The sequence below is a fragment of the Prionailurus bengalensis genome, chromosome A2 (genome assembly GCF_016509475.1).
Source record: "Prionailurus bengalensis isolate Pbe53 chromosome A2, Fcat_Pben_1.1_paternal_pri, whole genome shotgun sequence".
NCBI classification, from domain to species: Eukaryota; Metazoa; Chordata; class Mammalia; order Carnivora; family Felidae; genus Prionailurus; species Prionailurus bengalensis.
Window position 1 is genome coordinate 7,624,900 of NC_057348.1, and position 122,066 is coordinate 7,746,965.

General features: G+C 51.4%; 6 protein-coding genes and 2 non-coding genes across 10 annotated transcripts; 5 read left to right on the forward strand and 3 right to left on the reverse strand.

The window, feature by feature from the left end:
• The first annotated feature begins 8,959 nt into the window (after positions 1-8,959).
• LOC122486553 (complement C3-like) lies at positions 8,960-11,609 on the forward strand. Its single transcript, XM_043585908.1, has 7 exons — positions 8,960-9,022; positions 9,363-9,449; positions 9,540-9,705; positions 10,129-10,218; positions 10,708-10,827; positions 10,909-11,041; positions 11,477-11,609. Exons 1-7 carry the CDS (start codon positions 8,960-8,962, stop codon positions 11,607-11,609), a joined length of 792 nt encoding a protein of 263 aa, XP_043441843.1.
• A 17,532-nt stretch (positions 11,610-29,141) lies between these two features.
• SHFL (shiftless antiviral inhibitor of ribosomal frameshifting) lies at positions 29,142-33,596 on the forward strand. Its single transcript, XM_043586482.1, has 8 exons — positions 29,142-29,493; positions 29,991-30,114; positions 30,309-30,358; positions 31,615-31,653; positions 31,848-31,997; positions 32,327-32,430; positions 32,561-32,715; positions 33,290-33,596. Exons 1-8 carry the CDS (start codon positions 29,473-29,475, stop codon positions 33,517-33,519), a joined length of 873 nt encoding a protein of 290 aa, XP_043442417.1. The 5' UTR covers positions 29,142-29,472; the 3' UTR covers positions 33,520-33,596.
• Positions 33,555-39,925, reverse strand: ANGPTL6 (angiopoietin like 6). Of its 2 annotated transcripts, none has more exons than XM_043586477.1 (6): positions 39,696-39,925; positions 36,485-37,067; positions 35,611-35,788; positions 34,867-35,054; positions 34,528-34,798; positions 33,555-33,996 (listed from the first exon to the last, which is right to left on the reverse strand). In XM_043586477.1, exons 1-6 carry the CDS (start codon positions 39,923-39,925, stop codon positions 33,806-33,808), a joined length of 1,641 nt encoding a protein of 546 aa, XP_043442412.1. In that variant the 3' UTR covers positions 33,555-33,805. The 2 variants fall into 2 exon arrangements, with proteins under 2 accessions (XP_043442412.1, XP_043442414.1); XM_043586479.1 differs by having other exon boundaries at positions 39,703-39,808.
• Positions 39,869-49,276, forward strand: LOC122486848 (suppressor of SWI4 1 homolog). Its single transcript, XM_043586483.1, is given in 15 exon segments — positions 39,869-39,985; positions 40,182-40,304; positions 41,800-42,131; positions 42,249-42,419; positions 42,910-43,011; positions 43,215-43,265; positions 43,369-43,539; positions 44,438-44,514; positions 44,716-44,823; positions 44,925-45,048; positions 45,162-45,240; positions 45,351-45,480; positions 45,557-45,717; positions 45,800-45,886; positions 47,937-49,276. Coding segments are annotated over 13 exon segments (2,403 nt in total). The 5' UTR covers positions 39,869-39,985; positions 40,182-40,304; positions 41,800-42,113; the 3' UTR covers positions 49,061-49,276.
• Positions 43,059-43,145, forward strand: LOC122488853. The gene has a single exon (XR_006298766.1). It is a non-coding gene; the product is annotated as a small nucleolar RNA SNORD105 (small nucleolar RNA).
• Positions 44,562-44,641, forward strand: LOC122488859. The gene has a single exon (XR_006298772.1). It is a non-coding gene; the product is annotated as a small nucleolar RNA U105B (small nucleolar RNA).
• On the reverse strand, positions 49,213-82,110 carry EIF3G (eukaryotic translation initiation factor 3 subunit G). Of its 2 annotated transcripts, XM_043586481.1 has the most exons (13): positions 82,103-82,110; positions 69,749-69,756; positions 53,280-53,346; positions 53,098-53,144; positions 52,525-52,608; positions 52,331-52,419; positions 52,123-52,182; positions 51,195-51,299; positions 50,912-51,101; positions 50,094-50,201; positions 49,854-49,990; positions 49,667-49,773; positions 49,274-49,377 (listed from the first exon to the last, which is right to left on the reverse strand). In XM_043586481.1, the coding sequence occupies exons 3-13, from the start codon at positions 53,297-53,299 to the stop codon at positions 49,362-49,364; spliced, it is 963 nt and encodes a 320-aa protein (XP_043442416.1). In that variant the 5' UTR covers positions 53,300-53,346; positions 69,749-69,756; positions 82,103-82,110; the 3' UTR covers positions 49,274-49,361. The 2 variants fall into 2 exon arrangements, with proteins under 2 accessions (XP_043442415.1, XP_043442416.1); XM_043586480.1 differs by having other exon boundaries at positions 49,213-49,377; positions 49,667-49,990.
• Positions 59,251-106,333, reverse strand: DNMT1 (DNA methyltransferase 1). Its single transcript, XM_043586476.1, is given in 42 exon segments — positions 59,251-59,608; positions 60,089-60,179; positions 60,984-61,100; positions 61,350-61,516; positions 61,870-62,065; positions 62,767-62,944; positions 63,356-63,522; positions 64,701-64,842; positions 65,154-65,436; positions 65,584-65,712; positions 65,887-65,971; positions 66,912-67,104; positions 68,263-68,484; positions 69,949-70,122; positions 71,570-71,703; positions 71,784-71,988; positions 72,171-72,286; positions 73,319-73,395; positions 73,398-73,465; positions 73,660-73,757; positions 75,793-75,976; positions 76,082-76,163; positions 76,166-76,268; positions 76,428-76,579; positions 77,315-77,407; positions 77,687-77,805; positions 80,502-80,611; positions 80,695-80,775; positions 80,870-80,915; positions 81,246-81,280; positions 83,043-83,124; positions 83,603-83,637; positions 85,531-85,615; positions 86,629-86,663; positions 88,516-88,600; positions 88,978-89,012; positions 92,708-92,783; positions 94,294-94,369; positions 95,011-95,230; positions 95,424-95,531; positions 96,509-96,545; positions 106,060-106,333. Coding segments are annotated over 42 exon segments (4,986 nt in total). The 5' UTR covers positions 106,290-106,333; the 3' UTR covers positions 59,251-59,573.
• Between the last annotated feature and the right edge of the window lie 15,733 nt (positions 106,334-122,066).

The following is a 122,066-nucleotide window of genomic DNA, read 5'->3' on the forward strand; positions in this document are numbered from 1 at the left end:
TCCATGGCTCCCAAGTGTCTATGCCAACATCTCTCTATTATATCCTCTCTTCTGTATCTCCTCCCAAGCCTTGCCCCTCACTACTCCCTGATCACAGATCCCTTTGCTTATGAGACCCTCTCTGCACGGAATAGCCACACTCCATCCCCTTTCTTTTCTTTGCCTGGCCAAATTCTGTTTTCTCTTTAGACTTAGCTCAGACTCACCTCCTCCAGAAGTCTTCCTTGAATACCAGCCCTGTGCCTGTCTCTATTATCATAGCTATGACAGTAGGGTTATCATTCACTGATTGAACAGATATTTACCCAGCAACTGCTGTGTTCCAACCATGCTTTGTACTAGACACAGGGGAGATGTGGCAGTAAACAAGACATTTACAGCCTCTTCCTTGTAGTACTCACAAGCTGGGGTGTGGGAGGAAGACAGAAATTCACCAAATAATTATAACCAGTGATTGTTTTTTTTTTATTTTTTTTAACGTTTATTTATTTTTGAGACAGAGACAAAGCATGAACGGGGGAGGTCACAGAGAGAGGGAGACACAGAATCTGAAACAGGCTCCAGGCTCTGAGCTGTCAGCACAGAGCCCGACGCGGGGCTCGAACCCACGGACCGTGAGATCATGACCTGAGCCGAAGTCGGCCGCTTAACCGACCAAGCCACCCAGGCGTCCCTAACCGGTGATTGTTTAAATCACAATTGTGCTAAGTTCCATGGGAAAGAAATACCAGGAGAGGGGCCATTTCTGGTCAGGGAAACCTGCGAGAGGAAGTGACAACCAAGCAGCAAGCTGATGAAGGAACACAGTTGGTGGGAGAAGAATGGCAAAGAGAGCGCCAGGCAAAAGGAGCAGCATGTGCAAAGGCCCTGAGGCTCTGGCACGTTTGAGGAAAAGGAAGGGAACAGAACCCAAAGTTGGGGAAGGGGATAGCTTGTCCTGAGGCCTGAGAAGGAGGAGAGATGCCAGGCCCTGAAACCCACAGGGTCTTGGGGGGCCTTAGGATTTGAAATAGTCTGTTCAGGGTTTGCTTTCCCTGCTCTGTGAGCCCTTCCAGGGAGGTGAGCAGATCTGGTTTATCACAGTTGGCAAATGTTTGCTGAACAAAACTCTGGGTGAATGCAGGAACTCAGCAAAGACAGATTGCGTCCCCAGATGAAACGGGGAGTTAGGGAGTGTGGGGGCCTGTGTGAGCAAGAGCCAGATGCTGTACAGGAAGGTGGTACAGAGGAGGGTTACACAGGTTTCACAGGCTCACAGATCAGAGTTTCTTTCCACCAGCAAACATTTCTCAGGCACCTGCAGTGTGCTGGGCACTGCTTTAAACACCGAGGACCTGGGGCAAACAAAATAGACAAAAATCTCTGCTCTCATGGTGTGGCGATAAGCATGATAGACACCTAAACGACATGACTTGTTAAAAGTGATATGGGGAGGGGCACCTGGGTGGCTTGGTCGGTTAAGCGGCCGACTTCGGCTCAGGTCACGATCTCGTGGTCCGTGAGTTCGAGCCCCGCGTCGGGCTCTGTGCTGACAGCTCAGAGCCTGGAGCCTGTTTCGGATTCTGTGTCTCCCTCTCTCTGACCCTCCCCCATTCATGCTCTGTCTCTCTCTGTCTCAAAAATAAATAAACGTTAAAAAAATTAAAAAATAAAAGAAAAGAAAAAAAGTGATATGGGGAAAGATGCGGGGGAAGGGGAACCAAGGTGGTGGGGCGGTAATTTTGGAAGGCTTCATGAAAAGATGATATTTGTATGGACCTGAGGAGGTGAGGAGGTGAGGGAGCAAGTCATGTGGATAATTAGGAAAACAGTGTTCCAAGCAGAGGGAACAGCAGGTGCCAAGGCCCTGAGACTGGAAGCGCCCAATATGTTTGAGGAATAGTGAGGAGTCCCCTGTGGCTGGGACAGAATGAGCAACAGGAGAGAAGGAGGAGAAGGTGAGGGAGGGGATGGGACAGATTGCACAGGGCCTTTTGGGCTGCAGGGAGGACTTGAGCTTTTCCTCCAAGTGAGATGGGAGCCATGGAAGGTTCCAAACTGAGGAGGGTCACAATCTGATTCAAGAGTTCACAGGCTTCTTTGGCCACTGTGGGGTGGGAATTAATTCCCTGGGACTCCTGTAAAAACTACCACAAACTGGATGGCTCCAAACAACAGAAATGTATTTATTTTGTCACAGTTCTGAAGACCAGAAGTCCCAGATCAAGGCATCAGCAGGGCCATGCTCTTTCTGAAGGCTCTAGGGGAGAATGCTTCCTTGTCTCTTCTGGCTTGATGACTTCTGGCAGTCCTTAGCATTCCTTGACCGGTAGCTGCAACCCTCCCACCTCTGTCCATCCTTCTTTTTGTGTGTCTTCATATGGCCTTCTTATAAGTACACTAATCCCTGGATAGGGCCCACTCTGATAAGTATGACGTCTTCTTAGCTTAACCAATTACATCTGCAAAGACCCCATTTCCAAGTAAGATCATATTCTGAGGCTCTGAGTGGACATGAGTTTTTTTCAGGGGAGGGAGGGACACTCTTCAACCCAGCACAGACGCTGAAGGTAGAGGTAGCAGACTAAAGAGGAACTCACACCTTAGGTCAGTCATTTACCACCAATGGGGAGACCACCTCTCTGACCGTCGCTTTCCTTATCAGGAAAATGGAGCTGCTGGAAGAGTGCTCTGAGATAGTGTAGAGTTTAGCGCATCACCTTCCGTGGCTGTTGGCTTTGGTTCATGATGCAGACCCCCACACAGGCAGATTTCTGGGTGGTTCCTCCTCCTCCTCTCTCCCTATCCTGTTTCCAGCATCCTTCAGCCCAGAGCCGAGCACCTGGGAGTTTGTCAAGGTCATGCGGGAGAGGTTGGGGAAAGTCTCTCCAAGACACTGGGGAGCATGGGTGTGATCCTGCGTCCACAGGGTGGCTACCGAGGCTCTGAAGCAGACATATCTCTCACAGCTGTTGTCCCGATTGCCCTAGATGAGGGAAAGGAACTGTGCAGCCGAAAGATAGAGGTAAGACCCAAAGAGGAGGTCAGGCTCTGCAGAGTCCTCTATACCCTCTGCCCACAGGAAGTTCCCCATCCTGATGTCCCTCTCAGTGCATCCCTCTCTTCTAACTCCTAGACCCCTCTCCTCCAATCTCTCCTATCTAGTTTCTTCTCTCTGACCTTCCAGAATTTGACCGCCAGCATGGAGCGAGCCCGTAGCTTCCTGGAGAAACGGCTTCCCAAAATTCAGACAACCTTTGCAGTAGCCATAGTCTCCTATGCTCTGGTCCTCACTGAGAGCCCCCAAGCCAATGATCGCCTGGACAGCTTTGCCAGCCGTAGTGAGTGTGGGCCACTTCTTAATCAACTGTGTGTTAACCACAGTCATGGGGGGCAGGGGGAGGGATATTGTGTGATTTAAAATCCATCAATGTGTGATGAATCCCTTAGCATTTACTGAGCATCTATGGTGTGCCACCCCTTGAGCTCAGACGCCAAGAAACCAAGGTGCACAAGATTAATATGGTCCTTGCTCTCAAAGATCCCACCTTCCCTGAGGAAAAGAAAACAAAGACAAACAGATCAATAAAGAACTACAAATTGATACAAGCACTGAGATGATAACATGCAGGATGGGTGGGAGAGATGATGAGAGGAGAGGGGTATGGATTGGAGAACTGGGAACTGGCTCTGTGAAAAGGGCCTGTGTGAAAGGCCAAGGACGTTCCAAGCTAAGAGAATGGCATGTGCAAATACGCTGAACTGGGAAAATGCTGGACGTGGTCAAGGATAGAAAGGTCATAACATGTGGTTAACTGTGCATTCCATGGCCGTACCTATCTCATCTCCAAGAGCCCTTATCCCATCCTCTCCATTACTTGAGTCAAGAGGAATGGAGTTAGAAAAACTTGCTTGCAGTGGGACTGGTGGAACCTGGAAGAGCTTCTCTTAACCTTAATTTCCACATCTCTAAATAGCGTCCCTGTCTCCTAAAGTGTTCTGAAAATAAAATGTCCATATGCCTCCTCAAAGAGTTTCACATAAAGTAAGTGCTCAATAAAATAGCAGATGAGAACACTTGGGCCAGATGACACAAGGAGAGGACAGGTTTAGGTAGATGGACCCGGTTGGGAGACAAAGTGGCCATCCACCTCCCAGATAAAACCCACTGGCCAGTGGACCACCTGGATGAGAACTCCCTGTACACCACTGAGGCCACAGCCTATGCGCTGATGCAGAAACTGGAGTTAGGTCGCTACAGTGAGACGCACGCCATTGTCCAGTGGCTACTGGAGAAGCGGGAGCTATGCGGAGGCTTCAAGTCCACCCAGGTGACCCGGGCCCCGGAAAGAGGGGACTGGGGAGGGGCGCTAGCCGAGGTCCTGCCGAGGTTGGCCCACCGGAAGGAGCTGCCCGTGGTGCTGATTTGCCACTCTGGGTGTTGCCCTGGGCGCTGTCAGTGGTGCTGATCCTCAGCCCCATCCCAACACCAAACCACTGTGGTGGCCCTTGAGGCCCTCACCGGCTTCCGCAAAGCTGTCCCTTTCGAGGATGTCCAGGATCTCCGCGTCCACATAAGCGTCCCCAAGAGAGCCTTGAACTTGGAGTGGATCATGGATCAGAACAATGCCTACCAGCAGCGGTCAGCAAAGGTAGCGCACTGAGGGGCAGACATGAAGTCTGCATTGGGGATGAGGCCAAGAGTCATGTCCCTGCCAGTCTCCCTCTCCAAGATTATCTCACAACCAATGTCTATACTGAAGGAATAATGTATGATGGAAACAAGAGTAGATGCAAAGATGCCAGGGAGAAAAGTCCTGTGGTGGTTCCATGCACAAGGAACTCTGGAGACACTGCAAAGTGGACGGATTGAACAGACATACATTAGGACACAGCCCGAGTTGGCAGTTGTAGTTGATCTAGTGATAGTGTAGCCACCACAAATACTCTTCCAAAAAGGAAAAGTAGGGGCGCCTGGGTGTCTCAGTCAGTTAAGTGTCTGACTTCTGCTCGGGTCATGATCTCTCAGTCCATGAGTTCGAGCCCCGCATCAGGCTCTGTGCTGACAGCTCAGAGCCTGGAGCCTGCTTCAGATTCTGTTCTCCTTCCCTCTGCCCCTCCTTCACTCATGCTCTGTCTCTCTCTGTCTTTCAAAAATGAATAAATGTTAAGGGGCGCCTGGGTGGCTCAGTCGATTGGGCGTCCGACTTCGGCTCAGGTCATGATCTCACGGTCTGTGAGTTCGAGCCCCACATCAGGGTCTGTGCTGACAGCTCAGAGCCTGGAGCCTGCTTAGGGCTCTGTGTCTCCTTCTCTCTCTGCCTCTCATGCTCTGTCTCTGTCTCTTTCAAAAATAAATAAACATTAAAAAAATTTTAATGAATAAATGTTAAAAAAAAAAAAAAAGAAAAGAAAAGAAAAACCATCTACATGGAGACAGGTGAGCAGTGAGTCACTAGGCCCCAAGATAGGGAAGTTACTGAGGCCTCAGTGCCCATGCATGCTTTCTTCCCCAACCCCACTGCATTTGAGCCATGGTTTGATGCTTCCTCCATGTTCAAATTCTCCCCACTTCCTTTCAGTTCTCTGCCCAGGATGACCTAGAGATCAAAGCCAGTGGCAGTGGGAGAGGCACAACCTCGGTAGGTCTGGTGTCCCACCCTGAGATCCTTAACTGGAGCCCAGCCCCGCACCCCCCTCCACCCCGCCACTGGTAGAAACAGAGGCAATCTAGACTGCAAGACAAGATCAACATTAGCAATAATTTTAACTACAACTTAGGGCACTACTATTTGCTAGGAACCAAGTTAAGGACACCCCAAAGCCTGCCCATAGAAAGTTGGTAAAAATATGGACTCCATTCACCAGTTAGGGAAGGAGAGACTCAGAAAGGTCTTCACTTGTTATAATTCAAGAGTCAGGAGAGATAGAAGCCAGAGATCTTTGGACCTGTCTGCCCTCCCATGCTGAGTCCCTGAAGGGTGTCTCTTTGCTCTCCAAAGGAAGATTCTCCCTCCAGCATGCCTTCCAATGCCTGGAGGATAACTCTACCCTTTCCCCAACATCTAGGGGCTCCATTATATCTTCTGGCTCCATGCCCTGTGGCCCAGAAGGACAGATGTCTTGTTCACTAAATTTGAGGCAGCCTGTTTTCATGTTTCTGGCAATGGAGTCACGGTTGAATCTCTGACTTCGTTGTGTGACTTTGGGCATGTCACACTCCCCCATGAGCCTCAGTGAAATTTAAATTAAGTAAAATTAAACATTCAGCTCCTCAGCTGCACTAGCCACATTTCAAGTGCTCAATAACTACATGTGGCTAGTGTTTATGACATGAACAGTGCAGGTAGGGACTATTTCCATTACTGAAGAAAGTCCTATTACACTGAGGTGGTCTAGAACCTAAAGAGTGTTCTGGTCACTGCACCCAGGAATTATGGGAAGGGGGCAGACTTTGAAGCGAATTATCCACAGGGGCAGAACCTGGGCAGGCGAGGACTGGGATGAGGAGGAAGGGAATGGTTGGGAATGGTCTCTGACACCTTTCCTGCCCCGGCAGATCCTGACCATGTACTACAGGTCCCTAGAGTCCTAGGAGGGCACGTGCACCCTGTATCACCTGAATGTGACTCTCCATAGTGCCCTGGAAGGTAAGCCTAGACCCAGGGACTCCCAGACCTTCTTTTTCATCACTTTATTTTAGCTATCATTCAGTAAGCACATTTATTGCCTTATTCAACTATTCAACAAGTATTTGTTGAGAATTTACTGTGCCATGCCATGTTTCTGGACCCCGGGAACACAGGCGTGATCTTCTCCTGGGTCCCACATTCTAGTAGGGAGAGACAAACAGTAATACAACAATAAGTATATTATATTCCTGCTATTTATTTGTAACAATCTACACTATAAAAATAAATATGTATAAGGTGATGATACTACCATACCAAATAAAGCAGGAAAAGATGATACACACTTGGAGGAGGTCCAGGGGAAGCTCTCTGAGGAGGTGGCATTTGAGCTCAGACACGAAAGAAGGGAGAGAATGAGCCATGAAGGATCTGAGGGAATAGCATTCCAAGCAGGTGGAATGGCAGGTTCAAAGGCCTGGAGGCAAGAATGAGCTCACCTTGTTTGAAGAGGCCATTGTGCCCACAGAGGAGCAAAGAGTAGGGTTTTAGGAAAAAGAACTGGAGAGGTTATGGGGGCAGATGATGCCAGGACTTGCGGCCATAGTGAGATCACTGGTTTTTGCTGAGTGAAGTGGGAGCCATGGAGTGTTCTGAGAGAGAAGGTTTGCACAGGCTCCCTCTGGCACAGACTGTAGAAGACAATGGGAGAAACTGGGGGACAAGGGAGGAAGCGACTGCACCGGTCCTGTGGGAGACGATGGGGGCTGAACCGGGGTAGGGGATGTGGAGATGACCAGAAATGGGATTCTAGAGTTCCTAGTCTGGGTGGGGTACCAAGAAGGAAGAGACAGGACTCCGCCAGTGGGAACTCAATGTGGAGATGAGGGGAATGTGCCTCCCCAGCCCCAGGACTTTCAGGTACTAAGGTGACCAAGGATTTGGTTTGGGCTACACTTTTTAATAAAAATAAAATAACAATAACAATAATAATAATAGTGGCGGTAGCAATAGGAGTAGTGATGAGAATAATAGTAACAGACAGTTACCAAGAAGTGATAAAGCACGATGTTAAGACCTTTGCTCCTATTAACTCATTAAATCCTTACAGGCTGGCTGGGCTGGGAATATTATGCTCCTCATTTACAGTTTAGGTAACTAAAGCACAGAGAGCTAAAGCACCTTGCCCAAAGTCACACAGCAGAGCCAGGATTTGAACACAGGAAGCTGTGTTACCCAGCCTCTAAACTCCCGCCTTCTCTCTGCAGATAATAAAAAAGGGGAAGAGACCTTCCAGCTCTGGGCGGAGACAAGGTCAGGGCACCAGGATCTTGGGCTGGGCAGGAGGAAGGCCTCGCTTCCCAGCATCCAGACCCCTTGCCAGCTCTTCCTGCATACTGAATGGAGGGTGGGAACCAGCCAGGCTTGCTTTTCCGTGCATGCCCCCTCAGCCTGCCTCCCATCCTGCCCTCCCTTCCCCTCCCATGCTTGTCTACAATACTGCTGCCCAGTCGTGTCCCCCAGCCCTCCCTGTCCCGGGATGCTGGACTCCGCCACCGTGAACATGTTCCACGTCCCAGATGCCCAGAACTGGTTCCAAGCCTGCCGCCTCCCCATCCCCATCTTCTCCAGACACCCCAGCCCTCACCCCAGTCTTGCCCTTTCCCTCAAATGCCCTCACCCAGATCTGCCCCAGATAAAAACATGGGTTGAGCTCTGTTCTAGGAACTGAGGGCACAGCCGTGAGCAAGGCAGCCCCTCTCTGCCTGATGGAGCTCACAGCCTATCAGGGGAGACAGACAATCACCATATAATCATCCAGAATCAATTTAGAATGACAGCTGTGATTAAATATGGCCAAGGAGAGGTCTACAGAGGCACAGGAGGGCAAATTAGAGAATGACAAGGTGCATGAGTTGGAGAAGGCTTCCCAGAGGGAGGGAGGGATCAGTGGAAATTGCAAAGATGGAAGAAGGATGTTTCAGGGCAGAGAGAGAGAGAGGAATGAGGACTCCAGGATGAGAGAACAGCATATGCCAAGGTCCAGGGGCAGGAGAGAGATGCTTAAGAGCAATCACATGAAGGCTGGGGTGAGAGGGGGTGAAGTGGATGGATGAGACAAAGCGCCTGCTAAAATTGTTAAGCAAGGAGGCAACGCACGAGACTCCTGTTCGCTAAACTGTATGCTGATGGGGGCAGAGGAGTAGCGGGGAGACCCAGGAGGAGGCTACTGACTGCATTCATCCAGGCCTGAGATGATGCAGGGGGAGCATGGGGGGAGAGGAAGGAGGAGAGTGAAGAAAGACTGGAGCTGTGAAATCCCCAGGTTCCAGGGAAATCGAGAGGCCACCATGAGCATCATGGAGGTCTCCCTGCTCACTGGCTTCTACCCCAACCAGAATGACCTCGAACAGGTAACGGAGGTCCCACCTGCCCGCTGCCGAACAGGGTGGGAATGCCCTAGCAACATCCCACAGTCCCCGTGTGGGCACGAGGGTCAAGGCCCCCAGGTTAGTGCCCCGTGGTCAGTAGCCATGGTCACTTCTGATTGTCTCCCTGCATGACCTTAGGCAAGGCCTTGCCCTGATGGGGCCTCCGTTTCCCTGACACTGGCGTTGATGGGACAAGGGCTGGGAGCTCTGAGAGTTACTTCACACTGACTAGAGCTCCTAGAGCTGGGGACCTCCGGGCAGCGGGAAGCGGGTTGGAGGGGGGGTGTCTCTGCCAACCTGCAGGCCTCACCCTGTGCCCCAGCTGACAAGCAACGTGGAGATGTACGCCTTCCAGTGTGAGACCAAGACGAGCTACAGCGACAGCACCATTGTCCTCTACCTGGAGAAGGTGAGGAAGCCTGGGTGTCCTCCTCCAGGGGCCCGTGGGCCACCCGGTGGGCGGAGTATCCACGGTCAGCACCTTGGGTAGTGTTGCCAGAGAGCCATGCAGTCTGAGGTCAGCTCCTCAGGCCGCAAGGTCACGTCGTCAGTGGTTATGGCCAAGGCCCTGTGGTCAGTGCCCCGCGGTCAGTGGCTCAGACAGGATTCCCTTCCCCGGTTCCTGCAGGCCGCCCAGGTCACCGTATACGACTACTACCAGCCTTGTAAGCAGGGATCTGGGGGTGCACAGGTATCCCCCAAGAGGACTGAGAAGAACAGGGCCAGGAGGAAAGGATGAGGGGCGGGGCCAGGACGGGGGTTTGAGGCGTGGCCCAGAGGGGGCTGGGCACTGGGGCAGCAAGAAGGTTGCTAAAAGGGACCGAGAGGGATGTGGTGATAAGGGGCGTGGCCTTCCTGGGTAGTCAGAGCTGTGGGGAGTCTGGAAGGGGATGGGACGGAGAAGTGACCGGGCAAGGCCCGCAGGGCGAGAAGGGAGGAGTCTTCAAGGGGGAGGGGCCTGAGGAGAGAATGACTGGGCAGGGCCAGGTGGGGAGAGGGGCGGGGCTTAGGGGGCGGAGCCAGGCGGTGACCCGGCCCCCAGGAAGGCGAGCCCAAGCCAACCCCACAACAGTTCGTCCCTCTTCCAGCTCGGAGGTGCGGCTCTCGCTTCAACCTGCCCACAGAGCATTCTTCCATGCGCAAGATCTGTCACCAAGATGTGTGCAGATGTGCGGAGGGTGAGGTCCTGGAGACGCCGAGGCCAGGGCTGCCAGGCTAAGGACCCAGGAGCCCTGCATCACCTCCTGGCTGTCTCTTAGGGCTGAGTTTAGACCGAGAGAGATGGTGAGATAGGAAGACAGAGAAAAGGAGACCCAGAGACAGAGACTGTCACATCCGCTCAGGCACAGCCAAAAATGGAGCGAGACATAAAGAGACTCAGATGGGAGAAAGAGACCAGAAGGAGAGCGGGAGGAAGACAGAGAGCACCCTACAGACCGGGGGCGGGGGGGGAAGCCCCCTCCCTTGGCCAGCCCGAGCCGCTGACCTTCCAGAACGGTGCCCATCTCTGAGGAAGGACAGCGCCCTACTGAGACAGGAGGAGCTCCAGGCGGCAGCCTGTGAGGCAGGCATGGACTTCGTGAGTGTGGGAAGTGGCGGGGGGACAGGAGGAGGTCCACCTGCGGGCCAGATGCCAACGGGACACCCTCCTGCCCTCGCTTTCCCAGTGTACAAGGTCAAGCCGGAGTCTGTGAAGGCCTCCACCTCCAATCCCTGCATCTACTACAACGTGAAGCCCCAAGCCATCATCAAGAGTGTTGTAAGTCCGACGGGGCAGAAGAGGCAGGGTGGAGTTCTACCCCGAGGGTCCCAGTGGGGGAAGGAGCCAGGCCTGTGTACATTCTCACCCCGGGTTTTCTCTCCTCCAGGTACAGACTCTGCCCTGGCCCTCGCCGGGAGGAAATTCCTCTCCCATGCCACCTGCCGTGACTCCCTGGGGCTGCAAGAATGGGAGACATACATCATGGGCCACACATCAGACCTGTGGAGAGTCCAATCTCAGTACGTGGGCGACTCCTGCTGTCCCAGGACTCAGGCATGGTCCCCTTTCCCCATCCTGGCCCAGTCCCTGGTGTCAACACCTCCCATTAGCACCTGTCACCCAACAGCAGGAGTCCTGGGTTTCGAGGCTGCCCTGAAGGGAGGTGCAGACTGTGCACTGAACAATGCCGGGGAACACCATTCACAAGGAGATGTTGCAGATGTAGACATAGATTCGGCTTTCCAATAGGGGGCCATAAGGACTCAGAGGAAGGGGCGCCTTTTCTGATCCCCAGCCATGTGGAGGCTGGCGGACCCAAGAGGGCCTGCTGGAGTGGACATACAACCTGTGGCTGTGGGAGGCTGCCAATCAGGACAGAGGAGCAAGGCAGGGAGGGCTCCACGCCCCCAGGGCACCAGGCTCTCCTCACCCTCCTTGCCATGTCTCACCCACAGTTACATCTGTGTCCTGGGCAAGGAGACATTCCTCATGAATTGGCCAGCGGAAGGGGATGTGGGCAAGAAGGAATTGCTGGACCAGCTGGGAGGATTTGCAGAATATATGAGCACACGTGGCCGTGAGTCCTAAGACTCTGAGGTGCCTGCTGCCCTCAGGTGGTTGTTCCAAGCAGGCCCAGGCCACTGGGCTTAACCCCAAATAAAGAGCATGGAGTATCACACCCAAATTCTATTCGTTTATCCCTGCTCAACATTCATCGGAGGCCCCGCACAACCTGGCCTACGATCGCGTGGACCCGCCTCTTCCCTCTCCCTCCTACTCCATTTCAATTACACTGGCCTCCTTTGTGTCCTTCCAACACCCACATTGATTCCCACCTCAGGGCCTTTGCACTCACTGTTCCCTCCACCAACTACACCCTTCCTCCAGATATCTGCATTGACTGAACCCTTCCCTTATTTGGACTCTGTTTAAATGTCACTTCTGGGGCACCTGAGTGGCTCAGGCGGTTAAGCTTCTGACTTGATTTCAGCTCGGGTCATGATCTCGTGGTTCATGAGTCCGAGCCCCGCTTCGGGCTCCATGCTGACAGTGCAGAGCCTGCTTGGGATTCTCTCCCCCTCTCCCTCTTTCTCTGCCTCTCTCCCACTCTCACGCACATGTTCTCTCTCTCTCTCTCAAAATAAACAAACTTTTTTAAAAAGTCACTTCCTCAAAGATACTTGCTTTCATGACGTATCTAAAATAGACCCCCTTCTGTCACTCTCTCTCCGCTTACCCTGTTTCGTTCTCTCAACAACACCTATAAATATATCGCATGTAACAGTTATTGGTTTGATTGTTAAATAGGCATTTCTCCTGCCTTACAGTGTCAGCTCCTTAAAACCAGGGGTCATGTCTGTCTTGTTCACTGCGATATTCTCAGTTCCTACAGCAAGTGCCGGCACAGAGTAGGTGCTCACGGAATGATTATCTGATGAATGCATGAGTTGATGGATGAATTTGGTGCCCATGCTGTACCTGGCCCTGACTGAAGGTTAGGTGGGGAGCCCCAGGCAACTGGGGAGCTAAGACAAGGGGCAGGGGAAAGCGAATACGTTTTATCAATGTGGCCTGGGATGGGACTGAAAGCTCTGCCAAGCCAAGGGAGCAACCCACGTGGCTCCAGGAACCCCCAAGAGTGCCAGAGGGACTGCAGGGCCTCCAGAATGCCTTGGTCTTGGTGTGTCAATGAGGGACTGAGATGAGAAGGAGAACCAGAAAGGCGGGCCTGGGGGGCTGCTGGGTGAGCTGACTTCATAAAAGGTTTGAAATGCCAGGCTAGAGGGCTTGGTCATTATCAAGGGTCGTAGGGAGTCATGGAAGATATTTGAGCAGGGGAGGAACTGACCAGCCCAGCTGGCTGATGGGTGAAAACTGAGTTGATGGCAGGAAATCTGGGGAGGAGGCTGGAGCTGTGGGGCCACAAGAGAGCATGGTGGCAACTGCCTGAGTTCAAATTCTGCTTCCACTTCTTCCTGACTGTGTGACCTTAGCATGATTACTCACCTCTCTTTGCTTTGGTTTCCTCATCTTTTTTTTTTTAATGTTTATTTATTTTGAGAGAGAGAGAGAGAGAGAGAGAGAGAGCATGCGTGCGGGGGAGGGGCAGAGGGAGAGAGAGGGAGAGAGAAAATCCCAAGCAGGCTCCATGCTCAGCATGAGGCTCGATCTCACGACTGAGGCATGACCTGAGCCAAAATCAAGAGTCAGACATTCAACCGCCTGAGCCACCCAGGCACCCCGGGTTTCCTCATCTTTAATTACTTCCCAGAGAGTAATTGTGAGTGCCAGTGTATAGTTAACAGTCAATAAATGTTCACTGGCCTTTCAGTGATGGAGACAAGAGGCCATGGGAGAGAGTGGAGTTGCTAGAATCCACAGGTTAGAGAGAAAAGCAGGTCAAACAACTTCTGCTCAAAGCCCTCCCAAGCTCCTATCACTCAGACACCAAAGCCCTCAAGGCGCTGCATTGTGGCCCCATCACCTCCCTGACCCCCTGGCCCCCCACTCTCCACCCCACTCACCCCAGCCACACTGGCTTCCCCCATGGTTCCCCAAAACTCCTAGCTCTTCCTTGCCTCTGGGCTTTTGCATAAGCTGTTCCTTCTGCCCAAACACCTTTCCCACGACTTCTTTCTCTTCATCCTTCCAATCTCCACTCAGGCCTGCCCCAGCCACCCCGGCTAGCTGAAATTGGACCTTTATCTCTCCCCCCAACCTGCTCGGTTCCTTCGGGGTAGATGCTACAAGGCATAATGCAGGGGAGGGGCAGTGACACACCAAGATCGAGCCATTCTGGATGCCTTGCAGTCCCTCTAACACTGGGTTCTTAACTTACGGCTTTGTCGTCTGTCTCCCCTACTGGGCTGGGAGTCCCAAGAGAGCAGAAAGGATGTCTGTCCTAATCACAAATATAACTGCAGCAGCTCGCACAAGGCCCGGCACATAGTAGGTGCTCATTTTGCTGAATTAACGACTGAATACACGAAAGAGTGAGAGAGAAGAAAGGGAGGAGGGGGGAAGGGAGAAGGTAAAGGAAGGAAGAAGGAAAGAAGCCAGCAAGGAGGAAGCTCAGTTCATGGCTTGTTTCTGTACAGCCCTCAAGCTAAGAATTTTTTTTTACATTTTCAAAGAGTTAAAAGAAAAAGAAGAATGTATAACAGAGATTGTATGTGACCTGAACAGCCTAAAGTATTTATTATCTTGTCCTTTGGGGGGGGGGGAAGTGCCTACCCCTGAATTAGTCCCTTAGTTATCTATTGCTATGAAACAAATTACCCCAAAGCTTAGAGGCTTAAATGGTAAGTATTATCATTCACAGTTTTGGTGGGTTGGGAATCCACAGGGATCCAGTGAGCTGCACGATTTGGGCTTAGGGGTCTCTCACAAGATTGCAATTAAAATGTCAGGTGGGGCTGTTGTCATCTGAAAGTTCGGCCGAGGCTGGAGGAGCCACCTCCAAGGTAGCTCCCTCACGTAGCTGGCAAGCTGCTGGTGGCTCTTGATGGAAGGACTCAATCCCCGGCCGTGTGGACCTCTTCACAAGGTTGCTTGAGCGTCCTCATGATATGGCAGCTGGCTCTCCCCAGAGTGAGTGATCAGAGAGAAAGCACAAGGAGGAAGCCACAGTGCCTTTAAAGATCCAGCCTCGGAAACTGTACAGCATCATTTCCACAACATTCTATTGGTCACACGAGCCAACACAATTCAGCGAGGACAAGGACTACAAAGGGCATGACTCTCAGGGGTCCCTGGAGGCCATCTTGCAGGCTACCAACCACCGACAATTAGTGACAGAGTTTGGGATTTGAGCCCAAGCAATCTGGTTCCAGAGTCTATGCACTCAACACCATGTGCAAAGGAATCTGGTTCCAGAGTCTATGCACTCAACACCATGCGCAGATGTCTCTTGGTGGCAAAGGATGGGCCCATTTTTTAAACAGGGTTCATTTTTTTTTTAATTTTTTTTTCAACGTTTATTTATTTTTGGGACAGAGAGAGACAGAGCATGAACGGGGGAGGGGCAGAGAGAGAGGGAGACACAGAATCGGAAACAGGCTCCAGGCTCTGAGCCATCAGCCCAGAGCCCGACGCGGGGCTCGAACTCACGGACCGCAAGATCGTGACCTGGCTGAAGTCGGACAGTTAACCGACTGTGCCACCCAGGCACCCCAAACAGGGTTCATTTTTTAGATAAATGTTAAAGTTGCAGAATAATTGAGAAGACAGTACAGAGAGAGTTTCTATATACCTCTGCAGTTTTCCTATTATTAACACCTTACATTACTATGATACATTTGTTATAATTAACAAAACAAAATTGTTACATTTTTGTTCCCTGAAATCCAGAGTTTAGATTTCCTTAGTTCTCCCCCAATGTCCATTTTCTGTTCCAAGATCTCATCCAGGACACCAGATTACATTTACCCATCATGGCTCCTTGGGCTCCTCTTGGTTGCGACAATATCTCTGGCTTCTTGGTTTTTGTGCCCCTAACAGCTTCGAGAGAACATTGGGCAGGGAGATTGCATGATGACCCCTTGATGGGATGTATCTGATGTTCTCTCATGATTAGAATTGTGGGGTTATAGGAGGAATATTGCAGAAGTGAAATGCCATTTTCACATATTAAGGGTATATAAACCAACATGATTCATGACTAATGATGTTGACCTTGATCAACTGGCTGAAGGAGTGTTTGTCAGGTTTCTCCACTTTATTATTTTTTTTTAATTTTTTTAACGTTTATTTATTTTTGAGACAGAGAGAGACAGAGCATGAACGGGGGGGGGGAGGTGGTCAGAGAGAGGGAGACACAGAATCCGAAACAGGCTCCAGGCTCTGAGCTGGCAGCACAAAGCCCGACGCGGGGCCCGAACTCACAGACCGCGAGATCACGACCTGAGCCGAAGTCGGCCGCCCAACCGACTGAGCCACCCAGGCGCTCCAGGTTTCTCCACTTTAAAGTACTATCCCTGCTCCCTTTTCCATAAGGCAGTCTTTAGAGAAAAGCCTCTCTACCAGTCAATACTATGGGGAAGTTATGTTCCCCTTGCTTGAGAGCAGAATATCTACATAAATTATTTGGAGTTCTTCTGCACAGGATACTAGTCTCTTCTCCCCCATGTATTAATTTATTCAATTGGACTAATTGGATTATAACCCAATACTACTCGATTTTTTTGCTCAAAGTATTCTCTTTGGGGCATGGGGAGATCTTTCAGGCGGCTCCTTGTAAGTAAATTTAAACTTTCACATGTACTACTAAATTAGATCCTCATAGCGTTGGCAGTATATATTTTCACTGCACCATAGATTGAGGTCTCTATTTTTTACTGAGCTGGAATTCACATAACATAAAATTAACCATTTTAAACTGTATAATTCAGTGGCACTTAATATATTTACAATATTTGGCAATCACCACCTCTCTCGAGTTTCAAAATGTTTTTCATCACTCCAGAGAAACACTCTGTTTCCATTAAGTAATCACTCTCCATGTCCCTCTACCTCCCATCCCCTGGTAACCACTAATCTGCTTTCTGTCCCCATGGATTTGCCTATTCTGGATATATCATAAAAGGGAATCAGGCAATATGCAGCCTTTTATTTCTAGCTTCTTTCACTTGGCATGTTTCCAATGTTCTTTGTTCTTTGTCTCTTTTATGGCTGAATAATATTCCATTGTATGGATACACAGTATTTTGTTTGTCCATGCATCTGTCCATAGACATTTGGGTCATTTCCACCTTTTGACTGTTGTAAATAATGCTGCTGTGAACACCGATGTGCAAATACCTGCTTGAGTCTTCTAATCCCTGAACATATCCTGGGATAGATCCCACTTGGCCATGGCATACAACCTACTTAATGTGAGGTTGGATTCAGTTTGCTAGTTTTATTTATCTACTAGCCCCTGTTCTCCTGGTTACCTGCCAGCTCCTGGGTGAGAGTTGCCCCGAAGGGCATTAACAGCTGCACATGCTGAGAACCAAGGAGATGCTGAAGGAGAGAATAGAAAAATTCATACGCCCTCTTGAGGGAGCAATTTGCATTGCATGGAATTGTCCATAACAGGTGCAATTGAAACCCACCGTAGACCAAGGAAATGGAAAGCAGGGCACTAAAAGCTTACACATACAAGCATAACCTAGATACAGATACGTATCTACCTATGCGCATATATAAATATGCAATTCCTCTCTCTGAGGCTGCATGAAGTTCCAACCCTACGTTTCTCTGCACATTTCTTTCATTCTTAAATCATGTCCGTCACACATGAACAGTGTAGATTTAAAAATTAGTAAAGGTTGTTAGCTTTATCACAGAAACCGAACAACTCTGGCTAATTTTTTTAAACAACTCTGGCTAATTTAGCGAGAGAGTTTTATTTAAGAGTACTCAGGAGCTGGGCGCCTGGCTGGCTCAGTAGATGGAGCATGGTGGCTCTTGATCTCAGGGCTGTAAGTTCGAGCCCCACACTGGGTGTAGAGATTACTTGAAAATATATACAAAAAAAATTTTTTAAAAGAATAAAAAAGAATGCCTAGGAGCAACAGCGGGCAAATTAGGCAAGAGACGCAGGCAAAGGAGGGGGCAACCGCTCCAAAAGCAAAGCCTACTGCGCGCTCCACTGCCCTGCAGAACGACCAGGACAAGGACCAAGGATGTGTATCCAGAACCCTCTCGCTGCAGACCTCGCTGCCCAACCCATCACCTACGTGACGAAGGCCTTTGACTTCCTCGTGCACTGCACCGTGACCCTCCTGAGTCTGAGAGCCGCAGCATGCAAAGTACAGGTATTACCGCTTGCACGGGGAATTCTGCCGGGGGCGGGGCGGGGCTGAGTGCCATCAAAAGGACATCTGGTGCGCGTTTGAAGCAGGGATGTAATGGACAAGAAACTACCAGGTCAATCATGAAATTGACAACATCACCCACGAAAGGCTGGCAGCCTGTCCCCAGAGGGAAGGCGAGAGCTACAGGCAGAATTGTCCAAGCAGCTGAAGCAGTGCATCCGGGTGGCCCAAGCAAGGCCTCCCAGGGCGCGACCGCTACCTTGGGACCCATTATTCTGCCAGGAAGCGCCTGGCAAAGCAGAAGCAGGGCATGCTGGCAAAGGGGAAAGCAGCTAATAAGGCCGCTGCCGAAGGCAGCTCCTCCAGTGCCCCCAAATGACCATTACCATTACTGAAATAAAAAGTAATAAAGCCTGAAGAAAAAACAACAACGCGAGAGCAATAGACAAAATACCCATACAACGATACTATTCGGCGGTTAAAAAGAAAAGAAAAGGAAACGGGAAAAAAAAAAACCCTGCAGTACTGATACGCTAGGTAGATGAACCTCGAAAATGTTCTGAGTTGAGGGGCACCTGGGTGATTCAGTCCATTAAGCTCCAGACTTCAGCTCAGGTCATGATCCCGTGGTTCGTGAGTTCAAGCCCCACATCAGGCTCTGTGCTGACAACTCAGAGCCTGGAGCCTGCTTGGGATTCTGGGTGTGTGTCTCTCTCTGCCCCTCCCCCGCTCACGCTCTGTCTCTCCGTCTCTCTCAAAAATAAATAAACATTTTTAAAAATCAAAATAAATAAACAAATGAATGAATGAAAAGTGCTTATCTGTGGGGGCACCTGGCTGGCTCAGTTGGTGGAACATGTGACTCTTGATCTCAGGGTTATGAGGTCAAGTCATACATTGGGTGTGGAGATTACTTAAAAATAAAAATAAATAAATAACAAGTCCCTATATGTTACAGAGACATATGCAGTCAAATACTCTACCCCTGAGCTATACCCCCCTCAGTAGAGAAACATATGAAATATTGATAGATGAAATCATAGGATGACTTAGGATTTCTTTAAAATACTCCAGCCCATGGGGCACCTGGGTGGCTCAGTGGGTTAAGTGTCCCACTTTGGCTCAGGTCACGACCTCAAAGTTCATGAGTTCAAGCCCCGCGTAGGGCTCTGTGCTGACAGCTCAGAGCCTGGAGCCTGCTTTGGATTCTGTGTCTCCCTCTTTCTCTGCCCCTCCCCTTCTTGCTCTCTCTCTCTCTCTCTCTCTCTCTCAAAAATAAATAAACATTAAAATTTTTTTTTCTAATACTCCAGCCCAGGGGTTCTGGCTCTCATCAGGATGGAAGGAGCAGTCTACCCCGTCTCACCCATGAATGTACAGAACACTACCTGAGGACTCTGAAGAAAGGATGGATGAAGAGAATGTAAGGACAAGCCACAAATGGGAGAAAATGTTCGCAAAACTCAACTCCAGTAAAGGACTTGGATCCGAAATATACAGAGGATCAAAGAATTCTTAAGATTCAATGATAAGAGGGGCGCCTGAGTGGCTCAGTCCATTAAGCTTCTGACTCTTGATTTCGGCTCAGGTCACGAGGTCACGGTTGGTAAAATGAAGCCTGGAGGCAGGGTCCACGCTGGCAGCACAGACTCTCTCTCTCTCTCTCTCAAAAGAAATAAGTAAATAAACTTAAAACAAACAAACAAAAAAGAATGGGTAAAATCCAAACCACTGACAATAGCGGGGCGCCTGGGTGGCTCAGTCGGTTGAGCGTCTGACTTCGACTCAGGTCATGATCTCGCGGCCCGTGAGTTCGAGCCCCACGTCGGGCTCTGTGCTGACAGCTCGGAGCCTGGAGCCTGCTTCAGATGCTGTGTCTTCCTCTCTCTCTGCCCCTCTCCTGCTCACACTCTGTCTCTCTCTCTCTCTTTCAAAGACAAATAAACATTTGAAAAAATTAAAAATAATATAAAATTTAAAAAGACGTGGAGGAAACAAGTGGAAGAAACCGTACGAAAAGGTTATGCACCGTATGATTCCAACGAGGTGACTTCCTGGAAAAGACGAAACTATAGAGACAGTGGAAAGATCATTGGCTGCCAGGGGTTGGTGAGGGTAGATGGAAAGGGATGCCTAGGTGGAGCACAGGGTTTTTTTTAGGACAATGAAACTATTCTGCATGATCCTGTAGGGGTGGATACATGACATTATGCATTTGGCCAAACCCACAGAACTATACAACACGAATAGTGAAGCCTAATGTAAATCATGGACTTTACTTAATAATAATGCATTTGTATTGGGTCATCAATTATAACAAGTGTACCATAAAAATGCAAGATGTTAATAATAGGAGAAACTGGGGTAGGGGAAGGGTACATGGGAAGCCTCTGTATTCTCTGCCCAATTTTTCTGTAAACTATAAATGCTCTAAAAAAATTAAGTCTATTTTTTTGAGAAAGAGAAGAGGGGCTTACCCAGGGCTCGTGTTGTTTTTTTTTTTAACCCAAAGTGGGGCACATATTCACCCAAAGTGGGGCTCGAGCTCACCTGTTATGGGACTAGAACTCATGAACTGTGAAATCATGACCCGAGCGGAAGTCAATCACAACTGAGCCACCCAGGCGCCCAAGTCTTTTTTTTTTTTTTTTTTTAAGTAAGTGGTAGCAGTCTGGATGAGGAAGGAAACCACAACTCAAAACTCAAATTGCCACTAAACCAGAAATGATTTTGTCATTATTTTCCTCTGGTATTTCCTAGCCTAGACTTAAAGGCAGCCCAAAACTCAGAACTACTCACTAGGAGAAGACAAAAAGAATTCTTTACACACACACACACACACACACATGCAAAAAAAAAAAAAATTCCTGGTCTGATGACTAGGCAAGGAAGACCTATAGGTCATAGAGAATGGGTGCTGCACACACAGGATAGATCCAAACAGCACTGCAATGGCTTTGAAAACCAGACTGATATTAGAACCACATCTTGGAGAAAGTGGGTTGAAACTTGCAACCTGAACCTGAATTGCTTGCCTGCCTGCCCAAACAAAATATCAACATTCTCCGTAGGATTTAAACAAGATCCAGCATATCACAATTTAACATCGTGTTATATATAATATCCAAAATTTCCAGCATTCAATCCAAAATTACTCAACATATGAGCACATGCGACATCCCTAACCACGCACAAAGGAAAAGAAAATCAGATGGCAACCCTAAAATGATGCAGATGTTAGAATTATCAAATATTTTATTTTTTAATTTTTTTAAGTTTATTTATTTACTTGAGAGAGAGAGAGAGAGAGAGAACAAGCAGAGGAAGGGCAGAGAGAAGGAGAGACAGAATCCCAAGCAGGTTCTGCACCATCAGCACAGAGCCCGATGTGGGGCTCAGACTCATGAACCGTGATATCACAACCTGAGCCGAGATCAAGAGTCAGACACTTAACCGACTGCAACACCCAGGCGCCCCTAGAATTATCAAATACTTTAAAGCAGTTGTTATAACTATACCTGAGAAGTAAGGGCAAACACTCTTGAACTAACAGAAACAGACTAAAGCCTCAATAGAGAAATAGTTGTTTAGAAAAAGAACCACATAAAAGAAAAGAAAAAGAACCACATGGAAATCATGAAACCAACAATAACCAAAATCAATAATTCACTGGATGGGCTAAGTAGCAGGATGGAGATCGAAAAGGAAAGAGGCCATGAACTGGAGGGTAGGGCACTAGAGAGTAGCCAATCTCAACAACAGAGCTGTGGGATAATATTAAAAGGTCCCAGACTCCTGTCATCAGAGTTCCAGAAAAAGAGGGGAAAGAATTGTGGCGCAGAAAAAAATGTTTGAAGAAGTAAGGGCTGAAAACTCCCCGGAGGGGTGAAAGATACAAGCCTACAGCTCCTGGAGGGCAGAGATGTTTGTCTATGTTCCTCACTCCCAGAGCAACGCCTGGCATTCAGCATTTAGTGAATGGACAAGACCCCCATGATGTGCGGGAGCATCTCCAATAGACCCAGGGTGGGCACTTGGGAAATTGCCTTGGAATAAGCTGCCAGTGAGCTTCTGATGCTCCAGCAAGTTTGAGAACTCCTAGCTCAGCTCTTCCTCCTCCTCTCACCCAACTCCATGCTAAAGCTTCTTGCACCCCACATAACACCTCCTTCTGGAACATTGTCCAGATGCTCCCTCCTCCGCCAGCCTGGACGTACATATGGAGCATTATGGTAGTTTCTTGAGGCCCCTAGGGACCCCTTGAAGGCAGAGTGGGTATCTCCAGTGTGGCTCATTCTCTCATTTATTTATTAAACCCTACAATAGGCACGAGTACCATGTTCCCATTTTATGGATGAGCAAACAAAGGGCTTCAGGAGGTTCAGCCATGGGCTCGGGGTCCCCCGTGAGTAAGTGGCAGAGAGCGAGAGGTCTTGGGCTCTGGTCTGAGACTGCATCTTGTAACAAGAGTCAAAACTTACTGAGCACCTGTTACGTGCAGGCTCTGTTCTAAGCACTGCACATGCACGTTAGCACGCACATTAACACGTTTTCTTCTCCTTGCGACTCTTTGAGGTGGGGACAGTCTTCTTCCTGTTTTGTGAGTGAGAAGACAGAGGCACTGAAAGGTTGCGTATCTTCCTGGAGTTCCTGGTCACAAAGTTCCGCTTTCAATCCCGAACGCTGTTTGTTCAGATATCCAGACATGTCTGTTTAAGTTCCTGTTTTTCTTTGAATATCACCACGATGAAGTCAGATAGAAACATAAGTAGTTCATTGTTGTGATGCGCACCGAGTGCTGTATGCAGGTGTTCAATCACTATATTGTATACCTGAAGCTAATATGACACTGTATGTTAGCTAACTGGACTTTACATTTGAAAACTTAAAAAAAGAAAAAGAAAGAGAAAAAGGAGTAGTTCAAAGGACAAAGATCTGGGGAAAATGCACATCAGATTTAATGGGAGTTATCCCGGGGCAAGGGCAATGAGTTACTGCCCCTTCTTGTAATATTGTTATTATTTTGAATGACACTTGAGGACATCCTAGCAAAAAGATTCCCCAAAAAGCAGACATATAGAAAAGAAAACGTAGGGGCCCCCCTCGGGAAGCCCCCACCCTTTTCTCCTCCCCAGGAACCAGAACTAGCCAGTTTGCTTAAATGTCCTGATGGCTCCTTTCCTCCACGCTTATGGGTACCCCAATGGTCACAGACAAAATTATAACTTAAGGTTTTATTTTTCTGTGTAGACAGATTTCCTCTTTCCAAATCAAACACTTCTTAATGCTTAACTTTTTTTTTTTTTTTTTTTAGAACAAGCACACTATACTTTTGCAGTCAGGAAAAGAAAGGGCAAAGTGTCCTGTTTTGGTGCAGAGAGCTAGCCACAATTTCTGAAATTTCAAAATGGCAACTCTGACGAGGTGAAGTCATCTGGGATGGTCCAGAGCTCAGGGTCTGGTGCGGGTACTTCACACACTTTCCCAATACTTTCCCTGTCAGTTTCTGGAACATGGGGTCAATGACTAACCCTTGCGTGTTTCTGCTGCCAGGAACAGAGACAGGGCCACCAGGCAGAGGACTGTCTTCCCACAGCCCACACCTCAGGAAGAACAACATAAACCAAGGTGGAATGGAAATAAAAATAGCTACATGCCCCTTGGAAGGTTACTATTTGCTTTGTATCCTCTAAGCACAATCCCATGGCATTATAAAGCAAGTTGCATCTACATTTTCTAGCTGTCCCATTAACAAGGTAAAAAGGAAACAGGGAAATTAATTATGATAATTGTATGTAGCCCAGTATATCCAACACATTATCACTTTAACATGTAACAAGGTTAAAAAAAAAAAAAGCCAGGAACAACGTGGATGGAATAGAGGGTATTATACTAAGCGAAATAAGTCAGAGAGAGACAGATATCATATGATTTCACTCATATGTGGAATTGGAGAAACTCAACAGATGAACATAGGAGAAGGGAAGGAAAAGGAAGATAAAAACAGAGAAGGAGGCAAACCATAAGAGACTCTTTAAATACAGAGAACAAACTGAGGGTTGCCGGAGGGAGGTGGGTGGGGGGATGGGTTGGATGGGTGATGGGCATTAAGGAGGGCGCTTTTTGGGATGAGCACTGGGTGTCATATGTAAGCGATGAATCACCGGCTTCTACTCGTGAAGCCAAGAGTACACTGCGTCTAACTTGAATTAAAAAAAAAACAACAACCCAGTGATGTGTTGTTTTACCTAAGTCTTCAAAATCAGTGTGCGTTCACCATTGATAGCACATCTGGATTAGGATCTGCCACATATCAAGAGCTCAGATGCCACATGTGGCCCATGGCAAAGGTCTATATGGCTTATCTAAACTAACTCGTGAAGGGGCGCCTGGGTGGCACAGTCGGTTAAGCGTCCGACTTCAGCCAGGTCACGATCTCGCGGTCCGTGAGTTCGAGCCCCGCGTCGGGCTCTGGGCTGATGGCTCGGAGCCTGGATCCTGTTTCCGATTCTGTGTCTCCCTCTCTCTCTGCCCCTCCCCTGTTCATGCTCTGTCTCTCTCTGTCCCAGAAATAAATAAACGTTGAAAAAAAATTAAACTAACTCGTGAAAACTGTACAGCTCTATTCCCCTTTCAGAGATGGGGAAACAGAGTCCCAGAAAGCCTAAGGAAGAGTTAGCCATTGGCTCAAACCCAGACTGGTTCCAAAGCGTACCCCCCTTGCCCTTTCTACTCTCCGGCCTCAATCCCAGCTTGAAGGAGTGTTGTGGTCAGCAAGCCTGCACTCAAGTCCTGGCAATGTCGCCTACTAGCTGGGCGTCCTGCATATTCTGCTTAGCCACTCTGAAACTCAGATCCTTCATCTGAAAAAGGGACAGTGATGCTGAAGCCAGAAGGTAGAGGGAAGATTGAGTGGCTGAAAGCCCTGAAAATACCACCCCCACCCCCACCCCCACCCCCACCCCCACCCCCCGAGACCCTGGCACCCAGCGCACCCTGGGTACATCCAGGGAACCTTAGCCACTGCAACTTTTCCACTTCCTGAAGTCATTTGAGCAGAGCCCCAAGCAAGTTGCCCAACCTTCACACATAAAGCATTCTTGGAAATGTGTTTAAAGCTGATTTCGCAAAACTCAAACAATAGATTTCTGTGCTGTAAAGGACATCACATTTACTAAGGAGCCCGCAAATTATGAAATCTCAAGCTACTTTGCATCTCTTAGGTGTCATTGTCAAAGATGGACTTACATGTAATTTTTTAAAGTAATTGGATTTATCTTATTGTGTATTTTTTGGTTCTGCTTACATAAGTGATGAGTGCTTATTGCAAAAAAAAAATGCAATTGTTACAGAAATATCCAATGTGGAGAGGCGCTTGGGTGGCTCAGTCGGTTGAGCGTCTGACTTCGGCTCAGGTCACAATCTCAAGGTTTGTGGGTTCAAGCCCTGCATTGGACTCTGTGCTCACAGCTCAGAGCCTGGAGGCTGCTTCGGATCCTGTGTCTCCCTCTCTCTCTGCCCCTCCCCTGCTTGTACTCTGTCTCTCTGACTCTCTGTCTCTCTCTCTCTCCAAAGTAAATAAACATTAAAAAAATAATACAATAATAATTTAAAAAACAGCATGCATAATAATTGGGGTGCCTGGGTGGCTCAGTTAGTTAAGCATCCAACCCTTGATTTTGGCTGAGGTCATGATCTCATGGGTTCATGAGTTCGAGCCCCACATGAGTTCTGCACTGTCAGTGTGGAGCCTGCTTGGGGTTCTCTCTCTCTCTCTTCTCTCTCTCTGTCCCTCCCCCACTCAGGCTCTCTCTAACAAATAAACTGTAAAAAAAAAAAAAAAAAAAAAAAAAGGCATGCATAATGCTTTAGTATGTTTTGCCAAAGTGCCCTCCCCAAAGGTTTTACCAACAGATGCCTTCACTAACAGTTTGGAGAGTTCCTTCCCCCCCCCCCCCCCACCTCTGGGCACTGCTAAATTTCTTCATTTGGTAAAACTGGGGGGAAATTGACTAGATTATGAAAAGCACACACATTCTCCCAATAAGGAGGATGGAACTGGAGGGTATTATGCTAAGCGAAATAAGTCAGTCGGAGAAAGACAGACACCTGTGATCTTACTGGTATGTGGAATTTAAGAAACGCAACAGATGAACATAGGGGAAGGGAGGGAAAATAAGAAAAACACACCCATGCTCCAATTGTGTCCGTTTTCTCCACAATTAAACTGGTCACCCAGCTTATGCCTCAAAGGCTTACGCCTCAAAGGGTCCGGCTGAAAGTCAAGAGCTTCCCTTCCCTCCACTCCCCTCGCGGCTCACTAAGCCCTTGGCCATAGTGGCCTTTAGCTTCCTGTAATGGACAAACCCCTTCCCACCTCATGCGCACGTGCTCCATCTCTTCAAGTAGGAAACTTCTTCACCCTTCGGAGAGCCTCAAGTAAGTTCCCGAACCTGTTTTCCCATTGGTAATATCACCCACCCCCGCACCCCACCCCCACCCCACCCCCGCACCCCCCCCTCACCAGGTTACCGAGAGGATCATATGAAATACATAGTTTCAAACACTTCTCACAGTGTTTCAAAGTGTTAGGACTTCAGCTCAAGAGGTACCTCCTCCGGGAAGCCCTCCCTGAACACCCTGCCCCAGGTCAGGTTCCCATGTTGTCCCCCTTTCTCATGGACCCTTCAGTTACTACTTTTTTTTTTTTTTGGTATAGATCATAAATATAATAATTACTTGTGATATTATCTGCTTCATGTTTCTCTTTATCATTAAGACCATGAGTTCTGGAAGGGCAGAAATGGTGCCCAGCACTTTCTGTCAAATTAACGACTGGATTGAACAGTAAGGACTCGGTCTTTTTTTTTTTTTTTTTTTTTTTAATGTGTATTTCTTTTTGACAGAGAGGAGGGGCAGAGAGAGAGGGAGACTGAGGATCCAAAGCGCAGAGCCAGACGTGGGGCTCGAACCCACAAACTGTGAGATCATGACCCGAGCCAAAGTCAGACACTTAACCAGCTGAGCCACCTAGGTGCCCCAGTTAATGGCTCAGTCTTTGACTCAATTATACCCACGTGTCAGAGGCTACACTTGTTATCAGTGTTATCCGCGCATGTATCTTCTCCCTTTCCACACCTTTTCACGGAGACAAAGGATGAAAGGCAGTAATGTTCCTACCACACTGTACAAACAAGCCACACTGTCAGCCGGGCCAAGATGGTCACAAAGCTCAGTGAACTGTTGGTGGGTAGACAGCGCCCCCATGTGATCGCTGGAAATGTTTGTTTTTCTGTCCATCTACCAATGCCCCAATTCTACAAATGCTCCGGTTGTATCGGCTGTTTGTCCTTCCAGATCAACTGTCTAATACTCTGCATCCTGAGAGACTGACAGAGTGACTGGCTCCCTGTTCTCCTTGCCTTCCGGTGCAGCCAGAGACGCTCCAGCAGGAGATGGGAGGATGGGAATGGGCAGAAGGTGGGGTCTTGATTCCCTCGCCCTGAATATAAACTGAATCTAGTGACTTGATTTTAACACACAGAGGGTAGCAGTGGAAGGGATGCTGCGTGACTTCCAACACTAGGTCATAAAAGATACACCTGGCTTTTCTTCTCTTGTTGGGTCACTTGCCCTGGGGAGGCCAGCAGCCAAGTTGGGGGCATACTCAAGCGACCCACATAGGGAGGAAGTGAGGCATCAGGCCAACAAGCACCCACCAGCCAGCCATGTTGAATGAGCCATCTTGGAAGGAGACCCTCCAGCCCCAGTCAACCATTCAGGTGACTGCAGCGCCGGACCAAAATCTTGACTACGATATTTATGAGAGACCTGGAGCTAGAAAGCACAACAAAGCCACTCCTAGATTCTCTGATCCACAAAAAACTATATGAGACAGTAAGTTTATTGTTTTAAGTCACTGATTCTGGGGATAATTTGTTATGCAGCAAATAGAGAACAACTACAACTGGTCACAACAGTCCCATGCTCCTACCTCAGGACCTTTGCACTTGCTGCTTATTCTGCCTACAACTCTCTTCACCCACCTCCTTTTAGGTCTCCCCTCAGAGGTTACTTGCTACCACCTTCCCTGATCCCCCGCCCTTTACCCATACTCTCACCCCAGTTCATTTTTCATTGTAGCACCTACTGTCTTCTGTCCTATTACATATATCTTTCTTGTCTGTCTCCTCCACTAGAATGTCAGCTCTAAGAGAGAAGGGATCTCTTTTGTTCGATGCTCAGTGCCTGGAACAGCGCCTGGTGTAGAGTAAGAGCACTGGCCATTAGGAGAATCTAACAGATCGGATTCATGTTGGAGCTGGATCAGCCTCCTACCTGTTTCCTGCCTGCTTGTCACCCACCCTGACTGTGACCTCTCTCTCCAGTGGGTAAGTAGTAATAATATACTGTACATAATATGTATATGCTGTGTATATGTATAACAAGAGAGCCCCTCCATGCCTCCCCACTTCCCTCAGGATAAAATCCCAGGTCCTCTATGCAGACTACAGGCCCCGCCCCCTGCCTGAAATTCCACATCCAGTCGCAAAGAACCATGAACTGTTTATATTCACTAATAGTTTCCAGGTGGGGTGCACAGACCCAAAAACGAAGCTTCGGAGTTCAAGTAGAAGACATTAGAACACCTATACTTTTTAATCTCCATTTTTGCTTGTTTGTTAAACAATATCTTTATATAATAGGGGCCCCTGGCTGGCTCCGTTGCTGGAGCATGCGACTCTTGATCTCAGGGTCGAGAGTTCAAGCCCCACCTTGGGCGTGAAGCCTACTTAAAAAAAAAAAGAAAAGAAAAGAAAAAAGTTCTGGCCAAGAGCATTCTCAACCTTCCGATTTACAATGCAGATTCCTGGGAACCCCTAAACAGTCGACTGCTGCCGCACTCCTAGGGACCAGCAACCTGTATTTTTAACAAGCATCTTCCCCTTTGTCCAACTACCTGCTCCTTTGGCAGAGGCACATAGTAGGTGGCCCAGTGACTAGTTTGCCTACCCCACGCCAGGTGCTACTAAGCGCCCTACCCGGGGTCTCCAAGCCTGGCAAACACACATACCCAGGATGTAGCCATTGTATCAACCCATTTTACAGAGGAGTAAACTGAGGTTCAGAAAGGGGATGCAGCCCCGTTAAGAGACTCAGAGCTGGTAGGGGGCCCGGGTCCTAATTAGCGCCTGGTTCCTGCGGGAGGAGAGGAGAGGGTTATCAAGTGGGGGAGCGCGAACTGAGGGGGACACGGAGATCCAAGGCGGCGTTCCGATGCGGCCCCGCCCCCACGAGGGACGTGAAGACGCGGACCCCGCGCAGCGTGGGGACATGTGACCGACTGCAGAGGCCGCGCCGCCTCCACCGCCCGAGGTGCGCGCGCTCCGCCGCAGGGTGCAGACCCCTGGCGCCCGCCTGGGTCTGGGGCGCAAGAGCAGAGGCGGAGCCAGGGCGGAGCCAGAGCGCCCCGTCCACCCCCCCCCACCCCCCGCAATCGAAAGCGAAAGAGGGGGCCGGGAAGGAAGGGCGGGGCCGCCCGGAGGCCCCGCCCCCTGCCCTGCGCGGCTGCTGGACCGACGGGCGCGCCCGGGTAGGGGGGCTCTGAGCGCGCAGTGCGGACCCTCGCGGGAACCTGCGCCGCCGCCACCATGTCTCAAGAAGGTGTGGAGGTAGGAGATGGCTACGGCTGGGCCGGGGTCTCTCAGGAGACTGGGGAGGGGTCGGGGGCGCGGAGGGGGCTTCGCAATTTCTGGAGACTCCATCCGAAGCCTAGACCTTCACCCTGGCTGGCATTGGCTCCCCTCAGAAAGGAGAATGACCGCCACATCCCCCAGAGTGAAATGCGGCCTCCTCGAGGAAAAGCGGGGGCTGCAGGGTCAAGGGTCAGGAGCCAGAGGTTACCTGGCCGGCCTCCTCCCTTAGTCTGGGACGCTCGCCCCAGTCCGCTCCCTCCCCCAATGCCCTGTGGGGACTTTGGCTTTTTCCAGGAAATGCCGTAGAGGGATGGCGGGGGGAGGGGGAGGGATTGGGCCGGGGGGGGGGGGGGGCGGGGGGGAGAGGCCAAAACCGAGGGTCAAGTTCGGGCTGGGAGAAGGATGCCTAGAGATGGGGGAGGGGCGATTGTTCCTCTCCTTACCCGATCGGAACCCCCCTGTGCCCACCCCAGCTGGAGAAAAGCGTCCGGCGCCTCCAGGAGAAGTTTCATGGGAAGGTATCCTCCAAGAAGGCGGGGACTCTGATGAGGAAATTTGGCAGCGACCACACCGGCGTGGGGCGATCCATCGTGTACGGTGAGCAGGCTGGGGTCCCGGTCCTGGTAGGGGTTGGGCGTGGGGAGCACGCAGGAGAGGTGTGGTCTGTGTTAAGGGTGGGAAGAGGCGCGGAGATCATCTCCTGGGGAGGGTCTATACTGGGACTCTGGGGACCCTGAAACTCCCACAAGGTCCTTGAAGGACCTTTTACTTACACTTACTCTCCCCACCAGGGGTAAAGCAGAGAGATGGACAGGAACTGAGTAATGATCTGGATGCCCAGGTAAACTGCCCCCTTCCCTTCAAAGGATGGGGTGACTGGGGAGGGGGAACAGAAGGGACCTGGCCTGTCCATGATGAGCCCCTTCTGTGCACCACCAGTCCCCAACTCACGATCCACATTGACTTATTCACCTTTCAGTAATGTGTTAGACCAGGGAGACTCAAGCTGTAGGCACTCATTACATGTTGATGACGTTAAGTAGGGGAGAGAGACATGAAACTAGGCAGTGAAATGAATCAGGATTAATGTCATTGTAGAGGACCCCTGGAGGTCAGGAAAGGCTTCCTGCAAGAGGGAATAGAGTAAGCAAAGGACACACATTCAGGCTGGGATAAACAGGAGATGGGAAGGAGAGAGGGGCTGGGAACCCCATGTAACAGATGGATGGATGGATGGATGGATGGATGAAAGGCTTTGAGGCACAGGTGCAACACGGTCACTTGACCCCTTAAATGACTTTGGTGGCTCGTGCAGTGTGGATTCCACCTCTTAGAGTTGCTAAAGAGTGTTAACAAAGTACACTATATTCCTTACAGTTACACATGTAAAGGGTATGTTAAAAATAATAGGAGGGGCCTCTGGGGGGTGTGGCTGGTTCAGTCACTGGAGCATGTGACTCTTGATCTCAGGGTCATGGATTTAAGGCCCACGTTGCGCCTGGAGCCTTCTTAAAAATTTTAAAAATGAAAACAAACAATACTAGGAAAGACCACTGCAGTGGGACTTCCACATGTTGTTTTGAATTTCATCACCCTATTGATCCATTTAGACAAGTCCTATTATTTACCACGTCCATTTTACAGATGAGGAAACTGAGAGAGTGACTAAGTCACTTGCCAGGGTGACAAGAGCAAGCAGGCAGCAGCTGGGATTTAAACCTTGGCCACCTAGGATCAGAGCTGGGCTCTGAGATGCCCCTCATCAGGGATGCGGCTCGTTCTGCCGCGCTCCCTCAGGGTGATCTCGGGCAACCCCTCCGGCTCAGAGCCTCGGTTTCCTCATCTGAGCAGTGGGGATAATAGGTGTGCCTCCTCCCCTCCCCCTGCTCTCAAGGCTACTCTAAGGATAACTGAGGTCATGCGCCTGGCCCTCTAAAAGTGGACACTGGTCAGTCAGCACCTCCTGAGCTAAGGACACCCTAATCACATGGGGCCAGGACCCTGCCTCCCCACGCAGGAGCCCCGCCCCCAAGACACATTGGTAAAAAAGAGGTCTGAGCTGCATCCCCAGTTTCTGTCCCTGATGTCTCCACCCAGGACCCACCAGAGGATATGAAGCAGGACCAGGACATCCAGGTGAGTCCAGGCTATGGGACGGGGGGCGGAGGCAGAGTGAGGAGGACATTCCCAGGGGATGGTGGGGGATGTCCACGGACAAGAGGGAGAGATGTTACAGGGGCGGGAGAGGCGACATATCTGTAGAGGAAAGAGGGCTGACGTGTTTATGTTAGTGGAACAGGCGTGACCATCCTCTTGTCCCCATCCTGCAGGCCGTGGCGACCTCCCTGCTGCCACTAACAGAAGCCAACCTCCGCATGTTCCAGCGTGCGCAGGAAGACCTCATTCCGGCCGTGGATCGGCAGTTTGCCTGCTCTTCCTGTGACCATGTCTGGTGGCGGCGCGTACCCCAGCGGAAGGAGGTGGTAACCCGATCCCCATCCTCAGTATCTGAACTTCTGACCTAAGAATATCGACCCTTGACCCTTGACCTGCAGTCTCAGAGCTCAACCTCCATCTCAGACCCCGCCCCCCAACCCTGAGTTGGACTTCTGAGCTCCTCCCCGACCCCAGAGCCTGTCCTCTGACTCCACAGTTCGACATCTACCACAGAAATCAAACCTGACCTCGAAACCACAACCCCAAGTCGGGCTTCTGAACCCCCCCTGATCAGTGGTGTGCACTGTGGCCAGGGTCAAGCTACCGGGGCTCACCTCTGACCGCAAGCCTGCCCCCCACTCTGCACACCCAGGTGTCCCGGTGCAGAAAATGCCGAAAGCGCTATGAGCCGGTGCCTTGTGACAAGATGTGGGGCGTGGCTGAGTTCCACTGCCCGAAGTGTCGGCACAACTTCCGGTGAGGGTGCTGACCCCCACCCCACCCTCCACGCCCCCTCCCCCCCACCCCCAGCCCTGCCCTGCCCTTCCCTGGTCCCACCCTGGCCCGGGCCTCACCTTTGGACCCTCACGGCCCTGCCCGCCCCCAGGGGCTGGGCACAGATGGGGTCCTCGTCCCCCTGCTACGGGTGCGGCTTCCCCGTGTATCCAACACGGATCCTCCCTCCACGCTGGGACCGGGACACGGACCGCCGCAGCACCCATACCCACTCCTGCTCGGCCGCCGACTGCTACAACCGGCGAGGTGAGGGCCTGCCACGTCCCCCGTGACCTCCCTCGCTCTGGGCGGTCTATGTGACCTTGACTCCTGGGACATCCGCCTCCCGGGCCTTAAGTACCAAGGTCTCTGCCTGCTTCTTCCATGTGCCTCCTAAGGCCTCAGTCCCCAAAGCCACGTAGCTCATCCCGTGACATCAGCCTCTCCTTTCACATCTTCCACGCACCGGCCCCCACATCGATCTCCAGGCTCCAACACCAGACCCTCCCCCTTCTAATACCCATCTCCCATGGCGTCAGCCACATTCCGTGCTCTTGCCCCTGAGACTGAGTGGTTCCCCCTGTGTCCTCGTGACCTCTGCCACGGTCTCTGTGTCCTTGGTTCCTGTTTTGTCTTCTGTAGTCTCAGGTGATGCCCATGTCCCTGGGTCTCTAGTGGCTTCAACACCTGCGACTTTCGTCTCTGAATTTCCTGTAGGTCTGGCCCTACGGCCTGTAGCCTCCGCCCCTCCCCTCCCGAGTCCCCATGGCTGCAGCCCCTTTGCCCCCAGAGTCTTACGTGGGCCTCAAGCTCCATGACCTCAGAACCTCTTCCTCCCCAGAGCCCCACGTGCCTGGGACATCCTGCGCTCACCCCAAGAGCCGGAAGCAGAACCACCTGCCTAAAGTCTTGCACCCCAGCAACCCCCACATCAGTAGTGGCTCCACTGTGGCCACCTGCCTGAGCCAGGGGGGCCTCCTGGAAGACCTGGACAACCTCATCCTGGAGGACCTGAAGGTGGAGGAGGAGGAGGAAGAGGAGGAGGAGGGCGAGGGTGGGCATGGGGAGTGACCCCGGACAGGTGCAGATGCAAACCGGACACAGTCTGTGGATATTTTGTGTTGTTATAAAATATGAGCTCAAACTGAGATCTAAATGCCCTCGAGGAGCCATTTGGGTCTGCGACATTGGCAGGGGGATTCCTGGGTCCCGTTTTCAGGACCCCGGGGAGCAGATTCACAACAGGAGAGTGTGTGGCACGTGGCCCACACTAAGTCACAAAGCAGGAGTAGCCAGGACGACTTGGGCTCCTGCTGACAAACATCCTCTGGGACCTGGGGGACAGATGGACAGACGGTCACAGCCTCAGGGGCCGGATCAGCATGGCAGCCTTCTTGAGAGAGTAAGCCCCGCCACGAAACTCAGCCCAGTAGACCCCATCTTGGTAGCGGCTGCGGTAATGGCCACCACGGTGCCACACGCCATTGAGGTTGGAGTGGGCACAGGCATGGTACCACCAGCCTCCCCGCTGGTACAAGGCACAGTTACCTGAGGAGAGAGAAAACCCATGTCCTCTTACCAGAATAAAAACCTCTACGAGCATCTCAGCGCAAGGCTTTTGCCACGCATCCCCTGGCCCTTCCCACTCTTAGTGAACGCAACCCTGATCCTCTCTCCTCACCAGATTAAGAGCCCTGGCCCCTTTCTTTTTTTAGAGTAATAACTTTAATGCCTTCCCTATCCCCCTACCAAAGTACACGTTACACCTTTTCCACTCTTTCTGAAAACTAGAAGCTCTACCTTTATCAAGGGAAAAATCTTCCCTACTTCCTTTCTGGAATAAGACTGCTAGCTCTCCTTGCCTTTCACCAGAACAGGGGGAAGCAACTGCCTCATGAAAGAAGGAATCTAGGCTCTCCGTCCCCTCACCAGAATAAAAGTCCTCCCCTCTGTTCTCTTGCTTACCCTGATCCTTACCAGAGGGAAGTGTCACTCCACTCTTTTCATTCTTTGCATTCCCTCCCTAGGAGTCCCTCCTCCCCTGTCCCCACTCCCCACCAGAATAAGAGCTCTGCTTACCAGAATAGGAGTCTCGATCCCTATCCACGGTGCTGAAAGGCTTGTCATTGTGCCAGGAAAGAGAGTCTCCAGCATCTCCGTGGTACTGGCCAAGCCGTAGGCGATAGTGGTCACTCTCAGGCTCCAGGGAGAAACCATCATAGTGGGCACGTGCACTACGCCCTCCCCAATCCTCCAGGAGCACCAATAACTCATGGTCCCCACGGCTGGTCAGCTGATGCACAGGTTCCAGACCCAGCCAGTATTCTCCATCAGGCTGCCCGAAGCCCACCTGGCAGGACAGGAAAGTCAGCAGGTCCCCTCCTCGACACAGCCCTGCCCCTGCCCGCCCACGCCCACCTTGTAGTGCTGCCAGGTGGTGAAGAAGTTGACAGAGCCATCTTGCCGCCTTTGGATCACAGTCCAGCCTCCACCCTCCAGCTGCTGCTCACACCACGCCGACCCCACGTGCCGACCCAGTCGCAGTTCATACACACCACTCTGCCTGTGGCCTGACCGGTGGGCCTCTGCACAATCCTGCCATGGGCCTGTGGGTACAGAGATAAGGGGAAGGCACAGCCTGGACCAACCAACCCCTTGTTGGTATATAGATCTGCATTCTTCTCTCATCCCCTCACCAGAACAGCAGTCCTGCCTCTCCCATTCCCTGGCCAAAATAAGAGCCCCAGTACCCATGTCCTTACCTGAGTTAATACTCTGGGTCATTCTTTTCTCACTACAGCAAATGTGGAGCCTGGGGTACTTAAATCCTGGTTCTAAAGCCTCACCAGAGTACAAATCCTGAACATGACCCTCTGAGCTCACTTAAATTCTTACCAATAAGCAGCCCTAAATTCCCTGTCCCCTCACCAAAAGAAAAGCCTTTCCTTTCCTATTTTCATACCACAGTAAGGATCTTGGTCTTTATCAGGATGAGAGCCATGGCTCCTTGTTCGATCACCAGAATAAAAGCATCCTTTCTTCCAGTCCTCTTACCATGAGAGAAATCTGCCATTAAAATCCTGGCTCCTATTTCCATCTCCTCACAATGCACTGGGAACTCCCTAGCTTCTCACATCCCCAACATTCCTGCCCTCATCTTACCTGTCGGTTTGGTGGGGACAGCAGGGTGCCCTGCAGGCACGGGAGAAGCCAAGGGCCCCTGCTGTCTCAGGGTCTGGTCTCTCAGGGGCTCTGGAGCCGGGTCCAGCCTCCTGCTGGTATCATTAATGCCACCCACCAGACTGACAGGAACCACAGGCACCAGGGGCGGTGGCAGGACCTGGGGTGACCGAGAGACTCAGATGTGATTGCACTAGCCTTCAGTTGAAAAGACACTGGGCCCCTAAATCTCCCAACACCCAGATGGGTGGATCAGGCAGGGGCACGTCCCAGCCCTAGAATGGATACTTCCCAAAGCCTAACTCTAGCTGTCAAGAGCAGCGCTGAGCTTAAATTCCTGCTCTGGTGTTCACAGCTTAACTTCTCTGACTCTGACTCTCCTTTTCTGTAAAGTATTGATGGTAAGAGTACCTCCAACAATGAGTATTAGCTTACTGAATGCTCCCAACAGCCTTGTGAGGTATGGGTTGTCACGGAGCAACAATCTTATTCAAAATTAGGGCCAGTCATATTCCAGAATTAAAAATAATATAACAGAAGTTAGAACAGTAGCACAGGGTCTATATTTATATCACATAACACCTCCCTAACATGGATCCTTGGTCTTTACGTAATAATATGCTTGATTACAGGCACTATGAATATTTATATTAAGTGGGTAAGTAAAGACTTTAGGTAGTCGCCAGTCGCGTTCTGATCCAAATGAGCTGTGGAAGGAGAAGTAGGAATCTGGTATTTGGAGCTTTTCGGATTTCAAAACTGCGTTTCAGAGATCGTGCGTGGGGTTGCAAGAGCCCCATCTTACAAATGATGCAAACAGGAAGTGGCGACGATTCCTGGCCAGCTTTAAGGTTACCTGCTGCTGCCCACCCGTGCCCCCCGGGCACAGGCGCTCCAGGCGGGCGATGAGGCCACTCTGCTGGGTGACCAGCTGCGCCAGCTCCCGGAACTTGACATCCAGCTGGTGGAAGCGGGCGGCGGCGCGCTGCGCCTCGGCTGACACGTTGAGCACGCGCTCCCCAAGCAGCGCCAGCAGAGCAGCGGGCTCCGCCCCCGGTCCTGGACCCGCCCCCGGCCCCGCCTCGTGCTGCAGCTGCGCGCGCAACTGGCCCAGGCGCGCGCTCAGGCCGCGGCTCTCTTTGCGCAGCGCGCGCACCTCGCCGGCCACGGCGCCATCCGCCGCCGCCAGCCGCTGAAGTTCGCGCAGCAGCTCCTCGTGGCGGCCCACGCGCATGCGCAGCGCTGCCACCTCGCTGGCGTTCACGGCCTCCGCGGCCGGGCGCGCGGCGGACGGCCCGCTCCAGCACACGGCGCCCGTGAACTTCTGCTGCGGCAGCACGAAGGTGTAGGTGCAGCGCGGGGCGCCCGCCCGCGCCCACGTCGCGCCCAGCAGGAGCAGCAGCTGCAACGTGCGCAGCTGAGGCGCCGACATGGCAGACCTGAAGGCAGAGGACGAACAGGAAGGAGGGGAGTCCCGGGAGCCTAGCCGGGCCCCCAACTCTCGGGTTGCGCCAAACCCGCGTTGCTCCAGGTCCCCGCCCCCAGGCTGAGATGCCCCAGGGATCCCACCCTGGCCTTTCCACTTGGTTCCCGGCGCCCTGCGGGACAGCATGTCATGCATTCATTCATTGAGTGCTTGCTGTGTGCCAGCCACGGTTCTAGGGACTACGGTATGGAACAAAACACAAAACTTCCTGCCCTGATGGGCAAGAAACAAATAAGCAATAGGGATTAATAGAGTGTGTTAGCCGGTGTTAAGATAACAGGAAAACAGAGAGATGTGGAGATCTGGGCCCTGGCAATTTGAAAGGAGGGAAGACCTCCTGGGGGGAGGTAAGGGAGGAAGTAATGAGGATATCTGGGGAAGAACCATCCCTGGCAGGGGGAACAGCAAAGGCAAAAGCCCTGAGGCTAGACCGTGCCTGATGTATTAAAGGAACTTATGGGGAGGCCGGAGCAGAAGGAGAACGGGTGAGAGGGGTGAGGTGGGGTGAGAGATAAAGTCTCACTAACTCAGTCTAGTAGCAGAGGCCCCATCTCCCCAAATCCCAGAGTCATTCCTGTCTCCTCTCTTTTCACAACAGATCCAACCTATCAGCCAGGCCTGTCAGCTCTTCTGTTTGGACCCTGAATTCCTCCACATTCCCCCATGCTCACCCCCCACCATGATCCCAGCTCAAGACACCATCTGGATTTCCTTACATCAGCTGCCCCCCAGGCCTCCAGTTGTCTGCCATCAGCCTCTGGTCTGTTTCTCCCACAGCTGCCAAAGAATCAGGTCATGTCTCTCCTTTTCCTAGAGAACCTTTGTGGCTCCCAGCTCACTCAGAGCAAAAGTCCAAGTCTTCCCGCGCCCCCACAAGGCCCTGCACCCTCTTCCTGTCCCCTCCCTGCCCTCCTCTCCCACTCACCCCTCACTCAGTGTGTTCGAGGCACACTGGCCTCCTTGTTGCTCCTCAAACATACCAGGCACAGTCCTGCCTCAGGGCCTTTGTACTTGCCCTTTCCTCGGTCTGGAACATTCTTCCCGGAATTTTAACATGGCCTCCTCTCTCTCCTTACTCAGGTCTTAGCTCAGATGTCCCCTCCTCAGAAGCCCTCCCTGACCACCCCCATTTAGCGTTGCTTCTCCTGGGCACTCTCTATCACAGTCCCGCTTTGTCATTTTAGCATTTGTCTCTCTCTGGAATTGCCTCGTTTGTTTGCCGGTGTTTATTATCTGAATTCCTCCACCAAAATAATCCGCTCGCAGAGGCTGAGCCTGGGTTTTGTTCAGTGCACGCCCCTCAACACTCACATGCCCCAGCTCTGTCGTACCCTCCCAAGTGTTGCCCCGCTCACACAGGTGAGCTCCTACGCATGTACTGTGGCCACCTCCCTGGCTCCCCTTGTCTTCTCTCTCGGGGTTCAGCCGCTTGCAGCCTCTCAGATGAGGACACACAGGCCTCTCACACGCACTTGCCAGTACTCAGAACACGTCCCCCACGTCCACACGTCACCCCGGTCTGCCCCAGGTTCCACTGTGTCCAAACCCACATGTCCGGGTGGCCACACGCACGGGCAGGTGCCTCGAGGTCTTCGAGGTCACACACATCACCTGGTTCACACATTCAGCAGACGCTCCTTTCGTGCCTATTGTGTGCCAAGAGCTGGTCCAGGCAGCGGACCCGCCCAGGACCAACACAGACAAAATCCCTGCCCCCAGGCAGCTGACGTCTGGATGGGAAGACGGATGGTGGGTAGGTCAGAGGGTGGTAAGTTGTTAGGAGAACACTTAAGTGGGGATGCGGATGGGGGTTCTGGGATGAGAGGCCTTTTTTTTTTAAGATTTTTTAAATTTTGAGACCGCAGGCACGCGAGCAGGGGAGGTGCAGAGAGAGAGGGACAGAGGGAGAGACAGGATCCCAAGCTGGCCCTGTGCTGTCAGTGCACAGCCCGACGAGGGGCTCGATCCCATGAACTGTGAGATGGTGACCTGAGCTGAAATCAAGGCGAGGATGTTCAACTGACTGAGCCACCCATGTGCTCAGAGGGGCCGTTTGAAACAGAGGGGTCAGAACTTACTAAGAAGAGGACACTTGAGCCAAGACCTGAAGGAAGAGACAAGGGTAAGAGCATTCCAGGCACAGGGAGAAGCAAGCCCTGAGCTAGAGCCTTTGAGGTGCCCAAGGAATAGCAGGGAGGCCCGTAAGACTGGAACAGAGCGAGCAAGGGGGAGAGCAGGAGGAATGAGAACAGGGAGGGGACGGGGCCAAGCGTGCAGGGTCTCGTGGGCCCCAGAAGGACTTGGGCTTTCACTCTGAGTGAGGTGCGAGCTCCAGAAGGTTCTGAGCTGGAGAAAGGCATATTTGCTATCATATATGCACACCAAGCCGGAGCTCTCCTTGCCCCCTCCTCGACGACACCAGGCCCCCCCACGACAGGGATGGACCACACCCCTTGGAGCCAGACTACATGTGTAACATCCACCACCTTCCAGGAGCTCAACCTGGGGTGCGGAGGCCTGGAGAAGCCCGGGTCGCCAAATGGGTAAAATCGGCCTCCCCCTGTCCTCATGCCCTCCTTCCCTCTCACCTCTCAGGACCAAGACCCTGAGTCCAGCAAGTCCTGCAGCAGACGAGAAGTCCCAGGAGGAGCTGAGGGTCCAGGAGGAGCCTCTGAGTGAGGAAGGGGAGAGGCTGGTGGGAGAGCAGGAGGGAGGAGGCTTGGTAACCACCCCTGTCCTCCAGAGCTTGGAACCAGAGCCGTGGTGCTGAGACCAGGAGCTCCAACTGTAAATATTTATCATTTCTTGCATGAGAACCGAGGCAGAATGGCCAGACCCCCTTGCCCAGGCCACCAGGGCCTGATAACACAGGTCAGTGCTCCGGATGTTCCCCCCACAGCAGAGCACAGAGCGTGGGAGGCTGCAGGCCCCGTGAGGCCGGGGGGGGGGGGGGAGCGGGGGGGGCAGGGGGAGGACACAGACACACCACAGAGAAAGACAACAGGAAACGTTGGCACCTGCTGCCGCCAGGCGTGCCTCTAAAATCCACGCCTTCTATCTCATTTAGCCTTTGCCTTCACAACCTTTGTTCCTACGAAGCCTCGTTTTACAAGAGGGAAAACTGAGCCTGAGGGAGGGTGAGTGGTTTGCCCACAGCCACACAGCTGGAGAATGGTGGAACTCAGCCCAGGTAACTTGGCTCCCGCACTCACACACATATACCCTGACCTGCCACACACCGTGTGCCCACAACAGGGCAGAAATCAAGACACACGGGTCCCCAGTGAGACAAACCACTGCACGGAGCCACAAAGGTAGACATGGAATCTGTGTGTGTGTCTGCGGATTTGCCCGGCACAGGCACATATGAAGACACGGCTGGAAACATAGCACAGATTCTGGCAGCGACACACACACACACACACACACACACACACACACTCACACACACTCACACACACACACCACGACTTAAAGGAAAATACCCTGTGGGCAGAGTGGGGTCTCACACTGGCAAGCACAGAGGCGCTAACCAGGTAGACAGTGAAACCCTGGTCCCTTCCCACTTGCCCACCACAGTGTACATGTTCCCATTTGTCTCCCACGCACACTGTCACATCCTCAGGTCAAATCATGCAGGGACAGAAAACATGCGGTCATTCCTCAGAGGTACAAAGGGACCCCCCATAGAGCCCCCCCAGAGCCTGGTCTAGGGTCTCCCACCTGCACAAAGGCCTCACTGACCTGCAGACACACTCTCAGGGAGCAGCCTCCTTCGCCTGGTTCCTACTGTCCTGAACTCGTAACCCGAGTGGACTCCCGGGCTGAAAGAGGAAATGGTCGTCCCAGATCTGAGAGAGGCTGCCAGGCTGGGCTCCAGGCCTGGGCTGGGCCCCCCCCACACACTGGGCCCCTCGGCCCCCCACCCGCAGCCCCCTCCAGCTTCCTCCATTGGCAGCAGAGAAGAAACCTCATAAGTCACAGAGAGGGACTGACAGATGAGAGAGAGAGAGAGTACAAGAGACAGAGAAGGGGAGAGACATGGGAGGAGATGGACAGAGACGGTGGGGGGGGGAGTCAGGAAGAGGGATGAGAAGAGAGAGATGGGGATAGAGACATAAGAGAGATGGAAACTTGAAGGCAATGAAAGAGACAATTGATGGCAGAGACAAAGTGGGGCAGAGGGAGACAGAGATAGGAAGAAGACAAGGATGGGGAAGGGGAGACGGAGGAGGGGAAGAGGAGAAAGAATTGGGAAGGAGAGACAGGAGAGAGGAAGCAAATGGGGGAGGGGAAGCAGATGGTGGAAGGAAACCTATGGGACAGGGAAAGAGACGTTGGGGGCGTCCCTTTTCCCCACCCCAAGGTTCTGGGGAAGAAGCCAGAGGCCTGAGGCCAAGACTGGGGCTTTGAGCGGAAACCGGGAGGGGGTGAGTTATTCACAAAGCGCCCGCCTTGCCCTAAGTTTCCAGAAGGTGATGTGGAGTTTCCATCTCTCCGCCGCAGACAGGGCCCCCGGGGAAGACCGCTGGCCCTCAGGAGCTGGGGGCCTCTATACGTAATTGCTATGCTCTACCCATTTCTCTGGTTGTTCCCCAAGTGCCTGGTGCCTTTGTGCCAAGCATTGTGCATCATCTTTCTTAGTAAGTGGATCAGAGGAGAAATGAGTACCATCCTCTCTTTAGAATACTTGTAGAGGCCTCAGAGCGGATAAAATGGCTGTCAAAATCGCCCAGCTGGTATAAATGAGCCGAAGTAGGATTCGAACCCACAACTTATTTCTCCGAAGCCGGCGCCGCTTCGCTGAGACACTGGCCCCGCCCGGTTTCCATAGAAACAAGCACCAGGTGTCTCCGTAGCAACCCCTCTGTGGCTTTCTGCTCGCCTGGTGACGTCACCGCGCGGATCCGCCTCACGTCGTCACCTCGCCGGCGCCGGAAGTGAGCGGCGCGGCGCCGGAAGCACCCGGCAGAAGCGTCCCAGCGGAGGAGTTGGCGGCATGGGGCAGTCGGGGCGGGTGAGGCGCGGCGGCCTGGGGGCGGGGGCGCGGGCAGGGCCGGTGGGGGGCCGGTGGGGGGCGGGTGGGGTCCCTGCGGAGGCCGTGGCGCTGACCGCTCGCCTTTCGCCCCTGCAGTCCCGTCACCAGAAGCGTGCTCGCGCCCAGGCGCAGCTCCGCAACCTCGAGGCCTACGCCGCGCAGCCGCACTCGTTCGTGTTCGCGCGGGGTCGCGCGGGTCGCGGCGTCCGGCAGCTCAGCCTGGACCTTCGTCGGGTCATGGAGCCCCTCACCGCCACCCGCCTGCAGGTCTGCACCTCCCACCCCGCCTCCATCAGCCTTTGGCCCCGTCTTCGCCGCTACGGAGGTGGCTCCAACCGCAGAACCGCGCGAGCCTTCAGTCTCCCTGGCAGGAGAAGGGGACCTTTATGGGGACCATCTTCGGATTTTGTGGGGCAGCTGCGAGGGGGCGCAGATGAACCCGCTTTGGCTGAATGCCTAAGACTGGAGGTTAAAAAGGGACTAGAGTTAGCAAAGCTAGAGTGGAAACTCGGGTTCTCTCAAAGGCCTGGAGAAAGTTAATTAACGTCGCAGGGCCCAGGTGGCTCATCTGCAAAATGGGCCAGGCACAGTAAACGAGCAAATTTAAGTCGGGTTAGGTCCAGAGGTCAAGAACATTCCACTCCTTTCTTTCTGCGACAGGTTAAATGCAAGAAAGGGCATAAGAGCTTCAGCTTATAGCCCTTGCTCGGGGAGAGGATACCTAGCGATCTTTCCATTTTGTGTTTGTAATTCTCAGATACGAAAGAAAAACACTCTGAAGGATTGTGTGGCAGTGGCGGGGCCCCTTGGGGTCACACACTTTCTGATCTTGAGTAAAACGGAGACAAACATCTACTTTGTGAGTTAACACACCCACACCCCTCATCTTCCCCCTGCCCTCCTCCTCCCCCAACTCTCACGATGAACCCATATGCCTCTGAGTTGCCATGATTCTGGCTTCAAAGTAAACGCTCTGAAGAGATGGGGCGGAGGTTCCCACTCCCTGCTGCCTAGCTGGACACCTTGACTCTGACCAATCCTTTTGTTTTGTTTTTCCCGTAGAAGCTGATGCGCCTCCCAGGAGGCCCCACCTTGACCTTCCGGATCAATAAGGTAAGGGTCAGAGGTAGTGAGGCCCATGTTGGGTAGAGGACGAATTCAGGAGGGCGCCAGCCATGTGTGGCTGTCAGGCCTCACTCCTCCCCCCGTCCTGCAGTACACACTAGTGCGCGACGTGGTCTCCTCCTTGCGCCGACACCGCATGCACGAGCAGCAGTTTGCCCATCCGCCCCTCCTGGTGCTCAACAGCTTCGGCCCCCACGGCATGCATGTGAAGCTCATGGCCACCATGTTCCAGAACCTGTTCCCCTCCATCAATGTGCACAAGGTAGGCTGGGCCTGGGGCGGTGGCAGGTGAGGGTGGAAGGGCGGACAGTAGGTACCACACGCAGGCCCTTGGCTTGTTTGCTCGGTCCTTGCCTCTCAGCGCGGAGGCAGAGCACTCTGGCTCCTGAGGTCACGTCTCCCTCACGTGTTCGTGACCCTGGGGTAACAGACTTCCTCGTAAGCTTTCTTCCTCTCTGAAAGGTGAACGATCCTGATTGTCCTTTATTTATTTATTTTTTTTAATCTTTTTTTTTTTTTAACGTTTATTTATTTTTGAGACAGAGACAGAGCATGAACGGGGGAGGGTCAGAGAGAGAGGGAGACACAGAATCCGAAACAGGCTCCAGGCTCTGAGCTGTCAGCACAGAGCTGGACATGCGGGGCTCGAACCCATGAACCATGAGATCATGACCTGAGCCGAAGTCAGCCGCTTAACCGACTGAGCCACCCAGGCGCCCCTGTCCTTTATTTCTTGAGTGGGGATTGAGTATTAGCCTGAGCAGCGTGCCAGGTACTTGGGACACCAGTTGACGGATGGGGAGACAGACTGACAGAGGGGAAGTCATTAGTCAGAGGTTAGACGCAGAGGGCAGGACTGGGTTTTCTAAGCTGTCTGGCTCCAGAGCCCTAGTTCCTAATCCCTGGCACCAGCTGGTCTCAGGTTAGGCTTGTTAGACACTGATCATCAGGGAGCAGTCCACCCACGGTGTGGACGGCTTCGGTGGGCCTCAGAACCAAGAACTCTAGCCAGTGCACCTGCCACTCCATTAGTCCCCCTCAGTGCCACATCTCCCTGCTGAGAGATTTCTGGAACAGGGCCAGGGCCTGCTGTGGCTCCAGCACACAGGGAAGCCCGTGGGCAGTTGACATGTTGCTGTGCCCTCGCCTCTCCCTTCCAGGTGAACCTAAACACCATCAAGCGCTGCCTTCTCATCAACTACAATCCTGACTCCCAGGAGCTAGATTTCCGTCATTAGTGAGTACTCTTGTTGAGGGGTGGGGGGAGGGGAGGAGGCAGGGCTTCCACGTGTGGCTGATGACAACGCTCCTGCTGAGGCTCTGTGATTGTCCAGTTTCAAAGTAAACGCCCTGACGCACTGTGGAAAGGGGAGGGGGGCAGAGCTGACCTCCAGTCTCAGGATCCCTAACCCCCCTTCTCACACCTTGGGTGCTGCAGTAGCATCAAAGTCGTTCCTGTGGGCGCAAGTCGTGGTATGAAGAAGCTTCTACAGGAGAAGTTCCCCAACATGAGCCGTCTACAGGACATCAGCGAGCTATTGGCCACGTGAGGAGGGCACTGGGTGGGGAGATCACTACCGCGCCGGAGACCCCGGAGCTTTTCCAGGAGCCTGGGATCCCCTACTGACCAGTGTGTCCTCTGCACAGGGGCGCCGGGCTGTCCGAGAGTGAGGCAGAGCCCGATGGGGAGCACAACATCACGGAGCTGCCCCAAGCCGTCGCGGGACGCGGCAACATGCGGGCCCAGCAGAGTGCCGTGCGGCTCACTGAGGTGAGGCCCAGCCCAGGGCAGGCCCAGGGTCAGAAGTGACTTCCTCTGGCAGTACCCCCCCCCCCTCCCCCCGGCCCTGAAGAAGGACTGACTCGTCCCCTATGTCCCTCCAGATTGGGCCCCGGATGACACTGCAGCTCATCAAAATCCAGGAGGGTGTTGGGGAGGGGAACGTGCTGTTCCACAGTTTCGGTGAGAACGGGGCTGGGGAAGCAAGGGGCTGGGAGTCCAAGGCCCTCACGGGTGGGTCGCGAGGTGCACTGACGCATCTAGGTCTCCGTGACCCATCTCTTCCTGCTCAGTGCACAAGACTGAAGAGGAGCTTCAGGCCATCCTGGCGGCCAAGGAGGAGAAGCTACGGCTCAAGGCCCAGAGGCAGGACCAGCAGGCCCAGAATGTTCTGCGCAAGCGGGAGCAGCGGGAGGCACACAGGTGTGTGGCTGTGGGCCGTGCAGGTGAGGCAGGGTCTCAGGTGCAGGCCGCCACCCTAAATGATCTCTCCCTCCAGGAAGAAGAGCCTGGCAGGCATGAAGCGGGCGCGGGCAGAGGCCAGTGGGGATAGCGATGCCGAGGACCCCGGCGCCCCCCCAGAGGGGACCGGCCAGCGAGAGGAAGAGGAGGATGAAGCTGAGTATTTCCGCCAGGCAGTGGGAGAGGAGCCTGATGAGGGTATGTGGCAGGGGTTGGTGCAGCTGGGCACCTTGAGCCCATCCCTGTGGCCTGGTGGCCTTGACGTGGTCTCTCCCCACAGACATGTTTCCGAAGACAGCCAAACGAAGACGGCCTGCCGGGCCCCCCGGCAAGAAGCAGCGAGGAAGGGGGCAGAGGCCAGATCGAGGCACTGACCGGAGGCCTCCAAAGGCCAAGGGCAGGCCCCAGCGGGCCCAGGCCAAGCTGGAACGCAGAGGAGCTGCCTGGGAGCACAGGCGGGGCCGAGCACGGCCACCTAAGAAAGCAGTCTGAGGCCAGGCTGGTGCAGTGGATGGAATGCCCCAAATTGGGGCCCAAGAGCCTTTGCCCTGGGCTTCCACCTGGGCCTCCAGGGGCAGCCCTCGGTTTCCTTTCATAAAGGAGCGGTTTTCTCCAACCTCCCACGCTGGTGAATGCTTGATTTCCCGTGAGTCTTGCGTCTGCATTGGGAATGGGGAGAGCTGGAGTCCCGTGGTAGAAAGCCCAGAGGCTCGGGGCCAGGAGCTTCTGGGAACTGGGCTAGGTTCGCGCCCACATCCTGAGCAGTGGACACGCAGGAACTGTTTTGCAGGTGAGGGCGATGGGCAGATTCAGTCTGGTGCCTCGGGGTGTCCTGGGCCTGCCCCCAGCCTAACCCCCCAGGCCCCCGTTACCTGCAAGCCAGTGACTGGGCTGCTTTGGAGGGCAAAGTGTGAGGAGGAAGGAAGCCGGGGGTGGAAGCGAAGCTGGCTGGTGTTGGCAGTGGGCGGAGCTGAGCTGCCAGCGCTGAGAGAAAGAGGGTGGGGCTGCTGGGAAGGAAGGGGCCCGCCACGCCGCTGGTTAGCTCGGCACGGCTCGGCACCAGTGCTCCTGGTGGCGCGGCTTCGGCGCTGGACCCGGAGGCAGGGCACGTGGGCCATGGCTGCCGCCACATCAGGTGAGGGTCCTGGCCCCTGTGGCGCTGCCCAGGACCGAGGCTGGGGGTGGCCGGCTCCTGGGAGGCAGACGGGAGGGACTTAATCGTGTCTGGACAGGGACTTCCTCCCAGGGCGGAGATGGGACGAGGAGGCAGAAGCGTGGTTGGGGAAGCAGTCGCGTGGGGGAGGGAGGGCCGCTGGCACCTTGCACGGAACTCGTGGCCAGCCTGCTGGACAGACTGGGAGCAGGCTGCGCACCCAAAGCTGAGGCTAAGTTGGGTACACGAGAGGGAATCCATTCCAGATCTCTGTTCTGGTCCACGCTGCTGGTCCTAGGCCTTGTTCTGGGCTCTGGGAAGCCAGTTGTGGGGCACTCCCTGCCCTCAGGAGAGGTCTTCTGGGTTGGGTTTGGTTTTTGTTTGTTTGGTTTTTTTCCTCTCAACAGTGGTCAGATGGAAGCACAGGATTTGCAGAAATAAGGGGGACAGGGTGCAGTTGTGATAATAGAGGGTCAGAATATGCCTCTCAAACCCTCTTAGGGCTAAAGACCAGGAGGTGAGTGGGGGCACTGGTGACTCAGGAAGAGAGAATCAGTGCAAAGGCCCTGAGGTGGAATGTGCCTTAAGGAATAGAAAGCCAGTGTGGGAAGAAGAAAACAAAGCTAGTGTGGGAAAGACATAGGGAATGAGTCACAGGGAGATGAGAGGGAGCAGCTGGACGGAGGTTTGCTCCTGGGGCCCCTCTGTGGCAGAGGTGAGCACTGCCTTTTCCTCCCAGTGAGGAGGGAGCCTCAAAGGTGAAAGCCGCCTGATTCGGGTGTCTTTGGGTGCCCCCTGGAGGCCGTGGGGGGAACACGTAGGGAGGTCGTTGGGAGCTGGGAGGCCAGTGCCTGTGGCACTGAGAAAGTGACTGACTGAAGGTGGAGGCAGCAAGGCTTGCTGGATTTGGGAGGGCTACGGTGGGGTTGGGGACTCCCCCGGACTCCCCCTCCTCCACGCAGGCCTGGTTGTTGTGGATTGTCATTGCTGGCTTATGGCTGTCACGTGAAGGCAATGACTACCTAGTTCTGGAATTCAGGACCCAGAGCAAGCCTAGTAGATATCACCTGGGCCCGATTTCCTCCGTAAGAAGTTGCTGTGGCTGGTGTCCCCTCCTGGGCATGGGAAGGACTCCGAGAAAGTGTGTCCCCAAAGGGCTGGTGCAGCCCGCCACGTGGTACGTAATCTGAAGGACTGGGCTCTGAAGGCATCAAAAGCCACGCGAGGAGGACCGCGCTCACTTGGTGACACCATCTGCCCACAGGTGCCATACCCTGCCCGACCAACTTCTCGGCCACTGCCGATCGCGTCCTCGGTCGTTTCCAGGAAGACTTTCTGTGGCCCGTGCTGGTGGTTGAGTTCCTGGTGGCCGCGGCCAGCAACGGCTTCGCCTTATACCGCTTCGGCACGCAGGAGCGGCGCCCGTGGCACCCGGCTGTGGTCTTCTCGGCACAGCTGGCCGTCAGCGACCTGCTCTACGCCCTGACGCTGCTCCCGCTGGCCGCCTACCTCTACCCCCCCAAAAACTGGCAGTACGGGGAGCTGGCGTGCCGCCTGGAGCGCTTCCTCTTCACCTGCAACCTGCTGGGCAGCGTCCTCTTCATCACCTGCATCAGCCTAAACCGCTACCTGGGCATCGTCCACCCCTTCTTCACCCGCAGCAGCCTGCGCGCCAAGCACGCCTGGGCCGTCAGCGCTGCCGGCTGGGTGCTGGCCGCCGTGCTGGCCGCGCCCACACTCGGCTTTTCCCACCTGAAGCGGCCGCAGCAGGAGGGGGACTGCTCTGTGGCCAGGCCGGGGGCCTGCACCAAGTGCCTGGGGACGGCAGACCAGCGCCTTGAGGCCTACAGAGCCTACAGCCTGGCGCTGGCCACGGCGGGCTGCGGCCTGCCGCTGTTGCTCACCCTGACGGCCTACGGCGCCCTCGGGTGGGCGGTGCTGCGCAGCCACGGCATGACGGCGGCCGAGAAGCTGCGTGTGGCGGTGCTGGTGGCCAGCGGCATGGCCCTCTACGCCGGCTCCTACGTGCCCTACTACGTGACGCTGGTGCTCAACGTGTCCGCCCGACAGCACTGGAGAGCCCGCTGCCCGGGCTTCGCTAACTCGGCCGAGGCCGAGGCGGCGCTGGATTGGAGGACCTACGTGAGCCACCAGGTGATGCGGGGCCTCATGCCCGTGGCCATCTGTATCCACCCTCTGCTTTACATGGCTGTGGCACCCAGCCTCGGCTGCCGCCCGGGTCCAGGAGGCTGCCTCGGCTGCGGGGAGAGCCAACCCCCCGAGGACGCCGGGAGCTCTGGCCAAGTCCTGCCCCTCAATGTCACAGCCACCCCCAAAACCTCGGGGTCCTAGTCCCCCGAGCTGAGCCGACGACCTGGCCTATTTTGAGCCACTGCCGCCTGCCCTGGAATCCATCCGAGAGCATGGCAGGCCCCAAACCACCACTTCCTCTGTGGTCTACAGAAAGACCTGATGGGGGACTGAAGGTGCCCAGGCCAGGGAGGGCAGGAACTTCTGCCTGAAGCCCTGATCCCGGAGAGGGCTGGCCCCCACTAGCCACAGAGCAGGTGACTAGACAAGGTGAATAAACAAGACAGCACGTGACAACCGCAACCTCTTTATTGCCGGGAGCCCCGCGCTCGGAGGAGCTGCCTTCCATGGGGGCCCTGGGAGCCGGGTGGCTGCTGGCTTAGTTGGTTGACGGCCTGAAGAGAGAAATGGGTGGTGAGAACAGCCTGTGGGGGAGGAGTTCAGATCCCAAAGGGAATTCCAAGATTCCTTGCTACATACAACTGGGGCCTCCGTGGCAATGGGGGGGGGGGGGCGGGGAACAGGGTACACGAGGCACAGTGGGGCCTCCTTAAGAAAAGGACAGTAAATGATCTGTCCCTCGGAACAAGCTTGGTGGCTATTAAGCTGGCACAGGGCCTACGGTCTGCCTGAGTGTTGGCTGTGACAAGGGGGCGGGAGGCAGGGGTGCAGCAGTGGTCTTACTTGGCCCACTCGACATTAAGGATGAGGTGGTCATATCCAAAGCCAGACACCCCGGCGATGGCACGTGCGGCATCCTCACGGCGGTGGAAGCTAATGAAGGCAAAACCCTGCGGGGGGCGGGGGGCAGAGTCAGGGGCACAACCAGGCCAGGCAACCCCTTCCCCAACCCCCACAGCCACCAGCCCACCTTGGACTGGCCAGTGGTCTTGTCCTTTGCCAAGTAGATGCGAGATATGGAGCCAAAGGGCCTGAAGAGTTCCTGCAGGTCGGTCTCGCGAGTGTCCTCGGACAGGTTGGTGACACGGATGGTGGCGTTGTCGTCAGCTGGACAGGCAAGGAGAGGCAGTTGGTAAGAGAACAGCCCTCACCAGGCCCCGGACAAAGGATCGTCACGGGGGGAACGGGAGGCGCCCTCCCGCCGGCTCACCTCTGCGGTTGGGCTGCATAGACTCCCCGCGGCGGCTGGCCCCATCCCGCAGGCTCGGGGGCACATACTTCCCGGTCTTGTTCTGGGCGGCCTGCACCGGCTCCAGCTCTGGAGGCCAAAGCAGTTGGGTCAGGGCTCCACCTGGCGCAGATGAGGGACAGGCCCGCCCCAGGATGCTGGCAGTTCTGGCCCCAAGCCGGGCCAGGCACCATCTATCAAACTGCATGCATCTGGCCGGTTCTCAGGCCCCATGGCCACATGGACATAAAGGTCACATCCAGGAAGTCCGAAGAAACCACAGACGCTGATGCAACCCAAGGCAATCTTAGCTGAGGGCCAGAGGACCGCTCAGCTTCACAACACACAGGAACACGGCAGGGACAGTCCCCAGGTCCCACACACTCAGGCAAGTGCCACGTATGCTGCATATCAAGTCACAGGTGTAGAACACACACACACATGCACGCAGAGCCGTGGTCGTGTCTGTGGCAGACACGGCACACTCGAGTCCACAACAGAATCACAGCTGGCAAGTCTCAAGCATGTGCGGTGTAGACACAGCCGTGGAAAGCAACGGTCTGCCAGCCCCAACCAGAAAGGATGCGCGACATCACCAGCAGTCACCAACCCAGCCACGCTCTCTCACGCACACCCAGGCTGCAGCCAGCCTCGCGGTGCTGACGTGAGAGGACAACTGGCGAGGGGGATGGCCCCATCCCCAGACGGCAGGTGAAGACCAAGGACCCTCCCGGAGGTGCACGCGGTCCTCCCCACCCCCGCCCCACAGACCGCCAAGCCGCATCCCCAGACACGGGCACCTCCAGGAAGCTTCTCCTTCTCGCCGGTGGACAGGCCCAGCTGCTCTGCCAACTCCTTCTGCATAGGCCCCAGAGTGTCCTTGTAGGGACAGCGGGTAGTCCAGTGGTCACCCTTGCAGATGCGGCAGGACACAATCTTCTGGCCCTTGAGCTTGTTCATTGGGTCCTCCTCTTCCTGGCAGTTCAGATCCTAGGCGGGCAGTCAGGGGACGCTCAGAGCAGGACTGCCACACCCCGGCCACCACCATCACGGCCACTGGCCCTGCCGTGTTGCCCCACTCACCTCTTTGCTAGTGATGAATGTCATGGACACATCGTCACTGACTGTGGTGGTGGCCACGTTGGGCCCCGGTGGGTCAAACTCTGAGTTCCCAAACTTCTTCCAGTTCTGGGCTCGGGGCGGGATGAGGGACAGGTTAAGGCCACGTGGGACCCCTTCGCTGACATCCCAGACCACAGTAGCCTGTCGGGGCCTGAACCACATTCTTCGCCCTCCCCCAAAGCCCCCCCGAGCGGTGACACTGACAGTTCCTGTTTCCTAGTGTGTACCACTCCTGGCATGTGCCGGGCCTCAACCTCATGCCGGCTCCAGGAGGCAGGTAGGGACAGCTCTCAGCCCCAAGTTCCAGATGAGAGAGCCAAGGCCCGGCAGGAAGCAGCCGCACAGCCAACCATTCCCGGGGACCCGTGACAGTAGGTGGGCCAGCTCCCACAGGAAGCGATGCTCAGGGGCGTGCAGGGGTCACCCAGACCATGAGGGGCCTTGAGCTAGTTAAACAAGCTAGGCCTCGGCCTCCTCCCCTAGAAGACGGGGACCACAAATGCTCCCCGCCTCCCAGGGTTGCTAGGGGAATCTGATGAGAGAACACTTCCCGCAGAGCACTTGGCACGGGGTCTGGCACAGAGAAAGGGCACAGAAAGTTGTGCCAAACGTATTTATCGTTACTTCTTCCCCAAGCGTGCAGCCCAGTCGATCAGGAACTGCTGTGACCACCTCAGGGGAGGGCTTGGCTCCGTTCCTCCTGGTGGACAAGCTGAGAGGACTGAGAATCTAACCCCACTGACTTTCCAGTGCCCCAGCAGAACACACACCGACCTCAGCCGTGCTCCAACACAATAGGTGCCTAAAACTAAAGGCACCAGAAAAAAGGGATTCCTAATTCCTCTGAGCCAGCCCCGGGGGAGCCCCTGAGACAGGAGCAGGGTCTCACCTTCCTCCTCGCAACAGCCTTTGAGGCCTTCCGAGTCTCAATTCTGAAGGTACGAACGATCTGAGGACGGGAAGGGAGAGGCTCGGACTTCCCGTGTCTCTGAGGCACCTGGAGCCAGCCAGCCCAACCCACCCAACACCCACACGCCGTCCCCTCCCGGCGCAAGTCCCCCAAGAGCAAGGGCACCCACCTCCTCCCCCAGCCTCACCTTGAACTTCTTGCCGTCCTCATCTATCTTGTACTCCGTCACCGTCTTGATGTTTCCATTGATGACCTCCTTGGGAGGCGGCAGCGGAGCTGGGAGAGAGGAGAGGTGAGGGAGCTGCGCCCCGGGGAATGGGGACCAGGAGGGAACGCCGCTGGGGAGAGGCAGCCCCGAATGGAGCAGAGGTCGCCACTCACCTCCCGGCACTAACTCGGGTTCCGGGCTGGTGTCGCCAGTGGCCAGAGGGATGCCCTTGAGGAGCTCGCTGGTGACACATTTGTCTACAAAAGGGAGTGTGGGGAGGAAGGGTGAGCTGGGAGGAGCGGGGGCGCCCGAGACAAAATGAAGGGCCCTTTGGGTGGAGGACCACACCAGGAGCCCGGGAAGGCGGAACAAGGGCTGGGCGCTGGCGAAGAACTGCCCCGGGACAGCCATGCCCGGACGTGGGGCTGGCTGGAGTAACCTCGAGCAACCGCAAGGATGGAAGCGGGGGCAGCCCATAAAGCCCTCCCGGCGCAGGCATAAAGGCAGGAGGCGGGCTGCTACAACTTCCTCCCCGGAGCAGCTACGAGGGCTGGGCGGTGGCACGGGAGGAGGGCCCGACCAGCGATCATCTGGAACTGGCGATAGGCTGGCCCGGAGGATGGCGCGGGACAGAGGCCGCCGCGATGGGGCCTACGGGATCGGACCGCGGTGGCAGGGTCGGAGCAGGCGGCAGCGACCGGCCCGGGGGCTGGCTGAGGTGACCGGGGACGACCGGGCATACTCACCGTCCTCGCCCTCCTCCTCCACCTGGTCGGCCCAGCTGGGCTTCGAACTGCAAGAAGTTTGCGGAGGGGAGGGCTGGGTCAGCGAGGCCAGGCCCACGCCGCCTCGACGTACCCAGGCCCCGTGGTGCTCCCTAGGCCCCCCAGCCCCCCTCCCAGGGTTCGCTCCGGGACCCCCGACTCACTCAAAGTCTCCAGTCGGCATTTCACGAGCCTCTCCACGCAGCCCAATCCCGGGCCAGAGACCGGAAGTGAAGGGAGCACGAGACTTCCCGTGCCGCCTAGAGCGGCCCGGCCGCAGCGCCCACAGCGCCCTCTGCGGACGGAGGTGGAGATGCCGGCTGGGTGAGCCGCTGGGCGCGGGCCCCCAGTCTGAGCAGAGGAGCGATCCATTTACCTTTGAGAAAAGTTTTTAAAAAACGTAATAACTCTAAAGCTCACTTACTGAGAGCTTACTGTAGGCCAGGCACCGTGAGGAGGAAATTATCATTTTCGTTTTGCCGCTGAAGAAATCAAGGCTGGTCTTCCTAAGTCTGGGAAGAGTTTTCCTGATTCCAACGATCAAGATGTTCTCTCCCTCCTTTTCCATTTCATTCTCCCTCCTAACATTCTTGGCTCTCCGATGTGACCTTTTCCACTTATTTGTTTACTGCCCAACTCTCCCTTTAGAGTATTATTCTCAGTGGGAGCCACATGGCTCCCAAGGGGGCCAACAATAATTCTTGGCCTTAGGTATTACAATGGCTTGTGGCCCTCCAAAACCAACTCTTCTAGACAAGTCTTTATTTTTTTTTTTAAGTTTATTTATTTATTATGAGAGAGAGAGAGAGAGCAAGAGCGAGCAGGGGAGGGGCAGAGAGAGAGAGAGAGAGAGAGGAGAGAGAGAGAGAATCCCAAGCAGGCTCCACAATGTCAGCCCATAGCCCAACTCGGGGCTCTATCCTACGACTCTGGGACCATGACCCGAGCCGGAATCAAGAATCAGATGCTCAACCAACTGAGCCACCCAGGCGCCCCAATGCAAACTTTCTGGGTGGCAATTCGACAGACAACATCCACTAAAACTTGAAATGAACATACGTGTATTTTGTTTTATGGTGGCACAGACCTACAATATTCTATCAGTTTTAGGTGTGCACGATAGCGATTTGACAATTGCAAAAATCATGCCGCATTCACAAGCAGTGCGGTCACCATCTGTCATCATACCACGTTATTCCAATATTATTGACTGCCTTCCTTATGTTTTCACCACCATGACTTGGTTACTTTAAAACTGGAACTTTCTACCTCTCAATCACCTTCACCCATCTCACCCATATCTGTTTCTTTAGAGCAAGCAAGTCATTCAACCTGTGAGAAAACTTGTAAATGCATGTGAAGATGTAAAAATTAGATACATGTGCAGTCTCGTTCGTGATAGAAAAAACTGGAAATGCTATCTGCTCATAGGTTAAGTAGATTACAGTATATTATGCCACAATCTGTGTAATGCTCTGCAGTCTTCAAAGAACCGGATCCATTTGTGGTTATGTTTAAAGTTTATCTAAGTAATCTCTGCCCCCAACATGGGGCTCGAACTCATGACCCCGAGACCAAGAGCCGCATGCTCTACTGACCGAGGCAGCCAGGCACTCCCGATTTGTGGCTTAAAAAAAATCTCCAAGACACGAGGAGGGAGCAAGATGTAAAATGGCAGATGATATTGGGACCCATTCGTGTAAATGTTTAGTAGCACAGACAGGCAGACACATGCGAACTATTTTCCGAAAAGAAATCTCAAACTGTGTCTGAGGGATGCTTCAAGAGGAAGGCATCAGGGGAGGAAAGCTTGTTTTTGTTTGGACTTTTCTCCTATAGTTAACATTTTTTTACCATGTGTATATGTTATTTTGGTTTAAATAAAGGTATACACATAAAATTACGCACTTTATGCTTTTTTGGTTTTTTTGTTTTGTTTTGTTTTGTTTTGTTTTTGAGAGAGAGCATGAGCACGGGAGGGACAGAGGGAGAGGGAAAGAGAAATTTAGGAAGGCTCTATGCCCAGCACAGGGCCAGACATGGGACTCAATCCCGTGACTATGAGAGCATGACCTGAGCTGAAATCAAGAGTCGGACACTTAATCGACTGAGCCACACAGGCGCCCCGGAATAGTTCTTGGGGCACCTGGGTGGCTCAGTCAGTTGAGCGTCTGACTTCGGCTCAGGTCATGATCTCACGGTCCGTGAGTTAAGCCCCACATCAGGCTCTGTGTTGACAGCTCAGAGCCCGGAGCCTGCTTCGGATTCTGTGGCTCCCTCTCTCTCTGTCCCTCCCCCGCTCACTCTGTCTCTCTCTCAAAAATAAACACCGAAAAAATATTTTTTTTAAATAAGCGAAATGCTTATTTCTCAAACATCATGTATCACTTTTACAAAAAGTCAGGTATCTCCCAAGGAAAAACAAGAGGCCCCAAGGGAGCACAGGGACGTAGGGAGAAGCTGGAGTCCGAGGGTGGATGGATAACAAAAAAAGCCCCCGAGTCCCTCTCCTCCAGCCCTCCCTTGTAGCACCAACATGCTTCCCACGCCCAGAATCTCCACAGGACCAGCAGCAAACCAGCTGTGCGAAGCGCACGAGGAGGGGAGTGAGGACACGCACACACGGAATGCATCCTCCGGGGATTCCGCGGCAGCTTCGGGGCGATTCGCTAGATCTCCCCGTGTAGACCGAATTCCACTTCTTGGTATTTTCCATAAGAAACAAACGCACGTCCACGAGGACCTGCGTGTTAGGATGTGCACACGAACGTCCGTAGCCACTGTATTCACAATGGCCAAGCACCGCTTGGCTTAGTGGGCTAGGGCTACCACCACCAAAGCACCACAGGCTGGGGGTCAAGGACATTCCTGCAGGTTGGAAGTCCAAGGTCAAGGCGTCACGCAGGCTGGTTCCTCCCGAAGCCTCTCTCCTTGGCTTGCGGACGGCCATCTTCTCCCTGTGTCATCACATGGTCCTTATATTGGAGTAGGGTCCACCTTAATGACCTCATTTTAACTCCATTATTTCTGTAAAGGCCTCATCTCCAAAGACACTCACATTCTGAGGTCCTAGGGGTCAGGGCTGAAACACAAGTTTTGGGGGCACACGATGGAGCCCATAATACAAGTCAAAAGTCCATCGGCAGATGAATGAGCAGCCAGAGGCAACTGTGTGCTTCTCTACAGCGGGCACAATGTAGCCATAAAGGAGCAAACTAATACCCACGGTGACGTGAATCCGCATCAGAGACACAAAGGAAGTGGCCCCACACGATAGCACTTGTGTGAAATCCTCAAACCACTACCTGAAGTCAGAACTGAGAGGCTCTCTGAGGGTGGAGGGAGGGGTGCCAGGCATCCTCCCAGGGTGATGAGAGTTTCTAACACGTCCACCTGACCAGGGGTGATGACACAGGCAGGCACACGCGTAAAAAGTAATTCAGCTGAGGGGGCGCCTGGGTGGCTCAGTCGGTGAAGCACCCGACTTCGGCTCAGGTCATGATCTCGCCGTTCGCGGGTTCGAGCCCCGCGTCGGGCTCCGTGCTGACGGCTCGGAGCCTGGAGCCGGCTTCGGATTCTGTGTCTCCCTCTCTCTCTGCCCCTCCCCTGCTCATGCTCTGTCGCTCTCTGTCTCAAAAATAATAAATAAACGTTAAAAAAAAAAAAAAAAGTAATTGAACTGCGCTTAGAAGATCTACACACCGTAATGAAATCCAGAGGGGAAGAAAGCAAGGTTCAGTCACAGGAAGAAGACCCCCAAGCACAGCCATGATTCTTGACTGAGTCCATTAGATCAGAGGCCACAAAAGGATCATCGAAATCCATTCTCTCACCTGCATTTATCAACTGCCATTCTATTGCAGACAGAGCTTTCTCCTCACCGGTGGGCACCACCTGCGTACTAAATACAGTTCGTGCCACAAGGAAGGCCTGAGTTCCCCCTCTGAATGATCTCGAAGTGCAGCCATTGTGTTTAATGAGTCACCTCAAATGGTCACGAGGCTTTGAGCCATCAGGGGATTTCATTGATCAAATGTACCGCAATCTACTACAATCACTATTCTTGTCACGTCCCCAATTCCACTAGGGTTTCCTTCCCACGAAAAGGCTGAACTAAACTCTGACAGAAGGAAGAACATTCTCTGCCAGGCAGGCAGGGCAGCGGAAGCTGCTGGAAGCCAGGTCCCCTCCCTCTGCCCCACACCAGCACAGCAGCGCCCCCTTGGTCCACAGCCTGGCTCAGGCTAGTGCTCTCGGGGTACTCGGAGGCAGGTGTGCCTCAAAAGGCAGTCACTCACCTGGGCCACCCCTCGAGGGACAGCCCGCTGCCCAGCTGAGACCTAATGGCTGAGCCACAGCGGAAAACAGCTTCTACCACTTACGCTAAAGTGAATCCTCAAGTTCTTGGTTAGCGTGTTGCACACCCGAAACACAGACTCCAACTGGAAAAAAAAAATCACGAAAATAAGGGAATTCAGGTTGGCTAGGTAAAACGAAACAAAACAACCACCTAGTACACAAAGTCAATAATCAATACGAGTCAATCTTTCTGTAGAAGCAAAGAACCACTGCTTAAGAAAGGAGCCTCTTCCCTGCCTCCCACCAGAAAACAAAAAAGAAATCCCATTTACGGTAGGAATGAAAGGATTAAATACCTAGGAATCCAGTTAAGAAATCCGTAGTACATGGAATGCCTGGGTGGTTCAGTCCGGTTGAGCCTCCGACTGCAGCTCAGGTCATGATCTCACCGCTTGTGAGTTCGAGCCCCGCACTGGGCTCTGTGCTGATGGCTCAGAGCCTGGAGCCTGCTTTGGAGTCTGTGTCTCCCTCTCTCTCTGCCCCTCCCCTGCTCATGCTCTGTCTCTCTCTGTCTCAAAAATAAATTAACATTACAAAAAAAATTTTTTTAAAGAAATATGCAGTACCTAGGAGTGACTGGGTGGCTCAGTCAGTTGAGCCCCTGACTCTCGATTTCGGCTCAGGTCACCTTCCCAGGGTTGTGGGATGGAGCCCTGTGTCCGGCTCGGCGCTGGGCGTGGGGAGCCAGCTTACGATTCTCTCTCCCTCCCCACCACCCGTGTGCTCTCGCTTCCCCCCACCCCAAAAAAAGGCAGTATCTAGATGAAGACTTTGAAATTTTGAAACGTTGAGGGACATAAAAGAATATCTGAATAATCAGGGCTGACCCTATACTTCGAAAGGCAGGCTTGTCCTTAAGATAAGTTTTCCCCAGAAGTCTGTACAACTCAGGCAGCCGCTGTAAGAGTACCCACTAGGCTTTTACATGTGCCAAGTCCAAAGTCTGACCCAGTCGTGTGCTGGTGACTGACACTTCTTTGTCTGCTTCTGCTTTGTTGGCATTTTACAGGAAGTCCTTTCCCAAAGACAAACCAAAGAGGTTTGATGGTTTTAGAATTTAGTAGGATTGAAGAAAAAAAAGGGGGGGGGGGGCGGAGGGCCTGGATGGCTCAGTCGGTTGAGCTTCCGACTTTGGCTCAGGTCATGATCTCTTGGTTCATGGGTTCAAGCCCCGTGTTGGGCTCTGTGCTGACAGCTCAGAACCTGCAGCCTGATTCGGATTCTGTCTCCGGCTCTCTCTGCCCCTCCCCCACTTGTGCTTTCTCTGCCTCTAAAATAAATAAACATTACACACAAAAAAATTTAGAATTCAGTAGGATTGAATTAGGCTGAAAGGATGGAAAAAGCCTACCTAACAGACTCTTAAATAAAGGGTCTGTCTGGGGGGACCAGGCCAGGGCTCCGAGGGACTCCTGTCTTCTTCCCCCCTCACCCACTACACGGGCTTCCACGCTCATGGTCACAGATGGCTGCTGCACCACCAGGCATCACAGTCCATTCCAGAGCACAGAAGGGCTACAATGGGGAAGGCCAACTAAGACCGTTCCTTTAAAAGGCTCTCCTGGAAGCCACACTAAGCGACATTCACTTGGGTCTCAGCCAGAACTGAAACAAGTTAACCTTCAGCCCCAAACACAGGCATAGCACATGCGGAATGATCTAACTTCGGACAAACACGTCTATGGGATCACCTGCAGCTCTGAGAGCCCATTCTCATCCGGGCTCAGCCAAGAGTCAGCCAGAAGCCCTTCGTAAATCACAAGTCACCAGCCAGGGTGATTTATAGGAGAGATTTATTTGAAGAAATATTACAACATATAAAAACTACATAAAGTCTTAATTCCCACTCATACGGTGGTAGATTTGATATAACGCATAATAAAAAACTTTTAAAATCCAGAATGCACAAAGTACGGCACAGTTTGATCACTAAGTCATTAGTTGATAAGCAAACCTCACAGAACAGCTTCATGTCAGCCAAGGCCACAAACACCGTGTACAACACATTTGAACTGACAGATTTTGACATGTTAAAAATACAACATCAGTGCATGTTGGGGATCCCTGGTGCCAGAAACAAGGGTGACGGGAGGGCAAAACTAGTCCTTGGTAGCTTCCTCCTCCTTGATTTTCACTAAAGAGAAATAAAAGGTAGAGTCATCGCAGAGAACACGCACGACCCTGCACGACGCAACAGGCAAGTGTAACGAACAGAACTAGGGGCCCCTGGGTGGCTCAGTCGATTAAGCATCCAACTCTTGATTTCGGCTCCGGTCATGGTCCCACGGTTCGTGGGTTCGAGCCCATGTCGGGCTCTGTGCTGACAGCGCAGGCCCTGCTTACAATTCTCTCTCCCCCTCCCCGCTCCCTGTCTCTCGCAAAAGAAACATACTTAAAAAAAAGAGAAAAATCGAGAACTAGGTTAGCAGCCAGGTGTCGATGTTAATGGCCCTCCAAGTGAGACGTGCAGCAGCTCTGAGTGAACAGAGGGAGACCGCGCCCTGCTCCCAGGGGTTCCCTAGGTTCCCAGCCTGGGTTGGCATCTGAGCCAGGCCGCGCAGCCTGAGGAAAGGGCCCCGGGCCCCGACCTGCACGCCAGCGGCTCCCACCGTACCTGAGGCACTCTCTCGAGCTTTGGCCAACATACAGCGCTTGATCTCCAAGCCAATGGCTTTGGCCAGAGGTGGCGGCACAGCGTTCCCCACCTGAAGGAGGGAAGGAGGGCGGTGTGTGGCTTGGCACGGCCGGGGTCAGTGGCAGCCTTTTCTCAATGACGTGAGCCCCGTTCACGTGGGCCTCCGGAGCCGGTTCCACCATGACGGCTCAGGGACCCTCCAACCGCCCTACCTCCCCACCCTGAACCCCGTGTCCAGGCCCACCCACAGAAAAGGGACCTTTAGCGGGCTTTAGAAAACTCAGATCGACATGGAGGTCACCATGCTTCACTTTCAGCCAAGAGGGATTCTTTCCAGAGAACAGGAAGGAGGGGGGGGTGTTGCTAGAACCCCTGGGGTATTGTTGCTTTGTAAGCCATGAACAGGCATTCCTTAGATGGAAATACATGTAATTAAGAAATAGTAAACTTAACACCCTGAGTATCAGTGAGGAACTGTGGGTTCGTTCCCACCCTGAGCCCATTTTGTCTGCTCCTTCACTCAAGTTCAGTGCCCTGGAACTTTCCTTTGGGCTAAACCTGCCTCAGAGCTGTGAAGTGACAACCAATGTGCTTAATTAACCACAGCCTGACCCGCGAGCACTCTGGGTCCCAGTGACAGGCTCTCTCCTTCCGGGCGTCCCCTTCCTGGCAATACTGAGGCCAATCGGCCAATAAACTCCAGGGGCTCCGTGTCCCCTCATAAGTGACCCCGTGAGCCCTGCTTTCCCCCGGAACACCTGCACCCTGGGTCGGACAGAGGGGCCTCTCTCCCGTCGGGGCCGCTTGGAGGAGGGGCTCAGCGGCGCCTCACACAGGGACAGAGGAAGAGCCGGCCCTGCTCCCCTCGGCTGACCTGCCGGTGCTTGTCCAGGATGTTGCCGAACAGCCGGTAGGTGTCCGGGAAGCCCTGGGAGCGGGCGCACTCCCGCACGCTCACGACGCGGTGCTGCTCAGGGTGGAGAACGCGGCCCTGGAAGGGAGAGGGGAGGTGGGAAGGGGAACGGGACTGGGCCCGCCCGCCATTCGGGGCAGGAGGAGGGAAACTGAACCATGGAGAAGAACTGCAGCCTCGGGCCTCAATGGCCGAGCCGGTCTCCATCGGCAGAGGCTGGGGGGCGGGGGGAGGGGGGGTGAGGAGTGCAGGCTCCCCAGGGGCTGCCCCCACCGTGAGCCCCTGCCTCCGTCCCCTCCCTGGCACCACCGCGGCCTGCAGACCCACCTGCTTGCCCATGGGCTCGGGGTTGGTGACGGTCGTGCTGAAGAAGCCATCCCACTCGAGCCGTCCGTAGAGGCCGGCCCAGTGGTTGTGCCTGTTCCCGGTGTGGGGCAGGCACCAGGGGATGAGGGTGTTGAACTGTCTAGCCGCGGAGTCACAGGCTTTGCCCGCTGGAAGAGAGGGCTGCCATGAGACTGTGGTTACAGAACGGGAGGGACCGAGCAGCCGACAATCCCTGTCCCCAAAGCTCTTATCACCTAAATGCTCTCAGCAGCTATTTAAAGCCAGGACGTCCGCGCCCAGCCCAGGTCCTCAGGTCAGTGAGCGGCAGCCCCCGGTACCTCCTGCTAGGAGACCCCAGGGAACAGTGCTCCCTCCAAGCCCCCTGGACCGCTGCAGGGGATCAGGATCCAGGGGGCTGGGGCTAGGGGGCTGGGGCTGGGGGGCTGCGGGGGATCAGGATCCAGGGGGCTGGGGCCGGGAAGCACCCCCACCCCCGGCCGCGGCACAGCAGGGCCCCCACCTTCCACACAGGAGCAGACCCCGCGGAGGGCCCCGGTGCTGCTGCAGCCGTTCTTCTTGTCGTGGTACGTGTATCGCAGCTTCCGGGCCATGGTGCCATCGGACAGCCGCACCTCGATGTTCGGCAGGTCGCGCCAGTCTGAGCCCGGGGCCAGAGGGATGTGCCGCATGCGGGCGGCCACCAGCGCGCTCATGTCCTGAAAAGTCACAGCAGGCCCCGGCCGTCACATCATTCATGGAGTGTCTAAGCACCCACGGTAGGCTGGGCGCCACCATCCCAGGAACCGGAAACAGCACGGTGACCAGGAATCACCAAGGAGGGGCTCGTATCCCATCGGGGGAGACCAAGAGCAGTCCAACCCGACGACCTGCAGACTGCACGTGCCTTGAAGATAACCAAGCACGGACGTGGCAGAGAATGGGGGGAAACGGGTGAGAGGACAGCTTGGGGCAAGCCGATAGGGCTTCTCGGAGGAGGGGGAGACGTGCGGGCTGAGCCCCGCAGGATGAGAGGAGAACCGGATGGGGAAGAGCGGGTTTGGCGTATCTGGGAGAACACACAGAGAGCAGGGTTGGCAAGAGACGAGGGGAGTCAGAGGCAGCGGGGACCAGACACCAATTCCGGGAGGAGCAGACGCTCCCCCTGACTGTGCTGCTGCGGCTGCTGCGGGGGGGGGGGGGGGGGGGGGGGGGGGGTGCACAGACAGCGGTGGCAAGAAAAGAAGCAGGAGGAGGAGGAGGATGTCTGGGCTCAGGGCCACGAGCAGAGTAGGAGCTGGACGGGGCCTGGATCAGGTCCCGCTTCCCACCCCCAGCCCTGGCTGGGCTCCAACCACACGTTCTTGCTCACGAGGCCGCCGGCCCGACCACACCGGCGCTGCCGGCAGGGCGCCATTACCTTACAGATGTGGTCCCTGAGGATGGGCTGGTACTGTGAGCCCCGGAGCTGCCTCTGGAACCAGGACTGAGGCTCCCCGTTGTACAAGATCTCCAGCGCCGAAGCTCCGTTCCGGACCTCGGGGAGGTCGGACATCGTGTCCCGCACGGTGATGGTTCGGAACGGGCCCGAGCTCAACCTGCGAGAGCACAGCACGCAGCTGACACCTCTGGGGACCCAGGAGGCTGCTGTCCCGCACATTACAGGTGCCACGTCCCGACGGCCGATGCCGCCCTCTCCAGGGGGGCAACCTAGCTCCCAGGTCAAAGGGCCACCCGAGGCCACACGGGCGGCGTTCTTCTCAGAGCCGGTCTACGCAGGGATGGCCCGGAGGTGTGGGCCCTGCTCTCGACTACAGCCAGGTCCAGCCACGGCCTGCGTGCGGCTCACTCAAAGGTCAGAAGCACTCGTGTGGCAGGCCAAGCGCTGCGCCGTCCGCGCCAACACGTTCTCCGCCGTTCAGGTCTCCCGACAGACCCGCCACCAACACGCCTCCCGGGTAACAAGCACCGTGACACGGCGGGGCGGGCGGGGCGAGTGGGGCTCCTACCTGGTTATGTTGCTGACAAACTTCTTGTCGTCCACCACGACGCTCAGCTGGCAGGCCCGGGGCGCGAACACGTGCAGTGGCTCTGGGAACAGGGGAAGCTTCTCTCCGGGGGCTGCAGCCAGGATGATGGCCCGCCTCCGGGTCTGGGCCACGCCATACTGACCAGCCTGTGGAAAGGGCCAGACACGCACAGTCAAGCCCCTAGTTAAGTCTGCAGATTTACTTTTTAATGTTGATTTTTTTGGGGGGAGGGGTAGAGAGAGAGGGGGACGTGGACCCGAAGCAGGCTCCAGGCTGACAGCAGAGAGCCCGACGCGGGGTTTGAACTCATGAACTGTGAGACTGTGACCTGAGCCGACGCTGGACGCTCAACCAACTGAGCCACCCAGACGCCCCTCGGCAGGATTACTCTTAACGAGTAAGAGGGACAAAAGATCCCACGTGAGGGCCACAAGCCTCTGGAGACGCTGGAGTAAGCCCTGCTGGCAATTCCAGCCGGCTCTTTCCAGAGCCCTGCGAAGGACCCTGTGGTCTCAGCACTCAGGAGACAAGAGGGAGCAGAGAGGCCACGGAGCCCTGCCGCCTACCTAGCAGTAGGCGGTCACAAGAGCTGCCAACAAGGTTTGGCTGGTGAGCCCCAGACCCAGGGAGGCTGGACCGGGTAGGGGGCAGACGCTCCCTCACTGCCTTCCAGCCAGGCTTCGTGTCAGAGCGCCGTCTCAGCTCTAGTTATGCTGTTAATTACTGAACAGGCACGTACACGGTAGCTGCTTTTCAGGTCAAGCCTAGTTCCCTCTGGTCACCCCAGATCTCCGTCCTTGCAGACAAAGCTCCCAGTAGCTCCTGGAGGGCGGTCTCCCACCTCCTCCTGAGGTTTGTACACGTGTACATTCACCCAGGAGAGAACCGTTAACCCGCGACCGTTTAGTCTGTGCATCCTTCTGCCATTCTTGCTTCACCCGCCCCCCACCGCAGGGATCAAATTGCTACTAGAGTTCCACAGCTGGCCACCACCCTGGCCTCTCGAGAGGAAGGGGCCAGAAACACACGGCCCCTCCTCAGGCACGAGGATGTGACTCTTGAGAAGAGGCAGGTGGCCTTACTGGCACACGAGTTCTGTGCTCCCCAGACCCAGATGCCGCGAGCTTCACGGCGGGGCGTGCGGGCCCACTTGCCGTCTCCCCCCAACCCGCACCGGCACCCCCACAGCTCACGGCACTGCACGCCCGTCCTTTTCAACTCTACCTTCAGGTAGAGACCATCTGCTGCGGTGCAGGGACCACCGAGCCCCCCTCCTGTCCACACCTGTCAGCCCACCTTTGCCCCCTTCCCCAAGAGAGCCTACCTGCAACACGCCGAAGGTGCACTGATAGCCCATACGGACAAGGCAGCGGAGAGTGAGCTTCAGGACCATGGAGCGTTTGAAAGAAACGAAATTCCGGACATTCTCCAAGAGGAAGTAGCGGGGCCGGTAGTAGTCACAGTAGCTGTGGGAGGCGGGAGAGACTACGAGGGTCATCCGCACGCACCAAGTGAAGAGAAAGACCTACTCTACCCGAAGCTACACCCAAATCCTTGATATCTGCTTGCTGGGAAGCTGCACCTGCTGACTCTCCGTCTCCCTGGCAAGAAGCCAGCTGCGAATGCCCTGGAAGCAAAGGCCGGGCGCCTCCCCTCCACACGTGGCCTTCAGCAGGTACAGCGGCTAAGCCAGCTGCTGCTACCCCGGCACACCCCAGGGCCGGCAGTCTAATCACCGCCAGGCAGTCCTGAGCACAGGGGCTGCTACTCTGTTTACCTGAGAAAGGAAACCACCAAGGAGTTCTTGAACTTGGAGTAGGTGCGAGAGTTGAAGCGGTTCATGCCGCTAAACCCTTGGCAAGGCGGCCCACCGCACAGCATCTCCACATCTCCCTTCTGAGGCAGCTTCTGACCGCGGGAGTTGGTGGCCTCCCCGGCCATGACCAGCTTCAGCAGCACGTTGCAGTCCTCCGTGAACACCGTGGACCCGGGATTGTTCAGCCGGAACGCCTGGGCCGCAGGGTCCCACATCTCAATGGCCCACAGTGTTTCCGAGATGCCTGGCAGATACGAGGACAGATACGTGCTAAGAACCCCCTCGAATTACGCTCAAGGCAGAACCGGGACCAGAGCCAGGAAGGCCTTCCAGGTAGAACCTGCCTGATCCGGTTTTACTAGCTCTGCAGAGAAAACCCCATGGCATTTACCTGCTTGGTGGAATCCTTCCGACAACCCTCCACAGCCAGAAAACACGTCCAGGGTCCGCAGCTTAGGCAGCTGAATTTCGGTCTCTGGTTCACTTGGCTCGCATGTTTGAGACTTTGCCTTGCCCTTCCCTGGAGACAGGCCAAAAGTCAAGTCTGACCCCTAACCTGCTGTCCCTAAACCCTCATTCTGAATTAACAGCAAAGAATGAGGTAACATCAGAGGCATTTTCATACCAAATGACTCATCAGTAGCCTGAATTACGTAAGGCAGACTTGAAAAGAACCCTGCGGACAACGACTTACCTTTCCCCTTCCCCTTCCCTTTATTTCCAGGGCTACGGGCATGGTTAGGAGGATCTTCAAAGCTTTTGTTCTTGGCATTATAGGCCTGAGAAGGAAAGAACGACAATAGTCTGGGAGAGAAACACACCGGTCTCTTCTCTAACAAGGACAATTTAAATTAACTTGCTGAAGATCCACTTGATTTCTCCCTAAATTTGGCCACAAGCAATTAGCCATCAGTGAAAATACTCTGATTTGATTACACTGGCAACAGGGAAAAAAAGTTCTAGAATGTAAGTATTTTATGTGCCCAACATTAGAATTCCTGCTGTTCAAAGCCCCTGGACTACTCGTTCTAAAAACTGGAAAAAGTGATGTATTAGGCCATCCACAGTGGAACCTGGGGAAACCCAGGCATGTATCAACTTCAGAGAACGTAACACAGAAAAGCCACGCTCAAACAATTTAAAAGTGATCAGCTTAAATCGACAGACTCCCGGATCCTTTCTCCATCACCAGGGCCACTGCCCCGGTGTATAGACCTCACCTGGCCGCAGATGCCTCGGTGAAGGGACTGGGACCGCCTGGGGCAGGGCCTCACGAGTCCGCCAGGGAAAGGGGCATCTTTCCCTAACTCACCCTAAAAGAATCAGTAGGGCTGGTGGAGGCCGCCTAAATAGTCTCCAAATAAACCGCGGAAGCAGAAGGATGCTCCTATGTTTATATTCTGCGTTATAGAGTCTTTTTATTTAACAGAGAGAGTGTGTGCACGCCCACAAGCAGGGGAGAGGGGCAGGGGGAAAGTAGGCTCCGTGCTCAGTGCTGAGCCTAACGCACGGCTTGATCCCGCAACCCTGGGATCATGACCCGAGTTGGATGCTCAGTTGACAGAGCCACCAAGGCACCCCTCCGTTCTTTTAAAGGCAAGTGTCTCGTTCCAGAGGAATTTGAATGCCACCGATTCATACTCTGGGTAAGTCAACTGCTTTCGTAGGGGCTGTGACTGTGACCTGAAGCCTCTCCCTGCGATAAGCCCGGAGTCCCACCTCGAGGAAGTAGAAGCGGTCTGGGCCACCCGCAGAGAAGTCCTGGAGGCCGCCTGGCAGGTCCTCCCCGTACTCCACGGTACAGCGGCCCTGCACGGCCTTGAAGTCCACCACCACCTCCTCGTCACTCCAGTAAAGCAGGTTGATGTCCGCGTGGTAACTGGCCGGCGTAGACTTGTGGGTGTTCTCTGGCCTGAGCGTGGAAGACTCTTTGTTAACAATCTCCTTTGTTGCGAACGGGACAATTAAACGGCCCCCCATTTCTGGGGGTGCTCAGAAAACCCATGGGTAAAGACCACAACCCCCCAGTTAAGGGGATCGGTTACTACCCCCCCTAAGCCGGCACCGCCGCCAGAGTGGGCCTCCTTGCCACGAACTCAGCGGCTGGTCTGCTTGTCTGCTTGCTCTTCACACCCACGACTGCGGTGCAAACAGCCCCGCCCTGCGTCCAGAGCAGCAGCCACCTGCTGCCCAGTAAGGATCTAGACCTTCCTCCTCTTGCCTACACTAGCCAGCCTGGTTTCTTTTCTGTAGACACAAATGACTGTTGCAGAGACTGTAATAATCTTTCACGTATATTAGTTAAGAAGTGAAGCAACCTTACACCCATCTCTATCAGTTAGCTCCTGATCAGTACGAGTTCCTAAGGTCCCCAAAAAAAGAGTGAAGCCAAGACCTTAGGAAAAGTGTAGACAGACAGAAAGCCCAGAAACAGGAAGAGGCACCTAGAAAGAACAGGAAGAGAGAATGGGGGGGAACCGGGCGGGGGGGGGGGAGGGGACACAACTCAGACAATCATAAACAGAACTTGAGATTCTCTGAGGGTGTCTTAGGCAGAGCCCAGGACGTTCCACTCCTGATTTTGTCATACTCTTTTTTTTTTTTAATTTTTTTTAATGTTTGTTTATTTCTGAGACAGAGCATGAGTGGGGAGGGGCAGAGAGAGAGGGAGACACAGAATCCGAAACAGGCTCCAGGCTCTGAGCTGTCAGCACGGAGCCCGACGCGGAGCTTGAACCCACAAACCGTGAGATCATGGCCTAAGCCGAGGTCGGTCGCTCGACCAACTGAGCCACTCAGGTGCCCCACGATCTTGTCATACTCTTGACTTCTGCTTAAGGATTTCTTTGGGGGAGACAACTCTGCGGCTCTAAAACAAAGGTCTAAAGCAAAGCTATGAAATATAATTACAATTCTAGTCCCTGTCAGCACCCACTAGATAATTAGAAACACTTAGAAAAACAGCTACCTCTACCGAAGTCTTAAAATACCACCGTGTGTGCTGTTACAACCCCATTTCAGACTTCCAGAAGTCTGCCGCCATCCTGGAAGAGCAGAGGCCTTCACTGACCTGTAGAACTTGTTGATTCTGATCTTGATGTCGGTCTCATTGGGCCTGCCATTGCTCTTCTTGATACAGAAGATTTCTTTGATTCGGCCAATTCGATACGGCTCGGGGGCATCCAGGTTGCTGCCTTTGATGTAATCGGAGTATTTCCGGTAGTGTTCTGGGTAGAGGTCTTCGTCCACAGGCTCCTTCCGCGGGCGCTTCACGGGACTGGACAGCTTGATGCTGCAGAGAAGCCAGTGTTACGCATAACTGAATACGAAGGCATAAAAAGGAATCACCTCAGTGTGACCGGCCAGTAACACTACTACTTAAATCCAAACACCTTCTAGACCAGTGCAGCTAAGCGCCTGGAGATTTACGGAGAAAGATGAAACCTCATCCAGTTTAAAGCGGGTTTCTCCATCTGTGTGCCGCTGGCCACGGTAGCTGCTGACGCTGTTTGAATAGGCCCAGCTCCCAGCTCCCAGCCGCGGGACGGGACGGCACTTCCCGGCATGTGCCTCGTTCTGCCCCGCGAGTCCGAGAAAGGACACACAGCGGTGCTGGCAGGAACGCCGAGCTGCCTCCCGTACGCTCTCCCTCGGCTCAGACCGGCAGCCCCGAGAAGCCACTGCTCCCACCAGCCCCAGCCCCCGAGTGACCCAACAGGCCAAGTGCCCTGCTGAACCACGAAGGACACGCGGTCCAGGCAGGAAGGCAACTTCCACAGCTGTGGGGCTGTCACCAAGCATGACCTAGGCTCTCCCGACTGGGGTGCTGACCTAGAGGGAATGCTGAAAGGGCATGGGTGGAGACTCACAGTCTGGGCAAGTTGAACCTGGCCTGACTACGGGGGTAAAACCGGTCATCAGATTTGGCTGCAGGCTTGAAGCCTGCTGTTCAGGAAAGCAGCTGCCATGTTTTCCCACCAGGCCTCCTTAGTCCACTGGGCTCCGAAGGTACCTGTGAGCACCTATGTGGACACGTCTTCTGTGCAGGGAGCACCTGGGCAGACAGCACTACGGGCGTCCTCCCCTCCACACTGAGGACAGCCGGGGCTAAAGCAGGTCCTCGCACCAGCTGCACAGGCTGAGAGGACCCTGACCTCCGTGCTCTGTAATTCGTAATGACTGAACTGAGGTTGGGAACTGGGACTTTACGAACTGCAAGTCGGGAAACTGAGAAGTTCTGAAAATGTTGGTTGGAATTCAACCACGTGCTAGTTCTGAGAACAAAGACTGGATCGAGTGTGGAGACGGCCGATTTCTCCCTGAAGAGCCCCAATCCTCTGATACACAAAGAGATCTTGATACTTCTTGGCAAATGGGATTACAACTCACGTTCATTCAATCTTTCCTTTAGGCCCTTTAACACACTTCATCCCAAGAGCCTGGCAGGTGAAATACTCCTCCCACGTGACAGACCAGAACAACAGGAGATGGTCTCTGCCCCAAAGCCTCAGGGCTGGGTGGGGCCAGGCCCCCACCACAGACACTTGTGCCTGGCCAGCACACGCTCTGACTTCTTTCAGACTTACTATAGTCACTCTACCATGGAGGGCGGGATACTGCTGATCACCACACATACTAAGGCCAACAGTCCAGGCAGCGGCTAGTCCTGGGGGTACAGGGAGGGGGACAGACCACAGAGCCAACCCTGCACTAGCCCAGCGCTCATGGCCCTGGCCTGGGCCAAAGGGGCACTCACTTGAACGTGAAGGCCTCGGGCAGCAGGTATACGCCGTCCCCGACGCGATACTGGATGCCGTTCTTAGTGGCTGAGCCGTAGAGAACCCGGCTGTCCAGGTCCTCAAGCTGTTCCATGACCCTGGGAATCTCTTTTTGCCTCATTTCAGCCAGACGGGCACAGCTTACACAGAACCTGAAGGAGCGAGGGACAGAAACAAGGGGCCCTGAGCTGGCTTCATCCGAAGCTTCTGGTGACCAGTAGAGGATGTCTGCAGACACTTGAAGAAACCGGCTTCCTGCAGTTTGTGTTCACACTCTGAAAACACTTATTTGGGACCAAAGACCAGAGATGAAACACAAGAGAATGCCAAGCTGATTCCACTTTTGAGAATTTGATGTGAAAACCCTAAGACAAACAGAACGCAGAATAAGGAAAAGAATACGCCACAAGCAAGAATGCAGAGAGTGGTTCGGTCACAGCTCGATGTCAGAGGAGTCTCCTACTGTTACCTCTAAAGGCTGAAAAGCTAATTGGTAAAATTCAACATTTCTGATTAGTAAGTCCTTAAAGGAGAGCTAGAAATGGCCTTCACCAGAGATCAAATCAAGAGGCAGCACCAGGCTGACTGGAGAAACACTGGGGGCACGTAAGCCAGCCCTCCCAGCCCCACCCCATCGGCCGAACTACTGCCTCAGAGGTGCCAATGCGACTTTAGTTTGAACAAGTGAGGTACGGGGGTTACAAACGAAGGCACAGGGCACTAAACATCGAAAGAGAATTTAAAAAGCAAGCCTCCTGGGGCACCTGGGGGGCTTGGTTGGTTGGGAGTTTGACTTTTTTTCCCCCTTAACATTTATTTATTTTTGAGAGAGAGAGAGACAGAGAGACAGAGAGAGAGAAAGAGAGAATATGAGAATATGAGGAGCAGAGAGAGAGGGAGACACAGAATCAGAAGCAGGCTCCAAGGCTCTGAGCTCTCAGCACAGAGACCGACGCAGGGCTGGGACTCACAAACTGTGAGACCATGACCTGAGCCGAAGTCGGAGGACGCTTAACCGACTGAGCCACCCAGGCACCCCTGTGGGGGTTGACTCTTGATATTGGCTCAGGTCATGGTCTCCTAATTCATGGAACCGAGCCCTGTGTCAGGCTCTGCACTGACAGCATGGAACCTGCCTGGGATTCGCTCTCTGCCGCTGCCCCACTTGCTCTCTCTCAAAATAAACATTTTTTTTTAAAAGGACAAAAACAACCAAGCCTCCCTAAAAGCAGTCACTCATCAGCTAGAATGACATGGAATCAAAGATACCACTCATGAAAGAAAGTATCTAAAAAACAGAAGGAAACATGCAAGATACGTAGCAGAAACACTGAGCCACACGCAAAGAGGCTGAAGACAGAAAGCTGCATACTGCTCCTGGATAGGAGAGCTTCTCATAAAGGCAGCTCCGTGCCCAGGCTGTCCACACACTTAAAGCAACTGCAACCAAGTCAGGCTGGTCTTTGATTGGCAGGGGAAAGAAACCCCACCAGAGAGAAGCGCGTGAAAGGCCAGAGTGATGCACAGATAAGCACACGGCCCTGGAGCACCACAGAGGCGGCCCCCAGAGGGGACCCGGGGCCCGGGCCCAGCACTCACTTGTACTTGTTGTCCTCCGTCGGCTGGGTTTTCGGAGGGGACTCGAACCTTGCGTAGTCCTGATCATACCACAGCTGGTAGAAGTAGGTCTTTCCATCGTCCTCCGCCATCAGAGGCTCAGGATCCATGCCTCCCTTTGAGGACAAGGACCCGGTGTCAGCCGGGAGCCCACGCAGGGAGGGGAAGGGCACGCCAAGGGGCGCCGGGCACTCACCTCCATGGCCCAGTTCTCTGACGGAGCTTTATAGACGACCTTCACCTTGCTGTGAATGTAGGAAAGCTGCATGTCCTCACATTCGTCTACCAGGAACAGCTCCAAGGGGTCCGACGTGGCTCCGAGGACCGTGTCTGTCCCCGCGCAGAACCAGTGGGCATGAAACATCTGCCCGTTGCTGCTGTCCTCCCACAGCGCAGTGACTCTGGAGTCAGAAGAAAGTTGCTAACCCGACTGGCAAACCTGGACCGGGTCTACTTAGGGGAACGTGTGTTTGCAGTGTGTCTAGCCCAGGGCAAAGAGCCACTGCTGTATTCACACATAAGCATCTCCTAGGTGTTCAAGAGAAAGTGTGTGCTGAGGTCAAGCGAAGGAAAAGGTACAAACCTGGCTAAATACAGCGGTTTGGAGGAGTCATCGGGAATAACAGAGACGCAGTCCCCCACTTCCAGGGTTTCTGAGTCAATGCACACCTTCTTAAAGTAACTCTTCTTTCCATCAGTCTGGAAACGAGAGCTCCGTTTCAGGTGAGGATGGGTTCAAAGGTCTATGCTAGGCTTGACCCCCCTGTTCCTCTTACTTTGTACAAAAGCCTAATTCCTGACAATTTGGTAAGCCCTGAGCTCTACTGCCCTGGCTACTACAGAAAACCTTCGCTCCCTTGGCTGGAAACCTGCAACTAAGAGCACACACATCCCCTCCTCGTCAGCCCCGCGCTTCAGCGTCAGTAGCAAATCAGATTCCAGCATCTGATTTTGAACAGCGCCGGTCCCAACCCCTCCCAGTGGTCCTAATGCCACATCCCGCCCCCAACCCTGTCAGCCACAAGGACCTACTTCTCCCACAAGGAAAGCTCGTTTCCACCTGAGGGCCTCTGCCCTGACTGGCCCGCAGGTCTCTGAGGCTGGTTCCTCACCAACCTCCTGGGTCTCAACTCAGATGCGCTGCCTCCTCGGGAGCCTCCAAGGTCCCCACCTCCCTCCAGCCCTCCACTCATTGGACAGAACACGCGCCTGTCCTCCTGTACGAGGGGCTCAGCCCCACAGGACAGGGGCTCAGCCCCATTCAGGCCTACAGCAGCATCTGGCAGGGGCAGGCCTCACGCTACAGACCAGATCTTTGGCTTCCAGACATCAAGGAAGCAGCGCGGAGAGATTACTTGCTCTCCGGCTTTGGTAAAGGAGTTGTGCCTTAGATGGACCGTCACAGGACGGCAGGGAGGCCATGTGCGAGTGTCACAAAAACACCCACTGCCAGGCCGGGGTGGATGGGGCAGTGAAGGCTCTCTTCGAAACAAGCTTTGAAGGGGAACCAGCCTGACCCCTCCTGGGACAGTGTCAAAGGCCCATTTTGGAAGGATAGGAAAACAGGAGTATGTGGGCACACAACCAAAAACACATTTTCTGGCCTCTCGCTGGCCCTGCTCCTCACAGGCAAATGAGCAGGTTTCTCTGCTTGGGGCTCAGGCTGCTTAACACCGGGCGTGACTTGATGCTCAGAGGTGCGGCAGGAGGCTAGGTCTTCTCCAGGATTACCTTGACGGCTTCTCCAATCCAAGAGATCCGATTCTTGTTCTGTTTCTTTTTCTTCCCCTGATGCATTTTTTTGGGGACGGCATCTCTGGAATATTGTCGTCAACTTCTTCATCGTCATCGGCCTCCTTCATGGCCATATTGGGACACCTATAGAGTCAGTGGTTATAGGCAAGTCCCCTCGGGTAAGTAAAACCTACTGGGGCTGTTTTAGTTGGGTAATGGGGACAGGCCTGGCGACAACACCAGAAGAGGGAGCGCTGCCTTCCCTGCACGTCTCAGCCCACCTGCCCCGAACAAAGCTCATGTTCCTCTGCCAGGAGAGCGGCGTCGGCCAAACCTACCTCCTCTCTTGGCAAGCCTGTTTGCTCCGTCCGCTACCACCAAACTTAACCATGTCTTTACAGGCTTTACACTTTCCACATTCGGGCTGTTGACACACCTAAAAAAGTATTCAGGAAGGGAATGAAATGGCCATTAGTAACCGTTGGTAACCAGTTTTTTGTTTTGGGTGAATTACCAATTTAAAAAATTGTATTTGGCCTCATCAGGGAAGGGGGAAAAAGAAGTTCAGAACAAGATCCCATTCGTACCCTCCAGGTTAGTGAGAATTAAGCAGGACACATGTTGGGACAAGTGTGGAGAACTGAGAATTCGCCATGCTCACAGGGTCGGGGGGGGGGGGGGGGCACTACCGCTCTGGAGACTTTTCCAGACCAAAGTTAAGCATAAACCCACACCCCAGCAATTCTGCTTCTATGTAGAGACCATCCCAAGAAGCCTGATTCAAGGATGTCGCCACTGCATTATTTATAACAGAGGAAGAAGCTGGAATACTCATATAATGAAATACTGTGGAATAATCGGAATGAGTCCACCAGATTACTTGTATCAACACGTAACAGTGGCAAACACCAGTTGTGCGTATTCAGGAAGCTCTGGACAGTGCATGTACATGTGCTAGGTGAAAAACTAAAACCAAAAGAATGGGGAGAACACGTGAATTCCTGTTAATAAAACAAAGGGAAAGACAGAGTCCAGCCGACGGTGTGAACGCAGGTTCTGAAGGCAGTTGTGGTATTTTTGCATTTCAGTTTTTGTCCAAAGTCAGTCAAATACGGTATACCTCCGATATTACAGGTGCAGTTCCAATAAAGCTAGTCAAATTAATTTCTTGGCTTTCCAGTACATACACAAGTTATATTTATTCTATAGTCTATTAAATTGTTAAATGTGTCATTAAATAGCATGGAATCTAAAAAAAAGTATATTTTTTAATTTAAAAATTCTTGGGGCGCCTGGGTGGCTCAGTCAGTTGGGCGTCTGACTTCAGCTCGGGTCATGATCTCGTGGTCCGTGGGCTTGGGCCCCGCGTCAGGCTCTGTGCTGACAGCTCGGAACCTGGAGCCTGCTTGGGATTCTGTGTCTCCCTCTCTTTCTGTTCCTCCCCCGCTTGCTCGCGTGCTCTCTCTCTCTCTCTCTCTCTCTCTCTCAAAAACAAATATTTAAAAAATTAAAAAAAAATTATTTATTGATAGGGCGCCTGAGTGGCTCAGTTGGTTAAGCATCCGATTCTTGATATTGGCTCAGGTCTTGAGCTCAGGGTCATGAGTTCAAGCCCTGTGTTTGGCTCCATGCTGGGCGTGGAACCTACTTAAAAAAAGAAAAAAAAAACTGCTAAAAGCATGCTAACCATCATCTGAGCTTTCAGCAAGCTATAATCACCGGTCACAGATCACCATAAATACAGTAAGTAAGTTTGAAATATTCCAAGAATTACTAAAACGTGATAGAGAGTCTCAAAGTGAGCAAATGCTGTTGGAAAAATGGCACCAATTGACTTGCTCGATGCAGGGTTGCCACGACCTTCAGTTTGTTTAAAAAAATAAAAAACAAAATGAAAAACCCAGTATCTGCAAAGTGCAGTGAGACAAGATATGCCTGTAGCAGATACCAAAGTATCTCTTCTCTAGGTGACTGGAGAAATTAATCCCCCTAATACCGAGTGAAGTAAATCTAAAGAATTCCACAGGAAGAGAGGGCTTTTAAAAGCCCTCCAATCCATCCTGGACAGAGTCCCCACTGTCCTGGGAAAGTCACACCATGAGACGAGGCAGGCCTGCGGGGATGTCCTCCCCCTCGGAGAGGGCAGCACCTCTGTGGGGTAATCCCTTCCTCTGCACTCACACCGAGGCCTCTAGACAGTGCTATGCAGGTAGAGCGAATGCCACCCAGGCGGCCAGGCTAGTCAGTAACAGTGGATCAATAGCGCAGTGCCCAAGCACACCTCTTTCCACAGCTGTCCGGCCAATCTGCTTGTCCCATGAGGCATGCAATCCTCTCCCTCCCCGCCCCCGCCCCCGCCCCGATAACTTTCTCCCAGCTTCCATGTTAGGGGTCACATTTGAGCAGGGAGAGTCTCAGCCAGGAGAAAAGTTCTTCTGATTGCGCGGGGAGCCCGGCCCAGGTGAGGTTACCTCACAGACGCCACACCGTCGGCGTTTGAAGGCGTTCTCCTTGTCTTCTCGGTCATCCTTTTCGATTTGCTCTGCGAAGAAAGTGTCAAAGATCTGGTAGACCAGCTTGGTAGTGGTGGCTTTAGTGGGGCCTTTGTCCTTCTCTTTGGCAGAATGCCCGATGGTCTGACGTCTTTCAGCTCGCCTGGGACAGAGGTTTCCATCGTGTTAGCAGGCTGGGGAGGAGTGCACAGGACACTCTACCTTCTCTGGTCTCCGGTCTTCGGTTTTATGCCTGCTGCGTCCTTACCTTTTTCCTAGGGTGACCCCAGCCAACTTGATCAGGTCCCTCATGCAGGGGGTCAGAAAGATGGGCTGCTCGTCACTGTCCCAGCCTCATCATAACTCTCTACTTGTTCTACCACAAACTGGGCGTGCCGAAGGAGAGAATCCTCTGTGAATCGATTCAGGTTGAGCACAGAAGGAGGAACAGTGGTCTTTAAGAAAAAGATCAGAAGTTTCTCTTAGGCTTAAGAAAAACCGTTCTAATCAAACTGAAAAGCGGTTTCTGATTTTAGACAGGAGTTTTCTAGCAACATCTGTGCCGCATGTAAATAGGCATGAATCTCGGGTTGTGGAGACCCTGAGCCCCTCACCTCGATCTTATTGATCAAGTCTTCATAGGTGGAGTCTGGGTTGCTCTGCAGGAACTCAACCACAATCTTACTTATGTAGATCTTCTCCTGCATCACACTAAACAGCGGCGCGTACTCTGGGTTGGGATCCATCAGAATGTATTCGGCAAAAGCTGAAGTAAACCGCAATTTTAAAAAGTGGTCTGAATCTGATGGCAGCTATGATGGCCAGAGGGCAGGGATGAGTCTACGAAGACTATGGGATAGTCTAAAAGTCATTCCATATGCACAAGTCAACAAAACGCAAAGGACATTCAGAGTTAACCCATTCAGAAGTGGCCTAAGACAGCTAGGGAACGGAGGTGCCTGGCTGGCTCAGTCGGTGGAACATGGGACTCTTGATCTCAGGGTTTTGAGTTCGAGCCCCACACTGGGTGCAAATATTACTTAAATAAAATCTTAAAGAAGGCAGCTAAAGGGGCGCCTGGCTGGCTCAACCAGTGGAGCACATGACTTGTGATCTCAGGGTCAGGAGTTTGAGCCCCACAGTGTGTAAGATAAACAAAAATTTTAAAAAAGGAAGAAGACAGCTAGAGAATGGGAGACTGGCCAAGTGGCCTTATTTGGGCTCCTCTCTTGTTTTTGGAATTCAGTCGGTGTTTGAGCTGTAAGAATAGGACTGGCACTTCTAACTGGAGGGCCAGCTGTAACCCCTACAAAAAAGTCATCCTGATGGCTTCGTAATGGAAACCATCCTAATGACATGGTTCCCAAATAGTCACAAGTTAGTCACGTGCCATTCACGGGAGGCTGAAACATCCCACCCAAGCCCAACCAAGCCCAGGGTAGGACAGGAACAAGGGCCCCTTTCCGATTCCATCACGGTCCACAACTGGCCACACACTTACAGGTGCTGAAGCCAATGAGCGCCTTTTCACCTCCGTCAAAGCCAGTGATCCACCATTCATTTATGGGGCCAAGATTTTTGCCATTAACACCACCTAGGAAAAAGAAAGTTTCCTGAAAAGAAATGGACTAAGAACTATGACTCCCATCAAACCCCAGAAGGGCCGGTGGCACTCTGAGTGCCCCCGAGGTGACTTCTCTTGTCAGCCCAACTGGGCAGTCCTCAGAGCCACCAGAGCGAGTTTGCTACTAGCTGTTCACAACAGTCTCAAGCCCCAACTTTAAGGGACAGTCGTTCCAACTGAATAGTGCTTTGCAGGTAAGCCTTGTTTTTAAGATCTTTGCCCAAACATAACCTGGAACGTTCCACTGACCTTCAAGAGACGGGTCATCATCGTAGATTGGTTTTGCTGAACCGGAAAAGAAGAGCTCAACGTTCTTCTCAATGAGACCAGTGTCGATCGGGCACAGGTGACCCCGCTTACAGTACACGCTAGACAGGCGACAGACAGCGGTTACCAGCCGACCAGTGAAGGCAGGCAGAAGTACACAATCAAGCTCAGACCCAAGGTGACGAGACCGCGTGCAAGTCCTAGACTCTTAACCTCCTCGGCTGTCAGAACACTTCATTGGCACAGTGTCCTCACCCAGTTTCTACCCAATTCTCCCACCTATGCATCAAGAGGATCTTGATGTCTGCAGACCTAGGCATCTACAAAGGTGACACCAAAAAGTCAGGGAGTCTTAGAGTGGGGTGACAGGAAACCTCACAAGGGAACAACGCACTACTGCGTCTTCCCTCGGCACACTGCTATCAGACAAGCACTGGCTTCTCAGACACATGCTGCTTACGGCTGTGGCCACCACCTCGATCTAGCTCCAAAATGCTTTTTCACTGCCCACAAAGAAAACCTTCTCTCCGTTAACCAGTCACTACTTCCTATTGCATCCCCGCCCCTGGCAATCCCCACTCTGCTTTGTCTGCATTTACGCATTCAGTGTTTCATACATGCTTAATGTTATAGGAACTTCACCTTAATAAGAAGCACAGTAAGACCTATTACCTAACAGCATGAAAACAGATGTAAAGATATGGGAAGGACATACTTCCACCTCATTTGGAGGGTTAAATCTGGAGTTTGAGGGCATCCATCCACAGTCCTACCACCCAAATGTCAAACTTCAGAAGAACATGAAATCAGGGTGTGTATGTGTGTGTTGGGGGTGGGGGGGGCTTTCTGCTTATGGAACCGCTCGTGTTGGCCTCAAAGAGCACCTTCCGGGCAAGAAGTACCATCCCGTGGTGCAAAGGCCCAGGCGGGCGACACAGAATCCGCAGGTCTTGAGAGCACCACCCCCCATCACACTCCCACAGCCTAGGCCCTTGGAAGCCAGAAATCCTCATCCTGAAACCGCACAGAACTTCAGAAATGCAAACACGGACACCCTGAACTGAAACCCCCACCATGTGCCAGGCATGGTGGACAGACACGAACATCCTGAATTGAAACCCCTACTACGTGTCAGGTATGGTAGATAGACACGGGTCATCTCTCTGCCCTCGGGACTTCAGTCCAGCGGGAAAGATGGATACATAGCCAGGGAGGGGAGGATATGGAGGACCCACAGAAGGGGAGGATACAGTGCCCAGCCCAGCAAGCTATCCACGACGACAGGGAGAAGTTCTAAGTCCTAGGCAGAGGCAGGACCCACTAGTTCACAAAATGGACCCTGCTCAAGACTGCTTTCACCTGCCACTTTCAGCCCAAGTACCAGAGGTAAACAGAGTCCTTAAATAACTCCGGCAGTCCGGCTACAATGACACTATCCCTGCGAAGCGTGTCCTTAGTGCCGCCTCCCCACCCTACGGGAAAGGGTCTACAGCAGACCCTCTCTCAAGGAGGAAGCCAAGAGACTCCCAAGCTCTGACATTCCTGACTACAGCAGCCCGGGCTCCAGCTGCTGCTCCTCTCCCGAGCCTCTGTCCTGAGACACGCAACAGGGCGGCACGAGGGCATGAGCATCAGCCGCATCAACACAGTAGATTTCACTTGCACCACCAGGCAGAGGTTGGGCCAGGCCCTGGGGGTCACTGGTAGGTGGACAGCATCTTGACACAGATCAGGATCCTGACGGTGTTCGATTCTAGAGGGGGATACAGCCAACCACCAACCACAGGGAGTATGAAATGTGCTGCAGAAGAAACACACTGGGGATCTTGTCTCGGGGCAAGAGAACCCCTAACCTGCTGTAGGGCAGGGGTGTTAGGAAAGTGATGCCCACAACAGGTATGGTAGAAGAGATCCACCCCCACATTTTCCTCAGGGAGGGAAAAAGCACCTGCTAAAGCAGGTGAAAGAAACAGTGGGCGCGTCCTGGAGCCAAGCCATTCCCCACGAAGAAATAAAGTGAAGCCGCAGAGTAACTGCAGCCCCAGCGAGGAGCAGAATGGGGCACAGGGTGCAGAACACGGGACTGCGTACTCACAGGCTTGTTTGAGCCTTGCCAAAGGCGCAGTCCAGACGCCAGGACCTTCACTCCAGAACCTCAAGGGCCACTGCCACAACCTGTGCAGCCCTGCTTGGTCTAGCCCCCTCCCGGGCCCTCTGCTCCCGCAACTCTGGCCACACCAGCCTCATCACTGAGTCCTGCACAGCCAACAGGAGCCCACCTCGGGGTCTCTGTACCTGCTGTTCCCTCCAGCTGGGGTGTCCTTCCCCAGCTGTCCCCTCGACTTACGCTCTATGCCACGAAGGGTTCTGCTCGAGTCACTTCCCTCTGTCCCAAACACACTCTCCCGGCCCCTCTCTGCTCACCATGCCTTTCACATGTGCCGCGGTTACTACCACCTGACACGCAGAACTTAGCTTCTGCCCCCAGGAAAGCAGGGACCCACGGTGTTGTACCCATAACACCTAAGTCAGTACCTACCTAGCACATGGTTGGCCCTCATCTGGATCAATGAGCTTCAGGATGCGTACAGACTGAAGATTAGACGTGTACGGTTTTAACAACCCACACGGCGGAGATCTACTACACTCCCACCATCTTTGGGGCTCTGATCCAGGAGGCGTTAGGAACTTGAGAAAGGCTACGGGTCAAACGCTAAAGAACCTCAAGAGGACATCAAGAACTTCGGCGCCTTCAGGAAAGTGCTCTATTACAATGAAGCAGAAGCATATGCGTTACCTAAAGCAGGTCAGTTTGTGTTGGGGAAGGGCCTCATAACTCTCGAAGCCAGACTCGTTGGCATCGAAGATGGAGAGTCTCTCATTTGTCAACAGCTGTGGCTCATCCACCTGAGAGACAGCGACCGTTAGGCCGAGGCCGAGGCCGAGGCAGAGGCAGGAAAGAGAAGGCGGGAAGTAGAGCCGGAACTTACTGCGTCGGGGGGATGCTGTTCGTACTTCAGCTCGGCATCGTCCAGGTACTGCCCACACTGAACACACCGCAGAGGATTGGGCTGGGGGCACGAACACAAACAGCACTCAGAGGGCCGGCTCTGGGCAACCCCACCAGCGCCACAGCACCCGTTTTACTCCCAGTTGTGGGTTTACCTTGGAGGACACCACGGTTTTGGTTCGAGCCATTTTTTTCTCCGTTCTGAGAATAAAGCAGAACATAGTTTGTGTGTTTTTAATCCTATAGGAACATGTGAGAAGCTACCCAAGTTACACCTAATCTACCGACACAGGTGAGCACCAGCTGCTGCCTTGGAGGGAGAAGTGCCAGGTCCTCGGTGTCTCCGTACCACAAGGAGGGGACCTGCCTCACGCAGAATTGGAGCGTTTGGGTCCTGAGCTCACAGACTCCATAAGAAATAAAGCTAAGCTAAGGCTGCTCTAGCAATTCATTAAAACCCCTTCATCTTTTTTTCTAGAATGAGAAACTTAATATGATTCGCTTTGTACCAAGACAACAATAAGTGCTTACGGTTCTTTGGACGTAGTTTTGCGTCTCTTCTCTTCCTAAATGGAGAGAACAAAAGAGGGTACAAAAGTATTTTACATCTGGACAATGCTCCAGAATTTTATTTTTTACATTTTTTAAAATATTTATTTATTTTTGAGAGAGAGAGAGAGAGAGAGAGAGAGAGACCGAGCGCGAGCAAGGGAGGGGCAGAGAAGGAGACACAGAATCTGAAGCAGACTCCAGGCTCTAAGCTGTCAGCACAGAGCCTGACACGGGGCTCAAACTCACGGACCATGAGATCATGACCTGAGCCGAAGTCAGATGCTTAACTGACTGAGTCACCCAGGCGCACCAATGTTCCACAATTTTATATACACAGTTATCACAAAACCTAGTCAGAGGCAGAGAGGAAGAGAGTCAAGGGACCAGTGAGGTCCAAGCCATCTCCAGTGTCTAGAGTCTTCTATTCAAAATTCTTGTAACTAAAGACTTCCTTAAGAGACTCCTAACAAAAACCATTAAAAACAAAAATAAAGCTTAGCTTACCCGTACAAGCAGTAACTCAAGTCAAATAAACAACTGATGAGGGGTCTGTGGACTGAATTAAGTCCCTCTAAAGTTCATGTTGAAGCCCTAACCCCGAATGTGGCTGTATTTGGAGAAGAGGCTTTTAAGGAGGTGACCAAGGTTCTAAGGGTGGCCCTAATCCAACAGGGCTGGTGTCCTCTTCAGAAGGGGAAGAGACACCAGGCTCCCTCTTCTCCCTCCACACTCACACAGGAAAGAGCCTGGGAGGACGCAGTGAGAAGGCAGCCGTCGGCAAGCCAGGAAGAAAGGCCTCACCAGGAACTAACCCTGGCGGCACTCTGATCTTGGACTCTGAATCTCCAGAACTGTGGAAAAATAAACGTCTGTTGTTTAAACCACCCAGAGTGCACCACTGGATTAGTCTACCATTAAAAAAAGAGGAAACTTCTTTCTGGAGTTATGTTCAGCGAGTGAAGGAATGAGAGAACTGTGGACTATCACCACTTCGCAGCTCCCAGTGAAACAGGTTTAAGCAATGACTGTTACAAACATTAGGTAAGAAGCAGAGAGAAGCTTTACAATGGATGGATCAGTCTTAACACCATAAATAGACAACTGTGCCTTCCGGTGTGACATGACAGGAAGCACCTGGCACCCCCTCAGAGTCCACTGGGCAACAAAGGACCTGCATCTGGTCGAGCCCCCAGACCTAACCATCAGTCTGTAGGAGACAGGGCTGGAGAGAGGTTTAACTCAAGAGGGGTGCAACAACAAAACACCAGGACCCAGAAACTCTATGGGTAAGCCAGATCCCTTCATAAATTGCAAGGCAGATGAGGGGGTAAGACTCTGGAGGAGACAGGACAAACAGAAACCAAATTCACCGTATAGGCCTTGTTTGGGTCCTGATTCAGAGTCCCCGTTGTTTCTTTTTTCTAGGCAGGGAAATCTGAACAGACTAGACCTTTGACATTGTATTAATGATGACCTTGTGGGATATTTAAGAAGAGAGTCCTTTTATAGGAAGTTCTTCTGTAACTGTCTCAGTAATGTCAGGGATTTGTTCAGCATCACCCAGGGGTGAGGGAGGCTGGGAGAACAGGCAGGGACCGACTCAAACACTTGGCCATGAGCAGAGAGCTGTTGCAGGCCGATGAGAACACGAGGCCCTGCTGCCCTATTCGGCCTACTTCGGGGTATGCTCGAATGTCTCCAGAACAAAAAGTTTACTTAAAAAAAAAAAGTCACTTTGGGATGTAGGAAACAAAGGATTAAAAAACAAGAGCTTACCTTTTCGTCCTCATCTTTTTCTTCAGAAACTTGTGGTTTTACTCTTTCAGGTTCTTTTTCTTCAGGTCTCCGTTTGGCAGCTCTGTTAGGTAAATAAACATATGCCAAATCTTTGCTCAGAATAACCCTACTGCCAACTCACATCGAAAACAAAAACTAATGCCTCCATATTGAAAAGCAAAATATTCAGAATATATCTGGGCAAGATTCTTTCTTCCGATCCAATAAAGAAAGCCCCTTGTCACGGTGGCTCTAAAAGGAGCACTGATGAGTTGTTTGAACTCCAAAAGCAGCCTCCGTGACCCCTCCAACGCGGGCCAAGCGAGAAGTGCCGGGAGGGAAGGGACCCACAAGACGTGCAGGGGTGGCACGGCCACCCAAGTGGCAGAGGAGGCCCAGTTTAATTTCTTATCCAACCCCGCCCGAGCGGATCCAGTCTTCTGAGCGCATCAGCACCTCCGTGTAAACCTCTACATCAGCACCGATCTCTAGAATGGTAATTTCAGTAACGAAAATTACACAAAGCACAGCACAAAGGCACAAGCATTTCAACCACTTACAGATCTTTGGGTTGACTTCTGGGTCTCCTTTCATCCTGCGAGGGTGAAACAGGGGTGGAGAGAGATAGAGGGGAAAAGTTAGTTTCTGAGAAAAGACCAAGACCAAACTGAAAGTACCAGTTAATGATCACAGCACCGTGAAACTGGAGAACAGGAAAATCTACACAGGCCTACAGGGTACAGAGGAGACTTCACATTTTTAACTCCATTCCCTAACCCCCTACAAGCAAGAGTTGGCCGGGACTGGGCAGGCGGTTTCTATAAAGAGCTAGAAAACATTCTCAGATTTTGTAAGGCTCGTGGTCTGTGTCACAACTACTCAATCCCACCATTGTAACATAAAAGCAACCAGAGAAAACACGGAAGTGAAAAGGCACGACTGTGTTCCAAAAAAATTTATAGAAATGGGCAAAGGGCCAGATTTGGGCCATAATTTGCCAACTCTGTCCCAGGAAACCTCATTGTAAAAGGGATTATACCCATGTACCTTCAGTTGGCCAAATGCCTATACTTCCATTTGTCATCTGGTCAGAGGTAAAGATGTCATATAGAAAGGTATCGGGACAGAAGGAAAAACAAGGACAAAACTTAGCAATCTAGCATGGAAAATTAAGAAATAAAAGAATTCCCAACTCCGTCACCAACTCCTTGTTACATATAAACAATCTAGTGTCTTCTCAGATTAAATACCTTTCTGATAAATTTATTGATCTAATCTTCATAGATTAACAAGTCTGTTAGGTTTATTAAAATAGGAGAGCCAGGGCGCCTGGGTGGCTCAGTCAGTTGGGCGTCCGACTTCGGCTCAGGTCATGATCTCATGCTCCGTGAGTTCGAGCCCCGCGTCGGGCTCTGTGCTGACAGCTCGGAGCCTGGAGCCCATTTCCGATTCTGTGTCTCCCTCTCTCTCTGCCCCTCCCCTGTTCATGCTCTGTCTCTCTCTGTCTCAAAAATAAATAAACGTAAAAAAAAAAAAAAAATAGGAGAGCCAACAATATTAGAAAGGGTCAAATGTTTGATCCTTCCATCTCTTTCTACCATGAGGCAAGAGCTCCCGCCAGTTTGTGTCTGCAGAGAATGAGCGGTCTGACACCATCACTAGGATCTCTCTAGAGGGCCTGGCAGGGATTTCAGGCAAGTGCCGACAGCAAGATAACCAATATCTGGACAGAAAAGGTGAGAGACAGCTAAGATGGCAGAGCATGCTGGAAGTGACACCAAAAGGGTCAAACGCCACGGAACAAGAATGGATGCCTGTTGCCAGCCAGGTCAGAAGTAAGGAAGTGCATGACCCAGCAAGTCCGTGACCATGGGCTCCACCATCTAAATCTCAAGAGACAGAAGAACCACAGACAATCCTGGGATTACCCCAGTTGGACTTCTCTTAGACAGGGACCACACGGCTTATAGAGCTGGGGAGTCCCGTGCTGCGGCCCCCCAGTGCACGAACCTCCCCTCCCTGGAGTTCAGTCAGCAGGACCGCCCTGCAGATGACCTTGCCATCCTGCACATGTACGAAGGCCCAGCCCCACTCCATGCATAAAGTTGCAGAGTTTAAATATGTTCACTTAGCTGAACGGGGGAGGCTGGCAGGACGGGGAGACCTAGACTCGGAACTTAGGTGGCTGGCAGAGCAACACAGGTGTGGCTGGCGCGTCCGAGGGGAGGATCAAGTGCAGCCAAACGCGCACACACCTTCGTCAAGGTGCACACAGGCCCTGTCCACCGTTACAGGGAAGCAGACCACTGTACCCACAGACATGAGACAACCACCAACCCCCATGAGGGGGATTAGGGAACTTTCCCAGAGTCGCCCTGTGGGGAGGTAGGGCTGGATTTGAACCCAGAGCCCTGCCCCACACCATGTGTCCCGACCAAATGGGAACAGAAGAAAAGCGGAATCTAAGAAGCAAAGATTCAGTCTTTACCCTCTCGTCTCCTTCATCCGTTTCGGCCTGCACTCCTGTTCTTCCTTCTCGGTCCAGCTCCTCCTTCGACTTCAGTTTAGGTGTTCTGTCACACAAAACCGGACACATCCACGCGATCAGCTTGGGGAGGCGGATACCACTGCAAGCACCCCCAGTGATGGCTTACGGTCTCCTCCCCGGACCCAGAGCATGGACTGCCTTTCCCAGCTGAAGGGCAAGTCTTCCCTATAGGAAGCCCGAAAGCCATTTATGACTTCAGAACTTATGATCTTCAGAGATGCCATCAACATTTCATATAAATGAAACAAACAGCTTAAATGAACAGTTTAAAACAAAATAACCTCCACCCCCCGCCCACACACACACAAATAGGACTCCATCGATTTCCTTAACCTGATGGGAATTCTGCCCACAGAGGCAGAAGGCAAGTGTCTGGCCCAGAGGTGGACCCCGTGTGGGTTCACGACAGCCGGTCGGATGTGTGACCTGCATCAGTAACCGTGGAAAGCCGACTAGCCACACAGGATCTTCACTTCCGGGCTCTGCCCCTCCGTTTGGGTGCTCTACCCACCCCTAGACAGAGGCCCGGTCTCGACATTTCCTCCAGCCAACTGGATGTCAACAGAGACTTGAAATGCTCTTGACCTCTGCCCTCGCACTCCGCCACCGCCACAAAAGCACACCCGGGCCGGCCAGGTCGTCCCCATCATCTCCACCAAGCCTGGCCAAGATCAGTCAACAGACACCAGGAGGCAGACTTGCAAGCTCAGTAAATGAGGTCTTAAGTCACTGAGCTTCGGCAACCATAATTACCCGGCATCCTCACGGCCAACGGGGGAGGAATGCAGCAGCTCATTTGATGCCCTTTCTCACCACCTCACAAACTACGTGTTGAATGACCACCACTGAGGAAGGGCCTCTGGTCAAGATCAGCTGAGCTCAGCCTTCACTCCGGTACTCCGACCTTCCCCAAGTGGAACCACCCACACACATATAACTTACATACTTAATGCTCTGCCTAACCCGTTATTTTTACCAGAACACTTATTTTAGCGACTTTCACACTAGGAAGTACAAAGGCATGTTAACTATACTTACGGTTCTTTGGTTTGACTTCTGAGCCTCTTTTCTTCCTAAGAAGGGGGGTAAAAAAGAAACTAGTTAATTTTCCCCCATTTAGCCTGATCTTTCCATTGTTCTGTGGAAACAATACCTAAACTGATCCTACAGTGTAGCTGGTGGGAGTAAATACGATCTATCTTCAAGATAGCAAGGTTTTTTGTTTTTTTTTTTGGGGGGGGGGGTAAGTAAGCAGGAAGTTGCAGGATCTAAGAGTTCTGTAATCTAAGTGCTTTGCCCCCAAGCCCCTCTATCACACGTCATGAGTACGTGTGGACGACCTCACAGACAACTGGCTAACAGAACCAGGAATCTATAATAAAAGCATGAAACAGGATGGCCCACTCTCAACAAGTGCTCCGCCTCAAACACTGATGACGATCGTTCTGAACCCAAGTTTAAAAGAGCTAAACACACCTTTGTGGAAAAGGTCCGAGTGAATTCGGCCCCAAACTCCACATTTTGTGAAGAGACCACAAGGGTTAGTGATGTTAAGAGAAGAAACACACTGAAGACCCATCTACTGCAAGAAGAGCTACTGGGAGTCTGACCACAGGCAAGGAATTTCAATCCTGCCCAACGCGCCCTGAGGGTAGTTGAGCAAGCCCACTAGAACTGCCTGTTCCCAAATGAGCTGGACTATAACTGCTATCTAACTAGTATTAGGGTAGGAGAGGTGATCAATTGAAGGCTAGCTTTATACCAAATGGTTCTTCAAGAATGGTCACTCACTTAGTTGATCCCCAACTAGAGCAATAACAGACACCCATTCTTTACCCTCCATCCAAGTTTGTAAGAAACTTCTAGATATTTTGAGAGAGAGAGAGAGAGAGAGAGAGAGAGAGAGAGAGAGAGGCACATGCATGCGGGGGAGGGACAGAGAGAGAGGGAGAGAATCTTAAGCAGGCTCCATGCTCAGCACAGAGCCCAACTTGGGGTTCAGTCTCATGAACCATGAGATCATGACCTGAGCTGAATTCAGGAGTCAGACACTGAACCACCTGAACCAGCCAGACGCCCCAAAACAGGACCCAATGTTGCCCTGTCGCCGGTGGCTGCCCAACGTTAGCCTTTCTGTCATATGGGACAACACTGCCCAATGGTAAGCTTCCCATTATCAAACCCCCATTCCCTCCCCTATCCTCTCCTCGAGGGGGTTCAGGTGGCACATCGGTCTTTCACAGAACCTTAAATTCAGATTGTACAAAGAAACTGGAGGTCCGAGGAAGACCTGGGGAGATCTGGTCTGATCGCCATGAAGAATGCAACTTTAGGGGCACCTGGGTGACTCGGTTGGCTGAGTGGCTGATTCTTGATTTCAGGTCAGGTCATAATCTCACAGCTGGGGAGATCAAGCCCCACGTGGGCTCTGTGCTGACAGCGTGGAACCTGATTGGGATTCTCTCTCTGTCCCTCCCCTGCTCGCATGCTTGCTCTCTTTCAAAATAAATAAACTTAAAAAAAAAAAAAAAAGAATGCAACTTTATATCTGGATGATGCCATAGAATTTCAGCACCCCTTGTGTTTGAAAGTCAGATTCCCACAAAGACTTGGTGAGCAAGGGAGGCAGATGGGCAGGGGCACAGACTGAAGTTCTGTCACTGATGGAATAGCAGAAGGTCCAGATGCTCCCCAAGCCTAACGCAGTGTCCTTATCACGAAAGCCACACAACCCCCCTTCTGGGTAGAGAATCACAGAAAAAGAAGTCTGGAAAGCATTTTGGCTAAAGTCAAGGTCATTTTGATCAGGAGACAAAGTCCTTTTGTTCCTACACGTGACCCCCCTCCCGGTGACCCCTTTCCTGAAACCGAACGGGGACTCCAAGTAAAGTACAATGGACAAACTCGGATGTGACCAGGCTTTACTTTTTCGTCTCTTTCCTCCTCTTCTTCCATGTGTGTTCCAGGTCCTACTCTCTCCGGTTCTTCTGCAGGGAGCGGTCTAGCAACTCTGTCAAGCAAAGTAACACACACCCCAAGGGTGACTTTCCCCAACCCCTCCCCTGCCAGCAGTTTTCCTAAGGTCCTCCTCTTCCTACCCCAGAGAGCAATCTCCATCTCAGAGGCCCTGAAAGGCACATACTACTTTAATATTTAATCAGACCTTTAAATCTGGTTCTGACAACGGCCGGTTCCCCTCAATTCATTCTTTGCAATGAGAATTCTACATGAATTAAAGGCTAATAATCTGACCCCAAATTCAGCATTCTTGAGCCATCTATGGTCGCCACGGCAACTCACAATAAAGCTCTTTAAAACTTTGCAGAAAAGTAATTTCGGTAATGAAGATTGCACATTGTACAGAACAGGTATATTAATCGTTCTTACTGTTCTCTGGATGTAACTCTCCGCCTCTTTTCCTCCTGTGTGGAGAGAAGGAAGACAAGAACATTCATTTCAAAGAAGATCAACATGAAAAGCATGAGTGACAGTATTAAATACATTTGGCACAGTTAAAAATGGGGGGGGGGGGGGCTGGGTTTAAGGAAAAGATCTGGGGAATCAGCATCAGTCTGGTAGTGCCGTCCCACTACCCTCAAAACGAAGGAGGCCCAGGAGTTGGCCCAGCACATGCCCGCGTACCAGAGGTTTCCAGTGACGCTCTATAAAAGAATCAAAGATCCTCCACCCCCAGTCAGGAAGTCTTTAATATTAGGAAAAAACAAAATAGTAATTTGGGATTCACAGCAGGAAGTGAGGACACTAGCTCTTCCCGGACGAACACCCTGGTGTACCATTTCACACTGTCTGCCGTCTCCAGGGTATCTACGTGTATTTAAGAGGGATAGATCTATTGCAGTGACGAAACAGATCTGGATCCTGTTTGGGGTAGAGGTGACAAGACTCCATACACGTGAGTGCATATACACACATGCGAAAACTGGTAAAATCTAAATAAAGTCTAGATTGTACAGCGAGGTCACTTTCCTGGTTTTGCTGAGGTATTACAGTTCTAGATGTTACCATTGGAGAAATTTAGGGAAGTACACAGAACCTTGTTGTATTCTATTATAGGCAACACATACACAAAAATCTGTGGTATATGTAGGTGCAGATGGAAAACTCTGCCTCCAGGCTGCCTTCAGACTGGATCTACACCAGCTCTTCCCTGAGTCTCCAGCCTGTTGGCCTGTCCTGCATGCTTTAGTCTTGCCAGCCTTAACCGCAGGAGCCAAGTTTAAAATTAATCTTACACATACATCTTGTTTCTCTAGAGAACTCTAATGGTAGATTTCATACTAAGTCTCTTTCTCGCTCTCTCTCAGACAACATAGAGGAAACTAATAAATCCTTGCCTCTTCCCCGCTCTGGAAGGTCAGGAGGAAGGGAGATCTATGCACCAAACATCCTTTTATACTATTTAGAAGTTTTACTAAATGCTTGTAATACCCATTTTTAAAACATAATAAGTTCTCGTAACTTTATTTTTTTTTTAATTATTTTTTTTCTTTTAATGTTTATTTATTTTTGAGACAGAGAGAGACAGAGCATGAATGGGGGAGGGTCAGAGAGAGAGGGAGACACAGAATCGGAAACAGGCTCCAGGCTCCGAGCCGCCAGCCCAGAGCCTGACACGGGGCTCGAACTCACGAACCATGAGATCGTGACCTGAGCTGAAGTCGGATGCTCAACCGACTGAGCCACCCAGGCGCCCCAAGTTCTCGTAACTTTAAATGGACTAAAAAAGATGATCCCTGTATGAGGACTTATGTGACAAAACTATCTGACACTGCTGGCTGGATACACCAAGTCTTATCTCGCATATTGCGACAATGTTTTTACAAGCCTTCATAAACAAAGCCTCCCAGGCCTCACACAAACTGCCAGTGAAATGGTAGGTTTCTTGAAAAGCCAGATGAAAAGGCTACACAAGCCTTCTAAAAGGTTAGGGTGCAAGAAACCACTCTAAAACAGGTGCATGTGGAAGAGAGCTATTGATATTACAAGAGCAAGCCTGTTTTGTCTGTAATGCTTTCTCCTAAGAGACAAGAGACTTGGCCACTGATCTGAACACATGGTTCCCTCTGTACCTCAGTTTCCCACTTAAAAGCAGGTAACCTAAACTTAACTATAGACATCAGAATAAAGGTCATGGACAGTAACATGTGGTTTCTAAAAACAGAATCCATGGGTCTTACAATAGGTTGTCAAGCCTACCTCAAGGAGAGTGGTAGCCCGGTGACACTTGACACCCCTTAGCCCAGTGCTTCTCAGTCAGAGTAATTTTACCCCTCCCCCCAATTTGGAAGTGTCTGACGATGATTTTTGGTGGTGACAACTGAGAGGGGAGAGGGGGATTACTACTGGTATCTAGTGAGTAGAGGTCGGGACGCCGCTACATGCGATAAACCACAGGACCTCCCCACTGCCTCCACAGCAAAGGATTATCTAGCCCCAAAAGTCAATAATGCCACGGCTGCTCTATCAGTAGCAGTAAGGCATTTACTACCCACACATAAACCTATAGACTTCCCTTCAACGTACATAGCTAATCCTGCAGCAAAATCAAAAAGAAAATTGATGTGCGACCATCTGGTATTATCTAGGTTTGGGCCTCAAGTCACAAGGGAAAGCACCATCACAGACTAACATCTTCTGTATCACAGACCTTCAGTAAGCCACTGGTTTTCTAACCTATGAGGTCTAAGTAGCATTATTACACTACATACAGCAACTCTAATGCTCTGCTGTTAGACACGTTAGATGTGGAAAAGGAGCTAAGGATGACAGAAGCAAATGCTTTAAACATGTCACAGCTGGGGGTGCCTGGGTGGCTCGGTCAGTTAAGCGCCAGACTCTGGATTTTGGCTCAGGTCATGATCTCACAGCTTGTCAGATCGAGCCCCACATTGGGCTCTGCGCTGATAACACAGAGCCTGCTTGGGATTCTCGCTCTCTCCTGCTCTCTACCCCCTCCCTGCTCTCAGTCTCTCAAAATTAATTAATTAATTAATTAAAGTTTCGGGGGTACCTGGATGACTCAGTTGGTTAAACATCTGACTCTTGAGCTTGGCTCCAGGTCATGATCTCATGGTTCGTGAGTTCAACCTCTGCATCGGGCTCTACGCTGACAGTGCAGAGCCTGCTTGGGATTCCCTCTCCCCCCTCACTCTCTGCCCTCCTTCACTCTCTCTCTCTCTCTCAAAAATAAACATTTGGGGCACCTAGGTGGCTCACTTGGTTAAACATCCAACTCTTGGTTTCAGCTCAAGTCATGATCTCATGGTTCATGGATTCAAGCCCCAAGTCAGGCTCCACAGCAGGCAGCGCATATCCTGCTTAGGATTCTCTCTCTTTCTCTCTGCTCCTACCCGGCTCACACTTTCTGTCTCTCTCAAAAATAAATAAACTTAAGGAAAATAAGTAGCACCTGAGTGGCTCAGTTGGTTGGGTGTCCGACTCTTGATTTTAGCTAGGGTCATGGTCTTGTGGTTTGTGAGTTCGAGCCCCGTGTCAGGCTGTTCTGGCAGTGCAGAGCCTGCTTGGGATTCTCTCTATGCCCCTCCCCTGCTCGCTCTCGCTCTCTCTCTCTCTCTCAAAATAAAGAAAACTTTTAAAAAAAATACATTTTTTTAAAAAAGCTTTAAAAAATAAACAGGGGCGCCTGGGTTGCTCAGTCGGTTGAGCATCTGACTCTTGGTTTCAGCTCAGGTCATGATCTCACGGTTCCTGGGTTCGAGCCCGCATCAGGCTCTGCGTGGACAACATGCAGCCTGCTTGGGATTCACTTTCTCCTCTCCATCTCTCTCAAAATAAATAAGCCCAAAGAATAAAATGTCACAGTTGATGGCCAATCTTATCAGCTAGAGAAGTAAGAAAGCAGACATAGGAAGTAACAGATTCTGAAGTTATGGGGCTGCCTTGTGAGTAGCAGGGGCCTGTGGAGCCCTCAGGCCTAACTGTGACATACTTCATACTACCCGGGTCCAGGGACAGAAGGTCCTAACACCTTCTTGGTCACTTCAAGTCCATTTAGATAGGTCAAGTGTAAAGTCAGGGCTACCAGCAAAATACCAAAAGAAGACAGAGTGAAGAAACTTGATAATGTCAGCCCTACCTGGTCTTTTTCTTCCTCAACATGATCATCCGATTTCGCTTTTTCACGCTCTTCCTCAGGTTTCCGTTTGGCAGGGCTGACACAAACAGGAAAGCCGACCGTTAGCTTCGCCAGACCCCAGACCTCCACCAGGCATGAGAGGACTTGTATTCCTCCCTACCAAAGGCGGCCTCTTTAAGACAGACTCAGGGCATGGGTGCCTTCTTCCCTCCAAGGAAATGCCCTCACTGCCAGGATATCGAAAGAGGCTTTAACTCTTGAGTGACGGGTTAGAAGCGCACCACTTTGCAAACCTAAGAAATCATGGAGCTAGACATCGATCAACAGCCGCTGGCATCACAGAAGAGACATCACATGCCTCTGATGGAAAGACGGCACCATCTGTGAAGAAGTCTCAGAAAATGATAGAGCTGGAATCTGATCCAACTTCTAAACCTAACTACCAGTTTACGAGAAACAAGACAAGGAAGACATTAACCACCAAAGGATGCAGTCAGCGAGACCTAGAAACTCTATTGGACAAGTGAACTAATTTCTTCAAATAAATGGCAAGAAAAAAGGAATCTATAATTTGAAGGGCTTCAAAACAAATCAAGTAAACACAATTTGCCACACATGGGAAAATACAAACACTGGTTACATACTTGATGGTAAGGAATTGTTATGCTTTATAAAGTATGAAAATATTAGAGTTAGTCTTTTTAAAAAGATAAAACATGTTTGCTAAACATTAGTAATTCTAGAAAAATATGAATAAAAGATTAAAAAAATATTTTATCATCTAGAAATCTACATTTCTGAGATGGGTTTCAAATGACATCTGAGGGGGTGCCTGGGTGGCTCATTCAGTTAAGCGTCTGACTTCGGCCCAAGTCATGATCTCACAGTTCATGAGTTCAAGCCCCGCATTGGGCTCTGTGCTGACAGCTCAGAGCCTGAGGCCTACTTCGGATTCTGTCTCTCTTCCTCTCTCTCTCTGCACCTCCCCCACTCGTGCTCTGTCTCTCTCACTCTCAAAAATCAATAAACATTAAAAAAAAATTCAAAGGACATATCTGAGATGGGTTTCAAAGCAATCCAGTTGGGGGAGAGTTTACAGGGGTACAGACGAAAAGATGGCCAGCTGGTAACTATGGCCACTGGGGGACAGGTACTTGGTGTTCATTTTACTGTCCTGGCTAGTCTTGTGTATATTTGAAGGTTCCTATAAGAGTAAGTAGACAGGAGGTCTTGAGAAATGCTCTTCGTGAATATTTAATAAAAAAAACTGCAAGATGAAAACCTATGCAATGTGGAAGTCAGAATTGCTAAATTAGGGGCACCTGGGTGGCTCAATCAGCTAAGTGTCCAACTCTCGATTTTGGTTCGGGTCATAATCTCATCGAGCCTCACATCAGGCTCTGCAGACAGCATGGAGCCTGCTCAGGATTCTCGCTCTCCCTCTCTCACTCTGCCCCTCCCCCACTGTCTCTAAATAAAACTTAAAAAAAAAAAAAAATTGCTACATTATACCCTAATTCCATTCCTGTTTTACCAGAAACAGTTGGCCCCAAGAAAAGGTGGTGGTCGATTCATTATATACTGACCCCCTTGAGAAATGAGATAGGATGGTGGTCTGCCTGGTAGTTTGCCTTGTAATCCTGGGGCTAGATGAAACTTCAGCTGTTTAAAGAAAAAAGAAACAAAAAAAGCCACTATGAATAAAAAAGTTCACAGAAAAGGTGCAGTTCTTTGGCATTACCAAGATAGCACAGAGAATCAGGTTCTGAAGATTAAGTACCCTTCTCTTGTTCTAACCAGGAACAGTCTTGATAAAGGTAGCAATTAGCACCTGCCAGTTTGCTGAGCCATGTTACTGGAGCTCTTATTGGAGGGGCCAAACCCTGAACCAGACAAGGAAACAAACTCTCAGATCATCAAAAGATAAAGTGGCCAAGAACCCAACCTGCACTCAAGTCCCATGCTCTTTGAGTTTTAAAAATTCCAGAAGAGTTACTTTGACTACAAACTGGGAAGGAGTCTATACATTTAGCTTCAATAGGCATAGAACTTAGAAACAATAAGTATTAATAACTCCTGTTACCTTATACAGCATAAGTGTAGCTGTTTTGGGATCTAATGCTCGATATTTGGTTACAGAAAAAAATCTGAAGAAGTACAGCATATACATCTAAGCTAGTTAGGAAGTATAGACAAGAAACAAACGAGGAAGTACCACCCCAGGGGACCTATGGCTCCAAGTCTGGTACCGTGTAAGGGGACAGCCAGTCTCCACCAAGATGAAAGGAGTCAAGGGGTCTTACACTTTGTCTCTCCGTCCGATTTGCTTCTTCTGGGTGTGTAAAGTTTGGAAACAGGTTTGGGGGATTTGTTTTCCTCTGCCATTCCCACTCTGCGGTCCTCACCACTTGTCTGGCTCCCGTTTTCTAGACATCCATTCACTTCCCGACTGAGAGCATGAGCTCCATTCTCCAAGGATAAATCTTTATTTAAAAGGGATTTGACTTTAGCCAGGTAGCCCTCCTATAGCAGGAAAGGATAATTTAAGTAGCAGTGAATGCAAACACGTGGCAATAAGAGAATAAGGAAACACGCATTTCCTTTATAACTATTGGGCAACAGGGAGAGCCGGGGAGGATTCTGCCTCCCTGGTCACACAGGAGTTAACACGGGAGGGGAAGTTTCCTAGACGCCAGGATGTCAAGAAGTGACTTACCTCTGATAATTCTTCTTTATGTAATTTGGTTTCCAAGTCACATAACTGATTCTTTATTTCTGTTTGCAGAAATTCATGCAAGAGATTCAATTTCTCCTTCACACATTCCTAAGGGAGGAATATAGGTTTAGATGTCCTCAAACTCTCGAGTTACTAATTAATGGACTAATACACAGATAATTAAGCTGCCTGATCACAAAATAACCAAATGGCAGGCAATGCTGATTCAGCCTTAAAAAACTGAATCTTCACAAGACACGTTTGTGATGGTACAATGTGATCTTAACAAATGTATCTCCAGAGTGGTGAAAAACGAAAGGCTAGATGTGGGACAGAGACCTAGAACAGTGTTGTAGGAAAAACTGCGCTTTTGAGGAATAAGACCAGGCTAAGTTACAATTCAGAACTGATGGTGTGGAACCTAGACTGGGAAACTTGTCAATGAGTTACCAAAAATGAACCAAATTAGCAGCACATTAAGAATAATATCTAAGGGCGCCTGGGTGGCTCAGTCGGTGAAGCGTCCGACTTCAGCTCAGGTCATGATCTCGCGGTTCATGAGCTCAAGCCCCGCATCGGGCTCTGTGCTGACAGCTCAGAGCCTGGAGCCTGTTTCAGATTCTGTGTCTCCCTCTCTCTCTGACCCTCCCCCATTCATGCTCTCTCTCTCTCTGTCTCAAAAATAAATAAACGTTAAAAAAAATTTTAAGAAAAAGAATATTTAGGTTATCCTTGAAACTATGGGGATAAGCCAACTCCAACTTAAACTTTTTATGAGCCACAGGGGCACCTGGGTGGCTCATTCAGTTGAGTGTCTGACTTTGGCTCAGGTCATGATCTCCTGGTTCAGGAGTTCAAGCCCCATATCAAGCTCTGTGCTGACAGCTCAGAGCCCGGAGCCCGTTTTGGATTCTCTGTCTCTGTCTGTCCCTCTCCCACTTGGGTGCTCTTGCGTGCACACTCTCTCTCTGTCTCTCTCTCTCTCTCTCTCAAAAACAAACGTACGTGAAAAAAAAAAAATGCTTGAGCCACAAAGTGTCCATCAAATAATCACATTTGGTAATAAAATTTAAGGTGGGGATTACCTTTTCTGTAAGGCTATCTCTTTCCAAATCTTTGAGCCTGTGGGAAGAAAACAGGGGAGAAAGAAAGGCTGTTAAGCAACTTTGTTTACTTTAAGAATACCACAGTTTTAAAGAACTTTGAAACTAAACTGGATATATATGAGTGTTAGAAAATATATATATACGTGGTGGTTTTCTCCTCCTCCTGAGGTCCTCAAGTCCTGCTAGAATGCCTACAAAGTCATTAAGAAGGCACATGCAACCTGAAGGAGGTCCCCCTCTTTAGTTTTTCAGTTTTTCTTCTTCACTTGTTCTGAAGCTGAGGGGCTAGAGGAGTTTGAGAGAACAGGTGCTATTTCCAAAGGAACTGGGACAGTGGAAGCAGCCCGCACAGTTGGGGTCCTCCTGTTCACTGACTTACAGGTGGTCTCCCTCCAGTTCTTCCGGCAAGACCCCAAGGAAGGGCACACCACAGGGTGGCCAGCGTTGGAGTGAGTAGACCAAGGCCACAAGATGCTGTGGGGAACAGCCAGCTAACATTCCCAAAGGCTGGGGGGATGTGGGGAGGGGGGGTAGGCAGCATTCTAATGAGGAACGTAAGCATTGGGGAAGTAAAGGTATCTGGGGCAGCAGGGGCGCCCACACTCAGGGGCAACAGATGGGAGTGAGAAGACTGGCTGGCACCTCACCAAAGATCTCTCCGTTTCGAGTGACTGTACCTAATCTCTTAGGAGTGCACACTGGCCAGGAGTTTGGCTGGAAAAGCACAACCTGATTTGATTATTGAGGATTAGCGTCTTGCCTTTTTTTTTTGGGGGGGGGGGCGGGGGGCAGTGGCAGGAGAGAAGAGGAAAGGAGCAAGAGCAGAAGACACCAAGGAAAGAGAGAGGAAGAAACAAGCTGTGGTTCCTAGCCCGGGTGCCAGCTGTAGACATGGGAAGAGAACAGGTCTAACCAGCTTGGTTAGCATCTGTCACTGGAGAAGAAGTACCCTGTGCAGGGACCAGGCCTTCATCATCTCTGAACCCTCCCACTCAGCACCTGTACAGATGGCATAACCCGTTATCTATCACCGGCTGAAAGGGCAAGAACAGGGCTCTCCCAGGCTGGTTTTTCCAAGGGCAAGTGTGAGCAGCAAAACCAGGAAGGCAAGCAACAGGCTTTGCTGGACTAAGGTCATACAGTGGCTGCTCCAAGTGCATGTGGACCCCGCCTCTAGCTTTGATCCCCAACACATCTATGGGTCCCTGTTATGCCAAGCCCTATTCCAGGCAGTGAGTTGGGTAACTGGATGCAGGGACTGCCGGGCAGGGACCTCCTGACCTGGGTGGGTCAGGAAAGGTCTTTCTATAGTATAGACAAGACTGACTGCAGATATGGTGACAGTATATACTATATATATTATACACACACACACACACACACACACACACACACTCCTTGCATGTAACCCCTTCCAGGCCAAGTCATTCTACTTTTTTTTTTTTTAATATGAAATTTATTGTCAAATTGGTTTCCATACAACACCCAGTGCTCATCCCAACAGGTGCCCTCCTCAATGCCCATCACCCACCCTTCCCTCCCTCTCACCCCCATCAACCCTCAGTTTATTCTCCGTTTTTAAGAGTCTCTTATGGTTTGGCTCTCTCCCTCTCTAACTTTTTTTTTTTTTTAACATTTATTTATTTTTGAGACAGAGAGAGACAGAGCATGATCGGGGGAGGGTCAGAGGGAGGGAGACAGAATCTGAAACAGGCTCCAGGCTCTGAGCTGTCAGCCCGGAGCCCGACGCGGGGCTCGAACTCACAGACCGCGAGATCATGACCTGAGCCAAAGTCAGCTGCTTAACCGACTGAGCCACCCAGGCGCCCCTCTAACTTTTTTTTTTCCTTCCCCTCCCCCATGGTCTTCTGTTAGGTTTCTCAGGATCCACATAAAAGTGAAAACGCATGGTATCTGTCTTTCTCTGTATGACTTATTTCACTTAGCATAACACTCTCCAGTTCCATCCATGTTGCTACAAAAGGCCATAATCCATTCTTTCTGATTGCCAAGTAGTATTCCATTATGCATAGAAACCACAATTTCTTTATCCATTCATCAGTTGATGGACATTTAGGCTCTTTCCATCATTTGGCTATTGTTGAAAGTGCTGCTATAAACATTGGGGTACAAGTGCCCCTATGCATCAGCACTCCTGTATCCCTTGGGTAAATTCCTACAGTGCTATTGCTGGGTCATAGGGTAGATCTTAAAAATTTTTAATTTTTTGAGGAACCTCCACACTGTTTTCCAGAGTGGCTGTACCAGTTTGCATTCCCAAGTCATTCCACTTTCAAAGTAACCCAGGTTCTGGGAGAGCCAGATGAGAATAGCTACACAACTCTGTATGCACAGCCAGAGGTACACATCCCGCTACAGGAATGGAACATTGGACTTCCCAGTCATCCCACTCACAAAACTGTGGCGACACACAGCCCCTTGATCCTCAAGTCAGGCATTAAGAACAATGCTCAGCTGCCTGTGAAGCCCATCAAAGTACCCTCTTCACCAATGCTGACAACCCCTACATTTGGGCACGAGACAGATCTGTGGGTCTAAATGCTGTTGACCTCTCCTATGAGCTGGGATTGTCTAGCTTGGCAGAGAAAAACCAAAAAATCTTCAGAATACCAAAAATGTCATGCCCTGCGAAGACTGGATTTAACCTGTGTCTGGGCCCAGAGAGGAAGGTTAAGAGCCCAGGGCAGGCACTGAGGAGCCAGCGTGGGGCAAGGAGGAAGCTGGTCAGCGCACCGCCCCTGACACCCAGACTGTCACCGGAGAGTCCATCCCTTCCCCGGCAAAACCGATGACGCCACCACACATCTGCTTTACATTCAGGGCCAGGAGGGTCAGAAAGACGTGAAGGACCAGGTAGAATACTCAGAACGGCAGCCATGTTATGAGATAAAACTTTAGGTCCCTTCCAGCCCAAGATCCCATGATTCGTTTCTAGTTGCTTCCCTCATGCAGTAGTCCTAGAAGGGAAATAAAAACATATCCAGGTCCCTGGGTGGCTCAGTCAGCTAAGCGTCCAGCTATTGACTTTGGTTCAGGTTGTGATCTCACGGTTCAGGAGATCGAGCCCCACGTCGGGCTCCACACTGACAGAGTGGAACCTGCTTGAGACTTTCTCTCTCCCTCTCTCTCTGTCCTTCCCCTGCTTGCACAAGCACAGTCGTAAATAAATAAATACATTTTAAAAATGTGTATCACCAACTGAAGGAATAAAGCAAATACAGTTCCGAGGGCTTCTGAAGAGCAAAGGTCTAAGAACACCATCAGGAAGGACTGGCCCAGGGGAGTGGAGAGGGCTCAGTGGGAACGGAGCAGGGAGACCTGCCCAAACAGGGAGCTGGCTCAGGGTACACCCAAGAAACCCACACAAGTCAGGCTAGTGCCAGTCTGAGGGAGGTAGGCAACACCAGGCTAAAAAACTGATTTTCTTCCATAGTTACACCACTGAAGGAACCATGGGGGGAGGAGGAACCCAAGACATCAGAGCCATGTTTTAAGAAAATTAATCTGGCAAAAATACATGATGTAGATTAGACAGGAAGAGATTACAAGATGTTAAATCACTCCCTAACACCCTGAAACTAGAAATGCTGGTCTGAAACAGGATTTAGCAGCAGGAATGGAGAGCACGCTAGAGAAGTTACAAGAGGCAGAATTAACGGAGTTTTGTAACTGTCTACGTGGCAATTGGGGTAGGGCCATCTGAGACAGTATCTGTGGTAGGCAGGATAGTGACCCCTCCCAAGAGAGATGTCCATGCCCTAATCCCCCAGAACCTATTAATATGTTGCCTTACCTGGCAAAAGGGACTCTGCAGATGTGATTAAGGTTAGAGCCTTTGAGATGGGCAGATTATCCTGGATTAGCCAGGTGGGCCCAAACTAATCACTTAAATCCTTAAAAGCAGAAAAAAATCCCAGCTGCATTTCGAAAGATGTGACTACAGAAGGTTCAGAGAGAGATGTGACAGCAGAACCGGCTTTAAATATGGGAGGAAGTGGGCCATGAGCCAAAGGATACATCACCTCCAGAAGCTGGGCATGGTTAGAGCCAGCAAGAGAAGAACGACCTCAGTCTTACAACCACAAGGAACTGAATTCTGCCAACTTGAAAGAGGAAGCAACAGATTCTCCCCTAGAGCCTGCAAGAAAGGAATGCAGCCTGTGGACACTTTTGCATCCAGGGAGACCCAAACCAGATTTCAGACCTATAGAACTGTTAAAACAGATGTATGGGTTATTTAAGCCACTGAGATAACTGGTTATGGCTGCAACTGAAAACGAATACTGTATCAGAAATTCAGGACATTTTGGTAGGGAAAAAGTAAAAAGGCCAGGAGTTTGAGGAGTGATGGTTCAATGAATAGCAGCTCTCTAGATGGCTATTCAGCAGCTAGAGATTAAAAGTGGCTCTCCTGAGAGAGATATCAAAACTGGAGGTAGTCCTGTCCTGCTGACAGGCCCAACTGCTACACAGAAGTCCTAGGACTAGGGGAGCCTGGGTGGCTCAGTCGGTTAAACAGCCAACTTCGGCTCAGGTCATGATCTCAAGGTTTGTGGGTTCGAGCCCCGCGTCAGGCTCTGTGCTGACAGCTCAGAGCCTGGAACCTGCTTCAGATTCTGTGTCTCCCTCTTTCTCTGCCCCTCCCCTTTTCGCACGCTGTCTCTCTCTCCCTCTCAAAAGTAAATAAACACTAAAAAACAAATTAAGGGGTGCCTGGGTGGCGCAGTTGGTTGGGTGACCAACTTCCGCTCAGGTCATCATCTCGTGGTTTGAGTTCGAGCCCCGCGTCGAGCTCTGTGCTGACAGCTCAGAGCCTGGAGCCTGTTTCAGATTCTGTGTCTCCCCCTCTCTCTACTCCTCCTCTGCTCACGCTCTGTGTGTCTCTGTCTCTCGATAATAAATGTTAAAAAATAAAATCATTTATGGGGCGCCTGGGTGGCGCAGTCGGTTAAGCGTCCGACTTCAGCCAGGTCACGATCTCGCAGTCCGTGAGTTCGAGCCCCGCGTCGGGCTCTGGGCTGATGGCTCGGAGCCTGGAGCCTGTTTCCGATTCTGTGTCTCCCTCTCTCTCTCTGCCCCTTCCCCGTTCATGCTCTGTCTCTCTCTGTCCCCAAAATAAATAAACGTTGGAAAAAAAAAAATAATTAAAAAAAAATAATAATAATAAAATCATTTAAATAAATAAATAAATAAGTAAGTAACAACAACAACAAAAAAGTCCTAGGACTAGAAGAGATAAGGGTCCAAGAATGAAAGAAAAATGATTAAGGGGGTTGGCGGGGGGATTGATGAAGAAAGAGCATCCCTGGTAGTAAACAGCATCACAAAAGCCAAGGATAGAAAGGATTAAAAAGCAAGATACTGAGAGATGAAAAAGGATAGATCACCACCTCAATCCTTAATAAAAGAATGCCTGATCAAGGGTAGAACTGGGGGTGCCTGGGTGACTCAGCGGGTTAAGAGTCCGACTCTTGATTTCGGCTCAGGTCATGATCTCACGGTTCAGGAGATCAAGCCCCGCATCAGGCTCCGTGCTACTGGCACGGAGCCTGCTTGGGATTCTTGCTCTTCCTCTCTGTCTGCCTCTGCCCCCCTCTCTCCAAATAAACACACTTAAGAAAAAAAAAAAAAAAAAAAAGAAGTAGGACTGGATACCTGGCACAAAAGCTAAGGTGGCAGAAGGAACAAGTCCAGACCACCAGACAATTCTATAAGCAGCCAAGCCAAGATGAAGGTTGGAATGATTAGCAGGAATTTACATCATCTCTGAATGGCACTCACCACTACACGAGCATCTGCCTCAGTATCAGATGTGCATGTTGCTGCACTAAACTATGCTCCCCTGATGGAAATGACACACACAGGTGACCTTGTGATAAGCAGCACGGGTCTTCTTGCAGGTGCTACCCCGCCACATTTACACCTATCAGCCGGGCGAGTCTTCATAACGCCCAGGGGCAGCGGGTAGCGCCACACCATTTTACAGATAGAGCACCAAGAGGTTAAACAACTTAGTCCTACAGCTATGGTAGGAAGGATTTGAACCCCAGCAGTCTGCACCTCTAGAATACTCCTGCAGAGGAGAACTAGAAAAGAGAAGTCCCAGGGCATCTGAGTGGCTCAGTCGGTTGAGTGCCTGACTTCAGCTCAGATCATGATCTCACAGTTCGTGGGTTTGATCTCACAGTTCAGCTCAGATCATGATCTCACAGTTCGTGCATCAGGCTTGTGCCAACAGCTGGGAGCCTGGAGCCTGCTTCGGATTCTCCCTCCGTCTGCCCCTCTGCACACGCGCTCTCTCAAAAATAAATAAACATAAAAAAAAAAAAAAGGTAAGTCCATTCAATACCCACTTAGTGGGAGCCATGGAACTAGAGCTAAGAAGTTGAAGGGTGCCTGGGTGGCTCAGTCAGTTGAGCATTCGACTTCGGCTCAGGTCATGCTCTCGTGGTTTGTGAGTTCGAGCCTGATATCGGGCTTGCTGCTGTCGACACAGAACTCACTTCAGATCCCTCTGTCCCCCTCTCTCTCGGTCCTTCCCCCGCTTGTGCTCTCAAAAAACATTAAAAACAAACAAATAAATAAATAACATTTTTTAAAACCTGAAAAACAGCTTAATCTAATCACAGAATGGCTAGCAGTTAAAAGAGCTGTCACAATTACAAAAGCTAATCAGAGTTGTGCAAAGGAGGTTGCTATAATCAATGTGTGAATCCAGGCTTCATAAAAGGGGAAAGTCTGGCATGCATGCCTTTCAGAGTCTACACAAGCTACAGATACAGTGAACAAGGCAAACGAATCACCATCAGCTCCAGGTTTGGAAAGGCAGCATGCGGGTGCACAGACAGAATTCAACACCCTTCCTATTATGGGGAAAAGGGATGGTCTTTCTGAGGACGGTCTTAAGGATGAATGGACAGTAGCCAGCCTAGGGAAGGAGTAGCTAGAGCTCAGCCTCACACCAGCTGCTCTGCAAGGTCTCAGGCCCTGAGAACCTAAAAGGAGGTCTGTATGGCTTGTGAGATGAACACAGGATGAGTGACGCAAGTGGACAGGGATTCTGAACTTCAGGACCAGTGCACCAGGCAGTGTGTGGGGCAAGGAAACCATCAGATCCAACTTTTTTAAGAGGATCACAGTTTCCGCTGCTAGAAAAGCCTTGAGTGGCAACAGGAAGACCAGTGAAAGAATTCTCGCTTTTCCTGTGCAAATGGTGGTTTCGACAGAGTAAGAAAAATAAGTAGAAGAATGTGGCTTGTCCTAAAAAGGCAACATTTTTAGACTTGGGGCATAGTATACTTCAAAAAAGAAGTTAAAGACTTAAAAACCCAGACATTGAAAATTCTTTCTGATACATATCTAATGGAACTGCGGGTTTAAAAAAAGCAGCTGACATGGGGCACCCGGGTGGCTCAATCAGTTAAGCATCAGGCTCTTGATTTTGGCTCAGTTCACGATCTCAGGGTTGTGAGATCGAGCCCCGCGTTCTGAGAGTGGAGCCTGCTTAAAATTCTCTCTGCCCCTCCCATGCTCACCCTCTAAAAAAAAAGAAGCTGATATATATATATACAAGTAGAAGTGACAAATGCAGGAGGACCAGGCCTAACTTTGTTCTTAGAGTATTCTACTGGACTTAGAGACCTCCTGTGTTATAAATCATACTTCTAATTCTCATAAAGAAGTCATACCTCTATTTACAAGTCTTTTAAGGGAGTGTTGAATGCCATGTTTATGTGTGGATTTTGTACACTGAAATTCAAAATGTAACAAAAGCTGTTGAGAGTCACATGAGACCATTTCAACGTCCACCACGTGGTCTAAGGCAGAAACACCAAACCACACCTACAGTAAGCAATTCTAGTTCAAAGTAATATGGAACCTAGGGTGAATGGTGGATTGTAAAACTCACCTAAGAGCATTCAAATTCAGCCAAGCACTTGCACTGGCCCAAGACAACCCCCAAGCCAGTGGCCTGTTCAAAGACCCTAGTTGAAAGGAACGGTTTTGGCAAAAAGCAGACAGCAGGAATCCTTGCTTCCTCTTGATGAACTCCTGCAGCACCCACTCTAAAGAACTCTTGAGGATTAAATGAGAATATGTCAAGTTTTGTATACAATTGACTGGCAGAACTGAAAAAAAAAAAAGTTGGCTTAGCCAATAACAATGCTAACAGGTGGGCCTTTATGTCTCGGCACATTCTCATTTCATCCACTATCCATTTCGAGCCCATGTCAATCTAGTCCGCACCGATAGCTTGTTCATGACACTCGCCCCAGGTCAAACCAGCCAGTGGAGACGGGAGGTCTCACCATCAGAGTAAAGAAGATCGGGCCCAAACGCCTCTAGGTTGGGTCCAACATCATGAAGCCAGGGACTTCCACAATTCTGTTTACATTCTAAGTCATATCCCTGGAGACTACAGGTAAGGCTTCTTGGGCAAGACACACCCCCTCTTGTGCTTAAGAAGTGGCCTGGACCTTAAATACCTGGTAGGGAGTCCCAAACACCTCCCCCACATACACACACACATACACACCTCCAACTCCAAAATACCCCATCCGACTGGCCAGGCTCGACCATAGGAAACCGGCACAGGGAAATCGGGCAAAGGCTCAACCAGGCTCACAAATCCGGCTGAAGTGTTCAGGCCTGGGCGAGGTTCCCGGGACTCGTGTTCCAAGGGGTGCAAGTTTTCAGGAGTGAAATTGGAGCCCTTTCACAAAGGGGAGCCCAGTGTTCTGACCCCCCCAACCCCCGTGCACAGAAGCCTAGCAAGGCTTCCTTGATGCCCGCTCCCAGGCACAGATTTACTGGGAAAGGCTCTTACAGCCTTCACGCTGCCCGAGCCCCGCTTCTGCGCTGCGTGGTGGGGGTTCCTTCCAGAACTTGACTTCCCCGGCAGGCCGAGATGGAGGAAGCCCCCCAAGAAAGACGGGGCTCGCAAACCTGAGCCGGCCGCGCCCGGGCCCCGAGCGGCGACGTCTGTCTCTGGAGGCCGCCATCGGGATGCGCTGCGCCGGGTGCCAAGGGGGGCCCCCCGAAACGCCCCCCGGGGACCGGACCAGCTCGACCCCCCAAGCGGGCCGGGCACCGGAAGTGGAGGCCGAAGTGCCCGGGCCGAGGGGTGTCCTGAGGCCGCGGGCTGCCCACTTCCTGCGCGAGCCGGCCGGCGGCAGGAGCCAGGCCCGTGGCTCCTCTGGGCTGGCGATCCCCGAGGAGAACCCAAAGCTCGCTCTACTTTGAAATCAGGAAGGACCCCCAAGTTACTAGTCACCAGGGAACTGTGAAGGGCCTCGGCCCATTTTGGCGCCAAACGGCCAGGGGTGCGCGCGACCGGAAGTGCCACCCTGCCCGCGCCAACCGCCGCCGAGCCGTCCCGCGCATGCGCGCCCGTCTGTCAGCGGCAGCCAAGGGCTACCTACAGGGGAAGCAACCCCCCCCACCCCCAACGCCGTGCCACTTCCCCCTCACCCCCGATCCGAGTTCACGGACCCCCCCACAGCACCTACCGCCTACGGACATCATCGGGCAGCGAGATGGCCCGGGAAGCCAGCGTGGGCACCCGGGCCGGGGCGGTGCGGGCAGGCATCTTGGAAACTGCAGCAGAGACCGCGGCGGCAGAGGCAGCCCTGGCTTTTCGCGCGGAAACCAACGGGGAGGGGCGGCGAGCAGAGGCGGGGCGTACCATCTCGGCCCGGGCGTGGGGGAAGGCGGGACATACCATAGGGATAGAGGCCATACCATGTGCCGGCAGATGGAGCGGAGCGGATCGTGCACAGGGGCCGCGCATGCGCGAGACCGGCGCACACCCCCATATGGAGCAGTGGGCTCGTCCAAACTCCGCTGTTTGCTGGGAGCCTTGCTTGAGAGGTTCATTCATTCATTCTTCCTAGCATGCTGGGGATAAAGCAGGGAGCGTCGGGGTTCCAGCATGTGGGCTCTTGGGATTGTAACTGAGGACTTGAACTCAATTCCATCTATATGCTCACTATAACGACCTTGGACAAGTCTCCATTTCCTCATCTTTAAAAAGGTGCTAATCGCAGAAAATCTTGAGAATGCACAAACTATGTAGGATCTCCCGGCGTGGGGCGGCTCAGGCCACTTCCACAGCCTGTGTGTTTAAAAAAAGCACCAGAACTTCAGATAGTCTCTTCAACAAATGGTGTTGGGAAAATTGGGTATCAATATGCAAACAAGTAAAGTTGGATCCTTACCTTACACCATTTAAAAATTAACTCAAAATGGATTAAAGATCTAAATGCAGATTTAAAACCATAGAACTCTTAGGAGCAGGGGGGAGGGGAGGAACAAAAGGGGAGGGAAGACAGCTTCACAACATTGGATTTAGCAATGATTTATTAGGTCACCAAAGCACAGGCAACAAAAGCTAAAATAGATGGGACTGCATCAGATTTCATTTATGCACAATAAGGGAGTCAACAAAGTGAACAGGCAACCTACAGAATGGGGAAAAAAAATATTTGCAGACCATGTATCTGATCAGGTGTTAATATCCGGAATAAAGAGCTACAACTCAACAACAAAAAAAGACAAACTGATTTTCGAAATGGGCAAAACAGGGGCACCTGCGTGGCTCGGTTGAGCGTCCAACTCTGGATTTCAGCTCAGGTCATAATCCCAGGGTCGTGGGTTCTGTGCCGAGTGACCCTCCCTCCCTCCCTCCCTCTCTCTCTTCCCATCCCTCTCTACCTCTCTCTCTAATAAAAAACATTAGGCATCCAACTTCAGCTGAGGTCTTGATCTTACAGTCCTTGGGTTAGAGCCCAGCATTGCACTCTGCACTGACAGCTCGGAGACTGCTTTGGATCCTGTCTCCCTCTCTCTCTGCCCCTCTCCCATGCTCTCAAAAATTTAAAAAAAAAAAAAAATTAAATTAAAAAAAAATTTAATGGGCAAGGGAGGAGCACCTGGTTTAGTTAAGCATCCGACTTCAGCTCAGGTCATGATCTCACTCAGCTCAGGTCATGTGAGTTCGAGCCCTGTATCAGACTGTGTGCCCACAGCTCAGAGCCTAGAGCCTGCTTCGGATTCTGTGTCTCCCCCTCTCTCTACCCCTTCACCGCTCACGCTCTCTCTCTCTCAAAAATAAAACAAAAACACTAAGAAAAAAAAGTTTTAACAGACAAGGGGAGCCTGGGTGGCTCAGTTTGTTGAGCGTCCAACTCTTAATTTCAGCTCAGGTCATGATCTCAGGGTTCACAGGATGGAGTCCTGCGTCAGGATCTGTCCCGACAGCATGGAACCTGCTTGGGATTCTCTCTCTGCCTCTCTCTCAAAATAGACATTTTTTTTTTAAATGGGCAAAAAATTTGAATAAACCACTACCTAAAAATACACAAATGGCCAACAGACTTTGTGAAAAGACACCCAACTTCACTAATCCAGGAAATCTAAATCAAAACCACACTGAGAAGTCACCTCATTCCCATTAGAATGACCACTATAAAAATTATATATATATATATATATATATATGTATATGTATACACACACACACACACACACACACACATACACACACACACACACACACAACAGCAACAACAACAACAACAAAAACAAATAAATGCTGGCAAGAATGTAGAAATTAGGACCCATGTGTTCTATTGGTGGGGATGTAAAAATACTACAGCCACCAAGGAAAAGAATGGAGGTTCCACAAAAGATTAAAAATAGAATTATGAGGAAGTGCCTGGGTGGTTCAATCAGTTAAGCATCCGACTCTTGATTTCGGCGTAGGTCGTGATCTCCCAGTTCATGAGTTTGAGCCCCATGTTGGGCTCTGTGCTGCAGGGGCAGAACCTGTTTCAGATTCTCTATCTCCCTCTCTCTCTGCTCCTTCCCTGCTTGTGCTCTCTCTCTCTCTCTCTCTCAAAATAAACAAACATTAAAAAAAATAGGATTACCATATGATCCAGCAATCCCACTTCTGAGTATATATTCAAAGGAATTGAAAGCACGATCTTGAAGAGATATTTGCACGCTCACCTTCGCTGCAGCCTTATTCAGAGGAGGCAAAAGGTGGAAGTAACCCAAATGCCCCAGAAAGATGTAGGGGTGAAGAAAATTTGGTATCTACATACAATGGATTATTCAGCCTTTAAAAAAAGGAAACCCTGCCCTTTGTGACAACCTGCACAAACCTTGAGATCATCAGGACAAGTGAAGGAAGCCAGTCATGAAAAGACCAATGTTGCGTGATTCCACTTATTTGAAGTATCTGAAGTCGTCAAACGCTCAGAAAGAAAAAGAACAAGGGGTGCCTGGCTGACTCAGTAGAGTGGAGGACTCTTGATCTTGGGGTTGTGGGTTCGAGCCCCACACTGGGTTGGGAGATTACTTAAAATATATATATAAAGTAAAAAAAAAAAAAAAGACATCAAAACTAAACAAACAAAAAAACAGTGGTGTTACCAAGGACTGGTGAGGAGGAAAAGGGAAGTAGTTCAGTGGGAACAGAATCTCTTTTAAACAAGATGAGAAAGTTCCAGAGATCTGCAGCACAACGGTGTGCATGTAGTTAACATTATCATACACTTAAAAAATAGGAAGGGGGCACCTGGGTGGCTTAGGTGGCTGAGCATCCAACTTCAGCTCAGGTCATGATCTCATGGTTTGGGGGTTCGAGCCCCGCAACCAGCTCTGTGCTGACAGCTCAGAGCCCAGAGCCTGCTTTGGATTCTTTGTCTCTCTCTCTCTCTCTCTCTCTCTCTGCCCCTCCCCCACTCATGCTCTGTCTCTCTCTCTCTCTCTCAAAAATAAATAAACGTTAAAAAAAGTACTTAAGGGTCGCCTGGGTGGCTCAGTCGGTTGGGCGTCCGACTTCAGCTCAGGTCACGGTCTCACAGTCCGTGAGTTCAAGCCCCGCGTCGTGCTCTGAGCTGACAGCTCAGAGCCTGGAGCCTGCTTCAGAGTCTGTGTCTCCCTCCCTCTCTCTCTGCCCCTACCCTGCTCATGCTCTGTCTCTGTCTCAAAAATAAATAAAAACATTAAAAAAAAAAACTTAAGATGGTCAATGCTATGTGTTTCTTGCCACAATAAAAATAAGCCATTAATAATATAGGGCTGAGTTAAAAAAAAAAAAATGTATCTGCCACAGCAAAGGAAAAAGCACCAGAACAGAGTTACAAACTATGGTACAAATAATGGTACATTTTTACTTTTTTATGTTACAGAATTTACAAGTGAATTTATTTGTAAACATACACATAAACTAGGTTTACTAGTTACATGTAAACTAGATTCCCCCAACAGCCGGTCGGAAGGGGTCAGCCTGGCCAGACGTGGACCTCAGACTCTGGTTGCTATGGGTTACCCACACATGGCAGGATTCAGGAAGACTGAAATATTAATAAGACTAAAATTCATAGCTATCAGTTTAATAGTTAATCAACACTTATACACTATACTATGCTCTTTAGAGAAATTATTTTTTTTCTTTTAAAGTTTATTTATTATTATTTTGAGAGAGAGAGAGAGAGAACGAGCAGGGGAGGGGCAGAGAGAGAGGGGGACAGAGGATCCAAAGTGGGCTTTGCTCGGACAGAAGGGAGCCCGCCCGATGCAGCCATGAGATCATGGTCTGAGCCAACGTCGGACTCTTAACGGACTGAGCCACCAAGGTGCCCCTAGAGAATTATTCTAATTCTTAACCGTAAAGGGAAAGATCAGGACCCCTTTTCTTTCTTTCTTTCTTTCTTTCTTTCTTTCTTTCTTTCTTTCTTTCTTTCTTTCTTTGTCTTTTTTTTTTTTAATGTTTATTTTTAAGAGAGAGAGAGAGAGACTGTGAGGGCAGGGAAGGGGTAGAGAGAGAGAGGGAGACAGAAGATCCCAAGCAGGCTCTCTGCTCTCAGCACAGAGAGAGCCCAATGTGGGGCTAAACTCATGAACTGTGAGATCATGACCTGAGCCAAATTCAGACACTCAACCGACTGAGCCACCCAGGTGCCCCAGGACCCCATTTCCCATGGCCTGGGAGACTTGTCAGAAAGGAGTCCGGCTCAGAGGCTGCTTATCCAAGATCATAGACTCCGTAAGCAGCAGGACCATGAATCCAAAGGGTCTTTAGCTCCAGAACCTGAATGCAAAATTCTGGCCCCCACCAGTTGTCAGGCCCCGGGGAGGCCCAGGAGCAGTGCTGGGGGGAGTACATTAATGAGCAGGAAGGGTGTAGTTGATGGAAGACCATCTCACCAAAAGGTGAATCGGGCCATGTAAACCGGCCAGAAGCCAGCATCTGGGCCCCTAACACTCCTTAGGAAACAGGGTGCTCACAGGACAGGGGAAAGAGAAGATAGACCGTGAGTCTTTGTCGGGGACCTCAGCTCACAGGAGAGCAGCTGCATTAGTGGAGGCCCCCTCTCAGAGGATTCTTTTCACAATCCCTTTGCCGAGGGAGGATTCAACTTGCCTTACAGACCAGGCAACGGCTCAGGGACATAGATTTGCCCAAGTGCTACTTATGGCTTTGAAGCACCTCCAGAGTGACCTGGAGACCCTTCTTGCACCTAAAAATGGGCTCCTCCCTTGGGAGAAGCAAATGGAACTTCCAGAAGAAACCAGGTTCAGCTCTTGCTGGCATTCAGCCACCTCCACCTCTCAACCTCCAAAGTAGCGTTCATAAACACCTCAAGAGAAAGACTTAACAGGCCTGAACTCCCTGCTTTCCAGGCCACATTCCAGCCGTCAGCGGGAGGGCCACACTCCAGAAGCCGGGAGAGGCTAGGTGTCAGCCCAACCAAGGTCAGGGCAGCCCCGAGCGCCAGGGCTGCTGGAGGGACGGCCACATGCCTTGAGCCACATGCCTTCTGAGCCAGAAGGCCAGAGCTGAGTCACCCCACATGCTGGGGAATTAGTCACGGCTGCTGAGCTCTCACTTGGTGCCAGGCCCAGCAAGAGCCTCAGGCGGTGACACTGACGCTCCAGGTTTCAAAAGGGACACTCTGCCACTCACCCCAGACAGGGGCCAGGCAGGAAGAGACCCACAGGGTACGTCTCTCAAGCATGCTCTCTGGGCTCAAGTGGCCGGGAATCTGAGCCGGGGAAACCAACTCGGGAGTGTGCCGGACGGACCCACTTGCTCCTTGCAGGGACCTTGAACAGGCAGACGGCTTTCTGTTTGGGGTCACAGGAGGCCTGCCACCGAGCTCAGCAGGTTTTTCCTTCCAACAGCTCTTGAATCAGTGTGCCGATCTGCTCCTCCAAGGCCACCGCCTCCAACCTAGGTCATCCTCACCTCTCTCCCGGATGCCTGCCGGCCTCTTTCCCGGGCTGCCACTCAGCCCTCCCACCACAGAGTCAGCTCTTGCATCCACAGCAGTGGGAGGGCTCTTCTCAGAATCCATCTGATCAGGTCACCTCCTCCCTACCCCATGGCGTGTCTGTGCTCTTAGGGCCAACCCCACCCCATGCACTTAGCCCCACCCACGTCAGCTGTTGCCATACATAACTCCTTGGCTCACCCTGGCTGAGCCACATCTGGTCATTCCCAGCCCTTTCCTGCCAGTCTCCAGTGGTAGCCAGTCTCCAAGAGGGCCCCCAACATCCTTTGCCTTTTTGGTATGCATCCTCTTGGGGGGGGGGGGGTTCCTCTCCCACTTGGAGCCAGGGCCAAAGGAATGTAGAACTGAACATACAGGACCTCTGAGGCTAGGTCATAAGATGCATTGCAGCAACACTTTCTTCTTGCCGGGGAAGCCAACAGCCATATTGTCAGGAGGCTCAAGCAGCCTTGTGGGGGTGGAGGGGGGGCGGGGGCAGGGCAAGAAGAACCAATCAGCCAGCCATGTGAGCAGGCCATTTCCAGAAGTGGCTATTCCAGCCCCAGAAATACCTGACAGTAACGTAGGAGAGCCCTCAAGCTGCAACGACTCACTTTGCTGCCCAATTCCTAACTCACAGTTGGGTTGAGAAGGATAATACATGGGTGTTGTTCTAAGCCACTAGACTGTGGGGGTTTTGTGATACAACCATAGGCCATTGTTGCAAGGTTTCTGCATTTGCTGTTCCCTTGGTCTGGAAAGCCCTGCTGCTCCACACACCCACCTCTCCTGCTTGGAAAATCTTTAATCCATTCTTTCTACTTTGGCTCAACCATCACCTCCTTCGAGGAGCCTTTCCTGATCTCCCCCAGCCCAACAGATGTCTGTGAGGCTCTGAGAACCACAGCTCTTTTAGAGCCCTTGCCTTAGCTGGTGGTCACATATTTTGGGGGTGATGGTTTAGGTCAGTCATACCCCCCTATGCCCAATACCTAGCAAAGTGCCCAGGATATAGTTAGCACACAATAGAGACTCATGGAGGGGCACGTGGCTGGCTCACTCAGTAGAGCATGCTACTGGATCTCAGGGTGAGTTGAGCCCCACGCTGGGCATGGAGATTACTTTAAAAAGGGGTGTGGAAGGGTGCCCAGGTGAATAAGTCAATTAGGCATCCAACTTCAGCTCAGGTCATGATCTCACAGCTCAGAAGTTCAAGCCCTGAGTCGGGCTCTGTGCTGACAGCGCTGAGCCTGCTCTGGGTCTTCCATACCTCCCTCTGCCCCTCCCTTACCTCCCCTCCCCTCCCCTCCCCTCTCTCTTTCTCAAAAATAAATAAACATGCTTAAAAAGGGGAGCACTGTGGTGGCTCAGTCAGTTGAGTGTCCAACTCTTGATTTTGGCTCAGGTCATGATCTTACCACCAGGAGATGGAGCCCCATGTCAGGCACAGCACAGAGCCTGCTTGGAATTTTCTCTCTCCTTCTCTAGCTCTCTCTGCCCCTCCCCCACTTGTGCTGTCTCTCAAAATAAAAAAAACTTAAAAAAAAAAAAAGGGTTCATAGAACCCTGCATAGGTGAGGGTGTGATGCCTTTCCCCCCTTCCCCCAAACATTAAACGTTTAGTCTGCAAACATTCAGCAAAATGACAAATGTATACACCCTTTTATTCAGCTATTCTAGTTCCAGGAATTTCTCACAAGATTCACTCACATGTGCAAAATGAGAAGTGGACACAGCTATTCACTAAGCTTTGTCTGTAGCCAAGGACTGGAAAAAACCTAGTTCTCCATCAGTGAAATCAAGCTAAAGACGTATTCTATTCACACAGTGACAGATCTCAGCAACAACAACAAAAGGGATATTTTTCCATTTAATACTTTAGAGTTTTCTGTTTAATTGCTACTAGGAAAAAAAAATGTGTAGAACAGAATGCATAGTGTGATACGGCTTATGCAAAAAAGTGGCGAGAATTCTGTGTACTTACTTGTTTATACATAAAACCTTGGGAAAGAAACAAGAAATGGTTAACTTCCTGGAGATAAGGAATGTTAACTAGCAGGGTAGGAGCTTTGGGCAGGAAAAGGAGTTTTTCTGAAGATTTTTTTTTTTATTTTGCTTTTTCTGGAATGCATGTGGTTATTTATGTCAAATAAAAACAACTGGGAAAGCAGCAAGGAAAGGCTCGTGTTTTCAGTACACGATGCGGGACCCATTGGATGGTTAAATGGAAGAAGGTAAATCTTGATCCCTACCTCACACCATATACACAACTCAATTCCGGATGACTTCCAGGTCTAAATAGGAAAGCAAAGTCAAGAAAGTTTTTAAAATAAAACATACAACATCTTTGGGACTTGGGGATAGGCAATTGTTTAACAGGACATAAAGTGCATTAATCATAAAAGAAAATTTTAGGCTGGATTAAGAGGATTTTTTTGTCCATCAAAAGATATCACTAGAAGACAAGCCATAGATAGATGTTCACCGACCAAGGATTCCTATCTGCTATACACACAGAATGCCTTCAAATTAATAAAAATAATGGTCTGGAGCTTTAAGTGGACAAGAGCTGAATAGGCACTTCACAAAAGAGGATATCCAAATGGCCAAGACTCCTGTGAAAAGCTGCCCAACATGAGTCATCAGGGAAATGCAAAATAAAACCTCAATGCAATGTTAGCTTACACTTACACACACACACACACACACACACACACACACACACACACACACCAGGATGACTAATATGAAAAGAAAGGAAAAAGTTGCAAGTGTTAGCAAGACCAAAACTCTCTACTAGAGAAGTCCAAAATGGTATGGCCACTTTGCAAAATCATTTTCCAATGTCTGCTAAAGCTAAATGTACTCCTGCCCTATGACCCAGTAATTCCTCTCCTGGAGTAAATGCTTCTTCTATCCACCAAAGGAAACGTACAGAAATATTCATAGGAACTTTATTCGCATTAGCTAAGACCTGAAGACCACATCAACATCTAATGATAATAAAACAGACAGTTACGTATTATGCGATGGAATACTAAACCTAGGGGTCACAATTTTTTTTCTGGGAAGGGTCAGATAGTAAATATTTTAGGACAAGTGGGTCATAGTCTCTGCTGCGACAACTCAATTCATCCGTTGCAAAGAACAGCCCTCGGCAATTATGTAACAGAGTGAGCACAGCTATATTCCAATAAAACTTTATTTATGGACACTCTGAAATTTCAATGATCTCCTACTATTTTCACATGTCCCAAAATATTGTTCTTTTTCTCCCCAACAATCAAACGTTGTAAGAACCATTCTTAGCTTATAGTTTCCGCAAAAACAGACTGGGGGGGTGGGGCGTGGATTTGGCCTGCAAACTACAGTTTACAGAACCCTGCTCTTCAGTATTGAGAATAAGCACTCTTACTCCATGCAAAAATACAGACAAGTTTCAAAAACACGTGAGAGAAATCAGGCATAGAGGAGGACGTACCGCATGATTCTATTTATGTAAATCACTAGAGTACTTCTCCCCACTTCTCTAACCCACTTCAAGCTTGGGCCTCCTTCCTTCCTTCCTTCTAAGACACTCAAATCCTGCCTTGCCTCCCTCAGTCCACCGCAGCCTTCTTTAGCCTGCCTGAGTCCCATGGCTATCACCCATTATAGCCCACCAGACCCTAAAGGAAAACAGCGGACAGACCCTGGGGAATGACCCACCTCGTGGCGCACAAAGTGAAAGCACACAGTGTCCGCTCTAGAACTGCAAAGAAAATCTTCCTCGCCACACTGAGCAGGGATGAGAATTGGGCCTGCCCTGGCCATTAAATCAGAGGGACTTCACGTGAAACAGCTCCTTCCTGGAAATGACCACTAATTAACCGCAACTGCCTCTCCAAAGGCAATCGCTAAGTCATTGAAACTACCTGGCAAAGAGAGGTGACCAGACAGTCTCCAATTAGGGCACTGGGGGTGCCTCTAGAAGTTTTCTCACACCGGGGTGCCACGGTGGCTCAGTCAGTTAAGCATCGACTTCAGGTCATGGCCTCGCGGTTTGTGAGTTCGAGCGCCGCGTCGGGGCTCCATGCTGACAGCTCGGAGCCTGGAGCCTGCTTCGGATTCTCTGTCTCCCTCTCCTGCCCCTCCTCTCTCTCTCTCTCTCTCTCTCTCTCTCAAATAAACCAAACATTTTTTTTTTTTAAGTTTCCTCACACTCCCAACTGTAGCCTAGGAGTCTTGAACCAGCTCATCAAGCAGAAGGAACGAGGAGAGCATTTGCTTCAATCCGGGCACTGCTGATATTTGGGGCCGAATGATCCTTCGTTACAGGAGACTGTCCTATACGTTGCAGGAAGACCAGCCACATCCCTGACCTCTACCCACCAGACGCCAGTAGCACCTCCGCCCTCAGGTAGGGGGCAACCAAAAATGTCTCCAGACTTTGTCATACATCCCCTGGGGGTGTGGAACCACCCTGGATGAGAACAGGACAAAGTAATGGCCTTGTCTGAGCCGTATCTCCTCCGGGGCGGGGGGGTATCTTACAGCCTCCAAACCAACATTTTGAAAATTGGAAGTCACGGATGGGTCACATCAGGAGCAGCACAGGGTAAAAATGTAGAGTCCTGGGCCCTGGCATCAGATTCTTCCAGACCTGGTAGGTCCCAGGAAACTGTATTTTTCACAAGCTCCCCACTTGTGAAAGTTTAAGAACCAAAGTTTTCCCCAGGTTTATCGTGGCATCATCAATAATAAAAAATCGCATATATTTGAAGCGCACGACGTGAGGATTTGATACACGTACACACTGTGAAATGATTACCACAATCCAGCTAATTAGCATGTCCAGCCCCTCACTTAGTTATTATTTTGGGGTGTAATGAGAACACTGCTGTCCTAGCAAATTCCAACTGTACGATACAGTATTAACTACAATCACCATTCTGTACCTCAGATCCTCAGAACTTGTTCATCTTATAACTGAAAGTTTGTACCCTTTGACCAGTATCTCCCCATTTCCCCCACTCCCCAGCCCCCGGAAGCCACAATTCTACTTTCTGCTTCTGTGAGTTCCATTCTTTTAGATTCCACATATACACAAGATCATACGGTATTTGTCTGTGTCAGGCTTATTTCACTCAGCATGGTGTCCTGCGGGTTCATCCATATTGTTGCAAGTGGCAGGATCCTCTCCTTCTTAATTTTTGAGAGAGAGAGCATGAGCAGGGGAGGGGCAGAGAGAGGGGGGTGGACAGAGTATCTGAAGCGGGCTCTGCGCTGACAGCAGCAAGCCCGATGTGGGGCTCGGATTCACAAACCAGGAGATCGTGACCTGAGCCAAAGTCATGCCCTCAACCGACTGAGCCCCTCAGGCCCCCCGGGATTCCCTTCCTGATGGCTGAATAATATTCCATTGTGATTATGTATGTGTGAATGTATTTCTCTCACATTTTATATTATGTAATTCATATTTATAGATATATATGTAACACATATTTAGCACACACACAAACATATGTATATCTCTCACATTCTCTTTATTCATTCATCCTTTGACAAACACTTAGGATGTTTCCATATCTTGGCTGCTGTGAATAAGGCTACAATAAACATGGGAGTGCAGATATCTCTTCGAGGTAGTGATTTCATTTCCATTGGATATATACCCAGAACTGCGATTGTTAGACCATATGGTAGTTCTATTTTTAATCTTATAAGGGACCTGCATACTCTTTTCCATAATGGAAACTTTCTAACATTGGATTATATATTTATTTTTATGGACTGTCTCCCCTCCTAGAATGTAAGATCTCTGAAGGCAGGAATAAAAAAGAACACTCAACATTTATTTTGAGAAGTTGAGTTTCTTTCTCTCTTCTTCTTTTTTTTTAAGTGTCTTTTTTTTACATTTTATTTATTTTTGATAGAGAGAGACAGAGCACAAGTGGGGAAGGGGCAGAGAGAGAGAGGGAGACACAGTATCTGAAGCAGGCTCCAGGCTCCGAGCCGTCAGCACAGAACCTGATGCGGGGCTCGAACTCACAAACCGCGAGATCATGACCTGAGCTGAAGTCAGACGCTTAACCGACTGAGCCACCCAGGCGTCCCCAAACTGTGTTCTCAAGTGGCAGTACCATTTTACATTCGAAGTTGGGATTATTAATATATCCATTTTACAAATGAAGAAACCAGCAGAGGCTTGCCAGGTGATTTGTCCAAAGTCTGCTTGTGCTTTCAGTTGTTGCATTTGAGACTGAAATCTGATTTTTCTGATTTTGTAGTTTGCATCCTTAATACTTATGCCACAATCACCACTGAAAGTGAAACCTACCCACCCAACTTCATTTCCCTTTTTTTTGATAGCTTTAACTATTCCAGACAAGATATTCAGGGAAAGATCGTGACATCTTTTTTTTCAAGTTTTCATTTATTTATCTTGAGAGAGAGAGGGAGAGAATCTCAAGCAGACTCCATGCTCAGGGCGGAGCCGGATGCAGGGCTTGATCCCAGGACCACAAGATCATGACCTGACGGGACATCAAGAGTGGGAGCTCAACCAACTGAGCCACCCACGTGCCCCTGGTTGGGGAACTGATAAAGGTAGGATCAGGCTGATGGCATCTGAACACCCCATCAGTCTTTGTTACCAGCAAAAGAGAGAGACAGCTAGACATCATGTCTTCCTAATGGAAGTTTCCAGCTACCTATCAAAATTGAAACCAAAATACCAATCTTGAATCCGACAAGGAAACATATTAAATGACATAAGGGGCTGCCATCAACCCATACCAAACTACGGGAAACTCTCCAGGACTCCAGGACAAACAACCTGGTTTCTTCAACAAATGAGTTAGGAAGGGAGGGAGGGACAAAAGAAAGAAGGAAGGAAAGAAGTAAGGTGGGGAGGAGAAAGGGGGGAGGAAAGAAGGAAGGCAGGAAGGAAAGAAGGAAAGAAACGGGAAAGAAAGGAAACTGTTAAACCTGGTTAAACAAGGTTAAATTGGTTTCACAAGGAAAGCTTGTTAAAAGCATTATGGAGATTCATTACCCAAAGGTCATGAGGGGACTTTGTTTGGATTCTGATTCAAACAAGTAAAATGTTAAAAAAGAAAGCTGAGGGGCGCCCGGATGGCTCAGTCAATTAAGTATCAGACTTCGGCTCAGGTCATGGTCTTGCGGTCCGTGGGTTCCAGCCCCACATTGAGCTCTGTGCCGACAGTTCAGAGCCTGGAGCCTGCTTCGGATTCTGTGTCTTCCTCTCTTTCTACCTGCCCCCTCCCCGCCTCCGATCATACTCTGTCTCTCTCTCTCAAAAATAAATAAAACATCAAAAAAAAAAAAAAAAGCTGTGACAGGGAAATTTTAACGCTGATTGATACTTTTGATAAGTACAACCATGGTATTGTGGTTAAGTTAAAAAAAAAAAAGTGTTGCTTTCTTCTAAAGATAAAAAGTGGAGTATATACGAAGAAAATGATGTGATATCCTCCGATATTCTTAAAAATCTTCAGTGATGGGGCACCTGGGTGGCTCAGTTGGTTAAGCATCCAACTTTGGCTCATGAGATAACTGACCTATATTTTTCAAAAATGTCAAGGTCACAAAAGACAAAGAAAGGTTCAGAAACTGTTCCAGTTGAAGGAAACTAAAAAGACAACCAAATATAACAAGTGATCTGGGATTTTCTTCTGCTTTAAAGGTCAGTAATAGGACAATTGGTGAAATCTGATCAACATGTATAGATTCCTGATTTTGATTATTTTACTAAGGTTATATAAGAGAATGCTTTGTTCTTAGGAAACACGGTGAGGTATTTAGGTAGGTCAATGGACGCATGGATGGATGGAGAGAGAGAGAGAGAGAGAGAGAGAGAGAGAGAGAGAGGTAGATAGGAGGAGCCTAGACTGCTGGTAAGTGGGCATCTGTCCTTATTCAGGACCAATTTCCAAATCCTTTTATATGAGAGAAATCAATTTCTCTCTCTCAATTTAAGTTACTAATATTCTGTGTTTTCTGTCATTTGCAGCTGAGCCTAATAACTTGATATCATAATTAAAAGAAATATTCCAGGAGCGCCTGGGTGGCTCAGTCAGCTAAGCACCCAGCATCCCACTCTTGATTTCTGCTCAGGTCATGATCCCATGGTTCGTGGGATCAAGCCCTATGTTGGGCTCCCCGCTGAGCATGGAGTCTGCTTAAGATTCTCTCTCCCTCTCCCCCGTCCCTCTCCCTCCCTCGTGCGAGCACATGCTCTCTCTCTAAATTAAAAAATAAAATAAAATAAAATAAAATCACTTTTCTAAAAAGTTAAAATTCAGCCCCTGCATCACGCTGGCCACATTCCATGTGCTAGTAGCTTAAGGATCTGCATTTTACCAGGTTGTTCCAGGTAATTCTGATGCCCCCTAATATCCAACAGCCTCGGAAAGGAGAGAGGAGGTGAACATCATTATGCATCCCTGTGAGTTGGTCTGTTCTGTCCTAGGCTCCAAGATTTGAGAGATAGTAAATTAGATCTTCAGATCAGGAGGATCAGATGTGACTACATTTTTCAATCAAGGACCGCATGGGTTCAAATCCCTGCCCCTCCACTCCCATGCCGCGTGACCCTGGTCAGATTACTTGACCTCTCTGGTGCCTCAGGGTTTTTCACCTGTCAGAGCACCAATACCAGTCTATTCTACAGAGTACCTGAAGCCGTTGCTTCCCCTATTTTAGTTTCTTCACAGAAAATAAACTTGACACTACGTGAAATGGCCAGCATTTGTTTTGGCTTCAACTCATTTGACAAACATTTCTTGAGCACCTGCTGTGTCCTCACCACCGTTCTGAGCACCGGGGCCAAGCAGTGAACAAGACCTATACGAGTCCCTGCTGTCACAGAACGGGCATCCTAAAGGGCAGGTAGAAAATTAACAGGATAAAGAAGCAAAATGTGCTCCATGTCGGAGATTAGCAAAGGAAGCAGGCAGGACAAGAAATGTTTGCGTGGCCAGGGGCCTCACCCAAGGTGGTATTTTATGGTAGACCAGAAGGAGCAGAGAGGAGTCCCAGGCATATGTGGGAGAAGATGGGAAGATCATTCCAGGCAGAGGGACCAGCAGGTGGAAAAGCCCTGCAGTGGGAACATGCCAAGTACTGTTTAAGATGTGAGAGACACGGGGGCGCCTGGGCGGCTCAGTCGGTTAAGCATCTGACTTCAGCTCAGTTCATGATCTCATAGTTCGTGAGTTTGAGTCCTGCGTCGGATCCTCTGTCCCCCTCTCTGCTCCTCCTCTGCTCATTCTCTCTCTCTCTCAAAAATAGATAAACTCAAAAAGAAGTTCTAGAGACACAGTAATAAGACAGATGCAGTCTTATCTTCAAATGCTCACATTTTCCTGGGGGAGACAGATAAACTGACCTATAATCTCCTCCCAGGGGATAAGCTGGAGAGGGACTCAAAAGAGAAAAAAGATGGTCAAGACAGGCCTCTCTGATGACGTGGTAGTTGAACAGAGGCCTGAAGAAGGTAGAGAAAGCAGGTATATATCTGGGGGAAATCTTTGGACTGACTCTGGCCTGGCCTGTGCCTCTTTCTCCTCCCAGTTTTAGCTGGGGCTTGGGTTTCCAAAGGGAGGTTGTCCCCAAACTGTTAGAGGAGGGGAATCCTGATAGGGAGTGCAGACCTCAGCCTCTGGCTGCCGTCTGCCCCACTCCTTCCCCCCCGGGGCTGCCCCAGTGTTTGCGCTGGTGCTGGGGCGACCTAGGTGGGGCTCTAGCTTAGGGACTGGGTTCCCCCATCAAAGTTCCAAATCTATCTCCAAAGGAGCCGCTGGGCCTGGTGCCTCTGGGCAGAGGGGAGTGTCACCCTGGAGCTGAGCTAGGAAACCACCTCCCAGCTGTGTCCCATCTGGGTTTCTCCTGGTTCTGGGTGTGGCTGGCAGCCTGCACTCCCCACTCCCTCGGTGGCAAAGAGGGGGTTGAGGATACTCTCTGTGGCCCAGTGGTGGAGCTGGGAGGCTCATATGCAGACAGGCACTGCCCTAACTTGCTGTGTGACCCTGAGCAGGTCACGTACCTTCTCTGAACCCACATCGCCACGATCATGCCTAGTAACTCCCACCTCCTGAGGATTCACGTCTTGGAAAGTGCTTGATGAAAAGTTACCCGTTCCTTTGGGGAATACTGAGGCCTGGAAGGTTATCTGGGCCCGTGTCCCCCAAGACCATCCCTCAGGGAGGAACATGTACTTGGGATGAAGT

Excerpts from the sequence above, each read along its gene's own strand:
- LOC122486553 (XM_043585908.1), top strand. The coding sequence starts at position 8,960 with ATGAGCATCATGGAGGTCTCCCTGCTCACTGGCTTCTACCCCAACCAG. Across the intron at positions 9,450-9,539 it reads TTGTCCTCTACCTGGAGAAG|AGAGCCATGCAGTCTGAGGT; the intron begins GTGAGGAAGCCT and ends TAGTGTTGCCAG. Across the intron at positions 10,828-10,908 it reads GACGGGGCAGAAGAGGCAGG|GTACAGACTCTGCCCTGGCC; the intron begins GTGGAGTTCTAC and ends TCTCTCCTCCAG.
- ANGPTL6 (XM_043586477.1), bottom strand. The coding sequence starts at position 39,925 with ATGCAAGAAATGATAAATATTTACAGTTGGAGCTCCTGGTCTCAGCAC. Across the intron at positions 35,789-36,484 it reads GCACGGGTGGGCAGCAGCAG|GTCCTGCCACCGCCCCTGGT; the intron begins GTAACCTTAAAG and ends CGGTCACCCCAG. Across the intron at positions 35,055-35,610 it reads TGTCCCCACCAAACCGACAG|GCCCATGGCAGGATTGTGCA; the intron begins GTAAGATGAGGG and ends CTGTACCCACAG.
- SHFL (XM_043586482.1), top strand. The coding sequence starts at position 29,473 with ATGTCTCAAGAAGGTGTGGAG. Across the intron at positions 32,431-32,560 it reads AAGTGTCGGCACAACTTCCG|GGGCTGGGCACAGATGGGGT; the intron begins GTGAGGGTGCTG and ends GCCCGCCCCCAG. Across the intron at positions 32,716-33,289 it reads CGACTGCTACAACCGGCGAG|AGCCCCACGTGCCTGGGACA; the intron begins GTGAGGGCCTGC and ends CTTCCTCCCCAG.
- EIF3G (XM_043586480.1), bottom strand. The coding sequence starts at position 53,299 with ATGCCGACTGGAGACTTTGA. Across the intron at positions 50,202-50,911 it reads GAAGGAGAAGCTTCCTGGAG|AGCTGGAGCCGGTGCAGGCC; the intron begins GTGCCCGTGTCT and ends TTTGGCCTCCAG. Across the intron at positions 49,991-50,093 it reads TATGCAGCCCAACCGCAGAG|CTGACGACAACGCCACCATC; the intron begins GTGAGCCGGCGG and ends TTGCCTGTCCAG.